This window comes from Schistocerca gregaria, chromosome X, assembly GCF_023897955.1.
Source record: "Schistocerca gregaria isolate iqSchGreg1 chromosome X, iqSchGreg1.2, whole genome shotgun sequence".
Lineage (NCBI taxonomy): Eukaryota > Metazoa > Arthropoda > Insecta > Orthoptera > Acrididae > Schistocerca > Schistocerca gregaria.
In genome coordinates this window covers 854,792,781-854,936,959 of record NC_064931.1, presented here as the reverse complement: position 1 = coordinate 854,936,959, position 144,179 = coordinate 854,792,781, and the positions used below count along the sequence as shown (strand labels likewise).

Below are 144,179 nucleotides of genomic sequence, written 5' to 3'. Positions count from 1 at the left end.
GAGCAGTTGAACGGAATGGACAGTGTCTTGAAAGGAGGATATAAGATGAACATCAACAAAAGCAAAACGAGGATAATGGAATGTAGTCAAATTAAATCAGGTGATGCTGAGAGAATTAGATTAGGAAATGAGACACTTAAAGTAGTAAAGGAGTTTTGCTATTTAGGAAGTAAAATAACTGATGATGGTCGAAGTAGAGAGGATATAAAATGTAGATTGGGAATGGCAAGGAAAGCGTTTCTGAAGAAGAGAAATTTGTTAACATCGAATATAGATTTATGTATCAGGAAGTCGTTTCTGAAAGTATTTGTTTGGAGTGTAGCCATGTATGGAAATGAAACATGGACGATAACTAGTTTGGACAAGAAGAGAATAGAAGCTTTCGAAATGTGGTGCTACAGAAGAATGCTGAAGATAAGGTGGATAGATCACATAACTAATGAGGAGGTATTGAATAGGATTGGGGAGAAGAGAAGTTTGTGGCACAACTTGACTAGAAGAAGGGATCGGTTGGTAGGACATGTTTTGAGGCATCAAGGGATCACAAATTTAGCATTGGAGGGCAGCGTGGAGGGTAAAAATCGTAAAGGGAGACCAAGAGATGAATACACTAAGCAGATTCTGAAGGATGTAGGTTGCAGTAGGTACTGGGAGATGAAAAAGCTTGCACAGGATAGAGCAGCATGGAGAGCTGCATCAAACCAGTCTTAGGACTGAAGACAACAACAACAACACTGCTGCATCAACTCCGACACAATAGCCAGCCACATCCACAGCGCCACCTCCGTCCGTTCCACCATTCTGAGCTTTCAATGAGTAATAAGAGGAATGGAATGAGTACTATGCTCAGTTTGATGTTCATTTTACTACACATCAAGTGCAAGGTACTGTGAAGCTTCCTTATTTCCTGTCAACGGCCGGCACAGGAGTTTACCGCCTCGCTCGGGAGTTATTCCCAACTAGTAGGCCAGTGCTGTTAGTTTCTGAAGATTTCGTTTCCGCCCTCACTAAGTATTACGAGGATCAGGTACAGGTTGCTGCAGCTCGTGACAATTTGTTTTAACTTCTCAGTTGTTCAAAGCCAGAAAAGACATACCGTCAGTGGGTCACTGAAATTCAGGGCTTAACACGACAGTGCCGTTTTCAGTATAGCTGTGGACGGTACTAGAGGGACGCATTTTCATGGTGTAATTACCCACAATGTGCCGAACAGTAGGATTCGTGAACAAATTCTCTAACATTCTGAGCTTACCTTAAAACAAGTGTTACAAATTGTTGAATATCAGGATCCATGTGGTAGCGCCGTGGAAAACTTTGAGGTAGCTCCGATTTGCAGCGTAATGCAAAGTGACTAACAGGTACAGCCTTGCTATTGATCATCACATGCAAACAGGCCACCGCTCCGTGAACAGAGTATGCAAATGCCAACACATGTGTCTGTTGTGAAATCATGTCCCTGCTGCTTTTCCACACATAAAAGACAAAACTGTCCTTCGTGGAAAGCGACTAGATTTGCTTGTGGAAAGCCAGGTCATGTACATTCTGTGCGGTTGCAACAGAAAAAGAACTCTACCTACGTTCCCTCTCGTAAACGCGGAGCACCTTCTCACATAGCTACTGTTTTTTACAGTTTTTCTAAATCGGCTACAGTAATAGTAATGACCAAATTCAGGATATACGTTCACCTCGCCCAAGCGCTGTGCAACGACAGTTAAAAAAACTGTTTGCGAACTTAGTTATTGCCGGACGCTTTGTGTAACTTCAGTTAGACATTGGCACTTCCGTTACATTGCTTAATCGTGCACTTATGAGCAGTTGGACTAGCCACAGTTGAGAAATCTTGCCTGCCACTTACTGCGTATAACTGCTAGGACATTACAGTGCCTAGTACGAGTAGTTTGCCTGCCGCATTCCAGTCTCACACCAGTCACCTTTACAGTTTTGCGTTCACAGAACTGTGAAAATATTTTTGGGTCAGATTAATTTGATTCGTGTAGTCTTCGTATACAGGACAATGTATTTTCTATTTCTGTTTTCAAACCCAAAAGACAGTGTTATTCAATTGAGTTAGGAGTCTCCTGATTTATTTTCTGAATGACTTGGCAGAGCAAATAATTTTGTGGAGCACGTTACTATTAACGACAATGCTTGACCTAAGTTTTTCGGGCGTGCTCCGGCCCTTACGCACATGTAGATAAAATTGCAAGTGAACTTCAAGAACGGCAAGACAATGGTGTTATTCCTTCGTCCAGGCTAGTCAATGGGTTTCTCCCTCAGTCATCCTACCAAAGACTTGTGGAAGACTTCGTCTTTATGTTAACTTTAAATTGACTGAATTGACTTACCCATTCCCTCGCCCCGAGGAATTAATGGACAGGCTTGCTAGCTGCTATTTCTCAAAAACTGACTTACGCAATGGGTGTTTCCATATTCCGCTAGATGAAGAGTCTCAGAAAGTTTTTGTGGTCAAGAAACATTTGCGGTTGTTCAAATTTTTGCGCTTACCCTTTGGCAGTGCTTCTACGCCTGCCATATTCCAAATCTACTTAGAACAGCTTACTGCAATGGTTCCATTCCGTTAAATTACTTGGACGATATTGTTGTGTCAGGACCTTGGAACGCTTTTTCAAATACTTTCAACTGCACCTGGACAATTGTGCCTTTTTTCAGACGGAAATTCAGTGCTTAGCCCATGTTCTTAATAGCCAGGGTGTTCATCAACTTCAACCACATTTGTTGGCCATCCGGTATCTCCCTGCTCCGCGGAACGTGACGGAAGTCCTCGGGAAGAGGTTTATACCCAACGCAGCCCAAATCGCGGCTCCGTTGCATCGTTTGCGCCGGAATAATGTGCCTTTTGTTTGGACCAAAGAGTGTCTGGATGCATTCTAGAAACTTAAAAATGCCTTATTGAGTGACAGACGCCTTGTTCATTACGATCCCGCTAAGCCTGTTGTTTTGGCAGTGGGCGCTTCTTCGTATGGAATCTACATCTACATGACTACTCTGCAATTCACATTTAAGTGCTTGGCAGAGGGTTCATCGAACCACAATCATACTTTCTCTCTACTATTCCACTCCCGAACAGCGAGCGGGAAAAACGAACACCTAAACCTTTCTGTTCGAGCTCTGATTTCTCTTATTTTATTCTGATGATCATTCCTACCTATGTAGGTTGGGCTCAACAAAATATTTTCGCATTCGGAAGAGAAAGTTGGTGACTGAAATTTCGTAAAAAGGTCTCGCCGCGACGAAAAACGTCTATGCTGTAATGACTCCCATCCCAACTCGCGTATCATGTCTGCCACACTCTCTCCCCTATAACGTCATAATACAAAAGCTGTTCTCTCGCACAGATTTGGTTCACAGGACAGGCCGATTGCTTTCACTTCCAAGTTATTGACCAATACTCAATGTAACTACTCCCAAATCTAGACGGAAGCGCTTGCTATTATGTATCCCTTGCAGGAGTACTGATCTAAATCTTACGTTTCTCTTCATAGAGGGAAGTAAACAGCAACAACAGCTAGATGAAGCACTAGAGGCCATGATAACAGACGATTTTCAACCGCTTTCAATTCTCGAGGACACTGGTATTCGACGTTTTGTTTCACTGTTGGACCCACAATACTAGATACCAAATCGAAAAAGTTGCGTCTCATGATTGGGGACGATTACCACAAACAGAAAGAGGCTGTAAACGTGGCTGTGGAAGACTCTACTTGTGTTTTTTTAACGACCGATATTTGGATCTCACTTAATAGTGAGGCATATATTGCTGTAACTGGTCATTTCATTATACTAATTGGTGCCTGAAAGCTTTAGCTCTCGAGACATTCCGTTTCCCGGAAAAGCATACAGCGCTAAATATTGGTGAGGCGTTAGATAACGCGATTTCAAAATGGAACATTGAAAACAAAGGTGTAAGCATCACAACTGACGACGCCAGTAACATGACAGCAGCCGTACAACTTATTCACAGTGGCAACATAGATATGCAACATGTGCCTTGTTTAGCACACACCATCAATTTAGTTGTGAAAAGTTCTTTGAACAGCAACAGCGAGCTCTGCATAATGCGAGAAAAGGCCAGAAAAATTGTTAGCTATTTTAAAACAAGTTGCAATGCTAATGAAAAACTCCACGAGATCCAGGATCTAATGAAAAGCCATGTTCATAAATTGATTCAGGAAACCGAAACCCGATGGAACAGTACGTTTTATACGCTACAATGTCTAGTGGAGCAAAATGAATGCATTGCAGCCTGTTTATCATCTTTGTATTTAGGTGTAGTGGACCTCACAGCTGACGAGTGGCGAATTTTGAGCGAATGTTTGTGTGTACTGGAGCCATTTGTAATGGTAACAAGTGAAATCTCAACTGAAAACTATATCTCTCTTTCGAAGGCTGTTCCAATAATCAGACAGCTAATTCTAACCGGATGCAATGGGAAGTGGGCTACCACGACAACGCAAGAGCTACAGCAACATTTGCACAACTCACTAATAGCCTGGCTAGGATTAATAGATACAAACAAAGTACGTGCCGTTGCCACAGTTCTCGACCTAAGATTCAAAACCTTACCGTTTCCGAATCCCATTCATTCAAAACATGCCGTTGCAAGTCTGATTGCAGAGTGCACAAACGTGGTAGAGACCGTACAATCTATTATTCAGCAGCTAACGACACTAGCCACAAGTACCATTTCGTACAAAACGCCAGTGGTTCCTTATGGGCTTCTTTCGATGAAGAGGTTTCCAATAAAAATCTAATGAAAATCGGTTGTGATAGCATAGACCTGGAGTTACAACGATATTTGGAAGACCCGTACCTACAACGGCACGGATAATCCTTTACACTAATGGAGAAAAAATGAAAACAGTTACCCAGGTCTAGCTGTCGTGGCAAAAAAATATCTTGCAATAACTGCAACTTCTGTTCCCAGTGAAAGAATATTTTCTAAAACAGGACTACATATAAACAAACAAAGAAACAGACTAAAAGGCCAATTGGTTAATAAAATCATATTTCTAAACAGAAATCGGCAGCAGTCCAGCAATGGGATGTAAAAACGCCTTCTGCTGAACAACTTTTCTTTTCTTTCTTTGCGGGCTGGAGTGGCCGAGCGGTTCTAGGCGCATCAGGCTGGAACCGCGCGACCTCCACGTTCGCAGGTTCGAATCCTGCCTCGGGCATGTATGTGTGTGATGTCCTTAGGTTAGTTAGGTTTATGTAGTTATAAGTTCTAGGGGAGTGATGACCTCCGATGTTAAGTCCCATAGTGCTCAGAACCATTTTTTCCTTTCTTTCTTCAGTAAGTAAACACATGTACGCAGTTTCTGTATATCAAAGGCTATAGCACTTCTCTTTCGCATTTAAGCATGCATGCATACATGCAGAATGTACAAAGTAATTTATTTTGTAAGAATAAAGCTTCTGTTTCATGCGAGTTCTGTGCTTTCTTTTAAACAACAATTCTATGATTTTTGTCTTATGAGACATATACTAATACTTCAGTGCACATTAATAACGGTAGTACAGTTGATATCAATCATAGAATTTCAAAGTTTTCCGTGTACGTACGTACGACGAGTACGACCGCTGCGAATTAGTGCTTCCTGTACTGAAGGTTTGCGCAGTTTCTCAGAGAGCGCAGCACTGTCAACTTCCCGAGCGTACCCGAGACATTTTCGAGAAATTGCCTTCGCGTCACGCGTTTCTCGAGCGCGATCATAGCCCATCCCTAGTACATGGTGGACAATATCTTTAAATTCCGACCAAAGATGCTCAATATCTTAGTGTCCCGCGGTGAATGCTTGCGGCTGACTATGCAGATATTCATTAACGACACTTTTATTTGCTTTCCCAAACAATGAAACTCTACACTGTTTCTTTGGTTTTTTGCAACTTCCAGTGACATAGAAGCCACAACGGCATTATGGTCGCTAATACCTTCTTCTAGATTAACTTCCTCAAAAACATCAGGTCTGTTTGTCGCCAAGATATCTAATATGTTCCCATCTCGAGTTGGTTTTCAAACCAATTGCTCAGGGTTGTATGTTGAGAGCGCTCCTAGAATAACTTCACACGAATCTTTGCTTCTGTCCCCTGTGATAAACGTGTAATTTTCCCAGTCAATAGATGCCAGATTAAAGTCTCCACCTATAACTAATAGATAATTTGGATTTTTATTTCCTGTGTACTCGAGACTTTCCCTGAAACGTCCTGCGACGTTTGTTGCAGATACTGGTGGTCTGTAAAAACATCCTAATACAATAGTCAGTCCTTGTCTGATTGACAGCTTTATCCAGACTATTTCACAGTCCGACCCAGTATCGATCTCAACTGGGTTTAAACAGCTTTTAACTGCAATGAACAAACCACCTCTCATAGCATCAGTCCTATCCTTCCTACACATTGTCCAATTCGAGTTCAAAATTTAACTGCTTTTTATGTCTGGTATCAACCAGCTTTCGGTACCTAATACAATATTGGCACTGCCACTGTTTACTTCGGAGAGTAACTCGGGGATCTTGCTACAGACTCTTCGGCAATTTACTAACATGGGATTAAGCATAATTAAATCTCTTGGAATGACCTGTTTACGCGAACAAACCATTTTTATAGTTGGCACACCCACACCAGTGTAATGTAATGGCAACAGCAGTTAACTTCGCGGGTGCACTTAACCTAATTGTGTACGAGGGCCGGCCATTAGACGAGTTGCTGCACATGGCCGATAGAGCACACTCCCTGCTCGACTCGCACGCCACAGTGGCCGCCGCCGCCGCCGCCGCCGCCAACACCCTCGGCTAACGAGTCCCGCCGAGCGCTGCCGGAACCAACTGACGCGTCGCCTCCAGCTTGTGACGCCACGACTGCACGACGATCGCCGGACACGACCGAAGATTTCCGATCTCCCCGCGCTGCCATCGACCAACTGACCGCCCAGCTACAGCGGTTACCATGCGACTTTGTGTCGGCTGACACAAAAACGCGCGTCCTCGCCACCTGACGCGAGCGCCGCGTCACGTAAACAACGGTACCAGTTATTGCTGGTTCCACGAGCGCTTCGGCGCTCAAGCTACGAAGTGTTAAGGCGCCATGCTCGCACCCAAACATGTCCCACGGCCGACTTTAGGCGCAGCCGATCGTAGCAACAAGCAACTGCGACTATACTCACAGATGCAGGGGAGGAGGACACCTCCGTTTCAGTACGAGCCTACGTTATGCAGATCGACTTCTCCCACAGCTGTCAGGTACGCATCTTTACAAAAAGTTTTTGTTCCTGATCGCTCTGCGGGATGGATGTTTTTGGTTGACACCGGCTCACGTGTCAGCACTCTGCTGTAAATTCCTTTCCTTCAAACAAGTGTGCTGAAGAGACCACTTTGAAAGCAGTCAACGATTCAGTCATCCACACTTATGGACAGAAAATACTGGCAGTGGACATTGGGCTACTGTCCATTCTGCCAATGGATGGATTATCCCGGGAATACAAGGACGTCTGACCTCTACAAAATGGCTCTGAGCGCTTTGGGACTTCACAGCTGAGGTCATCAATTCCCTAAAATTTTAACTACTTAAACATAACTAACCTAAGGACATCACACACATCCATGCCCATGGTAGGATCAGAACCTGCGACCGTAGCTGTCGCGCGGTTCCAGACTGAATCGCCTAGAACCGCTTGGCCACCATGGCCGGCTCTGACCTCTCATGCATGCCCAAGAGTAGACAACTTAAGCGCGCCCACCTGGTTTGGTTCAAATGGCTCTGAGCAGTATGGGACTTAACTTCTGAGGTCATCAGTCCCCTAGGACTTAGAACTACTTAAACCTAACTAACCTAGGGACATCACACACATCCATGCCAGGGGCAGGATTGGAACCTGCGACCGCAGCGGTCGCGCCGTTGCAGACTGTAGCGCCTAGAACCGCTCGGCCAGTCTGGCCGGTGCGCCCACCTGGGAGGAGACCATAGTGACGAAGGAGTCTGACCTGAAAATGGCCCAAATGACATCAAAACAGTTGATGGCACAACAACAGGCTCCCGCTGTTTCAACCCCAAAGGCAACACCCAAGCCATGACACGTAACAAGAAAGAACAGGGCGAAGCATGAGATGGTGCACCACATCCGTACAACTCCAGGCCCACCAGTTTCCTCACGTGTTCACAGGCTTGCACCTGATCGCTTGTGGGAAACCAAGACCATTTTAAAAGAGATGCTACAAGAAGGAACTATACAGACATCTGGCAGTCCATGGTCCTCTCCTCTGCACCTTGCCCATAAAAAGAATGGGTCATGGCGCCTGTGCTCTGATTATCGAGCTTTGAATGCCCAAACTATTCCGGACAGATAACCTGTGCCACATATGCAGGATTTCACCCTTCTCTGGCAGTGGCGGCCATATTTAGTGTTTTAGATTGCCGTAAGGCTTATAATCAGATCTCAATGGCAGAGCAGGACATACCAAAGACTGCAGTCACAACCCCATTCAGGCTGTTTGGATTTTTGGTGATGCCATTTGGGTTTCTGGACAGCATGGTAAGAGGGCTACCTATTGTTTGGCTTATCTAGACGATATTCTGGTGTTTTATGAGAACATTTCTGACCATCAGAAACAAGTAAACGAGGTGCAAAGCAGGCTTGGTGCTCACGGAATAAAACTTAACAGGGACAAGTGTGTATTTGGGGAACCCATGGTGATATTCCTGGGTTATAAAGTGTCAGCTCATGGCATTTTCCCACTGCCAGAGAAGCTTGAGTTGTTGCGTACCCTACCACGGCCTCAAAACTACCATGATCTCTGACGATTCCTACAAATGATAAATTTCTATCGTCGCCACCTCCCCAGAACAGCAGCTATCCAGACACCATTGAACAGTGCCTTGACCGGACACAACAAAATTGGCAAGCACCCACTCCCTAGGACACCCGAGATGGACTCTGCTTTTGTGGCTTTTCAAGTGGGGCTTGCACATCTCACACCAGGAGCTCAGCTAGCTCTGGTAGTGGATGCAAGCCAAGTTGCAATAGGTGCAGCAATTCACCAGAGATGGAAGTGTCATTGGCAGCCACTACGTTTTTTCTCACAAAAGCTACAGATGGGTCAAACTCGTTGGAGTGCATACGACAGGGAACTACTCGCAGTGTATGAAAGTCTCAGGCACTTCCACCCTTTCATTGAGGGCAGGCCGTTCAACATATACACTGACCATAAACCTCTCATGGCAGCTTTCTACTAAATCAGTGATTCATGTCCCCCCCCCCCCCCGCCAGGCCCACCATATCGAGTTTACATGCCAGTTTTCAACAGATGTGTGTCACATCCATGGGGCTGACAACATTGTGGCAGACTATTTCTCGCGCATTAAAAGGATAAGTCCAATGTTGGATTATTCTGCATTGGCAAGGGCTCAGGCTTCAGATGCGTAGCTGCTGTCCTTGTTGGTGGACTCATCCACTGGCCTATGTTTACAACTTGTGGATGCCCCCTGCAGTCCATTTGCAGTATGGTGCGACACCTCTATGGTTAGACCACGCCCATACACCACTCCTCAGTTCCGACGAAAGGTATTCGGCAGCATTAAAAACGTGGCTCACCCAGGAACCAATGTCTCAGTGAAGTTAGGAACGGACCGTTTTGTGTGGCCTTCAATCAAGAAAGATACATGGAAGTGTGCCTGCAGCTGCTATCAGTGTCAGTGTAGCAAAGTGGGACGGCATGTTCACACTACAGTAGGACAATTCCCAACTCCAACAGCATGTTTTGGGATCTCTCCCTCCTTCAGAAGGTTACAGGTACTTGTATGCAGTATTGGATCATTGGACACAGTGGGCAGAGGCTACACCAATCAGGGACATTTCTGCAGAGACTACTGTGTGGGCATTCTTGGAAACTTGGGTAGCTCGTTTTGGATGTCCATTTTTCTTTACCAACGACCAAGGACGCCAATTCGAGTCCACACTGTTCCAACAGCTGTTGAAGCTCTGCGGCTTCCAACAAAACCAGACACTTAACTACGACCCGGCCAGCAACGGTTTGGTTGAAAGGTGGCACCAGACTTTAAAGACTTCCCTGATGTGCCATGAGGACTTATGGACTCAAGCGTTGCCATTGCTTTTGTTGGGATTACAGAGTGCATTAAAAACAGACATCTGGTGTTCCTTGGCAGAGTTGGTATATGGATAACCACTACGTGTTTCAGCGGAATTCCTTGCACCAGTTCCTCTCCCAGATTAGACACAACTACCCCACCTCTTGCAACAAATTAGGAAACAGGCAGAGATGCTATGTGCAGCCCCCACATGTCAGCATGACAGACACCCAGTGTTCATACACAAGTTCCTCGATACTTGTTCTCACATCATGCTCCGCAGAGACCTGGTACGTCATTCTTTACAGCCGTTGTACTCTGGATCATACTAAGTGCTAGGTTGGGGCACACACACAATGGATATCCTCCTCCAGGGATAGCCGACCAAGGTTTCCATTGATCAGGTAAAACCCACTTGGACAATGACAGCACTGACTGCAATCTCACACACAACTTCAGGCACACCTCACAATGAACCCACACCCTTCACAGAGGCAGACAGCTGTGACCCACTAGAGCTCCACATCATGGGACCTAATGCATCAGCGGGCAGCACCCACACCTGCACTATCCGCACTCGGGCAGACCTAGAGGTGAAGTTTAAATAGCCCACCATACCTGGTGCTTCGCACTTCAGAGGGGAGGGGGCTGTGTGGGAGTGACAAGTCGATAGTCGACAGGACACGGAAACAATCTGTTTGTGAATGAGGTTCCTTGGGAAAAACGACTATGTTTCGTTTCCTGCATTAATGTATGTTTGTACTGTGTTTGTGTGGTAAAATAAAAGTGATTATTTTCAGTGTAAAATCCATGCAAGCGTTTTCTTTTATGTAGTGTAATTACCCCTACAGATGATTCACAGTCATTTGTAACTGGAATTATATGTACCGGAAAGGTGAACCACATCCAAGGTGCTTGCAGCAGAGAGGGATGGAGTGCCAACCTCTCTCGAACGTCACCCTGCCCTAGACCGCTTAACCCTGTAACCACATTCGAGTACGGCGCTACAGTATATTGTGCACATTATGTGATGTATCATTGCGTCTGAAACCACATCTGGCTACAGCGCTATAGTCTACTGCCCAGCAAGTCTGCTGTATCATCCTGTCCAAAACTATACTCAGGTACTGTCCGGACACACATTTGGGTACAGCACTGTATTGTACTGTCTGGTTAATATGCTGTACCATCCATCAAAACCCATGTTCAAGTGCAGCACTATGCTCTACCATCAGGCTAATGTCCTGTACTATCACACCTGAAGCCACATTCGAGTACAGCACCATATTACCTTCTGTCTATTGTGCCGCATTACCCATATGTAAGGGTGGTGCTAATGAGGGATTGTCTTTCCCTCCTTCCCTTCCAAAAAACACCTTGTGTCTGGTTCATCTGTGTGATACATGTAATTCCTGTTACACATTTTTGTGTATCATTATATCTGCTTTACAAGTGAGGAGAGTAATAAAGATGATTTGTGTGTCATAATTTGTTTCTGATGTGCAAAACACAAATTACACTTCGGACAGTGATATTTATTTACTGGATTATTCTAGTCTCAATAAGTGTGCTAAATCTGGTGAAAGTTAACAAAATGATCCCATAATGTCTGGCAGAGAAGAAGAGAATGATACCAAAGATATAGAAGCTGCAACAGTTACAGGTGACTTGTCACTTCCAACTGAAAATGATATGTATGTGGCGACCATTGACCGCCAGTAACTGCCACTTGCGAAGTGCAGTGTAAACAGTCTTTGGGACTCGTTGTTCTTTGGATGGGTCTTGTTGACTTCGGTTATGATGTTTGTGTTGTGATTTTCTGTATTGTTTTCCTTGTGTTTTATGTAATTATATGAACATAAATAAAAGAGCCTGATCTTAATAAGTTGGAGTTTTCTGTGTGCGGTCAGTCGCTATAGCCAGATATCCCACATTGGTGACACCGAGTCGCGAAAATACGTTGCATCGCTCGCTTTGCATCACCAGTTACGCGCCAATAAACAATGTCGCGACCTCCAGTTTTTCCGGCAGTGCAGTACGCTACGGCCACAGAATGGACCTTAGACTGTGAAGTGCAGTGCTTTACCCCATGTGCTACTAATACACCGGTAATGTGCGCGTCTCCAGTGTTTGCTTCGACTGGCCAGACGATCCTAACCTCTGCCAGCACACCACACCGGTCGCTGTACACATCGGTGCGGTCGCCTCCTATGGCATCCTATGCTTGACAGAATGCTCCTCCAGCACAAGATTCCAGAAACCCCTCCTCCGAGTTTCTACCACACAACATGGACCACACAGCTGTCCAGTTTCTGGGTCCACATGCATGGCCACCCCCTCCTCAGAGCGGTCCACCATTTAATGTGGCCCTCTCCGCACCAGTCAAGGAGGCACTCGCATCAACCACATCTCGCATCAACCAGGCCGGGGCATGTATATGCCTATCCATTGCGCTGCCCTTTGCACACCTCGGGCGACGCACCTGCCGTGATTCCACCCTGTCACTCGGCACTCAATCGCGATTTCGCTCCTCTGCTCAATGTTTCGTCTGCATCGGCCATTGATCCTTCCATGCCTGCTGCGCCATGCTCGTCGTGTGGCCATACAGATTTTCTGCCTACAAGAAATGGATATCACATCTTGCCCACAGTTACTGGACATTCAATGAACCACATCGCATGTCAATGAGACAGTTCACATCAGTGAACACTGTGCAAAATCCCCGTACGATTCGTGCCTTTCCTACACCCCCACAAGCACTGGTCACTGGTCGTTTTCTGAACCTGCTGCCGTTACAACCGGACAACCCAGTGACATGGTTTACCTTGATGGACAACATATTGGACATACACAGCATTGCTGACGACAGCACTCGTTTTGTGTATTTAGTGAACCACCTGCATGACCACTCTGACCTCACCAGTGACTTGTTGCTGAACCCACCCAGGAGCAACAAATATGCCTCTGCACGTGCACTACTCATCGAATGCCTTTCGCTTCTGCCAGCGGATACTATTCACAACATTATTTATGACGAGGCTTCAGGCGACAGAACCCCCCACAGCTGTGGCGATGCCTGCGTGTGCAGGCCAGTACCAAGATCTTGCCAAACTTAGCACTCTGGACATTGTAGTTGGTGAAGCTGCCGCAAGAACTACAATTACATTTGCTTCCACATACCGCAGCATCACTAGAGGATAAACTACAGCTGGCAGACCAGGAATACGCCATTATTAGGCACCGCCACCTCCCTCCGTGCAGCACAGTGCCTAATACTGTCGAGGTTGGTAATCCTGTGGTAAAACTGAAGTGATATCAGGTGTTCCCCAGGGAAGCGTCCTGGGACCTCTACTGTTCTTGATCTATATAAATGACCTGGGTGACAATCTGAGCAGTTCTCTTAGATTGTTCGCAGATGATGCTGTAATTTACCGTCTAGTAAGATCATCCGAAGACCAGTATCAGTTGCAAAGCGATTTAGAAAAGATTGCTGTATGGTGTGTCAGGTGGCAGTTGACGCTAAATAACGAAAAGTGTGAGATGATCCACATGAGTTCCAAAAGAAATCCGTTGGAATTCGATTACTCGATAAATAGTACAATTCTCAAGGCTGTCAATTCAACTAAGTACCTGGGTGTTAAAATTACGAACAACTTCAGTTGGAAGGACCACATAGATAATATTGTCGGGAAGGCGAGCCAAAGGTTGCGTTTCATTGGCAGGACACTTAGAAGATGCAACAAGTCCACTGAAGAGACAGCTTACACTACACTCGTTCGTCCTCTGTTAGAATATTGCTGCGCGGTGTGGGATCCTTACCAGGTGGGATTGACGGAGGACATCGAAAGGGTGCAAAAAAGGGCAGCTCGTTTTGTATTATCGCGTTATAGGGGAGAGAGTGTGGCAGATATGATACACGAGTTGGGATGGAAGTCATTGCAGCATAGACGTTTTTCGTCGCGGCGAGACCTTTTTACGAAATTTCAGTCACCAACTTTCTCTTCCGAATGCGAAAATATTTTGTTGAGTCCAACCTACATAGGTAGGAATGATCATCAAAATAAAATAAGAGAAATCAGAGCTCGAACAGAAAGGTTTAGGTGTTCGTTTTTCCCGCTCGCTGTTCGGGAGTGGAATTGTAGAGAGACAGTATGATTGTGGTTCGATGAACCCTCTGCCAAGCACTTAAATGTGAATTGCAGAGTAGTCATGTAGATGTAGATATAGATACTTCCACCGTCGGGCGTGTGCGTATCGCAGACAGGTTCCCCTTCACATCAGGTTAATCTCTCATATGTGCTACCGAGTCCCGTCCGCGATGCTCCCCGAGCAAGTTCGCCAGCCCAGCTGAATGCTCTCACGAATGGCAAGAGACATAGAATTGTCACAACAGGCGGGCCACCAGTGCATCATAAAGCGCGCCGACTGCCGCCACATAAACCATGCCATGCTAAGTCCGCAATGGAGGATCTTCTGCGGGCAGGTATTGTTCGTCCGTCGGACAGTAACCGGTCTTCGCCCATACATTTAGTTCCCTAAGAGGAGGGCACTTTGCGCCGCTGCAGCGAACATCGCCGCCGCAACGCGTGGACCGTATTAGACAATTATCCGATACGTCATACACAAGACATCGGGCAAGTACTTAGCGGAGCACATGTCTTCAGTTTTTTGGACTACCGCAAGGCATACCTACAGATACCCCTGGAACCGAGTGACATACCAAAGACAGCGTTGATCACACCTTTCGGTCTCTACGAATTTTGTGACGTGCCTTATAGTCTCAAAAACGAGGCCCAAACTTGTCAACGTTTTATAGACTCACTTCTGTTTCACTGCACATATTGTTACGAATACCTCTACAACATACTCATTTTTTCCTCCTCTGACAGAGAACACGATCTGCACCTGGCCACGATACAGGACTTATTGACACGTAACGGAGTCAAAATCAGTAACGAGAAGTCACAACTTCAATGCACCGCTGTCACTTTTCTGGGGTACACCATCTCCTCGGAGGGTATACGTCCCCCTCAGGAGCTAGTTGACTGCATTTGTGATCTACCTCTCTCAGTGTCATTTCGCGAATTACTTCGGTTTTTAGAAACTATCAGTTTGTACCGTCGTAACCTGCCGATGGCGGCAGCAATTCAAGCCCCACTCACTGACGCCTTGGCCCGGAAACAAACCTCGGGCAATCACCGGGGACTGACAACATGGTGAGAGCTATCGAAGACCTTAAAGCAGCATTAGTATGAATGGAATTTCATCCCCCATTACTTTCGATGAATTGGCCCACTTACAGGGTAGTGATACCGAATTGCACAAGCTCCTACAGGACCCAGATACTTCCCTCCACTTCGTTTCCTGCAACCTACCAGGCTCAGTCAAGCCACTGTGGTACGATACGTCTATGGGCGGTGCCTGGCCTATTGTTCTCCCTGTACTGTGTCTCCAAGTATTCACTACGTTACATTACCTTTCACATCATGGCGCTAAGGCTCTTACGTGCCTTGTTACAGAATGTTTGGTGGCCAGGTGTGAAGAGGGGTTGTCGTACTTGGGCTCGTGCTTGTTTACAGTACCAGTGCAGTAAAGTCGGCAGGCACACACAACCCGGTCTAGGTAAATTCGACACCCCAAAAGGCCGCTTCCAACGTGTGCATCTGGACCTCATAGGATGTTACCCATGTCTGATGGTTTCAGGTATATCCTGTCTGTCATTGTCTGCGTTACACATTGGGTAGAAGCGATACAGCTGTAGGACATTACAGGGGATTCCATAGCACGCATATTCTATTCTCCCAGATAGCTCTATTCGGCTGCCCTACATCCATCACCACCGACCAGGGAAGGCAGTTTGAATCCCTGCTGTTCAACAAACTCCTCGTACTGTGTGGGGGGAAAGATTCGGCACTGCTGCCATCACCCACGGAGTAACGGACTGGTAGAGCGGTGGAACAGGACTCTGAAAGTGGCCCTCATGTGCCACGATGGTGAGTGGTCCAGCGTCCTTCCCTGGGTTACATTAGGAATATGCAGGGCTTACAAGACAGACCTCCAGGCCTCACTTGTGGAGCTCCTGCATGTCGAGACCCAAGTTCTCCCCACAGGGTTCATCAACGATGAAGCAATCGTCGACCTATCTGACCTCCACACTCTAGTTGAGCATGTCTAAATTCACATAGCTGTGATCCGCACTCCCTCTCCATGACAACACGCCTGTCCTCGGGTCTTTCTGCATTCTGCACTGGACTCTTGTGAGTTCGTTATGTTACAGGATGGCACAGTCAAACCGCCATTACAGACACCTTACCCTGGCTCGCATCGAGTAGTGGCTTGCATAGACAATACTATTGAAATTCTCATCAATGGCCATCAGCAGACGGTTTCCTTTCCACGCGTGAAACCAGCCTGGACGATCGAGGAATCTGTACCACACCCTCTTGAATAGAGTGTTCCTCTGTCAGGTGACCACCCAGATTGCACACAGACCGCCCACTCCCCTGTGGCCCCACCATGATCATATGTGGACCGAGCCTACACCTGTGGGCAGCTCAGTTGTTTCATATGACAATACTCTATCCCCGTTACACTTAGGCACTGCGTGTGACAATCCACAACCTCAGGCCCAACCACATGTTGCATGTCACATTACCCCACCACAAGTGTTGGCACCCAATATCCCCACAAAGTGTTCTATTGTTGCTCTTGAACTATGTTATTTCCCCCTACCCCCTCCACCACCCCCACCCCAAGTGCCCCCTATATCCACTGTCAACGAAATTTGCATCTCAATCAAAGCCTCTGAGTGTCCACATGACGAGTTTTCCTTGCAGCTCCATGAGAGATCCTTCTTTGACCTCCACATAGTGGACACTTCACGTGAGTCCACACTCAAGTCACATATCACCATACTGCGCACAGTCCCTATCCCAAACAGGATGGATACAGCTGGCATACCTGCAACATTCAGCACCGATGGGATGATCAAGATTCACATCCCCTCCCACCGCTTGTACTGCAATGCCGACCTCTTCTATGCCAGTCCAGCAGTGTGCGTTTTGCAGGAGGGGATGGGGGGATCCCCCCCCCCCCTCTGCAGCAGACCATCCCCTCCTCTGGTTTTAGTTTATGCATCCCAACCTGGGAAGTTTATTTCCCATGCACTGGAGTAGAACTTTACAGACAATTTAAATTTGTGGAACCGAACACTGAAAGTTTTTAATACAGTCTTACTATTAATATGTTTGCTTATTAATTTTGAAAAAGTATTATGTAGTAGTTAAGCATTTCAAAGCATTGAGAAGTAAATCATCATTCTCATGCTGTCATTGTTGCTTTCGTCTAAGGTGCGTCATCCGTTTACTTGCGAGCTTGCGAGGGAAGTAGTGTGGCAGTCACACCGCAACAGTAATACCACAGAGATGGGTGAGCTGGGGGCTGAAATTCCCACCCCGAGCAGTGACGCAGGGTGGTGACCGACTCGGTACCTGTGCGAACATTTACTGTTAGGCCACCTTTTGGCAACGGTATGACGCGGACTAACGCGCCTGGGACGAATGCTCAAAGTAGTGCGAAGTGAGCAACGGTACCTACCAGACGGGATCGGACAGTATGACTTCGCTAGCCGCGAACCACGTAGGTGGAGCTTAACATAGGCTCTCCACCATCGCGTACTCCAAATTAATTGGTGCCGTTCGTTCGTTGCCTCACGTCCGCCAAACACACGGCGAACTTCACACGTTCCCGCTCCAGTAGCTTCATTAGGGAGTTGAGTGCGTCCGGGCCTGTAAGAACTACGCAATTTCAGGATGTCATTCGAACAAAGCAAAATTTCTGATTTCCTTAAGAGTCTGATACATGTACAAACTCTGACAGTCAGGATACTAACAGTGGTGCTAAAAGAGTTAAAATAAACAGTGAATGAAAAAAGAAAACGGTAATGATGGTGCTAATACAGGGGAAGAGACTGAATCTCCGGTGACTGACAACTGTGACACGTCTCAAGGTAGGAATGGGAGTAACAGTACCCTTGAGATTATAGTAGCAAATTGTGTTGCCTTATCACGTTTCCAAAACTCGCAAAAGGCTAAGCCGTGGCTGTTCATAAATGAAAAAAACTTAGTAATATGCACAGTATGTTCACAAGTTCGTGAACTTAAGGTGGAAAGCAGTGAACGTGTACGTATCGATAACGAGTTTTTAGCTGTTGTTTCTGCTAATAACGCCAAAAAACTAAATGATAAAATCGGGGATTATAAAAATTAAAATCACAAATTAAGTGCGTACAAGTCATGAGTATAAAAGAAAAGTTTAGAAAAATGCGTGAGTGAAAGTGAAAAGTTGTGGGAAAAGCAGCATCAAGAAAAAGTAATCGCAACTGCTTCGTTGTTCAGGTCTGCATATGTAATAGCTAAACAGAAATTATCATTCAAATCGTATCCTGCAGTAATCGAACTACAAAAGCTGAATGGTTTATCAGTCAGTAATATGCTTCATTCTGACCATGCATGCCGAAATATCATTATGTATGTTGGAGAAGAAATGAAAAAGAATCTTGCTCACTTCCTTGTAGAATAGGGTACAAACTTTAGTATCATGATGGACGAAAGTACAACGGTTTCCAATAAAACTTGTTTAACAATATATTTACATTTGTCCTTTGAGGGAGCTGCTTGCAATTATTTTTTTGGCGTTATTGAATTAGAAAGTGGGACAGGAGAACGCATTTTCACCACATTGTTAGCAGCTCTTGAAAAGTATCGTAACAGATGGTGCCTCAACAATGCTTGCACCTTATAAAGGTGTAGCCGCTCTACTGCGTAGTCATTTAAAACTGTCGTTCAATGTATGAACCACAAAATGGACTTAGCTGTCCACGATGTTATGAATGATGTAGCAGATGTATACCATGTACAGGTTTTTTCAGATTCCTTATATTCTGTGTTTTCTCGAAGTCCCAAAAATCAGAGACTACTACAAAGTGTTTCACAAGAATTATTCTCGCAGCTATTAAAACTAGGCAATATTTTTCGCGTACATTCGGTTGCTTTCTCATTTAATGCTGTTCGAGCTCTTCTTGAAAGTAACAGTTCTCTTGCCCATCTTTTTGAAAAACTGAGACATGATGGTTCCTGATCAGCTCAGGAGAGATCTAAATTTGAAGGTTTCATAAACATCTCACAAAGTGGTTGCTTGTAATGGAATTAGTTATGCTTTATGAGGCCCTAGAAGTTCTGCAAGTATTATCATTCTTTACGCAGAACAGAAATTCTTCAGTCCTTAAAGCAAATCTGGAAACTGATGTGGCTATAAGAACTCATGTAACACTGAAAACAAATGACTCCCCACGAATTAGGATGATAGTACAAGAGTTGGAGGAAAAGTGCACATTCAAAGGGGTATTAATTAAACAACCATCTTGTGATGAATATAACAGATTTCAGATATTTCGGAAATTTTTTCAGTCTTTGGTAGATAATATAAAAAACCGCTTTGAGGACCTGGATTTCTTTTCAGGTGTAGCCGTATCAAATTCAGATACATGGCCCTCAGATGTTTTATGGAGACATGTCAATTTCTCGCTTGTGTAATAAGGTGGATTTTAAATTACGTGAAAGCACGTGTACGTCACTAGTTAAAGATTTTCGAATCTATAAAGAAAATCCTCAACACATGCCCAATTCTGTGAAGGAACGTGTGAAAGCAGTCGAAGTTATACCTATATCTACGCCTGAATGTGAACGCGGATTTAGTGCCATGAATTTAACACTGACTGATCAGAGAAATCACTTACAAATTCCGACACTTTCAAATCTACTTTTCATTTCAATAAATGGACCTCCACTGCATTGCTTCGATGCAGAAATATTTACAGCAAGGTGGATCAAGTCTCAGCACTATAGCGCCCTTGACTCACCAACAGGCAAACCCTCGAGCCTTCAGGAGCAGTCTCATTCATCTCGTCTCTTCAACTAAACTCTGTAAGTTAAAATGACAATTATATACCGTAGTACTAGCTGAACCGGCCACACTTTGCTGTGGCTTTCTCATAATACGATGATTTAACAAATTAACATTCACTTATAATTTCAGAGTGTTAAAATTAAGCACAAAACAACACAAAAATTTTAATTTTACATTTTATTCATGTCATATTTTAGTATATTTGAGTATCGTATGTTACATGAATCATTTACAAAGTTGTTAATTAACAACATATGAATTTATTAATTTTATAAATGAGGTAAATAAACTCGGCATTGCTCGGATGTCTCTACCTTCCTCTTATGTCCACCTCCTTCTTTTCCCACTCCCCATCTTCTCCTGCCCTTCTGTCTGTCCATCTGCTTCTCTTCTCTATCACCTCCTACCCCCTACATCACTCTCCCCTACGCTAAGGTCAATTTCTCTCCCCCTCTAAGTCAATCTCCTCCTCTCCCCTCTTTCTGTCCCTGTGACATCCAACATTTACATACTGAAAGCAGTAATTTGCGTCTACAATTTCCATAAGGACAATGCTGAATGTTTTTTTGTAGTTGATGTATTCACTTCCAGTATTCGGAGGACATATAATTTGCACATGTTTGCCATATATGGCTCCTATGCAGTGAGGGAAATTCCACTTCACTTCGAAATTTCTTGCTACCTTCTGCCATTCTTCAGTATCGTTTGGAATCTGAAAAGTAAAACATACTCATTACTTCCCCTATTTTTTCAGACTGGTGACACAGAGGACACAGTACCAAAAGATGACTGCGCTGTAGCTCTTGAAGAACATGTACTTCCCACATATGTCAAGCACGTATTTTCAAATTTCTTTTTAAAGCGGCCTTGGGGGAGTTTGAACAGCAAACACCAAGCATCGAAATATTGGTTGCAAAACCTAGCTGTGAAATTGTGTATGTGGACAATAATATTTTGACGAATTTGTTCAAACAGAAACAGAAGAGCTTGAATTAATTCGATTTTAGAAATAAGTATTTTTAACAGTTCCTTAATATCCATTTTAATTTGCTTAAAAATGCCAATAAAACATTGCTTAAATGAAATCAGTATTGAATGTTGCGTGCTATCCTTTATGTAATTCTTCAACACCAATGAAAAAGCTTCTATACTTGTGGCACTATGAGGTAAATAGCAGAATATGATATTTTAAAGAAGTACATAAGTGACCTGTATGAATCGCCAGTGGCTAAAAATCGTAATGTGATGGCCCATCGAATTCTTAGTGAAATACTGTCTTGGCAGTTGTTATCTTTCTCTACAATAAGAAGTGTAGTTAACTGCAGTAAGTAATTAAAATACTTCAGTCGACATTCTCGTAAAATTACTAAATAACACGCCATCACTTGCTTCTAGTTCCTAGGATACTATTTTGTGCACCTTCTTTAAATGCACCAAACTTTCTCGTGTGATATACCTCCTGAGGAAGCTGAAGAGGGTAATAACTGACCCGTTTCTCACAATAGTCTACCGTGCACTCTTCCACAGCCACATTAGCTATGGACTGTTGTTGTGGGGACACTCCTCGGGCTGCAAAGATGTGTTGCTATTGCAAAAAAAAAAAAAAAAAAAAAAAAAAAAAGCCATCAGGATCATATCCTCTAGCAAAAGACTGGACCACTGTAAGCCTATTTTCACCAGGCTAGGCATAATGACTGTTTTTAGCCAGTATGTGTTTTCCTGCCTCATTTATATAAAAGAAAATCAAAGGAATTTTAGCATAAGACAAGAAATACATAATCATGACACTCAGTGTAAGATGAACATTGAAGTGCCAAGGTGTCGCCTATCAAGTACACAAGACAGCTTTCCATCAGTCACCCTAAAAATGTACAACCAACTGCCTCCAGAAGTGAAATCCCTGCCACCTGAATTATTTCGGAAAAAAATTCTCAGGACTTGAAACAACATCCACTATATTCCTTGGAAGAGTTTTCCAACAGTGGTTGAATGAATGGACAAAATAATAAATATTGTTGTGTTTTATATATAATTTTGCCTAAATCTAATCTTCTTTTTATGTTCTCAGTTAATTGCACATTTAATTTTGTGTTTTACTTAAAGTACATGTTTTACCAAAATGAAACTTTATGTGTGTGATCTACATGGTTTTGTAAACATTTTACTTTATGGTATTTTCATTTACTGTTATGAAGTTTTACTTTCCTGTTTAATTATATTTCATTTTCTCTATGTTCTACGTGTCTTTATGCACTGCATTAATATTTTCTTTTATTTGTAATATAAAGTTAGTTATGGTGTTGTATAAATGTTAGTTGATAAACATTGTATTTGTGACGCAGTCTGTCCAGCCATGGCTGGTAAACGACGAAGATATAGTAATATAGTAATACTCTTCTCTTCCACCAGCCTTTTCTTTTCCTTTGGGTTTCATTTGTGTTGTTAGCTGCATGTGCAAGTACCAAGTAGGCCGCCGCTGCAATCACTTTATCATCCATTATACTGCAAGACCGACACACGTGTTGCACAAATTCTGTTGCTTTGGTATAAATTAACCTGCCGCATGCAACATACGCCGTAAGATGTTGCCTGTTGTAGCATGCTACAAGACGACGCACGCCACATTTCCGTAGCATGCCACAATGTTGCAAGACGTCGCCCCAGCGTAAACGAGGCTTTAGAGCCAGGTCTGTATTGTATGGTGGATGTGATGTGTTGCGTACGAAACTAAAACCTGCAATCAGATCCAAACGTCGTGGAAGACTGTGAATAGGTCTCATCGTGCAGCAAGATAACGCTCGCCCACGTTCTGCCAAACGGACAGCCGGTCGCAATAAAAGAGTTGAGATTCGAGGTGCTGGAACATGCACCATACAGTCCAGACCTGGCTCCAAACAATTTTCACATGTTTGGACCCTTAACGGAAGCACTACAGGGAAAAAGATTTGAAAGTGATGAAGACGTCATTGCTGCGGTGCAAAATTGGTTAAGGATGCAACCGAAAAACGTATTTTCTGATGAAATAAAAAAAGAAACTCATAAAACGTCGGGAAAACTGCATTGAAGTCCAGGGAGGTTACGTAGAAAAATAACGCACGTTTCAGTTTTCTATCATCAGAATAAGTACAGCTTTTCACAAATGTGCCTTTACTTTTTGAATTCCCCTCTTATACCTGTATGTAGATGATTTTGTAAATAAGCTTTACCTATAATGTACTTTTAAAGATATAACAAGGGATGGCTTTTCTGATAGTGCATCCGCGTGAATAGTGAGTTTCGGCATTAACATCTATTTATAAATAACCATGGGTAACGCCAAGGTCCAACATATAACTATACTAACCACCTAAGACATCCCCCCCCCCCCCCACTGGTAAAAGCACAAATCGCACACTGCAGTCCAGTTAATGCATACAGGTCGACCATCCCCCCCCCCTCCTCCCACTGGATGGTGGACTATACCAGTGCTAGTCCACCCTGCACAGACAGCATGGACTGTTCGCACATGCCTCTATCATCCAGCAAGCATACTACAACACCACTACACAGCAAGACACCCACATCTATCGCCCAGTGCTCTGCACTCCCAGGTGGGGTGGGGGGGGAGGGGAGGGTCATCTGTGGGGGGACCATCGAGCGTTATAACTGCCATTAGCGAAGTGTAGTGTAAACAGTCTTTGGGACTCATTGTTCTTTGGATTGGTCTTGTTGATTTGGGTTGTGATATTCGTGTTGTGATTTTCTGTATTGTTTTCTTTGTGTTTTGTGTAATTATGTGACCCTAATAAAAGTGCCTGATTGTAATAATTTGGAGTTTTCTGTGCATGTTCAGTCGATAATGTTAGAAATCCCACATGTCTTATATTGTTAGAGCTACTGTGAATGCTATTTTGAAGCAGAAAATATGTGCATCCTGCATGCTTACTACTAATTGTGTCAAAGATCCAGAAATGCCTAAAATAAATGAAATTATCACATATCTCACAAAATACTCAGATTTAGGAGGACTTAAGGAGCCATCATCTGGTATTTACAGGTTATGTAAATAAGATGAAATTCTTTTGCAAGACTCTAAGGAATCCCTTTTAGAAGAAGAATTTTGTGTAAATGAACACTTTGTTGAAAAAGCTCTTCAAAGGTGCCCTAACATAATTTTGCCACAGTATTGCAGTGTAAAACAGTAAATTATAAGCTATTGTTTGAGTGTAAGATGTAGGGACAATGCAAAACATGTCTGTAGTAAAGGAATGAAGTGAGTCTTTTGGATCTGCCTCAGTATATAAGAAGCAGAAAATGGCATAAGTTGTATATTTCATAATTAATGTTCATGTGCAGAGTTTTATTATATGTTGCCTATACTGTATAACATGTTTAATTTTGAGAAGGAACGTTATTATGAAATCTGAAATAATGTAAACTTTTTTCATGAAAATAGATTTATAATTTATCTTATGCTACCATAGTTCAAGAAGTGTACTTTTTATAACTTTGAAGGTTATTAGTTTAATTAACTTAAGTCCTTAATATAATGAAATTAAGGTTGATGTTGAAATCAATCCTATTGTTGAAATTATTACTGTTATAGGAAGAATAATTCTTGATTTTTGAGACTTTATCTTTATAGATCATGAATTTTCTGTGTATGATATAATTAGAGCTGAGAATCTAATACATATGTCATAATAAAGTGTAATTGTAGTTAATACAACTATAATGGTTATAAGAGTTGTTATGTTGTTTTCTATTAATGATTGTATTACAATTCATTTTGGTAGGAATCCAAGAAATGGTGGTAAACCACCTAGAAATAGGAGAGATAGGTATATTATGAATTTAATTTCAGTTTTTATATTTCTGGGTGAATAAATTTGGTTTATGAAAAATAGATTTATTTGCTTAAATAATAAAACCATGATTAATCTTAGTAGTGAGTAAATAATAAAATATAGTTCTCAGATGTTTTCTCTGACTGTTAGGGATCTAATCATTCACCCTAAATGTCTAATTGAAGAATACGCTCAAAGTTGGCGTAGAGATGTTTGATCTAAACCTCCTATTGCTCCAATAATGATTCTTAAAATAATAATTGTTCAAATGAAAGTTCTCAGTTGAATACAATAGGATGATACCATTATTGGGGCAATTTTTTGTCATGTTATTAATGTTAGACAATTATTTCATCTTGAAGCTCCTATTACTTCTGGAAATCAGAAATGAAAAGGTGCAACCCCAATCTTTAATAATAATCTAGATCTGATTATTATGGATGGAATAAATTCTCTTTCTCATCCTATTGGATACTTTATTTGAATCAACAAAATTGAAAATAATAGTATTGTCGATGCTATTGCTTGGACAATAAATTATTTAATTGATTGCCTGTAACTATTATCAAATAAAATGTAAAGAATTGTAAAGCAAATATACCTGTCTTTTGAATACTTTTTAAATTAATGTTTGTTGTTAACTGCTGTAGTATTTTAAAGCTATTAATAACGTAATGCACAATGTTGATTGCAATAACCAAAACCAGTAGCTATTAGCCCAATAAATAAACAGATTTTGGTCCAACAAAATGAAGTTTAATGGAAAACAAGGATTGTTATGGTTTCAACATGACCTTAGCAGTTGACTGGGGTCTCAAGTAGGAAAAAAGAAAATAAGGTGGAATGCCAGCATGATGACAGCAGCCAAAGGCATAGCATGAGAGGCTAAAGTTTATAAAGGGCTCTCGGTGCTCTAAGATGTTGGTACAGCTGTATTGTGAATCAATGTTTCATTTGATTTGTGTTTTTTCATTTAATAATGGGGCTGGGGAGATGGATGGGTGAAGATAAGTGATCTTTTTTGGACTAAGATAGGTGCCCACTTTTTCAACATTGAGCATAATTAAGCTTAATGAGAAGCTGAGGCAGGCAGGTACTAGAGTGTCAAAAATCACAAGATTCTCATAAAAGTACAGTGAAAAATAGTCTCACTATTTTGTATCACAATATCAGGGGATAGAGAAACAAAGTAGACGAGCTTCTTGCTTGTATAGTAGATTTAGAAACTAGGGTGGAATAGATGCACTATGCATGTCTGGAAATAATATAGTGACAGACATGCAAGACGTAGATGTAGGTGGATATAAACTCTCAGTACTTGTCAGTGGAGACACTATGGAGGGAGGAGGAGTTGCCAAATATGCTACAATTTGTCATAGTGTGATAAAATGTAGAAACTGAAACATTTTGTGTAGAGCAACATATAGCAGCAGGTACCTGTGAGTTTAAACTAAATAATGGTGCTTTCATTATTGTAGCTGTATGAAGGTTCCCACTGGGAAATTTTCAGCTATTTCTCAAAAAATTAGATTCTTTGTTGTGCTATCTGTTAGGCATGTGGAAGAAAATTGTTTGTGGGGATTTCAGTGCAGATTTTCTGAAGGAGTCTGATAGAAAGAACCACATTGAAGTATTACCAGGTTGTTTCAATTTGACATCAGTTATTGATTTTCCTACTCAGGTAGTACAGGAAAGCATCACACTGATGGGTAATTTTTTATAGACCAAGATAAATGTAATTAAATAGAAACTTTTCCTGTTAAGAATGGTCTTTCTGAGCATGATGCACAGCTAGTTACAGTATATTACATAGGTCCATACAGTAACGCAAAATAGTCATCCAAAAAGTGCATTCACTTAATAATTTAACAGTCGCTACTTTTGGGGAAAGCATGCAACACTTATAGACTGGGATGAGGTGCACAGGGAACATAATGCTAATTTAATGTTGCCTCTTTCATGATACCTTTGTAAGTATATATGAAAACAGTTTCCCTAAGAAAACAGGGAAACATAATTATAAGGAACCATTTAAAACCCCTTGGCTTACTAAATAAACAATAATATCTTGTAAACGCAAAAGGGAAATGTATCTTTTAGCTAGGAACAGTGATGATCCAGAAACAGTCAAGCATTGTAAAAGCTACTACCCTGTATTAAGAAAAGTTTTTTTTTAATCCAGAAGTATATGCATTATGTCTGAGATTAGGAGCTCTGATAATGAAATTAAAACAATCTGGAGTATTGTTAAACGGGAAACACTACAACTGAGAGCACAGGAAGACTGTATTTCTGTCAAACTCTATTAAAAGTTTGTTAACAAAAAGTCAGAGGTAGAATATATTTGTAATAATCATTTTTTAACTGTAGTAGAGAAAATAGGATCCAGCTGTTCATTACAAAATTCAAGGCTGTATTTGGAGGAGCCAGTACCTAAGCCATTTGATAAAACTGAAATTCAACCAAACTCTCCTACTGAAATTACGAAAACAATAAATTCACTCAAAAATAAAAGCTCACATGGAATTGATGGCATTTACAACAGAGTACCAAGATCTTGTTCTCAAAAGAGGAGTAGGATTCTCAGCTGCAGATGCAGTAGCTAACTGAAACATGGAAATTTTCCAGACAGACTGGAATACACTATTGTTCAATTATTACATAAATAAAGGAATATGTCTCAAAACTGAAATCGACAGGAAGTGCAAAATGGCTAAGCAGGGATGGCTAGAGGACAAATGTAAGGATGTAGAGGCTTATCTCACGAGGGGTAAGATAGATACTGCTTACAGGAAAATTAAAGAGACCTTTGGAGAAAAGAGAACCACTTGCATGAATATCAAGAGCTCAGATGGAAACCCAGTTCTAAGCAAAGAAGGGAAAGCAGAAAGGTGAAAGGAGTATACAGAGGGTCTATACAGGAGCGATGTTCTTGAGGACAATATTATGGAGATGGAAGAGGAGGTAGATGAAGATGAAATGGGAGATATGATACTACACGAAGAGTTTGACAGAGCACTGAAAGACCTAAGTCAAAACAAGGCCCTGGGAGTAGACAACATTCCATTAGAACTACTGACAGCCTTGGTAGAGCCAGTCCTGACAAGACTTTACCATCTGGTGAGCAAGATGTATAAGACAGGCGAAATTCCCTCAGACTTCAAGAAGAATATAATAATTCCAATCCCAAAGAAAGCAGGTGTTGACAGATGTGAAAATTACGGAACTATCTGTTTAATAAGTCACGGCTGCAAAATACTAACACGAATTCTTTACAGACGAATGGAAACACTGGTAGAAGTCGACATCGGGGAAGATCAGTTTGGATTCCATAGAAATATTGGAACACGTGAGGCAATACTGACCCTATGACATATGTTAGAAGAAAGATTAAGGAAAGCCAAACCTATATTTCTAGAATTTGTAGACTTAGAGAAAGCTTTTGACAATGTTGACTGGAATACTCTCTTTCAAATTCTGAAGGTGGTAGGGGTAAAATACAGGGAGCAAAAGGCTATTTACAATTTGTACAGAAACCAGATGGCAGTTATAAGAGTCGAGGGACATGAAAGGGGAGCAGTGGTTGGGAAGGGAGTTAGACAGGGATGCAGCCTATCCCCGAAGCTATTCAATTTGTATATTGAGCAAGCAGTAAGTAAACAAAAGAAAAGTTCAGAGTACATTTTAAAATCCATGGAGAAGAAATAAAAACTTTGAGGTTCGCCGATGACATTGTAATTCTGTCAGAGACGGCAAAGGACTTGGAAGAGCAGTTGAACAGAGTGGACAGTGTCTTGAAAGGAGGATATAAGATGAACATCAACAAAAGCAAAACAGGGATAATGGACTGTAGTCGAACTAAGCCAGGTGATGCTGAGAGATTTAGATTAGGAAATGAGACACTAAAAGTAGTAAAATAGTTTTGTTGTTTGGGGAGCAAAATAACTGATGATGGTCAAAGTAGAGAGGATATAAAATGTAGACTGGCGATGGCAAGTAAAGCGTTTCTGAAGAAGAGAAATTTGTTAACATTGAGTATAGAGTTAAGTGTCAGGGAGTCGTTTCTGAAAGTATTTGTATGGAGTGTAGCCATGTAGGGAAGTGAAACATGGACGATAAATAGTTTGGACAAGAAGAGAAAAGAAGCTTTCGAAATGTGGTGCTACAGAAGATGCTGAAGATCAGATGGGTGGATCACATAACTAATGAGGAGGTACTGAATAGAATTGGGGAGAAGAGAAGTTTTTGGCACAACTTTTACCAGAAGAAAGGTTTGGTTGGTAGTACATGTTCTGAGGCATCAAGGGACTACCAATTTAGTACTGAAGGGCAGCGTGGAGGGTAAAAATCGTAGAAGGAGACCAAGAGATGAATTCAGAAGGATGTAGGCTGCAGTAGGTACTGGGAGATGAAGAAGCTTGCACAGGATAGGGTAGCATGGAGAGCTGCATCAAACCAGTCTCAGGACTGAAGACCACAACAACAACAACATGTCTGATGCTAACAACTACCGCCCAATATCACTTCTGACAACTTTATCCAAACTTCTTGAAAAAGTAATGTATTCATGTATTTGTAAAAATGGAGTACTAACAAAATGTCAGTTTGGTTTTCAAAAAGGCGTCTTAACATAAAATGCATTCACTGATCATAACTGAACATCACCTGCAGGGATTTTTTATGATCTCTCAAAGGCTTTTAACTGTGTGAATCATGAAAATCTTCTAGATAATCTTAAGTATTGTGGTATGAGTGGGACATTTCAGAAAAATGGTTACTTCATATTTAACTGGAAGAATGCAGAAGGTTGAAATTAACAGTGTGGATAGTAGGCGTTTGTCAACTTTAGCCATTTTTCCTATTTACACATAAGTTGTGCTTTAGCTTAGAGAAGGAATTGTGTAGTGTGTAAGTGTTAAGTGTGTTCTTGTGTGTCCTGGAAATTTAGCGAAGCAAGCCTTTATTTAATTAGAAGTGCTGTGTCTGATGAGTTTCGTATTTACACTTGGTTATTGCGCAGATATGCACTTTAGATGCAGCTGCGCAAACTCGTACTTGTAGGTGCCTGGTCCATGATTTAATAAACGTCATTATCGAATATTTAATTTGAATTCCGTGAAGAAAAAACATAGTAGGCGATTCCATCACAGAAATATACAAGTTTCTTGCACCTTTATTCTTCATTCGGACAGCATAGAAAAGCAGGAATAAGCAAATAAAAAAGCGAGATTTTTGTGTCTAATCCACATATCGATGTAAAAAATGAGCGGAATGAAAGCTCAAAATAGCAGGATCTACTGCTCTATGCAGAACACTTCTAAAACATTTCAGAAAACTTGAACAAAACAACTCAGTTTGCATAAGCTACATAATGTGTTTAGCAATTGTTGGGAAACAAAGTGGCAGATGTGCCAGCTTGTGTTTTTAGGAGCTCTAGTCAGGGTTCAAAAGTACTCCAAGTCTTGGGTTGTGACACTATACTAAGACTGCAACAGAATTCCATGTCAGCCACACATTATCCAGGTCGTCCATCTTGTGCCAGCCATACTTTATCTAAGTCTGCCATCTTCCACCAACATCTTGTGTTCTGATGTCATAGCAAGGCTTTACCAGTATTTGAACTCCTTGGTTGTGACATCATATTGAGACTGCAACAGAATTCGAGGGTGACCATCTTGTGTCGACCATATTTTCTCCAGGTCAGCTTTCTTGTATTCTGATATCATATCACGATGCACCAGTATTCCAAGTCTCAGATTCCCTGCCACAGTGTTCCAGGTCAACTAGTATGACAATGCACCAATTTGTTTTTCTCACGAATTTATACTTAGGACGATAATCGTACTTCCACACTAACACAACAGAGCTATTTTTTTAGTTTTCCGTCAATTTCTTGAATTTATCACCAAAATTTGAATTCACACGATTTTATACTAGGGCAATTGGCCTTTCTCAAACAGCAGTGGGAAAAACTGATTACATCATCGATGATGCTAACATGCCAGAACTCTCCTGGTATACTATTAACCGTTTCTCATTACAATAAGAGGGTAAAGTGGGTGTGGCCATTAGCAGTCAGAGGTAGTACTATACACTGTGGTGTCGTAGCCTATGAAGTCCTCCACAACTAGAATGAAGACTGGTGTTGATGAGTGGTGGAGGCTGAGGTAAGAGCTGTGGTGGGCTGAATCAGTGGATGGTCTCGATCTGATGGTGGACGTTGGGGCTAACAGTGTCTTTTAGTAGCTGTGTCTGTGTGAAACCTGTTTGCAGAAAATGTGGAAGTGATGGAATCCAGATTGACCTCCGCTGAGAACTGATATTGTTAGAAGAACGTTTCTGGTGGTGTACTGTCATGGATGTAATGCTCATCTTGTTGCCCTTCCGTGATGATAAATTCTTTGGTTAGTTTGACTGATACTTCAGGTGGGACCTGATTTAAGTCCACTGCCACCATCCATGTAATTACCAGGTGCTGCTAGTCTTTAACTTCTCTTAGGCGGAGTCACCCCAAAATATATATTAAAATAAGTGTCTCAGTAACGCATTACAGCATTTCATTTATCAGAACTCATTTCGCATATTTCTCACACCAATTTTAACAATGTTGGTTAACGTTTTTGGATCTTTTGATATATGATATCAAGCGATGTTTTTCGAAAAGGTCGTAGGTAGTCTTCAGCTGAGCCTAATATGTCGCTTAGCTCAAAGTGGTGCAGGTTTGGAGGCATCGTTTCCTTGGAGTACAATCCTTATGGGCATCCCAATAACACTGGCCTTTCAGGGTGTTCTACCAACCTGCACAAATTCCTAATGTTCCACTGCTTACATCAAAAGGAAATATAAAGAGTTGCAGAAACATCACTGTCGAATCCCTGTCTCTGCATATTTCTGTCATGCTTTGATGCATCATTAATCAACATTTAACATTTGATGGTGTTTTAGCCGGTTTTTTTGTTTCTGCCATTGATTGGTTTGTACACCATTGGAATAAGTTTGCAAATGTCTCGCCAGAGGGCACTAAAGTGCAGTAACATTAGTATCACCACCTAGGGAGAGTTTCACAAATGTTTAGAGGAAAAAGAACACGATGCATATCCTGTGAGCGAAATATGTCCTGTTACTGTGGTTTCGTTGCTTGCTAACAGTGGGTAATATGTGTTATTAGTAAGTTTCTTTGTCATTCAATTTAATTTCTACTATAAATTTCCCAACTAGGGTGTACAAATGTTCTAAGACTGCCATTGATAATACCTTTATAGACAATTCTAGGCAACTAAGCCACATTACAAAACCAGTAGTAAATAGGCTACCCGACCATGACATGCAACACCTAACATTGAATTTTGATAATTGTCAGGGCAAAACATCTATCAGAGTACGGAAGGCCAATAAAACATTCAAAAACTGAGAAATTTTGGAGATTGCTCAAAGAAATTAATTGGCTGGATATTTACAGCATCCAAGACACAAATGGAAGACACAAAACATTCATAAATAAAATTAGCACCTTATTTGAAAATTGTTTTCCCCTGAATGTAACTCAATTAAGCAGAAGTCTAATAAGAAACCATGGATCGCACAAGGGATAAAGATATCATGTGAGACAAAAAGGAAACTCTATCTGATATGTAGGGACACCTCTGATACTAGAATTATAGTCATTAGAAAAATTACTGCAAAATATTGAAGAAGATTAGCCAGAAATCTAAACACCTGCATTATGAGAAGAAATAAATACATCCAGCAATAAAATTAGAATAATATTGGTTATAGTTAAGTCAGAGACAAGTAGGACCAGAAATGAGGTGGAACAAATAGCTCTAAAAATAAATGAAACCCTGGTAACAAATGCATGTTGTGTCGCAAACCATTTAAGTAAGTATTTTGTATCTATTGCTGATAGCACACGGTTGTCAGTTTCAGTAAATAATGCAATGGAATATCTGAGACCAGAGCACACACTCAATTTCAGTAAAATGACACTTAATTCACCCAGAGAAACAGAATCCATCATAAAGTCCTTCAAATCAAAGCATTGTATTGGTTATGATAACATATCAACAAAGTAAATAAAGGAGTGTTCATGTGAGCTTAGTCATATCTTAATTTATTTGTGTAATCAATCATTTATCACAGGAACATTCCCGGACTGGCTTAAATATACTGACATTACACCTCTCTACAAGAAAGAGGACAAAGAAATGCCAACAAATTACCAACCGATCTCACTTTTACCACTTTTCACAAAAATCTTTGAAAAAGTTATGTTCAAGTGTCTACTTCAGCACCTTAGTGAAAATATCATACTGTCAGAGTCACAGTCTGTGTTTCTTAAGGGTTCTGATATTGAGAAGGCTCTTTACACTTACAGTGAAAATGTCCTTAATTCATTAGACAACAAATTAGAGGCAACAAGCATATTCTGTGACCTGTCAAAGGCGTTTGACTGTGTGAATCACAGCATTCTTTTAAGAAAATTAAAATATTATCACATCATTGGTGGTGCTGCAAAGTGCTTTCAGTCATATCATAATAATAGAAAACAAAGGGTGTCATTACGTAACACTTCAGCAGTAGACAATCAGACATCATCTGACTGGGAAGAAATTACATGTGGTGTTCCCCAAGGTTCCATACTAGCTCCACTACTGTTTCTTGTGTATATTAATGACCTGTCATCTGTTACATTAGCAGATGCCAAGTTTGTCTTATTTGCAGATGATACAAACATTGCAATAAATAGTAAATCAAATATAAATTTAGAAAGGGCAGCTAATCAAATTTTTACTGACATTAATAAGTGTTTTATAGGCAATTCAGTGTCGTTAAACTTTGAAAAGACCCTCTATATGCAGTTCACAATTTCCAAGAGACTTCCTTCTAGTGTGTGTCTGAAATATGATGACATGGAAACAGGAGAAGTTGAGAGCGTAAAATTCTTGGGATTACAACTTGATAATAAATTCAGTTGGGAGCAACATACTAACAAACTCCTAAAGTGCCTAAACAAGTCTGTGTTTGCAATACAAATGATGTTGACATAGGAGATATAAATATAAAAAATCTGGCATATTTTGTTTGCTTTCACTCCATTATGTCATATTGTATCATATTTTGGGGTTAGAGTACAGAAGCATATAATAAGAGTAATGTGTAGTGTAAATCCAGGAACATCGTGTTGAAACCTATTCAAAGAATTGGGCACACTAACCACAGCTTCTCACTATATTTATTCCTTAATGAAGTTTGTTGTAAAGAGTACATCTCTTTTTCCAATAACTGCTTAGTTCAGAGTGAAAGACGTGCACTTCATTCACCATTCAGTGCTCGCATTTCATTTTTCTAATCCACGCATTCCGGTATTCGGTAAAATAATAATTCAGGTAATATTATATATTTTCTATGGATTGCCTGACTTATTTGACGATTTTTACAGCTTGTCTCACACTGCACACTGGTCTGTGAGAGGAGCTTGGCTCCAGGAATTTTCTTTACTTATGGGCGAGGGCAGCAATCTTCCTAGCAGCCATGATGGCTCTCCATTTCCTATCCTTCTTCCGATCGCCAGGGTAGCAGGTGGTGACGTTTGAAAGTTCAGTAGTGGCCAAAGTTTCTGCTGCTCTCAGTTCCCCAATCTGCCTTACCAACCTTGTAACTGATATTTCTACTCAACTTTAACATCTCGAGGTCGCCTACCTGTGAAATTCCGGCCCTATGATTGGCCAGTTGAGGTGCGCGCCCGTTTTTCGCGGGCGGGCGCCAACCGCCCTCCGCGGATGGATAGTGGACAAAGGAGCAGTAGTCAGTTCCTGTGTGACCGTGCCTGAGGCCGGCGGTGCTGCTTTCAGGAGATGAAGTTCCAAGATGGCCGCCGAGTGAGATCACAGGTATTTTCTTCGTCCGCTAAAATAACTTATTTAAGAGGAAATAGTGCCAAGTTTAAATATTCTTTGTTTTTATTACTTGCTGTAGTGTCCGTTCTTGTCACACAACTGAATATTAGCGTCCAAGCAGAGCTTGTTCTTGAAAAAACTTGTTCTTTAGCTGAGGTCCCGATAATCACGACATAACCCGTAATTTTGCGTGACATAAACACAACAAATTCTATTCAAGTTTTCTTGATAGTGCAAAAATCGTTTAAAAAAGACAGCTACTAGTTTCATCAGTGTCTATTGTCGCAATAAAAGTGTAATTAAACATTTCTAAATCGTATTTAACTAACACATTTCGTATTGTTTACTTTTTAGATAGACGCGATCTAGGTCTAAATTTTCCGAGTTATAAACGTTTAAAAACCTGACCAAACACGCCTGATAACTTAAATTCTCCAAAAGCAAAGTAATTACAAATTCATTCTTCTGTTTTTGCATCTCTAAATCAGTAGAAAAACAACAACCACCGCACATAAGATCTTTGTGTCGTTTTTTTTTTTGCTTGCAGACATACAATCTCGCGACCTTGACAAATTTAAAACATTCTTTAAACTTAACTATTCTTTCGAAACTGACCATGAGTGAGAAATGTGGGAGCTGTTACAGGGTAGTGAGTAGAGGGATTTGTTGCCAATCTTGTAGGAAATATTTTCACTGGGGGGGATGCAGTGGGGAGAATGTTGGGAGAACAGAAGAGGCTCTCTCCTGGAACTGCAGAGTATGCAGTAGGAACATTTTGATTGGGGAGCAGGAAAAGAAAATCTGTGCCCTTCAGGCACAGTTGGAGGAAGCAAGGAAGGAACTGATAAGGATCAAGGGAAATAGGGGGGAGGAGGGTGGTTGGGAACTGGCAGCTGGTAGGAGGATAGGAAGAAAGAGAACGCGATCTGATAGTTTTATCATCAATACCAAAAACAGGTATCTGCCACTGCCAGAGTTAAGTGGAGAAGAGCCTCAGGTAGAACGAGGAGCAGGAAATGTGCAGCACACTTCAACCGAGGCCAAGAAGCCTAGGAATGTACAAAGTGTTATGAAGAAGAAAGTGCTGCTGGTAGGTAGTAGCCATGGGCGAGGTGTAGGCCCTCAGTTACAGGAAAGTTTAGGGGCAGCGTACCAGGCCACCAGTATCTTCAAACCAAATGCAGGGCTAAGTCATGTGATAGAGGACCTAGGGTCTTTATGTAAGGATTTTACAAAAGAGGACCATGTAGTGATAGTGGGTGGGGTGGGAAACAGTTTGGACAGGGATGGGGCATATGAAATAGGTGGTGACCTGGACAAGATAGCTTCCCTGACTCATGGCACCAATGTACACTTTGTTGAGCTGTTCCGGCGTCATGATCAGCCACGCCTTGATGGAGCTGTGAGGCGAATCAATGTGGGGCTGGGGATGGCTCTGAGGACGGCCAACTTTGCTCATGTTTCTCTGGTGCCCGTCGGGACTATCAACAGATGGGGTTTCACTAGGCATGGCCTACACCTAAACAGGACTGGGAAGGGAAGATTTGTACAGCTGATTCATGAAAGTATAGGGGGTGGATCTCGGGCCACACATGGTCAAATACCTGTTGTCATAGGTAGGAAAAGTAGGTCTTTTTTAGGATAAATCCAGACAACAGGTTCCCCTGCCTAAAGAGTATCTCTAGCAGTTAAAAAAATACTGAAACAATCACTCACAAGACAGATTATAACACTTCAAAAATCACACATACCAGATGTCACAAAGAAAAACAAACCATCGGAAAGAGTAACATGGGGCATTTCACAGACTTAACAATCCTCCATCAAAACATGCAATCAATAAAAAATAAAATACAAGCATTAGAAGTTGAGCTCCAATCTTTGAACTGCACAGTAGTTTGTATTACTGAGCACTGGTGTAGAGACACAGAAATCCAACATGTAGTATTATCATTGTATGAAAGGGCAAACTCTTACTGCAGAACTACTTCAAGGGGTGGAGGATCATGCATTTATATCAGAAAAGGAACACAGTTCAAATCTAGACATGACCTCAGTACAGTAAGTGAAGACAAACACATTGAAATATCAGCTATTGAATTATCAGGGCTCGATATCACCAAGAAATTAATCATTTTGTGTGTTTATAGATCTCCCAGTGGTAGTGTGGACACTTTTTTCAATAAATTAACAGAAGTTCTAGATAAAGTCTCAAGTACAAAGGTCAACATAATTCTGTGTGGGGACATAAACATCAACACTAATATCATAAATGAATCCAGCAGCACCTTCATAAATATCCTTCAAAGTTTTGGCATGTCCCTATTGGTCAATAGTGCAACAAGGGTTACTACAATGACTGCATCAGTAATTGACCATGTGGCCACAAATATAGACAGGGAAAAATGTGATGTAGCTGTAAAAGATCTCGGACTATCAGACCATCTCTGTCAAATAACAACAGTAAAATCAGGCATCGAATCATTCCCTAAACTACAAACCTATAAACGACATCTATCAGAAATCAAAATAAAAGATTTTTCAAAAGAACTAGAAAAACAAAGCTGGGATGAAGTGTATAAGGAAACCAATGTGAATATGAAATTCTCCAAATTCTCCACATTGTTTAAATTGAACTTTGAAACAGCATTTCCAAAAGAATGCATGACTGTCTCAACATCTCACAAAAACAGATGGATAACAGCAGGTATTAAGAAGTCCTTCCAAACACTTAAACACCTCAGTTCCATGAAAAAGATTCACAATGATCCAGAATTCTTAAATTTCTATCATAGATACAAAAAGATTTATAGGAAGGTGCTGATTGCTGCAAAAAAGTCATTTAATGACAAAATAATATATAATGCAGAGAATAAAAGCAAAGCAGTCTGGGATGTTATAAAAAAGGAAACGGGGAGAGGCAAACAAACGCAGAATAACATACTGCTAAGGGAGGGGGATAAGGTAGTAAATGATCCACAACACTTAGCAAACTATGTAAACGAGCATTTTTCAAGTATTGCAGAGAAGTTACAGCAAAAATTCCCCAAAACAAATATAACACCTGCAAAAATTGTTGCACTAGATACAATGATGTTACTTCCAACCACAGAGAATGAAGTCAATAAAACTGTTCAAAAGCTAAAAAATAAAAAGTCAGAAGGCTTAGATGATGTACCAATGTGTGTACTGAAACAATGCATAGGGATTATACAAGGCCCATTAACAAATATAATAAATGAATCCTTCACATCAGGGACATTTCCAGAGCAGCTGAAACAGGCAAGAGTTGTACCTTTGCTTAAGAAAGGTAATGCAGAAGACATAGAAAATTACCGGCCCATTTCCCTGCTGTCAGCATTCTCAAAAATAATAGAAGCAATTATGAAAGACAGATTAATGAATTATCTGAATAAATACAATCTTTTAAGCAAATCACAGTTTGGTTTTCGAAGTGGCAAAAATACGGAGTCAGCCATAGTAGAATTCACAAAAGTTGTACTTAATGCTCTTGATAAAGATGAGTGTGTCACAGGCATATTTTTGGATCTTTCTAAGGCTTTTGATACAGTCGACCACAAGATTCTATTAAATAAATTAGAAGCATTAGGAATAAGAGGGGTAGCTAATGACTGGTTTCGATCATACCTAACAGATAGGGTACAAAGAGTAGAGATAACACATACTTCAAATAGATCTAAACATTTAGTAAAATACTTATCAGAACCAAAACATATTAATATAGGGGTTCCACAAGGTAGCATATTAGGACCAATACTATTCCTGATATACATCAATGACTTTCCCAGTAGTGTTACTCATGGTGAGAAAATTCTCTTCGCTGATGACAGCAATATTATAGTCACTGAGAGAACAAGAGAACTCCTTACCGAGAAAGCAAATGAAACTCTCAAGGAAGTTTACGATTGGTCAATAAGCAACAAATTGACATTAAACATAAAGAAAACTAATGCCATGAACTTCAGTTTGAAGAGGAAAAATGACAATGTTAAATTAAATGTAGATGGCACCTCTATAGACTGTGTAACAAATGCAAAATTTCTAGGAATGAATATTGACTCTCAGCTGAAGTGGTGCGAACACACAAAGGTACTTGCAAACAGAATGTCATCAGCATGTTATGCCCTTAGAATTCTATCATCTGTGTGTAACATGCAGTGTCTTTTAGTTACATATTATTCATATGTACACTCAATTCTTAGCTATGGCATTCTTTTTTGGGGAACAAATCCACAAAATATGAACACAATTTTCAAACTCCAGAAAAGAGCCATAAGAATAATAACCAGAAATAGTAGTCGAGCTCATTGTAAAGATCTGTTCAAAACACTGGGAATTTTAACTGCTCCATGTGAACACATTTCCCAGTCAGTTGTACACATCAAAAGTAACATTGGCAATTACTGCACAAACAGCTCTGTCCATGACCATGCAACAAGATATAGACTCAACTTACATTTACCAAGAAAAAATAAACATAAAACTCAAAACAGCATTTTCTACCAAGGAATAAAACTGTACAATAAATTACCAAAAGAGATTAAAGAAATTTCAAAAATACACTTATTTAAGAAGGCAGCTAAAAAGTACCTGTTATGCAATACATTTTATACATTGAAGGATTACTTAGATAAAGCAGAGTAGGGGTTTGATAAAAAAATGTTATACAAACAAATAATAATAATAATGATGATTATAAAACATCCAATATTCCACATAACACCTTCACTTTATTATTTTTCTTCTTTTTTCCTTTCTAGAGACACTCTCCCCTCAAGCTATGCATAGCACAATACTAACACCTCTTCCTCTTTCTGAGCTCAACATCTCACTCATTATGAAGGGATGCTGACTCAGTTTTTCAGGATAGCAAATGGGAACTTGCAGTACAGAAAATGGCCCAAGGATCACCTGTGTGTGTGTGTGTGTGTGTGTGTGTGTGTGTGTGTGTGTGTGTGTGTGTGTGTGTATGTAGTGAGTGAAGTGTTATGAAACAATGTGTGTATAGTGTGTGCAGTGACTGATAGTGAAATATGAGTGAATAGTGTGGCATTACATTATTTAATGAGTTATTTGTAAATAAATTATTGTATACCAGGAGTAAAATCTAATGATTGTCTCTAACTAGAAGTCTGTAAATATATGTGTATACGAATTAGCTTATTGTAAATTGATCTAAGCTTGTAAATACTTTGACATGTCCTATATCCTTGTAAAAAGAGATCTACGGATGAATAAAACTACTACTACTACTACTACTACTACTACTAAGCATGAGCGCCGATGTGCACTGTAGATTCGCGCCCTGCGGCCCAGAGGGAACCTTATAGGTCATTGTACTGATGTGCCCTCCTTGAATTACGGTTTATGCAATGTTTTCCATGTTATAAGACTGCAGGGTTTTCCTTATACAGTCGGGCATAATGTGCGAGATGTGTTAGTTAGTCACAGAAGCTTGCAGTACGGCACTAAAGTGCATACATTCATGCTCACTTTTCCACTTCGTCCGACAGTAGCTCTTTCAGTTGTCCTGTGTAACATTCGACTCAGAATTTATGTCTTCCTAGCTTGAAAACTTGTGCCCTTTGTCCTACGCCACGTGCTGACCGTCTGGCGCTCCTTCATGTTTCGTTAACGTAGTTGGACCGCGAGCCAAAGTTATATGAATAGTTTCGCGTCTTGCTCGTTGAACCTAGCTATTCACCCACAGTAGCAACTTTCTTAGTCTTTGGCTGATTCATGGTGGTGGTCGTTGCATGCATGCAACCCCTTCCTTTAGTAAATTGTACCCCATTTGATAATACAGCGGACGTCCCTAAAATTCCTTGTCTGCTGCTATCGTGGCTTATTATGAACGAGCGTTGGGGCAAGCTGCTGAACTCAATTCTTTCTTCCCCCACCCCCATTTGATTGTATAATTGTTCAGTATTCAACTGTTAAATAAATGAGTCCTTTAATCTGTGTGTGAAACCATCCTTAGTGTCACAGTAGAATAATGAAGAACTATAACAGTTGCTACAAGGTCGTGTATGTCTCGCGCCATTAAAGATAGGATCAAGATTCAATATCGCGCGCCTGGCACGACCATTGCACGCATGGCACCGATAATAGTAATAATAATTTTCAATTATCCCCCATTGATAAACTGGGAAGCGTTCACAACTCAGTGTGAGTACGTGAGCACTAAATCCACTAGATTTGGTGGAAGTAGTGGCCTCTGTTTTACCTTGCTAGTTTAAAAAAGAATACCAAAAATTACAGCCCCTACACAGAGGGATAGTAACCTGTTAAATAAAACGAGCCACCGCTTTTAACAGTATCAATACTAGGAATAAGAACAATATACAAAAAGATTTAAAACCACTTACTCTTGCCCAGAAAGAAGTCCAGTATTCAGCAACGCATATTTTCAATAAGTTACCAGCAACCATTAAGGGGTTAGTTTCAGACAATGCACAATGTAAACATAATTTAAAAGAATTTTTGGTGGCCAACACCTTCTATTCCATCCATGAATTTCTAAAGTGCAGTAGACCATTTTAATGAAAATTTATTATACTTTAATTTTTGACAACAATTGGTTGTAACAGCCAAGTAGCTACCTACTGTGTGAATGCTGGATGCATAGAGAGCAGCTGTAAGTCTTAACTCTGTAAATAGTGGAAGTTTAATTTTAAATATTGTACATATTTTGACTGTTCTTAACTGACGATCATTGAAATGAATAATTTACTTTAATTTTTGACGATACTTGGTTGTAATAGCCAAGTAACTAGCTACTGTGTGAATGATGGATTTAATGAAAGCAGATGTAAGTATTAAACCTGTGAATATTAAAATTTTAATTTTAATTCATGTACATAATTTTACTGTTTATTGACAGAGGATCATTAAAATGAATGAATCTCAAGTTTTTCTAAATACATTTTTGTAATGAGTTTATCTGACATCTTCCACACCCAGGAGGATCCCCTCCTTTGTGGGTGTATGGAATGAATAATTAATCTAATCTAATGTAATCTGTGGGTGTTCTATGCGCCAGTTTAATGAGTTTTACTTTCTTGCAAATAACAGTAGCATATCAAGCATTGAAAAACACACTATGAATTCAGTGTGCCACTTATCAGGTAAAATTTTAGAACATGTAGGTAGGATGAAAGTGATGAATTTGTTGCGCCCAGATCTGTGCAAACATAACTCAACAAAAACAGTGTAAATCCAGGCAAGGGTATACACGAAATTTTAACACAGTAATGTACAATGCAACTTACTTGTTGTGTGTGCTACATCACTTCAGATGCATACCTTTCTAACACACATGTATTAGTACGGTAAATACAGGGTGTAAATGACAATGGCAGTTGCCTGAGTTGCTCGTGTCAGCCAATCACACCACAAGAACCGTGACGTAATGGAAATGTTACTGTTTCATCACTTGAACACATAAACTTCGCTGTTTGAAAGCACAATACGTTTAACATATGTAGTTTAGAAATGAAAATACCAAAAACATTAACTAGGAGCGAAGCTAACATCATTAAAGACCTCTCCAAAACATGTCTTTCAGTTCGATTCGTTGTCGTAAACTGTCGGGAAATGTGATATGGGGGATAAGCTACCTATAGATTTGTTTTGAAATTAACTTTTGCCGTTATTCAGTGGTTGATTATGAAGTGGAAAGAAGATACAATACGTAAACGTTTGGATAGAGTGTGGTATTGCCCTCCCCCCTCCCCCCCCCACGCTTTTAAACCACGAACCGTGCATGGTAATTACTGATACTACTTTGCATGTCAGTGGCGTGATGCAGCTCCCAAACCAGTTAAATTTTGTTGACTGTAACAGTGGTTAGTTTACTGCACAGTAAAATGTCCAAGGTGTTGTTGCCCCATATAATTATTCTGTGAGATTCTGAGTAGGGTTCATGTAATGGCGGTTGGACAGCATAGTTGCAAACATTACGTGGCCACAGTCTCACAAAGCTATAGAGATGAAAATTTTCTATGGTCTACATGCTTGTGGGGGTATCTTTAGTGTGCATTATGTTGCTTGAATTTGCAGACAAGCTGCAGCAGTCTGTAAACAGCGCGACAGTTTCACGAGTCCCGCTGCAATGTGAGGGTTTCTCCGTAAATGAGCTCCACAGTAGATGCACAGAGAGCTTTTTCATAAGCTTTACATACACTGAGAAGAATCCATGGAAGGGTATCAGTCAATTTCCATTCTCCGAACACAATAGCGGTTTTTAGGGTGTGGACCAGCCTTCTAGGAGCCCATTACTTTTTTCATGGTAAGCTGTTGTTCGAAAGCACAGGACACTTTATACAAGATAGAGTTCAATAAAAGTGCTGACTCGAATTCCTTTCCTTGGTTCGTTATTATTGTGGGAGGGCAACTGAAACGAAAACTCTGTTGGCTGATAAATGTTTTTGGAGTTGTTTCAGCACCAATGTCAGGAATTGGTGTAGCCTTAACGCTCAACGCATTGTGTCAATTGCTGAAAGACTATATCTATACCCTTCCGAATGTGGAAGGGACCCTACGAGATCAAAATGGTTGTGCTGAAAACGACTCCTAGGAATACAGTAATGACTGAGTCATGGTTATGGACACTCTCCTATTTAGGAACAATGGCAGGTAGTACCTGCTTGCATCCAAGTTTTACATACTTTCTTCACATATGGGCAGACGAAGTGGTCAGTGACAGACTTCGTTACTGGGTGAATCTCAGGGTGTGAAAAAGCATGTAGTTTATCTAAAATGGCTTGTCTCATGGCGTGTGGTACCAGTGGATGAAGGTGGTTTTGGGAGACATGAGATAATACTTGTTTTGAAGACTGAGTCACGTTTCAGTCCCCTCTGTGTTTTTGTGCAACAACACAAATAGAGGGCCCACAGTTATCTGTAGGTCCTCTATTTGTGCTGTTACAAGTTTATCAAAATCAGTATGTACTGATAGAGCATTTATCCATGAAAGGAAATCAGCTACAACATTGTGTCAGACATCTGTTTTGAATTGTGGGATGAAGTCCAAATGGCGAAAGCACTGAGGACAACAGACTTTTGTGGAAATTTGGATGGAATATGCTAGGGGGGATGGTCTCTACTAACTGTCAAAAGTCTGCAATCAGTGCCATCATTAAAGGGCACTATTGCTTTGTACACCACCAATAGTTCTCTGCCATAGCCTGAGCACTTAAATTGTGAGTATGTCAGCTTCTTGGAAAAGAAACATAGTGGTTGTTGCGTGTCTGCTATTGACTATTGGAGGACAGTGCCAACAGCAAACTCACTCGCATCTGTGGTGATAGTGATCTGAGCCAGAGTTATAGCCTGGGAAATGCAGTAGCATCCACATCTACTTCTACATGGTTACTCTGCGGTTTACAGTTAAATGCCTGGTAGAGGGTTCACTGGACCGTCTTCAAGTGGACAGTCCGCAAGATGGCGCCGAATGAAATTTTGTGCTGTAACGATGTCTCAGTTTCCTTAAAATGTGGTAGTGATGTGTGTAAAATCTGTGTAAACAAGGTAAAGAGAGGTATCCTATGATCGAGTGCGGGTCGTGGTATCATGATAAATGTGTTAAAGTGAATCTAAAATATATAAAAGTCGAACATGACTGGACATGTCGTCAGTGTGTTGCGAGTGTCATGCAAAACGAGGTAATAAACACTATAAAATCAAAAGAAAAAATAATAACTGTGCTTACAGATGATTTAATGACTATAAATGCGAAATATGAAGAACTTTGGCAGAAATATCAAGAACTGGAAAAGAAATACAAAGAGATAGAGTGAGATCATCGTCTAGCACAAGACAGTGTTGTTGACCGTCGTTCTGCGCCAAAAAAAAAAGTGGCGTGTGCTGAAAACAACAAATAAACAGACAGTGAGTACAGTTCGAGCGATACCGCTGTCAAATAAATTCACATCACTAGACGAAGATTGTGATAAGACAATAAACAATGACAAACTAAAATCAGTGACAAAATTTCCAATCGTGTGCACAGTCAAGGAAACGTCTAATACGAGAAGTTAACCAGTGAACATCAATCGATTAGTTGTTGTACTTGGTGATAGCCATCCCAAGAAAATTGTTGAAAAAATAAATGAATACAGTACATTATTCACGGCAACAGGTATGACGAATCCCAGTGCACCTTTGACTGAGATAATGAAGAACAGCAACTCACTTAATAAGCTATCTAAGAATGATTCCGTCATAATCATGGGTGGAAGTAATGATATATACAGAAATGAGGGTAAACATGCGACCCAGTGTTTAAAAACTACATTACTTGATCTGAAAGTTCCGAACATCATAGGTACTAGCTTGCCTCACAGATACAACCTACAAGACAATTCCAACGTAAATCTGGAGCTTGCAAAAGCAAACAGACAGTTTTACAAAATATGCAAGTCCCATCAAAATGTTACATTTTTTGATCTCCCTGTATAACAGATTTGTTTACGATACATGGACTACATTATAATAACGCTGGAAAGTCATACGTTGGCAAAATGCTAGCGAAATTAATATAAAAATATGACGACGTTGCAAGAAAACCAATTGCTATGCAACCAGTTTTGACCAAGGAAATGGATAAACAGCAAAACAATTTCAAAATTGCAGCCACAGCGCCAGCTCAGACAGGAACATCACGTCCAGAAGATGAGACAGTACCAGAACCAGCCTCAGAAGATACAGCAGAGATTGAAATTATCGTCAAGAAAACTGTACCTGCTCATCATCCAGACGCTCACACACAGGGAAACCGATGAAAGGGGCCAATTCTTTCCGAATTTGGCCCAATACAACGAATCCAGAACAATCAGTCAACACTCAGGTGGATGCTCCATTACTTTACAGTCAAATTAGTTTTAAAGACCCTCTACCTAATAATATATGCACCAGTAATGCACTTAAACATCAGAGGTCTGTCTGAAAGAATAATCAGGAAGCTTTGTGATATAGAGATTTTGCTGGAAAGTGTGAAACAATCTGTGAAAGTAATATGTATTAATAAACATTGACTAAAATCTTAAAATATCAGTCTCCTGAATAAACTTACAGGCTACCAGGTTTTGTAGGGCCAATGGGTATGAAGGCTCTTGCATACTAGTTCATTCCTCGGTAGACTATGATATCAGACAGAATTTTAGCCATCTGAATGAAGCAGGTACATTTGAAAGTTGTTGTATAGAACTTAAAGAGCATACCATATTAATTATCAGCATATAAGGCACCCCTGAGTACCATATAAGCTCTGTATTTTTAGATAAGTGTGATACATTGCTACACAAATTAAAAAGTGAGAAACTGTACTAGAAAGTGGTTATATGTGCTGACTTCAACATAGATGTAAAGACTGATGACAAATTTTCTTCACACTTAAAGAACCTGGTAGCCACAAATGGGCTAAATCTCAATTTTGATCAGTATACAAGAATTACAATCTCTGCAACATGTATTGACAATATTGTAAGTAGTTACAATTATTATGTAAAAGAAAAGTTTCTTCTAGATTTAGGAGTATCAGACCATAAAGTGCTATTTGTATCACTACTGAAGCAAAATTCAGTCTGCACAATAAATAGATGTAGGAATATCAGTCAAGAAAATGTGGAAGTAGTTTCTAAAAAGCTAAGCCAAATCAAGTGGACAGTCAGCAAACACTTCCACAAGTGACAATTACAATAACTTTTAAACTGAATTCTTGGGTATATTCAATGAATGCTTCCGTTTTGTAGCAGAGAGGCCCAGGTCCCATAAAAGTAGATCATGGGTAACAAAAGGAATTAGAGTGACTAGTGCTACTGAGAGGAAACTGCATGTGGAGGCAAAAGTAAATCGAAGACCTGAATTTCTTAAGTATGTATGCACATACAAAAAAACAGTCGAAGAACTAGTTAAACCACAAAAAACAAATGAAAAGCTGTTTGGTCTGTTATAAGAAACGAAGTTGGCAGTTAGCCAGAGAGAAAATGCCCTTCTAAAATAGTGATAAATGGTAGAGCTGTTACAGAAACAGTCAATGACTTTTTTAATAAACTGTAACAAATTTGATGACTGTTCACCACTAAAAACAAAACCCAATATGACAGACAGTAATTGCCCATATTTTAAGTTTTCTCATGTTTCCATCTCAGATGTCATCAAAATCATAATGTCCCTAAAAAATCCAAAGTCTATGGGATGGGATGAGGTCCCCACTGAAATAATAAAAATAGTCCGTAACAGTATTGCATATCCACTCTCTTTCATAATCAACCAATCTTTCGATGAGAGATGTTTCCCAGATCGATTAAAATATACTGAAGTTAAGCCAGTACATAAAAAAGGCAAACAAGATGAATTGGGCAACAATAGACCAATCTCACTATTACCAATTTTCTCAAAAATATTTGAAAGAGCTGCATGTGATCAGATCGAAAATCACAATTCATCTAACAGCATTATCTTATGCAATCCGTATGGTTTCAGAAGAGGCCGCAGCACAGTCCATACAATAAATGAATTAGTCACAAAAGTCAGCAGATGTCTCAATGATAGAATGTGTGTGTCAGGCATCTTTTGTGACCTGTCCAAAGCCTTCGACACTGTAATTCATGACCTGATTCTCCAAAAATTGGCAAGCTATGGTTTTCAAGACGTATCTCTTAGCTGGATGTCATCATACTTGGCAAACAGAAAACAAAGAGTACTTAGTAACATCGATGGCAAGAAATTTCTCTCTGGCTGGAAACACACTAAATAAGGTATTCCACAAGGTTCAATATTAGGGCCACTACTTTTTCTGTAGTATATTAATGATATGCCATGCCAGGTCCAGTCTGATACTATCCTCTACGCAGATGACTCAACAGCTGTAGTCTGTTGTAAAAATGAGGTAGACCTAATTTGTCATATTGAACAAACACTTGGGGAAGTGGAGGCATGGGTCAAAAACAATAACGTGACATTAAATTTCACAAAAACAGAAATTATTCATTTCACCACAAAACAATCTGCACAGTCTATATGTTAAATAAGGTATATGGACAAAAAATTAGAGACTTCAGACTATGTCAAATTTCTTGGCGTATCAGTCAATGAAAACCTGTTCTGGAGTCACCATGTGGACAACATACTGGCTCGACTGAATACCCTTGTATATATTATGAATATCTTGTATAGTATTACTCATTTAGCTGTAAGAAAAACTGTATATAACGCATATTTTGTTTCAATAATTAGGTATAGTATAATCTTCTGGGGGTCTGAAAAAACAAATTAACTTAGAGCTTTTAGACAACAAAAAAGAATCATCCGAGCAACATTATAAACCATTATTTGTAAAACTAGATCTAATGGGCATTCCAAGCATATACATCTATGAAATTCTCACTTCCACAAAAAAACCACAACTTTTTGAGGGCAATTGCTTCTTGCATCAGTATGACACTAGATATAGAACGAGGTACATGTTGCCTACCCACTGATTAAAATCATATGAAAAAAAACCATACTATATGGGCATGAAATTTGTAAATAAAATATGGAAAAGTATGGATTACCGAAATGTAAAAGGTACCAAAAGAGACCTGGAAAAATATCTGAAAGATAAATGTTACTTTCTTGAATGGCAACAATGCATTATAATTGTAATTAAAATACCTCTTTGAAGATGTTACACCATATGTACTGTTAGTTTATTGTCTATTTTTAGTATTATTATATATAATGTAAAACTGACAAGTCGCCTATGTCACAATCATTGATTGTATAAGGCATGTTATGTGAAAGTAAAAATTGAAATGGAAATGGAAAAAGCTACTTCTCTACCGTTCCACTTTCGAACAGCACACAGGAAAAACGGACACTTAAATCTTCCTGTGCAATATCTGATTTCTCTTATTTTATTATGATGATCATTTCTCCGTATGTAGGCTGTCACCAACAAAATATTTTCACACTCTGAGGAGAAAGTTGGTGGTTGAAATTTCATGAGAAGGTCCTGTGAAAAGCGCCTTTGTTTCAGTGACTGCCACCCCAATTTGTGTATCATATTCGTAGTATTCTCTCACCTCTTTCACGGTAATACAAAGCGAGCTTCCCCTCTTTGAACTTTATCGACGATGTCAGTCAGACCTGTCTGAAGCACATCACACACAACACAGCAATACAGCAGAAGAGGACAGACAAGTGTAGTGTAAGCAATCTGTGGAGTCAAGTTAATAGTCTTTTTAACTGAGGTGTGTTTGCCTGTTAGTGTATCTGTAAGCACTGTCTCTGGCAGATGCATTAGACAGGTATCTATGATAAAAATTTATCATGGTGAGGAATTGGAATACGTAATGTAAAGTCAGTGGTTGTGGCAGATGATGAATCAATTCAACATGTTGAAGTGAAGGCTGTCTGCCATCATGGGAAACCAGATGACCAAGGAAGGTAATCTGAGACTGTCTCAACTGACATCTATCATTATTGATTATAGCGCCATGTTTGTTTAAAGTACTGAAAACTACTCTGAGGTGCTCTTCGTGCTCCTCTCAGAAAGTAGAGAAAAGTAAAATGGCATTCAAGCAAGTGTAGCAGAAGAGGAATTTAAAAAGAGCACTGTCTTCAGACCTTGGCCAGGTTTGTGCTGCTTTTTTAGATCCATATGGCGTATAAAGAAATTCATACAGTCCAAAATAGGTGATAATAGTGGTCTTTGGGACATCATCAGCTTCTTTAGGAATCTGTAAATATGGTTTCTTACACTCTTATACAATGACAACTAAGGCACCTGTTAAAGATTGCGGAAAGTCCAGAATATATGTGGACAGGGTGACTGTTCACTATTGTGTAGGGACTGAGCAACCAATAGTCACTACATCTTTTATCTTCACAAGTCTGTCTTGATCACATAGATTTCTTTACACTTTATGATCGGTTTCGGCTTATCACCATCTTCAGATTGTTAAAATATTCTGATGTAAATCATCATAAAGTTAAAAATGTTTAACTTGACAATAAGCCGAAACTGGTCTTAGCGTGCAAAAAAATCTATGTGATAAAGACGGACTTGTGAAAATAAAAGTGCTAAAATAAAATCATCGCACACTCATATACAGACCTCATGTCTTCAATTGATAAGTAACCACATAGTCTAAAAGTACATTCCTTCTTGGGTGTGAACCAAATGGGTGAGACACAAGTGCTATTGGACAGTCTAACAATCCCAGCATGCAACAATTCCTCTATAACCAACTTAGCTGTGCAGAGTCTATAAGGAGCCAGTCTATGTGCTTTTTGTCCGACTGGCAGGCCAAGCATAGTGTTTATTTTATGAACTGTACCATTACTGATACTGCACTGTTGGAAATGCACACGGGAATTAAGTGGGTGGAGAAAACACATACATCAGGTGCACGGGCACTAGTGGAGTAATACACTTGAATGACCTCTACAGATGCTGATGAAGCTGTTGCAAGCTGTTTTGGTGGTCTGTGAGTATCTGCTGGAGTCTGCCCCATGTCCTTTGATCCATTCACAAAGAGAGAAGTGGGATTATGAAGCTGCTCCTGAGTGAGCTGTTCCAGGTGTGTACATGAAGTAGTGCGCTTGTCTGCTGATGAGTGAATTTTGTCATGTATTGAGAGGTTTTCTTCACATAGGTGAAGCGTGTCCTGTTTTATGTCAAGGTATTGCTGGGTACTATGTTGTACTTCCAACACTGATGATGTGCACTCTAGACATATCTGTCAGTAGTGTTTACATATGTCAACTGACTTGACGGTTTGCAAGCTGAGGTCAGTAGCCATTGGCTGCATAATGGACTGGGTTGTGCTGATAAATCCAGTGACAAAACATCCACTGTCGTGATGCAAAAGAGTTGCAACAGATATATTGGGAGAGAAGTTAAAATGTCTCAGAAAGTCAGCCCTCCATACTGGTTTGCTGACACAACAGTAAAAAAGTTTCAAGATAACCTCGCTTCTAAACCAAAGTCTAAGATTAAAGTTGTGGTTCAATACAATGTGATGCATGAATCGTTCACCACAGGGCATTGGAAAGCAGATAAGGTTTCTCTTGCTGATGGTAGATCATCTGCAACAACACTCATCTCAGATTCCTTGTCGATGAGAAAATACTTATTGGTAGAGTAGACCAAGACATGTCTGTGGTAGAAAGGCAACGTCTGACGAAATTAACTCACATGTCAGGATGGTATGTGACTTGACTTGGTGTGACGATCTGGTGCGCCTTTTCGAATCATCCTTCCGGTTTGGGTATTGCAAGATTCTGTGCAATTGCGAGCTTTATTACTGAAGCATATGTGAAACCAGCAGAGGTCTCTTCCTTTTTCTTGTCAGCAGGTGGAAGGTTGTCGTTGGCCAGCTGTCTGTTTGTTTTGGCTGGGATAAGGTCGTTGCTCAGTGTGGGTGGGAGTGACATCATATTCAGAGCTGTTCATGAGTGCTTGATGCCTTTCAGCTGCAAACTGCCACAAGTCACAGCCTGTACTCTGGCAAAGGCATGGCTTATTATTGTTGTCCATTGCATTAATGCATTGTCGATGTTGCAATGCTGCAAAGACTCTTATCTGCCAAAATTAATCTCCTCTCAAACGATTCACGCTCGAGTCAGATCATTTCATTGCTAATTGTAACTGAGGAGGCAATTTTACAATCCATAGAGCCCATAAAATGTGGTTTGGCACGAGTGTCACATCAGCTAAGTGTCGAAGATGTCTCCTGAGTAGAGAAAGTGGTTTTGTGCCTAAATGTTTAGCGTAGATAACTCGAAGTAGTTGCTGTTCTGGTGATTAGCCGAGACGTTTAGTGAGAGCAGTCTTTGCCACATTGTATTTTTTGATAGCCTGGGGGACACTACAACAACACTAAAAGGTCTAAATGCTCACAAAGGTGACGAAGTGACGAACTTGAAACTGTAATCAGTAATGCCATGAGTGCATAAAATGCACTCATTGCTGGTGAAACCCAAGTTTGGTTGATCAGGATGGAATGATGGCAGTTTGGCTGATGAATTAAGATGTGCAACACTGCTCTGTAGTTTCTGAGGCCCATGTATCACTGTATTTGGTTGGAGAACGACAATGGACGAGCTCTCACGAGGAAGCCGTGGCAGAGATGTAAAATCCAGGAGTATGTGCATGGCCCGACCAGATGGGCTCATGTCACTATACAAGCATGTTTGGCAACATCTTACACCATGCGGGAGGTGTGGTATGGCTGAACAGCATCAGTCCATCTCTGTCCATGGTAGTTTGTTGGGAAGTGCCTTGTCTGGTTGTGGAAGAGCAGGAAATCATTAATTACACAGAAGATCTGCCACTGGTACATATTATCTGGGTACAAGAAGGTCATTGTTGTTACAACTAACACAACATGAGAGAATCTCAGATTCATGATCAACCCAAGGTAAGAGTTGTTGCTGTCGCTGTAAAGCAGTGAACGCAACACCAAATAAGTCACTGTTTCGTAACTGTTGTTTCCCAGCTGTAAAGTTGCGTGATGAGTCCATTGTTGTTGCAAACAAGACGAGCTTAAGCATGTAAAATAGCTCAGAGCTGGTAGTATTGTTTTATGTGGGATCACCGGTGTAGTGTAGATGCAGGTAGAGATGCTCTATATGGAATGAAAGATAACCTAAATACCATATATCTACAGTTTATTTACTGACAAACACTTACACAAAACACATGCATCCACAACCGAAGTCTACAGACGACTGAGTCAGAGATTGCTGCTACAGCAGAACTGCAGCACCACCCAAAGAATTTTTTCATTGGAGAACTCAATTGCTGCTAGGTCGCCACAAGGCTAGAAAATGGTGTGGCTGTAACATCTAATTTGTGAAATTATAATTTGACTGATTAGTGAATAGCAATGAAATGCAAACTTTATTTTCAATCTTGTAAATATTGTATCAGTAATATACTGCCATGTGCAAGGCCACCCAGTAGCAGATACAGAAAAACATCAAGGAGGGGGCGTTAAAGATATCTTGAGCTACCTTTACTTTTACCATGATAAAAAAAAATCAAGTCACATGCAAAATTTAAGAAACTTTTATTTAAACTGATTATACATATATACAAGACAATGCCATTGTATGATATAAAAAAGTTTCAGTTGTAGTTCTCTTCCTTAAATAATGAGTTCTATGCACCTATCTTCCTGGTAAATTGGCTAATTACACCGTCAATAGGATAATAAATGTCAGGGTGAGTGCTCAACAGAGCTAAGGCATTAAATCGATCCTCCTTCATTGTCGACCTCAGCCACGTCTTCGTATGCCACAATCTTGAAAAACTTGTTTCTGCTGCAGCAATAAATTCAGGTAGACAAGCAAATACAGGGTGTTTCAAAAATGACCGGTATATTTGAAATGGCAATACAAACTAAACGAGCAGCGATAGAAATACACCATTTGTTGCAATATGCTTGGGACAACAGTACATTTTCAGGCAGACAAACTTTCGAAATTACAGTAGTTACAATTGTCAACAACAGATGGCGCTGCGGTCTGGGAAACTCTATAGTACGATATTTTCCACATATCCACCATGCGTAGCAATAATATGGCGTAGTCTCCGAATGAAATTACCCGAAACCTTTGACAACGTGTCTGGCGGAATGGCTTCACATGCAGATGAGATGTACTGCTTCAGCTGTTCAATTGTTTCTGGATTCTGGCGGTACACCTGGTCTTTCAAGTGTCCCCACAGAAAGAAGTTACAGGGGTTCATGTCTGGCGAATAGGGAGGCCAATCCACACCGCCTCCTGTATGTTTCGGATACCCAAAGCAATCACACGATCATCGAAATATTCATTCAGGAAATTAAAGACGTCGGCCGTGCGATGTGGCCAGGCACCATCTTGCATAAATCACGAGGTGTTCGCAGTGTCTTCTAAGGCAGTTTGTACCGCCACAAATTCACGAAGAATGTCCAGATAGCGTGATGCAGTAATCGTTTCGGATCTGAAAAATAGGCCAATGATTTCTTTGGAAGAAATGGCGGCCCAGATGAGTACTTTTTAAGGATGCAGGGACGATGGGACTGCAACATGGGGATTTTCGGTTCCCCATATGCGCCAGTTCTGTTTATTGACGAAGCCGTCCAGGTAAAAATAAGCTTCGTCAGTAAACCAAATGCTGCCCACATGCATATCGCCGTCATCAATCCTGTGCACTATATCGTTAGCGAATGTCTCTCGTGCAGCAATGGTAGCGGCGCTGAGGGGTTGCCGCATTTGAATTTTGTATGGATAGAGGTGTTAACTCTGGCGCATGAGGCGATACGTGGACGTTGGCGTCATTTGGACTGCAGCTGCAACACGGCGAACGGAAACCCGAGGCCGCTGTTGGATCACCTGCTGCACTAGCTGCGCGTTGCCCTCTGTGTTTGCTGTACGCGGTCGCCCTACCTTTCCAGCACATTCATCCGTCACGTTCACAGCCCGTTGAAATTTTTCAAACAGATCCTTTGTTGTATCGCTTTTCGGTCCTTTGGTTACATTAAACCTCCGTTGAAAACTTCGTCTTGTTGCAACAACACTGTGTTCTAGGCGGTGGAATTCCAACACCAGAAAAATCCTCTGTTCTAAGGAATAAACCATGTTGTCCACAGCACACTTGCACGTTGTGAACAGCACACGCTTACAGCAGAAAGACGACGTACAGAATGGCGCACCCACAGACTGCATTGTCTTCTATATCTTTCACATCACTTGCAGCGCCATCTGTTGTTGAAAATTATAACTACTGTAATTTCGAAAGTTTGTCCACCTGAAAATGTACTGTTGTCCCAAGCATATTGCAAGAAACGGTGTATTTCTATCGCTGATCGTTTAGTTTTTATTGCCGTTTCAAATATACCGGTCATTTTTGAAACACCCTGTATTTTGTACAGCGTGTTAGCTATACTATGTGCTCAAAAGTATCCGGACACTCCCCAAAATATACGTTTTTCATATTAGGTGCATTGTGGTGCCACCTACTGCCAGGTACTCCATATTGGCTACCTCAGTAGTCATTAGAAATTGTGAGAGAGCAGATTGGGGCACTCCGCAGAACTCACGGACTTCGAACATGATCAAGTGATTGGGTGTCACTTGTGTTATACATCTGTAGGCGAGATTTCCACACTCCTAAACATCCCTCGGTCCGCTGTTTCCGATGTGGTAGTTTAGTGCAAACATGAACGGACACGAACAGCACAAAAATGTACTGGCCAACCTCGTCCGTTGACTGACAGGAGCTGCTGACAGTTGAAGAGGATCGTAATGTATAATAGGCAGACATCTATCCAAACCATCACACAGGAATTCCAAACTGCATCAGGATCCACTGAAAGAACTATGACAGTTATGCGGGAGGCGAGAAAACTTGGATTTCATGGTCGAGTGGCTGTTCATAAGCTACACATCACGCCGATAAATGCAAAACGGGAGCATGAACATTGGAATATTGAACAGTGAAAAAACGTTGTGCGGACTGACGAATCACAGTACACAGTGTGGCAACCTGATGGCAGAATGTGCGTATGGCGAATGCCCAGTGAACATCATGTGTCAGTGTATGTAGTGACAGCAGTATAATTCGGAGGCTGTGGTATTGTTCATGGAGGGGGCTTACACCTCTTGTTGTTTTGCCTGGCACTATCACAGCACAGGACTACATTGATGTTTTAAGCAACTTCCTGCTTCCCTCTGTTGAAGAGCAATTTGGGGATGGCTAGTGCATCTTTCAACAGAATCGACCACCTGTTCATAATGCACGGCCTGTGGCAGAATGGTTACACTACAATAACATCCCTGTAATGGACTGGTTGCACAGAGTCCTGACCTTTTATTTATTTATTTATTTATTTATTTATTTATTTACATTTTCTTAGCGTGGAGCCATCGTAATGATGGCGTTTGCAAACGTCAGACTTAATACTATGGTTATATTTATACTTATAAAATTTACTATATTCTGAATCTGTTACTTCTTATGTCTATTTTTTACATTTATCATGTTACAACTGATATGCTAATGCCTCATGTTACAATCACTATCTTAAAAATTCATTGAAAGAATATAAACATTTTTCTATTAGAAAAAATTTTAATTTTGTTTTTAAAACATTTCCCGTGTACGTTCTTAGAAAGTTTGGTACCTTGTTTTACCAAATCAAACCACTGATATATGAACTTCTATAAGTCATTTTTAATGTTATTCTGTTATGGAAATAGTTACACTTTTTTCTAGTGTTGTGATAGTGTACATCACTGCCTTTGATAGCTTCTGTTGGTTGACTTATAAAAAATACAACTATTTTGAAGATGCATAGAGAATATATTGTCAGATATTTATGCTGCACAAACACTTCACGACATGAATCTCTATGTCCCATCCCATGTATAAGTCTTATTGCTCTTTTCTGTAGTAGTAGTATTCTTTTTAAATGTACATCAGCTGCACAGCCCCATAGTTCAGTTCTGTAATTGAGAAAGGGGTAAAGTGTTCCATAATATGCTAATTTCAGTGCTTGGCTAGGAACTATCTTTGCGAGCTGGCTGAGGAGATATATGACACTACTGACTTTTCCACATACCAAATTAATGTGGTATGTCAACCGCAAATTTTCATCAACATATACACCCAGGAATTTAGTTACCATTTTCTGTTGCAGAGATATTACGCACACTATTTATATTGTTGTGATGAGAACTGCTTGTTTTAAATTTCAGTAGTTGAGATTTGGTGACATTCACCTTGAGTCCCTGATCATTGAAGTATTTTGTTACTTCTGTTACACCACTAGTAGCAAGATATTCTAGCTCTTTAGATTCACTCCCATAGAATAAGACTGATGTGTCATCTGCATAGCTTACAATATGGGAGTTAATGGGTTGTTCAATGTCGTTAAAATATATAACGAAGAGAAAGGGTCCATGGATTGAGCCCTGTGGTACACCTTGTAATACAGGTTCACTGGTGGACTGGAAGTTCATGATTTTATTATCTAGTTTGTATGACAGTTTAGTGCTTTGCTTACAATTCAACAGGTATGTTGTTAAAAGATCCATGGCTTGATCCCCAATACTATAATATTTTAGCTTTTTAAGAAGTACCCTATGGTTTACCGTATCAAATGCTCTTTTCAGGTCCAAAAATATACCTGCAGTCTGCATCTTCTGGTCCAACAGACAGTAAACTTCATGGATGAACTGTGTAACTGCTGTGGTTGTACTTAGCTCTTTTCTGAAGCCATGCTGCGAATCTACAAGAAGTTTATGTTAATTGAAAAAGGCACTTAGCTGAGAAAAGATAATACTTTCGAATATCGTGCTAAAAGTGGGAATTAATGATATTGGTCTATAGTTGGAGACTTCTTCCTTACTTCCCTTTTTATACACTGGTTTCACTACACTCCTTTTTAGAAACGTTGGATACATGTTTTCTACAATGCTGCAATTAATCAGGTGAGTTAGAGGTTTAGAAATGTCTTTTAAGCATGCTTTCGTAATAGCATTGGATATTCCATCCCATCCAGTTGAAATTTTTTTCTTTAACATATATATTGCCTTGCGAACCTTCTGATCATTCACTTCCACAAATTGAAATTCGGTACACTGTGGGAGATGGCACCAGATCCCTATCTGTGAATCTGTAATATGAGTTGATTGTTCACCAGAAATGTAGTAGTTATTAAAAATATTACATATAGTATCTGGGTTTTTTATAATGTTACCATCATGTCTTATGCTGAGTGGTTCCATGTTTATCTTGTTGGGACCTTTTCAGTATTTGTCAATCTTCTTCCAAGATGCTTTACTTATGTTGTCAGACTGTTCTATTGTTTTTCTGTTAATCTGCCTCCTTAGATTGACAATTTCAGTTTTAAAAGTTTGCTTGGCCCTATTATAATTTTCCTTGAAAACCTGCATAGTAGTAGCTTTATAAAGCTGGTTTAGATCATGTACTTGCTGCCTGAGCCTAATCAGATTTGTTGGGAGTTTTAGCCTAGGATTACTTCCATTTTGACAGTGTTTAACTACCTTCTGGATTTCTCTGACTGGACAACTATATTCATAATGATGCAATAGGGTTGAGTAGAATTCATTCCATTTCTCATCCGATCCTTTTACCTGGTACACAGAATCCCATTTCTCATTCGCTAGTGTGTCTTTAAGAGCATTAATATTTGAGGTATTCAGTATTCGTTTCTGTAGTGCAAATCATCTGACAGAAGTGATCAGAATAAAGAAAATGTAAGTTACTGTAATTTACCTTATCTATAACATCTTTGTTGATTATAGCATAATCTATTCTAGTGGAACATGTGTCTGTCACTCTGGTGTCAGAGTTCACCATATTTACAAGGTTGTATGAGGTCAGTACATCACTGAGTTTCAAGTTTACTATGCTATTTGAGTTTGTATCTACACTCCTGGAAATGGAAAAAAGAACACATTGACACCAGTGTGTCAGACCCACCATACTTGCTCCGGACACTGCGAGAGGGCTGTACAAGCAATGATCACACGCACGGCACAGTGGACACACCAGGAACCGCGGTGTTGGCCGTCGAATGGCGCTAGCTGTGCAGCATTTGTGCACCGCCGCCGTCAGTGTCAGCCAGTTTGCCGTGGCATACGGAGCTCCATCGCAGTCTTTAACACTGGTAGCATGCCGCGACAGAGTGGACGTGAACCATATGTGCAGTTGACAGACTTTGAGCGAGGGCGTATAGTGGGCATGCGGGAGGCCTGGTGGACGTACCGCCGAATTGCTCAACACGTGGGGCTTGAGGTCTCCACAGTACATCGATGTTGTCGCCAGTGGTCGGCGGAAGGTACACGTGCCCGTCGACCTGAGACCGGACCGCAGCGACGCACGGATGCACGCCAAGACCGTAGGATCCTACGCAGTGCCGTAGGGGACCGCACCGCCACTTCCCAGCAAATTAGGGACACTGTTGCTCCTGGGGTATCGGCGAGGACCATTCACAACCGTCTCCATGAAGCTGGGCTACGGTCCCCCACACCGTTAGGCCGTCTTCCGCTCACGCCCCAACATCGTGCAGCCCGCCTCCAGTGGTGTCGCGACAGGCGTGAATGGAGGGACGAATGGAGACGTGTCGTCTTCAGCGATGAGAGTCGCTTCTGCCTTGGTGCCAATGATGGTCGTATGCGTGTTTGGCGCCGTGCAGGTGAGCGCGACAATCAGGACTGCATACGACCGAGGCACACAGGGCCAACACCCGGCATCATGGTGTGGGGAGCGATCTCCTACACTGGCCGTACACATCTGGTGATCGTCGAGGGGACAGTGAATAGTGCACGGTACATCCAAACCGTCATCGAACCCATCGTTCTACCATTCCTAGACCGGCAAGGGAACTTGCTGTTCCAACAGGACAATGCACGTCCGCATGTATCCCGTGCCACCCAACGTGTAAGTCAACTACCCTGGCCAGCAAGATCTCCGGATCTGACCCCCATTGAGCATGTTTGGGACTGGATGAAGCGTCGTCTCACGCGGTCTGCACGTCCAGCACGAACGCTGGTCCAACTGAGGAGCCAGGTGGAAATGGCATGGCAAGCCGTTCCACAGGACTACATCCAGCATCTCTACGATCGTCTCCATGGGAGAATAGCAGCCTGCATTGCTGCGAAAGGTGGATATACACTGTACTAGTGCCGACATTGTGCATGCTCTGTTGCCTGTTTCTATGAGCCTGTGGTTCTGTCAGTGTGATCATGTGATGTATCTGACCCCAGTAATGTGTCAACAAAGTTTCCCCTTCCTGGGACAATGAATTCACAGTGTTCTTATTTCAATTTCCAGGAGTGTATATTAAAGTCACCTAATATAGTAAGATCATTAGAACCAGCCTGACCAGCAACACTACTAAGTTTATCCATAAACAGCATTACATGAGCATTTGGTGGCCTATATACTCCAATCACTTTGTGTTTTGGTAATGTAAGATCATTACTGTGGAGTACAATGCCTGTCATTTCAATTGATCCTTCTTTGGTGTCGTGTTCAAGAAAGGAAATTTTTAGCTTCTACATCCTTATTAACATAAATTGCCACACCACCACCTTTATGGTTTTGTCTACAATAACTACTTGCTACTAAGTAACCTTCTAATCTATAGTACATTATTTCACTGCATTTTAGCCCATGTTCCGTTATTACTAGTACATGTGGCAAGTGTTCCTCTATGTATAGTTGTAGAATGTCTAGTTTGTTTCTGAGATATTGCACATTTAAGTGCATTAACTTTAAGTGTTATCCCTCCTTCTTTATTTACCATTTTACAGGAATCAAAACTGTTTGAGTTACACTTTTTACGACATTTTGCATACACTGGTTTTTTGGAACTGACCTGCAATGACTGAGAACTAACTTCACAGCCTGGCTTTTCTTTGTGCACAAGGGACTCAGTCATATCCGAAATACATCCCTGAAAACTATTATTATGGTCCTTTGTTCTAAAAAAAAGTCTCACTGTTGTAGCCCAGAGCAATTGGAGCTTTCTCCATACTGTCTTTCTCGCACTGTTTTCTTTTGTGGGAAACTAGCTTGGCCTTCTCTTTCCTGTTTAAGTAAAATCCGTGTTTTGTATGTTCATCACGACTCATCTTACTTAAGTCTACCAAATGTACATGGCGAAATTTATCACACAGTTTCTTTAGCTCGGAATTGTAGTGTCGAATCTCTTTGTTTACACACGACCACAGTGGTAAATCATATCGCATTGGCACATTTGTGATGACAATGTTCGTTTGAAATAGTTTTGGTAATCTGTTATGGAAGCCTCGCAGGGCTGTAAGCTTTCGTTTTTGTATACGTCGTTGCCTGCGCCAATAATCACAACGTGAGCGTCTTTGTCCAGTTGACTTGTTTCTGATGCAATATTCTCCACCACTGCATTTAACATTGCACCAGGCTTGATTTTCGCGAAAACTGAATGCTTTGAAGGCATGCTTTCGCGAAAACGTTTGGATAGATCTTTCCCATGACTGTCGGCATACAGAAGAAGCCCTTTGGTGCATCTTAAGGTTGGCAAGTTCTTTTTTGGTTCTTTAGCTGGGGGTTTTGTGATTACTTTCTGGTTTTTTTATGTCTATTGTGTTACCACAATCCGCTACAAGTGCTGAGAATTTGTTTGATAATGGTATCACTGGGGCTGTACTTATATGTAATTCTCGCTTGTTTGTTTTTTTCAGCACACGCCACATTTTCTGCGCGGAATGACTATTAATAACCGCGTTGTCTTGAGTTAGGCGATAATTCCGATCCACTGCTTTGTATTTAGTTTCCAGCTCTTGATATTTCCTCAGAAGTTCTTGATATTTTGTATTGATTGATACAAAATCATCTGTTGACACGCTTATTATTTTTTCTTTTGTCTTTAGCGTGTCCGTTATTTCGTTTTCCACGACACTGTCTGCATGTCCAGTCATGTTCGTCTTTCATATATTTCAAATTGACTTTGACACATTTATCGTGGGTCCAGTACTTGCAGTCGGCATACAGGAGACCTCTTTTGACCTTCTTCAAGCAAATTTTACTAACCTCACTATCTCTTTTTAAAGAAACTGGGACATCACTACACGAAAAATGTTCACTCGACGCCACCTGAACCCTATAGAACACCTTTGCGATGTTTTGAAACGCTGACTTCGTGCCAGGCATCACCGACCTACACCAATACCTCTCCTCAGTGCAGCACTCCTTGAAGAACGGGCTTCCATTCCCCAAAAAAACATCCAGTACCTGATTGAACGTATGCCTACGATAGTGGAAGCTGTCATTAAGTATTATCGATGGAGGGCCCCAAGAAATTGTAAGAAATTTTCAGCCAGGTGTCTGGCTACTTTTGATCACATAGTGTATCTATGTGCCAGACAGAGACGTATAAAATACGATGACCCAGATGCGCGCGCTACATAGAAAAGTACAACTACTCGATAACTCGATTCAGTCGAGTCGACTGACAAAAGAAACAAACGAATAGCGTGCAGGATGACTGGTGGGGGGCGGAGCGGGTGGCAGTACAGATGGGTCGAACTCTTTCATTCCTGTGAACTACTTCATTCATTTCACTCTTTGCCGTGAAGCGTTCAAATGAAGTAGTTCATTCATGAAGTATGGAAGCCTGGCGAAGTTGCCCAGTTGGCCGCTCAGCCGCGGCTATGCTCGCTTCGCCTCGCTCGTACAATAAAACTTCGTAATACTTCATACTTTTACCAACAGATAGCCGAACTATGCAGTAACGTGCACGCAACGTTTTACGCTCTTACAGCGTCTGAGCTAACTTAAATGGAGCATGTTCGAAGGGGACAAACGAAAGATAAACAGAGAAGCCTGTCACATATAAAGAAGGTATTACATTTAACCTTGCTCGACATTTTCTCATGAAGCGCCCAAAAAAGTCTTTATCTGGCAAGTGAAACATTATTTGTTGTATTCATGGACTGAAAACTAGGGCTATCAACGAAATACAGTCCAATTTTATGTTCTTTTAAAATTTAATGCAAAATAGAATAAGTATGTTTACCACTGTCACAAAGTCTATATATCAACGTTAAGTAATTATTCAGAAGTTTTCCTGTAGATTTTATTTTTGTTGAGAATAATAACCCTCCAGATTAAAAACGTAAACTTTCACCTGTAGTCATTGGTACGACCTCAGGTAAAATCCCTCTTTCAGTGTTATTAACAAACCTTTTATTTTCATGTTAGCTGTGCATCCTCACACAGCCAGCCTCTTCGTTTGAATATGTAATATTCATTTGTCCGCAAGCGCTGCCAACGGTAGGCTACCGGTAGACGCGATGTATAACTGAACTGCACAAATAGTCACGGGTAACGATGTCAGCACTGCTGGAAGCAGCTGATGCTGCCTTCCCCTCGCCTCCACAACCCATCGCAAAACCTATCGTTTCCCACGAACGCCGCGCGATTCGTCGACAGGCAGTAGAGGGGGGACTGAAGTATAGGGAGAATGAGGGACGTAGCGCCGATGTAATGGGATGAGGGAGAGGGGAAGAGAGTGAGTGAACTAGAAAAAAGTGTGGAGTGTGTTATCTGCGAAGAGTTTGAAGTACCAGTTCTCTGAAATTGAGTGGTTAGTCCACACTTCACTGGAGTGACGCGTTCATTTAAACGACTCATTCACGAGCTCCCCGTCACTAGGTGGCAATGCGGGCTGCCCCGCAAGGGGGGTTGCTCTCCACCATATGAGTCCGCTACTGATGCCACCCCATTTAATAATGTGTGTGTATGCTTTTTGAAGCTTTAAATCCCTCAGATGAACTCTGAGACATCAACAACAATAAGAAAGTCAATTCCGTATCTCAAAATCTCACTCTCACTATTCGATACTGGGCTAAGCCTTCAGCACCTTGAAAGCTTTGACTAAACGAAGTGTCGTTGTGTTGAGATTTCATCTAATGTGAACACACCACCATTTGATGGTGACGACGCCTGGTGTTAATCTACCTTGTCCCGAAAGTAAAGGAAACAATAAAATAAAGATTAAGAAGAGACCAAAGCAACACTCCACTACTGCAAAATACGTGAGTGCGCCAGTAGTACACGATACCATCGTTATAGTCGACCACTGTTACCCTCAAACCTTTCTTCCCCAGAAATGTTGTACCTAATTCTGTTCCGTTAACGGTCTGAAATAATGTTGTCACTTGAAATGCGTTGTGGAATGTTTTAACATTTCATCATGTCCGTGAGCAAATTCCTTTTAATTTCTGTTTCTTTTGGGTTTACGTAAGGTCACTACTTGGTTTGTGGATGTTTATTCACATGTATAGAGTCTGAAAATAGTAAAGCAGTCATATTCTCAATCAAAGACAAAAAAATCTTAAGATTTTCTCATATGCATTAATTGAGTGTTTCGTCGGTTCCTCGTAGAAAATTTTATACATTGTGAATGAAAACGCACGCAACACTGGTGTAACATTCCACAGTATTGTAGAATGTTACACCAGTGTTGTGCGTGCTTTCATTCATAGTTTTCTTCATGTGTTCTCCTCCACAAAGGATTACCATGCAGAAGCTCGTGAATTAAGAATAAAGCATTTTTAGTATACTTTCCCAAACTAATTGCGTTGAGCTACTGGCTTTATACTCGTTTAATTTTCATTCATTTACGATGCAAAGTATGTGTTGGTCTTTTCCAGAGCCAATACCACATTACAGCAAAAAATTTAAAGAACTGAAAACTGAGTTTTTCTTAAGCACGTGGCTTTCTTACATGTATGTGTTATCAAGCCTCTTTTTCTGTCCTATTGTTAAATGCGAGGGTTCATTTTGCGTCGATGACCGGATGTCATCCTGAATGCAACTTAAGTGAAGTTTGTCACTGATTGTGAGGCAAAGAGATTGTTCATTCGAGAACAAGTGAACGATGCGGGTTGGGGGCAGGTGTGGTAGTTGTCTGTTTTTGTTGTAAAATCAGTATGCTGTTAAATTATAGTTTTACACGCAGAAAAGATCGTGTACGGGTGTACAAAGTGTACATTGTTGATGTTTGTCAACGGAGGTGTACAAACGGAACGAGTCAACTGGATTCGAGGAGTGTTTAGTGCCTTTTTTAAAAACTGTAATTGGACGACAAGAAGGCGTCATTCAAAGTACGCACTTGTGTAATTTGTTGTGACGAATTAAATGTCAGAATTGTCAGGTTATGCTTGTGCTTCACTGTTCAGAACTTGTGATATTGAATTAATTTGACTTAAGAAAAGAAGTGTGTTAATACATTTGTGTCGGAATGGATTTTGACATTTATATCTCATCTTGATGTAATAAAATATGTTTTTGCAGCGTCCTTCCTATTTACTAATAGTTTTCCCTTTCGAAATCTGTAGTAATGAATGTACCCGTGCGACCAGCACCTGCACCACCTGGCAAAGACAGACGAAAGATTCAGGGATCATTTTTCGACTGGGACGATGGGTAAGTGAAATATCATTACTATTAGGAACTGTAAATAAAGTTTTTAATGGCGTCTCTGCATAATTTTTGTTCTGTTTATTCTGTGCAAGTTTTTACCTGTGTGATCCCTCAATCTTGAACGTTAGGTCTCGTACATAGTTTTAATTTGGTAATTATCTATCTGAATAACAGAAACATTATGTAACATTATCAAGTCTGATGGCAGCATCCATTGTACTGTTAAAGTATGTAATGGATCAGAATGGATCAATAAATGATGATCATGACATTTATTCAATATTGTCTACTCATTTCCATGCAGTCGCATTCCTACCAACGTTTGCTCTTTTGCTGAATAAAAGCAGTTGCTTATGAAAAGATGTTGAATGTTCCTAAATTATATGTTTCCTCATTTGTTGAATGTTTGTGGCAGTTTGCTGTATAGTCTTATAGCCTGCTAGTAGCTAGATACTTTTCAAACTTGTGATCTGATTTGGTTTTTCTTCCCCTGGTAATATGCATGTTTCCTCTAATTGTTAAAGTGTGGCTGAGGGTTAACTGAAGCCTTCGACACTGCTGCTCCAACTCGTAATAAAACTGTTACCTTTCAATGTGTTCAAGGCCTCAGGCTATGCTACAGATCAGTATGTCACCACAACTAAGCTTTTGTATTCATCTTAGTTGGCTCCAAAAATATAATATAGATGGAAAAAAACCCTGTGTTTTGTTCTCTTCCTGTTTGCACATGTAAGACATCACAGGCAACAGTTGTCGTCATTGTCATTTCACAGAAGGGGGTTGACATGTGATATCTACAGACTATGTTGACCTATGCAATTTTTATCACAAATTCTCTCTTGCTCTTTGATGTATATTATGCTTTGAGAGGGGCAAGTTTAAGGAACTATGAGCATTGAAGCATCTTAAGCAGATAAGTAGAATGAGTTTCTATTTACATTTGTTATGATTATTACTGCTTGATCACACAGCTTTAAAAAAAAAAAAAAAAAATGACCCTGCAGCCTTCCTGTCACTCAACTTGCTGAAACATCAATCATAAAGTTACTTTAATTGAAGTATACATGTGTGGGTCAATCCAAGTGAAGTGATCCAATAAAAATTAAGTTGGTTGCTGGATCATTTTGAAATATTTTTTAAAATTTATGATTACTGTATAACTGAGAAGTTCAAAACAGTTAAAAAAAATTACCTTGTAGCCTTACTGAATTTTGGCCATTTTTATTCGTAAGCATACAATGATTTTTCAGTTTGGAGACATTAGTGTTAATATGAATATCTCTGCACTGGTTTATGTTACAACATCGCAATTGACATGAAAAAGTCTCCCCAACAACATTGTTTATTACCTAAAATACTCTGTATTAAAAAATAATTGCTCAGAATGATCCCCAAAGTTTGGTACTGAAAATTTAGTAAATCCACTTTTAGACTCAAAAATAACAACCAACAGGTGATTTATCAAAGTGTATCTTTTTCTCTGTTAAGATATCATAAACCACTAGCCTTATATAGAGTAAGAACACTGACAAATGTTTCCTTATTTTTTTAATTTTTTTTAATTTGAAAAATCTTAATTTTTTGTGAATTTTGGGGCTAGTTATTTTAGTTATCTCTGGTGGGACTAAATGTAAAAATTTGATTTTTGCACACCTATATGATAGCAATGTACTGTAAAAATTTCGACTTTGATATGACCTTTTTGAGATTGGGCAAATAATTCACATTAAACTACAGTTGATCTTATGGCTATTGTCTAATTCATGTGTGATATTGGCTGGATGTAATCAATTATTATCGAAGTTAAGGTACTGAATTTTACGCAGAAAAGACGAATAATTACTGAAATAAACACTTATATTATCTTGACAAATTTAAAATAAATAATTTCACTTAATGTACTTTTGAGATGTGGTGCTTCCTAATCCTAGAGGCGGTTGTAAAGAACACTTATTTCTTCAGACAGCTTTTGTGATATAGAATAAAATCTCCCAGTTGCTGTGGTATGTTCAAGCCCTAAAATTTTCCTTAATACATTTTTCATTGGTATCCAAACTGTCACTATTAGACTTCATGAATGACGTTCTTGGGCCAGCTGGGTGATAAAAGTACATAGAAACATTATTATTTTCCAAAGTTATTCTTTCAACATGTGCAAGCCACCAGTGTCCAACATACACACATGCCGCTATCTCATTCAGTGTTAAAAGACTGAGAACTAATTTTACTGATGTAAATTTCGATTTCTCATGTTATGTTGCGTCAAACTTAAGTTTTATGCAATGCTAAGGAGTGTGTGGAATTAGCTTGTTTATTGCTATACAGCTGTCAAATCTGGTTTGAAGTTTTTTTTTATATGAAGAACTACCTCTTCTGTGTTGATGACAAAATAGGTGACGCCTGTAATATTATTCTTGCTAAAGGCATTCATGTCCTCTACTGTAAGAATTTGGTCTGTGGTCATTCTTTGTAGACTGGCTTTACTCACTCCATATTTAGTTGTACCTCCTACTCCATCACGTGCATTTTTACCATGGTATAAGGCAAAAAAGTACCATGTGGCCTCCAACCTGAAATCTACTTTGTGGTTGCAAAGACTTGAATTTTTTTTTTTGTTCTTGTATTGACTACAACTTCCACCTGAACAGTATGAGCTTCTCAAACTTGGACAACTTTTCTTTTATGTAATTTGTAACATACTTTGAAACACATGGACAAGAGAAGTATTGTGCGTCAAGTAGTTGTGTAGAATGCAAATTGAAGAACTGCAAACTTCATTTTATTTTTGAAGTACAGAATAAATGGATGCACTTTTGCCGCGTCATTGACCCAGTGGTACCCATGTATTTCATCCTGAACCACTAATAGAGTTTTCTGCAAAATCAGCTAGAACTATGTGTTGAGTTTCATAAAAGTTGTCTTTTTTGCCCTTCAAGAACTTGCTTTGGATTTTAGAAACATAGTGGTGACTTTTGACATTTTCTAAATTATCAATTAAAGATTCAAAGTACTCTTCCTGAGATTTAACCACTATTGTCATTCCAGCTGTTTGAAGGTAACATTTCGGGCATTTCCTTTTCAGATTCGTTAAACAATTCAAGAGTGGTTTTTTTACCAGGGCATTTATCACACACACTCATCATGCAGTTGTCATTGTTAGCATAAAAGGCCATTAAATCTAGTAACTCTTTGTGGTTAAAATCAGTGAGTTTTGCACTCTGTCATCAATTTGACATCTTGATGATACAAACGCATACAGAGTTTGTTCCTGAGGAGCCCGAGTAAAGACACCACTTAGGGCAAAGATCACAAAATTTTGACCTTCCAATTTTGCATTCACATTGAGCATTTTTTAAAGCTGCATAGAGTTAATTTAATGTGACAGCACTAGTCGTTTATGCATTGTTGCTTTAACTCCGTGTATGACAACTCTTTAGCTATCTTTTCTCCCCGGACATGTTCTACTGTTTTCGCAATCTTCAAAAAACTGCTTGATTTTTTCCAGTGTTTCTTCAGTTATGGCCACTCATTACTTCTTTCCTAAAACTGCCGTGCTACTTCAGTAATGTTCAGGTTAGTCTAACCAAACTATCAGAAAAGTTGAACTCGTGAATTATTTTTTTTCTCTTGACCATGTGTCAGGGAGCAAACGTAAAATTTTAACTTTTTCTGCTTTATGTGTCACTAAACACTTACTTTTTAATTAAGCTCAAATATTCAGTGTCAGATGATACTGGATGTAAATTTTCTTCTTTCTTAGAAATACTGTTGGTATCTGCAGTATTAAAGAATGATCCTAAGTCTTTTGTAATGTTGTCTGAAATTCATTGTACCTTGCTTTCAGTAGCTACTATTCTTTTTCCAGCTAGTCAATTTTCTTATTTTCCAAAGTAGAAGATACTTCTAAATTAGAACAAGCAAGATCCAATTTGCTAGTAGCTTCCTCATTAGTAATATAAGTGTCATTAAGAAGGTTACATGATTCTGATTCTGAATTCACAATAAATATTTTCAAGTAATAATTTGGGCACATGGAATTTCCAGGAATCACATTAAGTTTCAACCTGGAAGCTGCTTTATTCGCACTTAACAAGTACAAATGTTCAAATTTTATTTCCCTCAAACCTTTAATAACTGGCTTCTTATGAACTTTTAGTCAATCACAGCATTTTGTTCCAAAAATATGGCTTTACTTCAAAATATATTTTTTCTCATGATACAAACTGACGATCTAGAACAACTGTCTTGTAATGTAAACAAAGTTCGTCTACATTCATCAAAATCATTAACATTCTTTAAGTTTTTGTGAAACTGAACCATAAACTTTTTTGTAACACACTTCACAAACTGTCTGTCCAGTAGAGTACTGTTCATTCATTTTATTGCATTCCAATCAGTCTTCCAAATTTATGTATTATTAAATTTTAAAATCATTTTAGTTAATTAAAAATCATATAACGAAAGCACATACAACATTGTACACTCTTGGTGAAGTATGTATATCAACTCTAACAGAAGTTTGTGAACAGATTACTAAAATGCCACACCCAGCAAATGTAGTGGAAGTAAAAGTGCATGTACAGACTTGACACTGACTGCTGGGCTCCTGTGCAGACTTTTTGGTTTATCCACTGAGTTTTTGTACGCACTTGTCTTGAGGACTACACTTATGCGCAAAACTGTACCCTACTCAACAATAGAGAAATTTCACATGTTTATCATTTTAGTTTTGTTGTTATGATCTTGGTAATGTGCTACTTAATTGAGAATAAACCAAGATGTAAATATGCAATTTTTAAACGTAGAACTAAAACAAAAGCTCCTAGTGATAAATATTTTATTATTGAAATAAATAATACTAACTAAATATATGTTGATAGTGGCAACTAAATACAGGTTACAACCAAATTTTGTTACAATGGAACAGTAAACCATTGAAATAGGCAACAACCGTAGAATCATTTGTAGTGTAATATGAATTACTTCCTCATTTTCAAAAATTCATATCTTTGTTCAGTCAAATATCAATGGTCAAATTTTTACAGTACTTTGCTATCATATAGATGTGCAAACTTCCAAAAATTAATTTTTTATATTCAGTCACACCAGAGGTAACTAGCTCCAAACTTTACAAAAAGTTAAAATTTGTCACATTTCAAAAATTTATAAAAAATTAAGGAACATTTGTCACTGTTCTTGCTCTATCTAATGCTATTAGTTTATGATATGTAACTAGAGAAAAAAAATGTACTCTGGTAAATCACTCCTTTGTTGTTATTTTTGGGTCTAAAAAGTGGATTTTCTAAATTTTCAGCACCAAATTTTGGAGGTCATTTTGACTAGGTACTTCTGAATTTAGAGTATTCTGGGTAATAAACAGCGTTGTAGAGGAGACTTCTCTAAAAACTTCATGTTTATTGCAATGTTGTAACTTAACAAAGTCCAGAGATATTCTGATTAATGCTGATGTCTCCAAAATGAAAAACTGTCATGCACTTACAAACAAATATGGCCACAATTCAGTAATGGCTCAAGGTAAATTCTTTGAAACACTGTTTTGAACTTCTCAGTTGTAATCACATACAGAAAATTGAAATATTTGAAAATGGTAAGCAACCTTCATTGGATCACTTCATACACATTGACCTGTGTGTTTTATGGAGCTATGTTGGCAATACATGCATGAGATATGATGGAAATGCAAAATTGTGTCAACAGCTAGTTGTAAGTACTCTGTGAGAGCAGCTGACAGATAATGGATTTTTCCTCTCGCTGAGCTGAAGTTGTGTCAAATACTGACATGAAATTAACCAGAGAATGTGCAATGTACTTAGATAAAATGGTCATTGTAAAACAAGAGTTCCAAAGATTTTTCCCATAACAATAAAAATGGTTTTTTGTAGCATGATACAGAGTCAAAAAATAAAATGTGAAGTACTGTGATACAGATGTGAATCATTACATTAACTATTCACTGACTGCCTGACCTTTCCTACAGGATCACATTTCTTGCCTATTCTATCTCACAATCAATCACCATCCAACCTAAACTAGACATATAACTATGCTGTAGTGTAGTCTGTCCTACAAACTTCATTCCAAGAAAGAATGAAAGATATCAAAGCAGTGACTGTGAAAATTTAAGGCACACTTTCATAGTTGAATATAACTGAATAATCTGTGTAGAATTATGAAATAGTGTAGGTGTAATTTTCCTCATTTTCTCTGTTATTAATTCCTGGTAAATGTCTAGATAAGGCCAGTGGTATTCTTAGCTTACATGTTTCGTGCAGCAATGTTGTCAGCGTTTGCCATGTGGTATGATCAGAAGGAAAGGACTGTGTGTGTCAGTTGCTGGATCTATGCAGATAATGAAATAGAAGCAGAGCAGACGTAGGACACGTTTTGAAGGAATTGTTGCATTCTCTTGTCAGTATATCATTACATCCAAATCGTAACACATTTAGAAGCAATGGGAAGATCAGTAACACTGGCCAACAATGAAAATGTTCCGTGCTAAAAAATAGTGAATTGTTACATATTTTCATCAGCTGAATTTAAAAATCACCAAAAAATGACAGATTAGCTTTTCCTTTGAAGAGAGTGACATTTCATTTTTATAGTTAACATTTTCAGTTTGGGGGAAATTTTGTTTTAGGAGTTGAGACACCTGTCCAATAACAAAACACAAATGCTCTTAAGCTGTTTGTAAATCATAAACATAGAGTAGTTTCTGCTGTAATTAAAGCAGAATTTCTGGTTTGAGAGTGTTTTTGTTGTGTAAGGAGCAATTTGCCTGATGTCCAAAAGGGGATGATCATTGGCCTTCAACATAAGGGTGTAAGCATTTCTGAAATAGCTAAGTTTGTAAACTGTTAGTGTGTCACAGTAGTTAAACTATACCGTGCATGGCAAAATGGCACTATCCAAAACCAGCACTGAGGCAACTGGGTGCACCATACGCAGTAGATGACAGGAGTGAGTGATGGCTGCGGCAGTGTGTATGCGTGAATAGATGTGCTATTGTTGGGCAACTGGCCACCCAGATGGACCAAGGTGCTAACAATTTCTTCCCATGACCGTTCAGCAAATGTTGCTGCATACGGGCTTCCACAAAAGTGGTCTGGTTCATGCACCAATGCTGACTGCTGTTCATCAGTGACATAGGCTGAAATTTGTATTGCCAGTACGGTAACTGGATGTGCATTGAGTGGTGACAGGTGGCTTTTTGAGATGATTTATGTTTTATGCTCCATCAGACAGATGACCATTGGTGTTTACAGTGTAAAATGTCTGAAAGCAAACACCCTGCAACCAGGAGGGAGCGATATGGTCTGGGGAATGTTTTCCTGGCATTCCCTGGGTAATTTCAACATTTTGTAATGCACAGTGGATCAACTCAGGTATCCAACTGACATTGGGGACCATGTCCACCCCTACACGCAGTTCGTTTTTCCTTGGCACAGTGATGTATAGCAGCTGGGCAATGCAATGTGTGACATGGCTCACAGAGTGGGTGCATGGTTTAAAGAACAACGGGATAAGTTTACCATACTCCCCAGATTGAAACCTTATCAAGAATCTGTGAGAGCACCTCAGTCAGTCTGTTTGCACTATAGATCCTCAACCAAGAAACCTAGCACAGCTGACCACAGCACTGTAGTCGGCAGGTCCCCACATCACTGTTGGTAACTTCCAGACCCTCACTGATTTTCTTCCTGCACGTTTTGCAGCAGTCCATGCTACAAAAGATGGGTATTCGGGCTTTTGACAGGTGGTCACATTAGTGTGACTGGATAGTGTGTGTATGAAAAAGAAAATTCACTTGTGAAAACTGTAAGATAATGAGACAGAATTGCTGGCAAGAACTTACCTTCAGGAGGCAAAATCTTAACCACTTCAGGGTGCTGAGAAAGCCTTTTGTCCTCCTACGAGGGTTGCCAAGAAAGTAATGCACCACATTTTTTTCTTCAACAATTCTTTATTGAACATAATGAGAATTACACACACGAAAGAATGGTGGTGTATCTCCACACCCCATTTTTCCGCATAATCTCCATTCTGTTCTATGGCCTTCCTCCAGTGCAAAACAAGGACATGTATGGCCCGTCGGTACCAATCCTTGTCCTGGTGGAGGAGCCAGTGCTTCACTATGTGAATCACCACCTTCCACGAATGGCATCCTTTAATGGCCCAAACAAGTGGAAGTACAAGGGGGCTAGGTCAGGGTTGTATGGCGGATGGTGTAACACTGTCCAACCTTGTTTTGCGATGTGTTCAGCAGTCTTCAGACTTGTGTGGGGCCAAGCGTTATCGTGTTGCAGTAAAACATCTCGTGGGTTACTGTGGTTCCGAAGTCACCGGAAGTGCATCTTGAGTTTTGTTAATGTGTTGACATATGCTTCCGAATTAATGGTACTGACTCTTGGCATCACATGAATGAGAATTACAGCTTCACAGTCCCAGAATACCGTGTTTGTGGCCTTGCCAGTGGAAGTAGTTGCTTTGTATTTTTTATCCTGTGGGGAATGGGAATGGCGCCATTCCATCAACTGTCGTTTTGTTCTGGGCTCAAAATGGTGAACCCATGTTTCATCACCTGTCACAATCTGGGACAAGACGACCTCCCCCTCAGCTTCAAAACATTGCAACAACTCATGACAAATATATTTTCTGTGCAATTTTTTATCCACTGTTACACACCACAGACCCATCTTGCCCACACTTTTGAATATCCAAGAGTGCTGATAATTGCATCCACACTTCCTTTGCTGATTGACAGGTGCAGCACCAACTGCCGAGTGTTAATGCATTTGTCCTTGTGAATGACATCATCAGCTCACTGCAACATGTCAGGTTTGACAGACATGGATGGTCTCTCCAACTTCTGCAAATCGTGGAGCTCCTCCGAACCGGCTTCCGATGACCTCCGACTAACTGTACTTCTGTTGACTGCAGATGCTCCATAGACTTCGCACAAGCATTTGTGAATGTTGCTCACAGTTTCTTTCTCTGCAGTGGAAAATTCAATGATGGAACATTGCTTGTAAAGTACATCACCTACAGATGCCATTTTGAAACTGTCCTGCAGGTACGCTACCTGTCGGAAGTGACGGAAAATTGACGTTCTCACTCAGGAGACTTCAGAATTTACTACTGAAATTTCTTTGTCATAAATTTGGACATTCTGACTGCTCTTATCTCAAACACCATTATACTAACCATACACACTAATTGTTGCTTTCATCAGTTTATTATGATGAGTATTCAAATATGGAAGCTGCAGTTAAAAGGAAGAGATGCAGTCTCTTACCTGTAAACAATAAATGAGTGACACATGTAAAAGGTAAGAAAATCACACTAGCTTGTGAATACATTGCCATTGAATGTACATTAGGGTGCCTGGTGAGATGTGCATTACTGATGAAATGTTTTAATTTGAAGTAAAGAGGTTTTGGTGTATAAAGCAATTGACATGTTCTACACTCTAAGAAGGTATTCTAATATTCATATGTGGGAGAAACGAATTACTATAACTGACAATTTTGACGTGCCCAAAGGACGACAAAAAAACAGGTGACACCAAAAAATTGCGAGTTATTTTGATGTTATGATTTATGCGCGAGGAAAATCTGATGGCATATAACAGTGTAAAACTTGGTAAGGCAGTATTTTCCTCAGAGCAAAATAAGGGTAACTAGATACTGCATGAAATAGTTCTGTTGAATGCTGTCCTCCAGAAGTGTCACTGTAAAGAAAAACTATGAGAACAGTGGCTTCATATTGGGTTTGAGCAATGAGAAATATACTCTGGACTTGGGAAGTTCATTGCATTGCTTTTTCTGTCATACAGGTACTGAAATAAATTTTCATCATATGGGGGAAACAAGTGTATATTTGGTCCCCACAAAATGATGGCATTGCTGTGAAAGGAGGAGAGGAAAAAGCAGAATAAAAGTCGTAGAATAAACAGAGACTAACCTGATGATGATTTGTATAGGAAACTGGATTTGCCAGCACTGAATTGGCTGTATGTTGAGGCCAAAAGTGATTGTTATGTTACAAATAATTTCTAATGTTGTGTAGTAAATAAGGCAGAAACTTCAAAATTTTTAGGTGTCCATATTGATGAGCATTTAAATTGGGAAAGGTGTGTTTTAGAACTCCTAAAGCAACTTAGTTCAACCACATTTGCACTTCAAATCATTGCAGCTCTTTGGGAGAGGCAAATCAATAAGTTTACTTTTTTGTATATGATAACTCATCTTTAAGAAAGAAAGTCAGTCTTCATTGCTCAAAAACATGCTGTAAGAATATATGGTGCTCTTCAACAATCACGATGTAGACATCTGCTTGAGGAGTTGGGCATTCTGACCACTGTTTCACAGCATACTTATTCCCTCATGAAGTTTGTTGTAAAGCATGCACTGCAGTTAAAAAGGAACAGTGATATATATAATTGCAATACCTGAGGGAATCCACATTAAGGCTGTATTTAGCACAAAAGGGGTGCACAATGCTGCAATTAAATTTTTTATATCTTACCCGGTGTCTGACAGACAGAAAAGTAAAATTTGAAAACAAACTGAAAAAGTTTGTTATTGACAACTCTTTTTATTCCGTAGGAGAATTTTTGTTGTTATAATGTTTAAGAGGTGGTGGGTATGAATTACTAACTCATATCTGTGTATTAAATAATAATAATAATAATAATAATAATAATAATAATAATAATAATAATAATAATAATAATTCAGCAAAAAAAAAGAACTTATAAATATTCAGCATGTAGCTATTTTTACAACTTAATTTGTGATGTGCGTTTAAAATGACTTGTTCTGCATTATTTCGATTTATTGTGCAAATGAGCCATACAACATGAAATGAAGTAAATAACCAACTACAATATTAATGCATGAGGATAAGGAAATACAGTCATAGAATGGTTTCCTGTAATTTATTTCTACTTGCTTGTCAACTGACAGTCTAAATCAGTTTCCAGCTGACATTTAAAAGAATACTAGTAGTCTACATCTACATCCATACTCCGCAAGCCACCTGACGGTGTGTGGTGGTTCTCCCTTCTATTCCAGTCTCGTATTGTACGTGGAAAGAAGGATTGTCGGTATGCTTCTGTGTGGGCTCTAATCTCTCTGATTTTATCCTCATGGTCTCTTCGCGAGATATACGTAGGAGGGAGCAATATACTGCTTGACTCTTCGGTGAAGGTATGTTCTCGAAACTTTAACAAAAGCCCGTACCGAGCTACTGAGCGTCTCTCCTGCAGAGTCTTCCACTGGAGTTTATCTATCATCTCCGTAACGCTTTCGCAATTACTAAATGATCCTGTAACGAAGCACGCTGCTCTCCGTTGGATCCTCTCTATCTCTTCTATCAACCCTACCTGGTGCGGATCTCACACTGCTGAGCAGTATTCAAGCATTGGGCGAACAAGCGTACTGTAACCTACTTCCTTTGTTGTCGGATTGCATTTCCTTAGGATTCTTCCAATGAATCTCAGTCTGGCATCTGCTTTACCGACGATCATCTTTATATGATCATTCCATTTTAAATCACTCCTAATGAGTACTCCCAGATAACTTATGGAATTAACTGCTTCCAGTTGCTGACCTGCTATTTTGTAGCTAAATGATAAGGGACCTATCTTTCTATGTATTCGCATCACATTACACTTGTCTATATTGAGATTCAATTGCCATTCCGTGCACCATGCGTCAATTCGCTGCAGATCCTCTTGCATTTCAGTGCAATTTTCCATTGTTGCAACCTCTCGATACACCACAGCATCATCTGCAAAAAGCCTCAGTGAACTTCCGATGTCATCCACCAGGTCATTTATGTATATTGTGAATAGCAACGGTCCTATGACACTTCCCTGCGGCACACCTGAAATCACTCTTACTTCGGAAGACTTCTCTCCATTGAGAATAACATGCTGCGTTCTGTTGTCTAGTAACTCCCCAATCCAATCACACAATTGATCTGATAGTCCGTATGCTCTTACTTTGTTCATTAAACGACTGTGGGGAACTGTGTCAAACGCCTTGCGGAAGTCAAGAAACACGGCATCTACCTGTGAACTCGTGTCTAAGGCCCTCTGAGTCTCATGGACAAATAGCGCGAGCTGGGTTTCACACGACCGTCTTTTTCGAAACCCATGCTGATTCCTACAGAGTAGATTTCTAGTCTCCAGAAAAGACTATATACTCGAACATAATACGTGTTCCAAAATTCTACAACTGATCGACGTTAGAGATATAGGTGTATAGTTCTGCACATCTGTTCGATGGCCCTTCTTGAAAACGGGGATGACCTGTGCCCTTTTCCAATCCTTTGGTACGCTTCGCTCTTCTAGAGACCTACGGTACACCGCTGCAAGAAGGGGGGCAAGTTCCTTCGCGTACTCTGTGTAAAATCGAACTGGTATTCCATCAGGACCAGCGGCCTTTCCTCTTTTGAGCGATTTTAATTGTTTCTCTATCCCTCTGTCGTCTACTTCGATATCTACCATTTTGTCAACTGTGCGACAATCTAGAGAAGGAAGCACAGTGCAGTATAATTGCTTAAGACTCTGTTAACACAATAGTGTTTGTTACTTAAAATGTATTATATACAAAAGATTTTAGTTAATGAGATGAAAATGACTTGATGAGCACTAGGGAAGTTAGTGTGTAACCATCCAACTGAATGACAAGTGTACATTGACATTTACAATGAAAATCCCAATGATATTTGTTAAATTTATAAGAATCTAAGTTAATTGCATCTAACCTATTTGGAAATGGAATCACGACTAAAGAAATAAAACGTGTGAATGAAAAATGGTTAAATGTGAATTAAAAATTTGTTGTTAATGAGTTCTGTTTACACTAGTTGGAAACCAGTTATAGTTTTTAATTGTTATGCTTCTTTTTATACTCAGGGGAACATTATCACTGTACTGATGTTACAGTGAAACCATTGCAATCAGTGAGGTGCACCAAATGACAGTGGGTAGTAAAAATTTTGTTGGAACATTTGGAAAGCAAAACTAATTACACTCCAGAAGAGTTACTCCTTAAGAATGGTTTTCTGACTAAAAAGCTGATTTGTTACAAATAAATGGTCAAATAACATCATATTAAAATGATTATGTTAGAGAGTGACAGGACACATTAAAAATCTGGATCACTGTCTGTTTTTATTAATGTTGCCTAGTTTCGATCTGACTAACAGATCATCTTTAAGTTGGGAAAAGGAAAAATTAGGTGTAACAATATAAAAAATGACATAAGTGTAACACTATCAATAATACCAATCATTGTAAATGAAAGACAAAATACAAAAGCAGGAAACAACTTCACAGTAAATGGTACATTAGACATTTTGGTGTTTGTTTCTACATTTTGTAATACAGGAAGCACAAAATTAACAGGCATATCTAACTTGCATTATTTGAGTCCTCTCTCTGTTAAAACACCACTTTAGGGACTTGTCTTCCTTTGGAGAGGTCAGTGGTTCAAATCCATGTTCAGCTATCCAGATTTAGGTTTTCTGTGTGCTTCCTAAATTGCTGTGGTTCAAATCCATGTTCACCTATCCAGATTTAGGTTTTCTGTGACTTCTGTAAATTGCTCCAGGCAAATGCCTAATAGTTCCTCAAAAGGGCATGGCTGATTTCCTCTCTCATCCTTGAAACAACTAGAGTGTGTGCTTCATTCTAATGATCTCAGTGTCAACTGACATTAAATCCTAATCTTCCTTCCTTCCTTCCTTCCTTCCTTCCTTCCTTGTCTTCATTAATCAAATAAAAGCATTCAGGACTCTCAGATTTAAGATAAAAATGAAAAAGAAATTAGGTTCCAAAAACAACTGTATAAACTTTTAGCAAACAGTATTACTACATATTAACTAAGAAGTTGCATGATAATAGAGGCCGAGTGCAATAATGTGAAAAAAGAAATAGTTCAGTTTTTTAACGAAAGCCACTTAAATGTAAGCACTAGTAAAACATGTTTGATGGAGTTTAACAAAAGTAGTTTGAATAATGAAATTAAATTATACATGGACAATGAATTGGTAAAGAAAGAGTCTAGTGTAAAATTCCTTGGCATAACAATCCAAAGCAACCTGAAATGGGACACACATATTGACACCCTAGCAACTAAGTTGTCAAAAAATATATTTGCAATCAGTACTACTAGCAAGTGCTGTAGAGACACCGTACTCCTAAAGACTACATACCATGCTCTTTTCTCCTCTCACTTGAACTACGGTATTGAAATTTGGGTGGTAACAACCAAAGCTAATCTAGATAAGCTACTCATTCTTCAAAAAAGGGGTGTGAGAATAATCTGTGTAGCAAAATATAGGGAATCTTGTCGCAACTTGTTTGCAGAAACGGAGGTGTTAACTGTTATAAACACATACATTCTAAAAGCCATATTGCTTGTGAAAAGACTGCACCCAAACATCTATTCAGATTTCCACCAGTACAATACTACAAATAAAGAAAGATTTTCCATTGGCAGCCACAGAACAGCACTTCACGAAAAGGGGCCTCAGTACGCAGGTATAAAATTAGCTAATGCTCTGCCTAGTGCAGTCATGGCTCTTCGTACCATTAAACTGAAACATCAGCTTTCTACACATTAGAAGAGTACCATACTTACATGAAGAACAACAAATGCTTTGTGAAATTATGTGAATAGAAATCAGTAAACATCTTATTGTAATTTTGTTGTAAATTAATGATGTATTCAGACTAATGTGTCTTGTGTATTATACAAATAACTTTAATCATTACTGTTTCTTTGTACATGTACAGTGTACCATTCGATGTTCAATAAAGCTATTGTACATTTACTGGAGAATGTCGTCATAAATATTAAAATAAACATTGCACAAACATTCATTCCGTTCATGAAGATTCTTGTCAGGTTCTTTTCTTTTGGCAGTACAAATTTCCAGTTCTTCAAGCACATGAAGATACCGTCCCTTTTTTACTGTTTGCAAAATTTCCATTTTACTCATTGGTCTCATCCTGTGATAAAAGCAGTCATAAATCCTACACAACATTTAATGAAAATAGGCTTCCTTGTACCTATAGACTTTTGTTACTAGTGTAACTCTTATGTAGTAGTTTCCTCTTGAGAAATTTACTTAAAACTCTAAATAATTAATCAAAATACTGTTTCAGAAATGATCCCTTTTTTGGCAGTCAACCATCTACTTTTGTATCAAATCAGCTGACAACGGCCAAGAAGAAGCCACCACCTCGCCCACCACCACCGAAATTTGAAAATAAGAAGCAACAAAAACAGGTATTACTGGCTGTTTATTGCTACTACCTATTTTTTTTCTTCTCATATTGGTACACAGAGGGTTTTGTCTCTTGTTGTTTCTCTGGTTGTTCCCCTTTTGCTGTAACTTTTGACTACTAAGGATTATTAATGACTTTTCCTTGCTTTAGAGAAAGCCACTTCATTTTCCATTGAGACTGACTGATTTTATTTTGACCATACCTTGTGAGTCATATAACATCTTAAAAATCTTTGTTTTTGATGGGGGTGGGGGGAGTACAATAAATTAAAATGTGCAAGAGACAGAATTGTTTCAGCAACAATCGGCAAATACACATAATGGTGAACATTACAATTAACTTCCATTTTCAGATTGATAAAAATCTGGATTCTAGTGTAAGATTGGATGCTTCATATGTAGCATTCAGTGATACAAAACTACTCCCTGGATTGTTTCAGTTGTTAAGCATCTCAAGGAATGGGGGCAATCTGGGCTACACATATGGATTTGATGAACCCACAGTTTCCGACCTGAGGATGGTAAATGCCTATTACGATAAACTCTGTGCACACTTGAGAGAACACCATTCATCATTACGGTGTAAAGTTGTGTGAGACTGGTAACAGGGTTCTTTGCACAACTACCTGAGGCGAACACGTAATTAACAGACAAATTATCGTACACTTTCTGCTCCTCAGTTCTGTTAATCTAGTTCAGGTATGAGAGGCCCTTCCAGAGTATGCATATCCTTGGCTACTTGTCAGATCAAAATGGCATCTATCAGTTCCCAGGAAAACCCTCCCAGTGGTTCAGATAGGCCATTGGGCAGTACACCAAACCCAGCAAGTTTACTTGAGTGGAAAGTTGATGGAATCCTGTTCTGAATCAATCAAGTTAAAAGTTAATCTTTTATAAACAAATTTAAGTAATATGTCATGGTAATTCATTTCATTGATTTCATCCTGGTTAATTCTACTAATTTCATTTCAATTAATTTTATTCAGTTGGGGAATATCTGTTTGATAGGGTAAACCACACTAACCCACTGTATTGGTTCCACTGGTGGTGCTCTTCCTGAAGGGAAATGTGTGAAGATTAATCTTTGTCTCAGTCTTGGATGTCCAGCTTTGTTAAGATGACTACCCAGGTAAAGCAGAAGATTTCTGTTTGAATCTCAGCATAACAGAATTTTTTATTTTTTGTTATTCCAGGTGCAGCAGTTTGAAACAGGTTTCAGTGGTATCATTTATTGTCATTACAGTTTAATGGTATTGTCACCATGCATTCTATTCCAGTCATTTCAGTGCACTTAATTACTGGCAACTTTTGGGCTATGGTATGGATATTTTCTCTTAACTATTGAGAAATGTTGTAAGTTGTTTTGTGCTCTGCTATTACAGATCTTTACAAAAGCTGTATTTGCAGATAAGGTATGGGTTTAGTAAAAGGTGTGAAGTCTACTGTGAAAGGTGTCACAGAAAACATATACCTGCTACAAGTCACACTGAATACAATTTATGAAACAGAGCTCTTGTAAAAGTGTCATTTTATTATTTAGTGATTGTCATTGTAAAAAAAATTAGGCTTTCAGAGAACAACAAATTGCCAGAGAGCTAATAAAGAATTGGAGATTGGTACTGGTTAAAATAAGTGCAGAACTGTTAAAGAATGTGTTGGAATATGAGAGCGCCTGAAGACTATAAAATGACTGTAATCTGTCCTATACTAAAAAAAGAACGACCCCCTGCTCTGTGGTAATAGTAGAGGCATTGCATTCCTTAATGTAAGCCACAAAATTTTTTGTACTGACAGGAATTATCCCATTTACAGAAGGACTTACAGGGGACCGTCAATGTGGTTTCAGAAGGAACAGACAACTAGAGATCAGTTTTTTACACTCAGATAGGTAACCGAGAAAGGTTGGGAACACGATGTTGCTATTCACATGGTTTTTGTTGACTTCAAAAAAGCTTATGACAGCATACATAAGGGCACAATCACCAACATCTGGAAAGAGTTTGTTTCCACAAAAGTTGAAACGTGTAGTACGTACGTGTTCGAAGGTAATTTATTGTAGAGTAAACATCAGTACAGGAGTGTTGGAGCATCTTGAAGTCAGAATTGGTCTTGGACAAGGAGATGCATTATCTCTAATAGTTTTTAATTTATTTTTGGAAATAGTAGACACAGAACGTCAAAAATTAAACCCAGCTGGATTAAGACTGGGTAATAACAATAAATGAGCTTGCATAAGTGGGTGGTGGTGTTCTAATAAGTGACAGCAAAGACGACTGGTGGGTCATAACAAATTCTTACAGAAATATAGCAAGGAAAGCAGGATTATAGATTATTGAGGAGAAATCTAAGTACATTGTCATGAGAACACACCCAATGAAGATACCTCGTTGGTAGTAGATTAAGTCATTTTTAAAAGAAGACATATTTTAATATTTGGGAAGTGTTTTTAGCAAGCAGAATAGAAAAGAGTAGCAACGGAGATTAAATCAAGGATCACAATGGTGAAAGAGCATATTTTGACATGAGGGGCGTGCTGCACAGTAGAGCAATTTCGAGAAGTTTTAAAATCGGACTGTACCACAGTGGAATTCTCCTGGGAACTCTGTATGGGTCTGAAACCCTTACATCAAGGAAGACATGAACAAAAACTGCTAGTCTAAGAAAGAAAGAAATTACATCTACATCTACGTGACTACTCTGCAATTCACATTTAAGTGCTTGGTAGAGGGTTCATCAAACCACAATCATACTATCTCTCTACCATTCCACTCCCTAACAGCGCACGGGAAAAACGAACACCTAAACCTTTCTGTTCGAGCTCTGATTTCTCGTATTTTATTTTGATGATCATTCTTACCTATGTAGGTTGGGCTCAACAAAATATTTTCACATTTGGAAGAGAAAGTTGGTGACTGAAATTTCGTAAAAAGATCTCGCCGCGACGAAAAACGTCTTTGCTGTAATGACTCCCATCCCAACTCGCGTATCATGTCTGCCACACTCTCTCCCCTATTACATGATAATACAAAATGAGCTGCCATTTTTTGCACCCTTTTGATGTCCTCCGTCAATCCCACCTGGTAAGGATCCCACACCGCGCAGCAATATTCTAACAGAGGACGAATGAGTGTAGTGTAAGCTGTCTCTTTAGTGGACTTTTTGCATCTTCTAAGTGTCCTGCCAATGAAATGCAACCTTTGGCTCGCCTTCCCCACAATATTATCTATTTCTTTCCAACTGAAGTTGTTTGTAATTTTAACACCCAGGTACTTAGTTGAATTGACAGCCTTGAGAATTGTACTATTTATCGAGTAATCGAATTCCAACGGATTTCTTTTGGAACTCATGTGGATCACCTCACACTTTTTGTTATTAGCGTCAACTGCCACCTGCCACACCATACAGCAATCTTTTCTAAATCGCTTTGCAACTGATACTGGTCTTCGGATCACCTTACTAGACGGTAAATTACAGCATCATCTGTGAACAACCTAAGACAACTGCTCAGATTGTCACCCAGGTCATTTATATAGATCAGGAACAGTAGAGGTCCCAGGACGCTTCCCTGGGGAACACCTGATATCACTTCAGTTTTACTCGATGATTTGACGTCTATTACTACGAACTGCGACCTTCCCGACAGGAAATCACGAATCCAGTTGCACAACTGAGACGATACCCCATAGGCCTGCAGCTTGATTAGAAGTCGCTTGTGAGGAACGGTGTCAAAAGCTTTCCGGAAATCTAGAAATACGGAATCAATTTGAGATCCCCTGTCGATAGCGGCCATTACTTCATGTGAATAAAGAGCTAGCTGCGTTGCACAAGAGCGATGTTTTCTGAAACCATGCTGATTACCATCAATAGATCGTTTCCTTCGAGGTGATTCATAATGTTTGAATACAGTATATGCTCCAAAACCCTACTGCAAACCGATGTCAATGATATAGGTCTGTAGTTAAATGGATTACTCCTACTACCCTTCTTGAACACTGGTGCGACCTGAGCAATTTTCCAATCTGTAGGTACAGATCTATCGGTGAGCGAGCGGTTGTATATGAGTGCTAAGTAGGGAGCTATTGTACAGCGTAATCTGAAAGGAACCTAATCGGTATACAATCTGGACCTGAAGAGTGCCTGTATCAAGCGATTTGAGTTGCTTCGCAACCCCTAAGGTATCTATTTCTGAGAAACTCATGCTAGCAGCTGTTCGTGTTTCAAATTCTGGAATATTCCATTCGTCTTCCTTGGTGAAGGAATTTCGGAAAACTGTGTTCAATAACTCTGCTTTAGCGGCACAGTCGTCGCTAACAGTACCATCGGCACTGCGCAGAGAAGGTATTGACTGCGTCTTGCCGCTTGTGTACTTTACATACGACCAAAATTTCTTCGGATTTTCTACCAAATTTCGAGACAATTTTTCGTTGTGGAACCTATTAAAGGCATCTCGCATTGAAGTCTGTGTGTCTGTAAATTTTAGCCAATCTTCCGGATTTTGCGTTCTTCTGAACGCCCCAAGGAGGACACCCAGTCACAGGAATGGAGGATATTAAAAAAAGAAACAAGGACTCGCAGACTGATATCCACAAGCTGATATTGGTTGAAGGCTGAAGAAAAGAAGATTGATGTGGGCAGGACACCTAATTAGCCCTTTCCTTTATACACATATGCTCTGCGCATTTCCTGCTTAGTGTGTCTTTGTTGTGGCTATACTACTTGCCAAATGCTGATACCCATGTTGAGAGATGGAGTACCGGTTGCTATGAAATGTTTATCATCCGATTTTAAGAAAACTATTTGCTGAAAACATTAGGTTTTTGCATATCTTACAGTCTGATATATTAACTTGCTGAAAGACTGAATGTCTTTTTGTTGTATGTCATAGTTACAGTGCTGCATCAGGTTGAGTAAAACATTGCAGGAAATTTTAAAGAGTTTTCAGAGGTGAAAACACATTGCGTTAACTTTATGTATGGTTGATTTTAGCTCATACATTTTGGTACACAAAATGTAGATAAGATACCAAAATTTTATCTAAAATTGAGAGCAGAACTATATCTCATTACATTCTCAAGTTCTTGATTTTTATATCTGATGGATGGTTGCACGCGAAGTGCTCATTTCAATCCATATGACTTGGTGATTATATGGTCATAACAGTCTCATATTTCATAAATGGTTCAAGATATCGAAACGAGATTTTTTGCAAATGATGACAAGCACATATGTTGTATGGTAAATAGTAAAAAGATTTTTTATTCACTGAGATATTGAAGTAACTTGTCTGCAGCTATGAGAGGTCAGCGCCTCAGGACGCATCCAGACATCAGTAGGAATGAAGGAAAATCCAGGCAGTGTGCATATTACACATGCACAGCACCTGGGGAATGGCGGAGCATGAAATATATAGCAGCAAAAGAGTGAGGATGGAAGAGGAAAGATTACCACAAGTAGCATTCTCAGGACCCATGGAGGGCAGATTTGGTAGAGAATGTCTATGGACAAGATGGAAGGATGATATTAGCAGGGGTACAGAGATGATGGGCATGATAAAAGGAGAATGGACCACGAAAGCCAGAAACAAAATGACTGGCAGACGAATGTAGAGAATGCACATGGTCTCCCAGGCCAAAGTGAAAATGAAGAAGTGATTATCAAATAATTATAAGCAGAGTATTTGAAATTTGTAGTACACATATCCCGTGTGTGTGTGTGTGTGTGTGTGTGTGTGTGTGTGTGTGTGTGTGTGTGTGTGTGTGTGTGTACCCCCTAAGGTAAGTCTTTCCACTCCCGGGATTGGAATGACTCCTTACCCTCTCCCTTAAAACCCACATCCTTTCATCTTTCCCTTTCCTTCCCTCTTTTCTGACGAAGCAACCGTGGGTTGCGAAAGCTTGAATTTTGTGTGTATGTTTGTGTTTGTGTGTCTATCGACCTGCCAGCACTTTTGTTTGGTAAGTCACATCAATCTTTGTTTTTAGATAAACAATAAATTGAAGTTGAGAAGTAAAAGGTTCTTGGAGCTTTGCCAATAAGCCTATAAGATCAATGATAGAATTTCTTGGCTTTACAGTGCAAAACCTTTCTAGGTAAATAATGCTCTTATTTTTCAATACAGTCAACTTTTAGAGACCCCTTCACTTTTAACGGCCACATAGAAAGTTCTCTGCCTGGCACAGATGGGACAGTTTAACACCAATAGAAATTCATCCACTACTCATAAAGGTTTACAAGCAGTCTGCTGCTTCATTTCAACAATTCAGAAATGGGCACTTGAATTCAAATGTGGTCATACTTATGTAAAATATGATTCAAATGAAAGGTGCCCCAAAACTGCAACTGCTGGAGAGAATGTTGATAAGTGTGCTGTGTGCTACTGAACAACCAAAATTGTTAAGGTACAAAGTAGCTGACACTATAGGCATGTCAGAAGAAAGAATAGTTTAGGATTTAGTGGTGAGTGTTCTGTTGGTGGGCACAGCGGAGACATTGTTGGCAGTTAAGAATGACATTTATTGGCTTCCATGCATGACGTAGTGAGGCAACCTCATGTCTCACTGTTGTCTCTTTCCGGTGCAGACTTATGGGTGGCAGCATCTGTCCTGGCTGCTGAGCTGACAAAGAGGTCTTTGGTAGGCCAGCAACCTTTACAAGTCATGGCTGTTGACACCAGCAGAACACTTTTTTCCTCGACGTGGAGCCCAGGTGGCCCTGCGCTGCACTTATGTCACTGCGATGGCATGCAAAGATGGATGTGCTTGGGGTATGACTGGCAGCCCTCTGGGAGAAGTCAGACAATGGCTGGTGCTGTGGTGCAAAATTCCACTAGGAACTCTGCATCACCAGCAGCAGGAATGGACGGCAGGTCAGTGGGTCTGTGGCACAAAGTCCTGTGAAGGACGTAGTACTGGCTGCAGGTGCAGCCTGGTCTGGAACCCATGGCTGCTGCTGGTGATGCCCAGTCGTTTATTGGTTGGCATAGAGCCCTGGCATTGTGGTGGTCTCGTTGGTTGTAGGCGACAAGAAGTGATCCCGTCTCAAAATTCAGACTTATTTTCGTGCCTCTGGTGTGCATTTGGTTACATGGTTACCACTGTGTGATACAGTTTACTGCTGCACTTGGCTATCCCAGTTTTTTAATCCCTTTGCATGTATTTTATTGTGACCCTCATGTCATCACGCTGACAGCTACTGACTGCTACTAAATAGTCCACAGCAGCTACCACACTACTTATCATTAGTTTTGATAAAGACTTACCATTTTTGCTCAAAGACTGTGTAGTGGCACTACCCAGCCTCTTCCACAGAGAAGACCCGGTCCCTCCAGTCCTCCTCCTCTACTGTGATTACCATTAATTTGTAAAACAAGCCCTTAACTACTTAACTCTTAAACATTACGCAGTTGTTACATTAATCCTTAAAGTATATGAACTTGTTTCTCGCTTGTACTGTGTGATCTCTTCACATTTGTATTGTCCCTTGCCCTGCACATTATCTCAAATAATATGAAACATATTTGATTACTAGGCCTCTCGCCATTCTTAAACAAAAACAACTTCTAAATCTCCATTCTACACATATAAAATAAAAATGACACTCCCTTTTTTGTTAATAAATTACCCTTAACATGTCAACTTCAACAAACATGGCCCAGCTTCTTAGCTTATTCCTCCCACTGCAGCACTCCTTACATTCAAAACAGCTTTCTGGTGCCTGGTGGCTCTGTACGATGTGAATTACTCCTTAATGTATTTGTACATGATTTAACTGGTTTATCTTATACACTAGATATACTTCTTGGCAACTCTACACTGGCAATAGCTTTCTGTCACCAAAGGTTAACTTCGGCATGATGTTCAGTCAGAATGTTTACTTTCAGGCTTGCGTTGACCCCTTCACCCACCTCATACTTATCATATACACCAGACTGTGGCTGTGTTGTAAACAGCTTGCTGCACACACCAACTGCTTGCCCTGCAATGCTGTGACCCAGCACTTGTGCCATTTTCTTAACTTCTGGCATATACTCTTCAACAAATACAGCCCTGTTGACTTGATAATACACTCTGCGAACTAGTCTCCTCTTTCTTTTTCTCTGCTTGCCCTACTTCTAACTGTGTCTGTATTGTTTCTACCTCATCATCAGCAATATAACTATCAATAACTTTTTGTACATTCCCTGTAGTAATTGAAACAACAAAACCATCTGCATTTCCACTCTGCATGGGGCAAAAACCACTCCAAACCAGAGGAGCCCGGTCCACCCTGGGTACAGTGCTGCAGATTGTCAGCTTGGTTTCCACTCCTCGAGAGATGGAGGCCACCTTCACCAATTTAGCCAGCCGTCGAAAGAATCCTGACGACAGGCATAGTTGATACCGACATGTGCAACAATCTGCAGCTGGTTGCACCCCGCACGCTTCATAGCCACTGGAAGAGCCTCTTCAACATCCCGGACGAGGCCCTCCCCACCCGGCAAGCACACGGAGTGAATGTTGAATCTTCCCCGCCCTAGCCGCTATGCTCCTGAAGGGCTCCATGACCCGCCTAACATTGGAGCTCCCAATAACTAACAAATCCCTACCCCCATGTGCCTGTCTGGACCTTGCTGAAGGAGCGGCCACCATCCTGGCTGACTGGCTGAAGGTGCGTTCTGGTCCGGCTCAGCCCCCCCCCCCCCCCCAGCATCAGATAGCGCACTGAATCTATTAGCAAAGTGCATGGGATTTGGCAGGAGCCTGCGTCCCCCATGCAGCCTTCGCCTTGAGGCTCGAGACCTCAACATAGTCCGCCACCCACACTGAGGTGAGAGTGGGCCGGCCGGCTCAATCGCACCAATCGCACCTGAGGTCGGCTCAGTGACAGAGAGCTGTGATATCCCCCCCCTCCCCCCCCCCTCCCCTGCACATCTAGTACAGCAGAGGCTGCCTCAGGCACCCCATCCCCACCACACTTCAAGGTGGCACTCTGGAGCTTGTTGACTGTGGCCAACAAAGCTTCCAGCTGGATTTGGACTGTGACCAACTCCTCCTGCATCTAGAAGCAAGATCTGGTGCTTATTTTCCTGCTAGGGGCTATTTAGTGAATACTAAAGAATAAGACAGTGACCTACAGTAAACCGCTAGGGGGTATCTAGTGAATATTATAAACAAATTAAACAGTGACCTACGGTAAACTGAACCTACTGATTATCCCTCGTATTTGTAATTTAAAGAAGCATTTACGTACATGTGAAAGTGACCTAATAAAACTATAAAAACTGCTACCTTAAATTTACCGAGTCTAAATTGCACTAATAAACGTAAACACTGGGTATCTGGGTATTGTACACTGACAGATACAGGTACCAAAAAAAAAAAAAAAAAAAAAAAAAAAAAAAAAAAAAAAAAACTTTGGCTAACAATTAGAGTTCAGAATGTAAAGCACAAATACAAATTCTACTTTATTAGAACTGATAGGTTTACAGTACACGATCACTAAAGCCCAAAACAAGCTAAGGAATTTAAGCAGACAACGAGGTGAGTTTTAGCTTCCTGCTAACTAAACCATATGTAAGAAGGGCTCAGAAGTTGTATTGTAACACTGATTTACTCAGATATTGTAGTGTAATACTAATTTACCACATATTTTACGTTTGCTCAAGTGTGAACGGTCACAGGTTGCACTAGTCAAAAGTATACAAGTGAGGTTATAAATCACTGTCAGTATCACTATTCCTAATAAATAGTATAAAAACTGCTACCTTCAAAGTATCGAGCCTACGTGACACCAATAATCGCAAATACTGAGTATTGTACACTGAATTAATTGATAATCCCGCATATTTAAATTCAGTTAAGAATGTAAACAAACATTTGCGTACACCCGGAACTGTCCTAAATAGAAACTTTGCTTATCTTATTCAGATGAAAATAAAAACTGAAACCTTTAATTTATCATGTGTATCTGACACTAATGCATGTAAATACCATAGAATAGACAAAAAAAATGCTTAATTACTAGCTAAGTCACTTATTTTGTAACAAAGCAAGCAAAAAGCGCTCGTAGTCGGCTTCAGGGCTGCCAATATCACAGAGTTGCCAGACATAATATGCGATGGTGCCCAGTATACTAGCCACAGGAATAATATGTTTGCATGGCTGATGGCTACCCCTGAGCAGGCTTAAATGTGAGAAGTAGGGCTCATATATCAAAGATGCACCACAGAGTTGGTCCAGGGCTAAAACATCAAAAGTATAAGCCAATGAGTTTTACTCTCATTTCTATAACTAGGCTTAGGGTTTAGAGCATAGATACTAATGACACTGAGATACACAAATTGCAAGCTCAAAATCATAAATCAATAGGTGTCACAGTAATTGTTTTCCTTTCTTAAGCATACCACAAACTGAAAATCACATTCACCAGATGTGATTCACTTTCTTGCAGCATCTACAGTTGTTGTAGTGTGAGCATTATGTGCACTGAAACATTGCTTGAGGTATATAGACTTACAAAGGGTATTTCTGGAGAATCCTATATTTGACACTACCCTCAAAACAGAGGAACATATCGTTGAAGTGAACTGTGCAAGTAAACCATGCCCCATCACCAAAAAAGTGGTGCAGGTGCATAAAGGAAAGAAAACAGGGATTGTAGAATCAACCCAATACACTCACAGTACAGTTTTTAATATGTCGTTCTAAAGTAAAACTGTTATTCGGTCCACACTGAGGTGACAAAAGTCAACCGATAGCAATATGCACATATACAGATGGCAATAGTATCATGTACACAACGTATAAGATATCTGTGCTGTGGTGGACCTGTCATTTGTACTCAGATGATTGATTTGAAAAGGATTATGATTCGATTATGGCCACATGACGGGAATTAACAGATTTTGAATATAGAATGGTAATTGGAGCTATTGCATAAGTCGTTCCATTTTGGAAATTGGTAGGAAATTCAATATTCTGAGATCCACACTGACAAATGTGTGCCGAGACCACAAAATTTTAAACATTACATCTTTCAATGAACACTGCATTGGCCAACAGCCTTCACTTAAAAACTGAGAGTAGTGGTGTTTGTGGAGATATATCATTGCTAACAGACAAGCAGCACTGTGTGAATTAACCACAGAAATCAGTGTGGCATATATGACGAACATATCCATTAGGACAGTGCGGTAAAACTCGGTGTTAATGGACTATGGCAACAGACTTCCAACATTAGTACCTTTGCTTACAGCACGAAATTGCCTGCAGCACCTCTCCTGGGCTCGTGACCATATTGGTTGGATCCTAGACAACTGCAAAACTGTGGTTCAGTCAGATAAGTCCCGATTTCAGTTGGTAAGAGCTGATGGTTGGGTTCGAGTGTGGCTCAGAGCCCCCAAAGCCACAAGCCCACAAACCCAAGTTGTCAACAAGGAACTGTGCAAGCTGGTGTTGACTCCATAATGGTGTTGGCCGTGTTCACACAGAATGGAATGGATCCTCTGGTCCAACTGAACTGATCATTGACTAGAAATAGTTATGTTTGGGTACTTGGGAGACCATTTGCTGCCATTCATGGACTTCATGTTCCCAAATAATGATGGAATGTTTACGTCTGCCAGTGCGCCATGTTACCAGGCCCTCATTGTTCGTGGTTGATTTGAAGAACATTCTGGACCCAGTCACCCAATAGGAATGCCATTGAACATTTATAGGACATAAACAAGATGTTTGTTCATGCACAAAACATTGCACTGGCAACACTTTCACAATTATTGATGGCTGTTGAGGCAGCATGGCTCAATATTTCTGCAGGGGACTTCCAACAACGTGTTGAGTCCATGTCACAAGTTGCTGCACTATGCTGGGCAAAAGGAGGTCTGACACGATATTTGGAGGTATCCCATGGTTTTTATCACCTCAGTGTAAAATAATCAGAACAATGAAAAGTAGCTTCACCCCTGTTATGATTTCAAAACAGTCATTACTGATGTTTGTTGATAAAAGCGAAAATCTTGAGATGAATAAGCTCTTTAATTTTCACTACACTTATAACACACACACACACACACACACACACACACACACACACACACATATACAGAGATAGAGAGAGAGAGAGAGAGAGAGAGAGAGAGAGAGAGGGGGGGGGGGGGGGGGACGACCAATAAGAGGTTCACCTAGCAGATCGTGGGACACAGTTGCAAAGCAGTGCCTCGCAGTTAGTGCAATTCATCCATAATGTATTGCCCAATAGTTTCATATTAACGACTTCTCTAGGTCGGCACTATATTTATATGAGACTTGTGGAGAACTAATTGCTAAAATAGGCTACTGTGTTATGTGGAAATTTTAGTTAAATGAGGTGACGCTCATTGTTTGATCTGGACCACTGAAACATTCAGCATATCCCAAAACAGCCATAAAGTCTGTACACTAATGTCAAGATAACTCTTCAGCACATTTACTGTCTACAGATATTGATATTTACCAGTCCTCTTTTAACTGAAAAAATTGGGTAGGCAACTAGTGCAAAACCAGAATGACCAATAGACATTAAAGCTAGCATCCTTCCAGGTAATATAATTATGAACAAACATGAAAAAGTCATTGGGAAATCTAAAACATGAAACAGAGACATTATTCACATGACCCCCATGTAGCATCCTGCAATGTCATCGAAATTTCAGGAAAACACAGAAGCCAGTTAAACAAAGTGATATATTAGAAATAACAGCCAACCGGTAGCAAAATAAAGGTCTATTAAACCTTGACCATGGTTTTGACTTTTTTTAAAACATCTTCTTCAGATGATGTAGGACTTGCTTTTACAATTTTCAGCTTAATGTCCATATATTTAAATGCAGCTTTGGATACTTTGGAAGGTGCAAATTTCAAGATTTTGAAGATTTAATATCTTCAAGGTTTAATAAACCTGTATTTTGCAACTGGTTGGCTGTTGTTTCTAATCCATTGAAGCTCTTGCATGCACAGTTGCTATAGCTCAGCCATGTTAAAAATCTCAAAATAATATGTTATTTTCCAAGTTTAACGACCCTCATGACAAAAATCAACTCCCGTCACTTGTTATTTGCTGTACTGGTCTCAACTTAACTCCGAACTACAGGGTCATCAAAACTCTGAGGGGGGGGGGGGGGGGGGGAGAAAGATCCAACAGTCACAGGAAATCAAACACGTCAGCTCTCATGGAAACAATATAGTTCGTTCCTTTTTTTAAGGAGTTGCCGACCGCTAATGATTTTCATGATGTGCTGCCTTCAATTAACAATGCCAGCTCCTTCTACATCTCCACATTCCATGTTACTACTTGAGACTACAAAACTGCTGACTAGCCATCACTTCTAGGAGCTACTGCTGTAATGTCTTGCATCTCTGCAGTTACTCAAAACAAGCCATAAGAAGTCGGAAACTGCTGATGAACCTGTACGGTAGGGCGCAGAAACATAAGTCTTCTTTCAGTCATTCCGTACCCGACATGTAGCTTGTCCAATCACCATAGATCCCAAATAGCCGTCTGGAGAAAACTATATGCTACTGAAAGTGGTCACTGTGTTCTGCAACTCTATGGATGTTAAGACCTCCTCTCTCTCTCTCTCTCTCTCTCTCTCTCTCTCTCTCTCTCTCTCTCTCTCTCTCTCTCTCTCTCTGTGTGTGTGTGTGTGTGTGTGTGTGTGTGTGTGTGTGCGCATGAGGGAGCATATTGGGGGGAGGAGTGGTGGTAGGGGATATTGAATGTGAATAAATATTAGTAAACATTAGAAGAAATGTTTTACATATTTTTCGGAGGATGAGGAATCAAGCAGGTACCAATACAGGCTAATAAAACTAAACTAAACTCCACCCGAACAGGCCATGAAGGCCCAATGGTACTGACCGGCCGCCATATCGTCCTCAGTCTACAGGGGTCACTGGATGCGAATATGGAGGGACATGGGGTCAGCACACTGCTCTCCTGGCCAAATTTCACTTTACGAGACCAGAACCACAACTTCTCAATCAAATAGCTCCTCAGTTTGTCTCACAAGGGCACCCCACTTGCCAACAGCGCTTGGTGGACGAGATGGTCACCCATCCAAGTGCTAGCCCAACCTGACAGTATTTAACTTCGGTGATCTGATAGGAACTGGTGTTACCACTGCAGCAAGGCCATTGGCAATACAGGCCAATAGAGAGATGAATTTGAAATAACAAAAAATAGCCTTAAAAAAGGCCCTCTTGATGTATTCCTTTCGACATACGTAGGCTGAGAGCAAGTACTGATAATTTAGTATTCAAAACATAAAATTAAAAGAAATTTATTTTAATTAAAGGGTGGTGACATAGAGGAAAACTAACTCTTTTTTTTTTTTTTATCTTGTGTTTAATGTTTTTCTGTTGCCAAATGATGTTCCACTGCCTCTTGCTGACAGAAAATTGACAGAAGAACAAGTAAAGAAAATAAAATGCTTTCAGTTTTCTAATATTTTGTCAAAAAACCCCCATTATTTCTGACATCAATCATGTGTTTTGGCATGGAATTAATGAGGTGTTGGATGTAATGGATAGAACAGGCAGCTTCCTCCCAGGCCTCAAGAGCACATAGTCCCGAAGAGCATCAGCTGTAACTGGTTGGTTTTGTGGCCAGTTCTCTGACATTGTTCCTGCTAACTGTACCCAAATATTTTCCATGGGGTTTATATCAGCAGCCTTTGGCAGCCAGTTCATGTTATTAATATCCAAGTTGGACAGTTACTGCTGAACGAATGCAGACTTACGCACACGTGAATGATCTTCCTGTTGATTCCACCTTCACTATGTAGTGTTCACACTGAAGGCAACATCATATTCTTCAATATGTGGCCACACTGCCTGCTATCAAGTGTTCCCCAAAATTCTATGAAGCTTTCCTGCTACTCTTACAGAAATCCAACCCCAGCAGAGAACTGATATCTGGCCACTTCTTCTTATTGTAAATATATGTATTCCTTGTGATGTCTTGTCCCTCGTGGTCTGTTAACTATGCCCCAGGCCATTGTGGCTCATCGAAAACATCTTGTCATCTGTAAAAATTACATTTTCCCACACCATATTCAGATGGCACTCTTACAACGCCAGTCAGTACAACACGTTTTCATGTGTGCAGCCCACCTTCCATGTGTGCAGTCCAGCTTCTGCAGCCTTGGGCAAATTGTGTCACTGAAACCGGGAAGTTGGTCTCTTACAGTAACAACTTCACATTTAGGAACGGAAGCTGTCACCTCTTATGCACAAGTTCTGTGTCGTGCTGCTGTGTACCTAGTCAGTCTCTTATTGCCCGAGTCTGCAGGTAGTGCATCTTTCAACACAATTCTTCCACCGTCTCTTTGTGGTAGTGTGTGACATGCCACACCCCTTCCAGCATCTTTAATTGAATCACTCAGAGCACTGACTCTGTCTCCAATGCAACGCTTGTGCAGAGCCGTTGTGTCTGACTGCCCGCGATGTTATTTCTGCTTGTTGCTCTTTTTCAGATGCCTGGGGTGGAAGTAAATGTGCTGCCATCAAAAAGAGCAACAGTGGTGACAGACTTGCTGCTTTAAGTCAGCCTGTAAACATGTATGGCTCCAGCCTATGAACGCTGCGTAGGCCAAGACAGAGGCACTTTATCAGATGTCGAGTGTTTAAGTCCCATCAATGACATGGACTATTTGTCTTGAGTTTATGTTCATTTAGGCATACCCGTGTTTGTCCCTGAATAAAAATTTGTTAACTAGTTCTTAAGAAACATCCTTGAGTTTTAACAAACACTTGATAACTGTGCTGTAAAGGTGCTAAATACCAGTAGTTAGTGGCTATAGCAGACATGTGTTGGAATCTGACAGCGGAAAAGTCTATGTGGCCAAACACATGTTGCAGATGGATCTAAGGCAGAGGTTGCTAGTTCAAATTTGGTTGAAGACTGAACCATTGTAACACACATGTCCAACATTGAATTCTTAAGCAAAAGGACAAAGAATCAGATGTACTGGAAATAGTTACAGCAAACATATATGAAATATATGTCAGGCTGTTGTTTGTTTGTCCTGGAAGCCATGCATTTATTGGGTCCAGAGATCAAGTCCAGGGATAGACTGTTGACATTCTGAGGTTCCATCCATCACATGGGTTGATATTTAATTCACAGTTCCCAATACACAGACAACTTCCATTCCCACAATCGTCCTTGAGGTGAACTTGTATGGCTTTAACAATACATGTTACAGCCATTTAATAGTTGTGATGTGAATACAGGATATCTAAGAACTCCTGAATGTTCTAGATATGTGACAGGCGTGGCTGGTAAGTCAGTTCATCTGCGCACTGCAGATGTTTGCTGAATCCCTTGCACGTACTACTATGCTTACATCAGAGGACAGTCTGTGAGGTCAAAGAAAATTTCTTTAAACACCTTTGACATTGTCATCATGACGAGAGAGAAATCAACATCGGATTAAGATGCTTTGTCTGACATACATCATAAGCACATTTGACAACACCTCATTTACAGTCATCCATTAACAATTAGCACGACAGGCATATTACAGTTAAGCAGAGGTCAACAGTTCGATTTGAATCCTGAGTGTGAGTGTTTACATCCAGTGGTGCATTCATTTGTTTATCTGTGTTTATTTGTTATGTTTGTTACTAACAGTTACAGTTCTGCTATTGTTCAAGTGCCTCACACGACTTCTTCTACAGCTCTGTGTCCTGTGCTGTCACTGCCATAATGGTCCATCACAAGATTGCCGCTCACCTCACCATCGTCTTCCTCATCTTCCCATTCTCACTGTTTCTTTTTGGGGCAGTTAGTACGTTGTTAATTTGTATGTAAATAATTGCAGCATCTCTGACATGATATGTGGTGTCCCAGACTTTGTGCTCAAGACATAAACAATATATGGTGAAAACCTGAATAATATTTGAAACCCCATGAAGAAATTGGAGACATTTTTGCCAAAGAAAAGTGGGAAAAATATATCTAAAAACAAAGATGATGTGACTTACCAAACGAAAGCGCTGGCATATTGATAGACACACAAACATACACACAAAATTCGAGCTTTCACAACCCACGGTTGCTTCGTCAGGAAAGAGGGAAGGAGAGGGAAAGATGAAAGGATGTGGGTTTTAAGGGAAAGGGTAAGGAGTTATTCCAATCCCGGGAGCGGAAAGACTTACCTTAAGGGGGGGAAAAGGACAGGTATACACTCGCACACATGCACATACACACATATCCATCCACACATATACAGACACAAGCAGACATATTTAAAGGCAAAGAGTTTGGGCAGAGATGTCAGTCGAGGCGGAAGTGCAGAGGCAAATATGATGTTGAATGACGGGTGAGGTATGAGTGGCGGCAACTTGATAGCGGAGATTGAGGCCTGGTGGATAACGGGAAGAGAGGATATATTGAAGGGCAAGTTCCCATCTCTGGAGTTCGTATAGGTTGGTGTTAGTGGGAAGTATCCAGATAACCCGGACGGTGTAACACTGTGCCAAGATGTGCTGGCCGTGCACCAAGGCATGTTTAGCCACAGGGTGATCCTCATTACCAACAAACACTGTCTGCCTGTGTCCATTCATCCTAATGGACAGTTTGTTGCTGGTCATTCCCACATAGAAAGCGTCACAGTCTAGGCAGGTCAGTTGGTAAATCACGTGGGTGCTTTCACACGTGGCTCTGCCTTTGATCGTGTACACCTTCTGGGTTACAGGACTGGAGTAGGTGGTGGTGGGAGGGTGCATGGGACAGGTTTTACACCGGGGGCAGTTACAAGGATAGGAGCCAGAGGGTAGGGAAGTTGGTTTGGGGATTTCATAGGGATGAACCAAGAGGTTACGAAGGTTAGGTGGATGGCGGAAAGACACTCTTGGTGGAGTGGGGAGGATTTCATGGAGGATGGATCTCATTTCGGGGCAGGATTTGAAGAAATCGTATCCCTGCTGGAGAGCCACATTCAGAGTCTGATCCAGTCCTGGGAAATATCCTGTCACAAGTGGGGCACTTTTGGGGTTCTTCTGTGAGAGGTTCTGGGTTTGAGGGGATGAGGAAGTGGCTCTGGTTATTTGCTTCTGTACCAGGTCGTGAGGGTAGTTGCAGGATGCGAAAGCTGTTTTCAGGTTGTTGGTGTAATGGTTCAGGGATTCAGGACTGAAGCAGACTCGTTTGCCACAAAGGCCTAGGCTGTAGGGAAGGGACCGTTTGATACGGAATGGGTGGCAGCTGTCATAATGGAGTTACTGTTGCTTGTTGGTGGATTTGATGTGGACGGATGTGTGAAGCTGGCCATTGGACAGATGGAGGTCAATGTCAAGGAAAGTGGCATGGGATTTGGAGTAGGACCAGGTGAATCTGATGGAACCAAAAGAGTTGAGGTTGGAGAGGAAATTCTGGAGTTCTTCTTCACTGTGAGTCCAGATCATGTGTGTGAATTTCTAAGGGACCTAACTGCTGAGGTCATCGGTCCCTAGACTTACACACTACTTAAACTAACTTACGCTAAGAACAACACACACATCCATGCCTGAGGGAGGACTTGAATCTCTGTTCTGGAAACCAGGCAAGGACAGTAGCACTCCTAACACTTACTGGAGTTTGACCCTTACGAGTTGTATAAGACTCTTGAACACAAGGGCAACTGCTGCCTCATCTGGCTGCCTAAATCCTGAGACCACCTGAGCTGTTTCCAGTGCGGTTTCAGGCACTTCTGTTCCACCCTTGACAACTTAATACTGCTGGAGATACCGATACAGTAGTCCTTACCCTGAAACCATTTGTCTAGTGTGTTTTTTGACCTCAAAAAAGCATACAACACTACTTGGAGATAAAACATTCACTGCCAACTACATGAATGGGGCTACATGGATGTTTGCCACTTCTTATCCAATTCTTTTTTGAGGACAAGCGTTTTCGATATTACATTGGCGATGCCATTCAAGAGAATGGGATACCCCAAGGCAGATCCTTAATGTCACATTGTTGGCCATTGCTATCAATGGCATTTCCTCCACAGTCAGGAGCCCTGTCAAATGCTCTGTTTGTGGATGGCTTTGCAATCTTCTACTGACAGGGTTTTTAAAGTGCATCTTCCGGAACACTTTGAAAATTATGATGCGGAATTATGTAGCATTCTGATGGCACTGGAGAGGATTAACAGACATCACCATACAAGGTTTCTTGTCTGTTCCGACTTGCTTTGTGCACTAAAAGATCTTTACCAAATGTATCCAGTATACCAGCTGATTCAACTCATCCATGATTCCTTACAGCAGCTCCAGCACCATGGCAAGGAGATGATCTTTTGCTGGGTACCCGGTCACATACAGATACGGGGAAACAACATGGCTGACAAAGCCACCAAGGAACCATGTCGGGATGGTGCTGTCTGTCAATGTCCCATCCCTTTGCAAGCCATCATCTCATTTTCTGATACACGCATCATGAATCAGTGGGAGACTGAATGGTTGCAGTTGACAAAAAACGAACTGCAGTCTATCAAATCGACTTCACAGGCATGGTAAACTGCTGGAAGGAGGTTCTGTTTATCAGACTGCGCATTGGATATATCCCTTTAATACATGGCTTCCTCCCCCGGTGGGAGGATCCACCCGCCTGTGCGGTTCGTGGTGAGAGACTATCAGTATAGCATATTTTGGAAACATGCATCTTATATACTGATATTAGGGCAACCCTGTCTCAGTGGAGATCTGCCCACCATCCTGACTGATATTGAGTCCAGTGTTACAAGAGTGGTGAAATTTTGTGAACAGTCAGGCTTCATCCTAAATTGGTGGGGAAGGGAGGCAGACTTTAGTATGTCATAAATTGCTCCGCATGTGGGGAAAGCCTTTGTCCCCTTCCGCGAGATTGGCATGGCGACTTTTCGTCGGGGGCTAATGACCATGATGTTGAGTGCCCCTCACCTCAAATCATTGTCGTAGTCATCAACCACCTGGCCCAATGCCACAGCCCATCCCACCTTCCTCACTGCAGTTCCAGCTTGTGTGTTCAGCCAGCACAATGTAGGTACACAGGTGTGTGTGTGTGTGTGTGTGTGTGTGTGTGTGTGTGTGTGTGTGTGTGTGTGTGTGTGCGCGCGCGCGCGCCAGAACTTTCCTATAAATGTATCATATTTTTAATTTTAAAGTATTAAAAAAATTACTGTAATTGTTGGTGATCCTGTTCATTAGCTCCAAAAAATTTTGTTTTCAGGTGTCGTCACAGGGACGTTTTGTCGGGTTGTTCACAAGATACCAACGTACGAATACCTCCAACAGGAGCAAGCCTAACAATCAAAAGAATCATGCAACATCATTATCGGGAAGCTGCCGACCATATTCTCCCTCGCCTACCAGCCGCTCAAGCAGTGATGGTGTTAGTGTTAATAGTTTCGGAAGCGATGGCTCATTTTCTAATAACACAGCAATTGGTGGTAATGCTTCAATATTTGAAAGTGGTTTTGAAGAGGACTTTGATTTCTGGCTTTCAACATCTGCAAAGCCACAAGCAAATGAACAAAATGATCCTTGGAAAGTAACACAGCAAGACCCATTCTCACCACCTCCGCAGGCTCCGCAACAGATGGTACATAGTGTGAGTTTCCCTGTACAGAAGTTGAACACTACCTCCTGGTTTGATGAGCTTAGTAAGCCAGTTCCACCAGCTCCTTCTACACTAAAAAGTGCACCCTTGTATGGGTCAGTGCCGACTATTATCCGTCCTAAACCAAATCGGTCTACACAGCCTCCAAAACTTGTACAAAATGGAGCACCAGAGAAAAAATTTCAAAGTCACTCACTGCAGCATGCATTTTCGGCACTCACATTGTCTGACACTTCTGTGAAGCTGAACACTCAAGAAACTGAAGAGACCAGTGATTACGAGGACCAAGATGACTGGGAACCACCGATGCCTTCCATTCCACCACCCCCACCGCCACCTGAAGTTGTAGAAGAGCTGGCGAAAATTGCACCACCAATTCCACCTAAACCACTGTCACAGGTATGTTCTTGCAAATTGATATTTTTTCAAAACTGGTATTAACAAGTAGCCATTGTCTCCCATGATCTTGGAACTAAAATTCTCTTTGCTTTGGATCAGGAGGATTGTGTGACTGAAAGGCATGTTGTTGGGAGGTTCCTATTTGCTCTACTCAGAGAAACTGGTGTTGGTGAATGAATTGAATGGATACAGAGGATAAGGGGTTGTGAAGTAGCCATTCATCTTATAGAAAAAAAAAAAAAAACAACCATGGTCTGCCATATTGTACATATTGTGGTCGAACTCATCTTTCGTGACAAGTTCTCAGTGCCCATTGATATGGATGGGCGGTAGGAACTATGTAACAAGTTTTGTAGAGATTCATTGATGTTTATATATGATGTGTCTGCTTTCGCTATTGGCCATATGTCTGACAGTACACAATAGACTGGTGACAATGCAAGCATCACAATCAGCTATGGCACGATGTTCTGTTCCCTTCGGTTCGTTCCACTGACAGCTGCCGATTGGAGTGCCATTGCTTCGGATATGTGTTGCCAGATCCAGTTTGCAGAAAATTGGAATTAGAGACAAGTGATTTAAAAAATTAGTTGGGCCTAAAAATTGTGAGAGAAAATGAAGCATTAGAATAGTGTTCCACATATGATGAATAAAGTTGGTACACTGGTACTAAGAACTACTGTTTTGTTCATCAAAAGTACAAACATTATCCAGTTAACAATTATTTCTGTCACTCGCCAGGCTAAATTTACAAGTTACTTAAACATTAATAATCAACTTTTAACATGCAGAATAACTGTTAGGCTTTTCAAGCACACGAGGTCTTCTCTTCACTCCACCTAAACCATCTTGCAGTTATTTTGATTGAACACATGCACAATAAAAATACAGCCATCAGTAAGAAATAGCTATGCATGCACAAGCAGGAAGAAAACTGGGTTTTGGCAGACTGTAGTTGTGAAGTCAGTCAGGTATCTGGCACTGTTATATTCAGGGTGGACCAGGAAAACTAGTACTTGCCAGCCCCTTGTGGCCTAGTGGCTTAATGCTGTAACAGAGGTCACAGGTTTGAAATCTGTCTTGGGCGTGAATGTTCATGTTTGTTTTTGTATCTAGTGTAACATATCTTGCAAGTACTATGGGTGACTATTGTTCCTGGAACTAATTTGCAGAAAATAATGACGGGTGGTTAAAAATGTCAGTACAAAGCCTTAAACAGCAGGACACCATGAAAACATAAATTTTCAATCATTTGTTTCTCGGAGTGTTGAATTCACCGACAACTTCTGAAATGGCATGTCCCACATGTCTACCTCGAACTACCATTGCTCATTCAGAGTCTGTTAATTCCTGTCATGTGCCCATAATCGTGCCAGCAACCTTTTCATGTGAATCGTCCGAGTAAAAATGACAGCTCTGCCAGTGCACCATCCATTCATATCTTGTGTATGTGGTACGAGGGTGCTTTGAAAAGTTCTCAGAATCACCACAAGAAGTCAGCACTTGTGCGACAAGTTCTCTGTGTGATATTCATTGGACTGTTGCCTGTAAACACGTGCCACGTCAGTGCTCTTGGAAGAGAGCTGTGGTGGTGATGTGGCTCTGTTGTTGTTCCCACGTAGTGATTAGAAATGATGGAAAAATCGAGATTCGAGCAGTGATTAAGTACTTCGTAAAGAAAGGTATGAAAGCTAAGGACATTCTTGTTGATTTCCAGAATACACTGGAGGACTCTGCTCCTTCATATTCAATTCTTGCCAAGTCAACAAATGAATTTAAATTTGGTCAGGAGAGCTTAGGTAATTATCCGCACAGTGGTCAGCCGAGATGTGTCACTACTCCAGAAATCACTGCTAAAGTGCACAAAATGGTCGTGGGCGATCGCTGATTGAAAGTGCGTGAAATTGCTCATGCTTGCCAGATGTCATCTGAAAGTAATATCACATTTTAACTGAAGAATTAGAAATGAAAAAAATTATCTGCAAGATGAGTGCCGTGACTCTTGGTGTGTGTCTGCACACGTGTGCTGTCGCCATGGCAAAATTACAAGAACTAAGGTATGCGTTATTGCCACATCTGCTTTATTGACCCGATATGGCTGCATCAGACTTCCATCTCTTCCCAAAACTGAAAATTTTCCTCGGTGGATGAAGATTCACTTCAAACGAAGAATTGATAGCCGGAGTTGACAACTATTTTGCAGGCCTGGAGGAAACTCATTTTTGAGGTGAGATCGAGGCATTGGAACATTGTTGGACCGAGTGCATTAATCTACAAGGAGGCTACATTGAAAAATAAAAAATAAAAAGCTTCAGTGATGTAAGTACTTTTTTCCTATTCCATTTTGAGAACTTTTCAAACCACCCTCGTACTACCCCTATCTATGTAAGTGCATTTCACTGTCCCATCACTTTCGTCACCTTGGTGTACATACACATTCCATTTCATATTGCTGCGTTGTGTTACTCCTATATCAATTGAGATGACTGTGTCAAGCAGCACACTACTAATACTGTATTTGAGCATAGTAGGTTTGTTTTTTTGTACTCATCTGCATTAACTTACATTTCTCTAAATGTAGAGCTAGCTGCCATTCATCACTCTAGTTAGCATTTTTTCAAGTTCTCTTGTAGCCTTCTACAGTCACTAAATGATGACATCTTCCCATACATCACAGCATCATCAGCAAATAGCTGGAGACTGCTGCTTACCCTGTCTGCCAGATCATTTATGTATATAGAAAATAACAGTGGCCCTGTCACACATTCCTGGGACACACTTGACGATACCTTTGTTTGTGATGAACACGTGCCGCCGAGGACAACATACTGCTGTTACTTGCAAAGCTTTTGAATCACTCCCATACCTAGGAACTTATTCCGTATGCTTGTACCTCCATTAACTGTCGGTTGTGTATCACTGTGTGAAATGCTTTATGGGAATCTAGGAATGTGGAATCTGCCTGTTACCATTCATCCATAGTTCTCAGGATCTCATATGAGAAAAGGGCGAGGTAAGTCTCGTATAAGTCACGCGTTCTAAAACTGTTCTGATTTGTAGTCAGAAGCTTTTCCAACTCAAGGAAATTAATAATATTTGAAATGAAAATATGTTGAAGGATTCTGCAACAAACTGATGTTAAAAAGATCCATTTATAATTTTGTGGATCCATTCTTTTACCCTTTTGTATAGGAGTCACCTGCACTGTTTTTCAGTCTCTAGGGACTTTGCGCTGGGTGAGATATTCACAATAAATGCAAGCTAAGTAAGGAACCAATTATGTAGATTATTCTTTGTAGAACCAAATTAGGATTGCATCAAGACCTGGAAGCTTATTTTCTTTCACTTCGTTCAGTTGTTTCTCTACACCAGCAATGCTTAATACTGTATCTTCCATACGGGTGTCTGTGCGGTGGTCAAACAATGGCATATTTGTGTGATTTTCCTGCATGAATGATTCCTTAAAGCTTCATCTTTACTTTTACTGTCTTCTACTGCCACACTAGACTGACAACAATTGACTGGATAGAAGCCTTAGACCCAGTTAGCAATTTTACTTAGCACCAGGATTTTCTCTGGTTCTGGCAAGATCTGTTACTAAGGTATGATAGTGGTAGTTGTAAGTATCGCACATCGATCTTCTTACAGAGACTTGAGTTTCTGGTAGCTTTTGACCGTTGCTATTCACAATATACATAAATGACCTTGTGGATGACATCGGAAGTTCACTGAGGCTTTTTGCGGATGATGCTGTGGTATATCGAGAGGTTGTAACAATGGAAAATTGTACTGAAATGCAGGGGGATCTGCAGCGAATTGATGCATGGAATGGCAAGTGAATCTCAATGTAAGTGCAATGTGCTGCGAATACATAGAAAGAAAGATCCCTTATCATTTAGCTACAATATAGCAGGTCAGCAACTGGAAGCAGTTAATTCCATAAATTATCTGGGAGTATGCATTAGGAGTGATTTAAAATGGAATGATCATATAAAGTTGATTGTCAGTAAAGCAGATGCCAGACTGAGATTCATTGGAAGAATCCTAAGGAAATGCAATATGAAAACAAAGGAAGTAGGTTACAGTACACTTGTTCGCCCACTGCTTGATACTGCTCAGCAGTGTGGTATCTGTACCAGATATGGTTGATAGAAGAGATAGAGAAGATCCAACAGAGAGCAGCACGCTTCATTACAGGATCATTTAGTAATCACAAAAGCGTTATGGAGATGATAGATAAACTCCGGTGGAGGACTCTGCAGGAGAGACGCTCAGTAGTGCGGTACGTGCTTTTGTTGAAGTTTCTAGAACATACCTTCACCGAGGAGTCTAACAGTATATTGCTCCCTCCTATGTATATCTCACGAAGAGACCATGAGGATAAAATCGGAGAGATTAGAGCCCACACAGAGGCATACCGACAATCCTTCTTTCCACGAACAATACGAGACTGGAATAGAAGGGAGAACCGATAGAGGTACTCAAGGTACTCTCCGCCACACACTGTCAGGTGGCTTGCAGAGTATGGATGTAGATGTAGATGTAGAAGTAGAAGTAGAAGTAGAAGTAGAAGTCGTGATGGTAAAGGTTATCTGTGGGTGGCCAGTGAGACTTTCGGAGGTGGTTGTTGACTGAAGAGATAAGGTGTGGGAGATTTGTTTTTGTACAAGGTTGGGAGGATAATTACAGTCTATGAAGGTCTCAGTGAGACCCTTGGTGTATTTTGAGAGGGACTGCTTGTCACTACAGATGCAGCAGCCATGGGTGACTAGGCTGTATGGAAGGGACTTCCTGGTGTGGAATGGATGGCAGCTGCCAAAGTAGAGGTATTGCTGGTGATTAGTAGGTTTGATATGGGGGAAGGTGCTGGTGCAGCCATCTTTGAGGTGGAGGTCAATGTTGAGAAAAGGTGGCTTGGTTGGTTGGTTGGTTGGTTTGGGAGAGGGGATAAAACAGCGAGGTCATCAGTCCCATCAAATTAGGGAAGGATGGGGAAGGAAGTTGGCCATCCCCTTTCAAAGGAACCATTTTGGCATTTGCGTGAAGCAATTTAGTGAAATCACAAAAAACCTAAATCAGGATGCCCAGACACATGTTTACATCGTTGTCGTCCTGGATGTGAGTCAAGTGTGCTAATCACTGCACCACCTCACTTAGTAAGGTGGTGTGTTGGATTGAGTAGGACCAGGTGAAGTGAATGGGGGAGAAACTGTTGAGGTTCTGGAGGAATGTTCATAAGGTCTCCTCATCCTCGATCCAGGTCGCGAAGATGTCAGCAGTGAATCTGAACCAGGTGAGGGGTTTGGGATTCTGGGTGGTTAGAAAGGATTCCCCTAGATGGCCCATGAATTCGTTGGCATCAAATGGTTCCATGTGGGTGTCCATAGCTGTACCCCGGATTTGTTTGTAGTTGATGCTTTCACAGGACTGCTATTGGGAAAGGTAGTGTTCAGTAGTGGCAAGGCCATGTGCATTAGAAATGTTATATAAAGGGATGGGGCATAAATAGTGACAAACAGGACACCACATGGTAAAGGAACAGAAACTATGGAGACTCAGTGGAGGAAATAGTTGGTATCTTTTATAGATGTGGGTAGGTTGCGGGTAATAGGCTGGTCTATGGGAGCAGAGATTCTCTCAGTGGGGACACAGTAAGCAGCCACAGTGGGGCGTCTTTTTTGGGCTTGTGAACTTTAGGAAGCATGTAGGAGGTAGGTGTGTGGGGAGAGGTAGGAGTGAGGAGAGAGATGGACTCTGGGAAGAGGTTCTGGGATGGGCCTAAGGATTTAATGAGAGGCTGGAAATCTTGGTGGATTTCCAGAATGGAGTTACTGTGGCAGGGTTTGTAAGTGGATGAATCTGACAGCTGGCAGAGTCTGCCTGCCAGGCAGTCCTTGCGGTTCAAAACAACAGTGATGCAGGCTTTGTCAGTAGGTGGGATTATAAGATTGGGATCTGTTTTTAGATGGTGGATTGCGGTTATTTCTGCAGATGTGAGATTAGCTCACATATTGAGGGATTTGGAGAATGATAGTGACACAAGGTTCGAGGTTAAGAAATTCAGGAAAGTCAATGGGGTGATTTGGGGGCAGTGGTGGTGGATCATGGTTGGGTGGAACAATGAACTGAGTCAGGCAGGATCCAGCATTGGTCTTTGATTGAGTCTGATTGGGAAGGTTGGCGGCGAAGAGGTATTTCCACTGTAGGGAGCGGGAGGAGAGAAGGTCTTAACAAGTCCTGCATGATTGAATTTGGGAGTGGAGAGGACTGATACTTCTGTGAGGCTAAGGCTTTTGTAGGAAAGGTTCATGATTGTGTTTAAGAGTCTGTTTAGATTCCGGATACTGTATGATGTTGGGAGGGAATTTTTGAGCGTAGGGTAAATGTTGTAGATCTGCAAGGTAGGAATTGTCAGCTATCAGGGTATGTGGGGAGGTTGGGAGGTTGTAGTATAGGTGGTGGATAGTTGTAATCCAAATCGGGAATAGGGAGTTAACAGAGTGGAGAGATGTTTGAGATGGTGTTGTGCATGCTGTTCTCATTCCTGGAGGGCAAGAATTTCGGTGTGCGATATGGGATCCAGGAATGTCGGATCCCAAATGGTTGGAGACACAACATCGTTGTTACAGTCTACAGAAACCAGATCGTAGATGTTGGCCACTTATAGAATCATGTATATGATTGGAGTTAACCCCCTAAGCAGCAGTTACGGCCAGAAGATGGTGTGCTGAATCACTGAAACTGGCAGCCATACAAAAATAACATCAAAAGGACAGCTGATGGTGTTCCATTTTATTACATATGTGAATGGATGAGACCAAATACCTTCAATCAGGAGGATGGACATACAAAAATTTTAATTGAAAGTAACTTGCCCAATGTCGGTGAATGAATATGCTGTTGCAGTGCATGTGTTGTTCAGAACACAGGCACTGCAGTATCGTATTGTGAAGTATAAGCGGTTATGAATGAAATAATGAATTTTAGTAAAGGTAGATTAATATTAACTTTTACACTTACAAGTGAAAATATTGTTACCCATTGGTATCGAAAGGTTTAAAGTGTGTATCAGACTTGATTACATGACACTGTGCAAGATCAAGGTTTCACAGCCTCATTTGTATCAGCTCTTACTGCCCAAATCAAAATGTTGCTACTCTGACAGAGGTACAAGTAAATAATGCTGACATAAACACTTGTCTTTGCTAATCCTCATGCCTGCAGATCCTGTCAGACAACCTATAAAACATACAGGCGATACACAAACTACAGTCATATTCCAACAGACAGACAGAAGTTAAGAAACATGAAAGTATCTTCAGCAGTGAATTCATCAGCACCACAAATGTAGGAAAGACAAGTTAGTAGAAAGCAAAGACCAGAGAAGTTGGTCAAAGCCATCTGAAGATATAACTGTGGTGTATTCACGTGATTGTGATAGGTCTATGGAAGCTCTGCAGTGGTACACTTGCCTGAAGGAACCAGTTAGATCCTCACATTGCATATTGGATCTAGCAGGTTCTTCTTGTTGGGAAGAGAAAGGGAAAAGGAAAGTAATGGTAACTGCATTAACTTCCTGGACTTAATTATAATCAGAAAACAAGATAAACATGTATCCAGAGGGTTCAGAAAACCAACTTGAACTGGCGTTATAATAAATATGAATTCATGTTGTCCTCAAAGTAATAAAAGAGGTTTTTTAACCCTGTAGTTTACTGTCTATTATACCCACCATTGCAACAAAGTGAAATGCATAAAGAACTCAATATACTGAAGCAGATTACTGTACCAAACAGTTATGATACCATCATTGTTACCAACCTAATAGAAAAATCAAGAAATGATGTGAATCACTTCTTGGTAGACCAGTCATGAACAAGGCCCAGAAAAAACCTGCGTATATTGCTATGACATATAATGGTAAAATATCACAAAAAGCAATGTTTTGAAAATCAAACATTAAAATAGGTTTTCAGTTTGAGGTTACGTCTGTAGCATAAAAATAGACCTAAACATGGCAAGTTTGTGACTTCTGCTGTGTACAAAATGAACTGAAATGACTGTCATCAGTATTACATAGGTAAGACAGTATTATTGAAAACATGTTTTAGAGATATACATATTCTCAAAATAAAACAGCTTCTGGTAAAATTATTGTTGAAAATAAAAACTGTAGAACTAACATAGAATGGAACATGAAAGTGATACATACGGTAACTAAAGCAAGATTACTTGATGTGTTGGAGGAAATTGAAACCTTGAGCAGCAAAAAAATTCTCTACAGAACAAATTTTGAATGGACCATGCCAGTTTAATCAGAATGCATATTTTATCATTTTTCAAGGAGCAGTGCTATTGAGCTGATATTTGGACAGTGTATATCACAAAAAATGATACAGTGATATGCAGAAATAAGTGATTTTCATGGTTACTGCTTCGTATGGAGGTGGAAGATGGCAAGATTGTTTCTGCATAGGCCCTTCTGCAATAATACACAGTTCATCAACAACTGGGGCCAGCAACAAGATACGTCGTGCCAGAATGGAGCAAACCCTGCTGGCTGCAATGAACTAATTGGTGGCACAATGTTCTCTCTCTACCCTCCTGTATTTTACATTTTATTTGTTAAATTATTTCATGATTTACTGATGGGCAATGAACTTTTTGTCAGTGCAACCAAGCCAGGTAGCACAGTAGTTAGGACATTGGATTCACATTTAGGACAACAGTGGTTCCAATCTGCATCTGATCATCCAGATTTAGGTTTTCTATGATCTCCCTAAATTGCACCAGGCCAATGTCAGGATGGTTTCTTCGAAAAGGCACAGCTGATTTTCCTCCCCATTCCTGAAACAATGCAAGCTTGTGCTCCATCTTTAATATTCTCGATGACAATGGGATGTTAAAGCCTAATCTTCCTACCTTCCTCTTTGACAGTATAACATTCCTTTCTTGTACCTTGCATTTTATTTGATATATTACTTTGGAAGTTGCCAAGGTGCACCTTCCATTATCAATTAGCAGCATGCTCATTAGAATTATTGTTTTATCTCCTATAATCGTACACACAGCAGTGCCCTCCAGCAGATATAAGATTGTTTTTATTTTAAATAGCAGTGTCACGAAACACACAGGTTTAATGAATTGATACTTGATTGTAAAAGTGTGACTTGTTACACCAGGTAACACTATTTTATGGTATGTTCTTTGTCGTCTTTTCTTTTTATATTCTGCATGTTGTAAGTAGGTAGAATTTTTGATATTGTAAATAGGTAGAATTTTTCATGAACAACATTTTTCTGTCTATTTTATGTCTGAAGATGATTGCTAGCACAATTGAAACCGGTAATATCATTTTATAAACTCACAAATAGTGGTTAAATTGAAAATTAAGATTGATTTTCCACATTCTTGACTGCATGAAGCCTTATAATAATAAAAATAATTAAAGGAAAACCTTCGTCAGTCATACTTAATTCGTCACACACATTTTCACTACTGTGGTACAAGACGTGATTTATAAAAATGAACCTAATAAAAACCCCAAAACCAGAAATACACCATCTATTCAGTTGACAACATAATATACGTACATAATAGATTACACAGAGCCCCACTCCAAAGTATATCATCCCCAGACATCTTACTCCGAAATCTAACCCCCTTCCTGTTCAACCCTGGGTCAAACTCGGCGACTTTCTTCCGTACAATTTGTAGTTACGTATTTCTTGGTCAGGAAGTCCATCTCAAGTGCTGCATTTACAGTTCAACCTGGTATCATTAGGAAATTCTCCTCAGTAGGTTCCCTGTCTGCCACAAACTTGAGCACAAGTGCTCTTTTCATTGACTTACTGTACTAGCATGTAACATTTTTTGTTTTTATATTTCGCAGGAAACCGTACCATTCTCTTACCATACAGTTCCTTAGTATATTCATAAAATTTTAAGCTACAAATATTACACCCACTGTCCACTAAAGCTTCCGCACACTTATCATATCCATTCACACTCATAACTGGGTGCACTTTCTCTAAACTATTTCTGACTAATTGCATTTCATACAGTAAACCATTCTCCACATTGATCACACATTCACTCTGCATAGCATTAACATTTGTAAAACATACATTTTTGTCATTCTCAAAAACTTTCATATAGGCAGCATTAATTATATTATCCAGGGTTATTAATCCTTAGCATGTCCCTGGCAGACTCAAATTTTGCATCTTCCTCATATGCTTAACATTATTGTATTTATAAAATTTATGTTTACCCACCCAATCCTTCATAATATCCTGAAATTCATCCCTTTCCTTCCAGTCATTACAAAAGTCACTGTACAGTATAATGTAGCTTCCGTCTTCTGTAGACAGATGTGTCTGTACTTTGTTCTCCTCATATATACAATTAGCAACAACGATTAATAAAACACCACATGAATTGGGCTCCACAGAGTCCACAATACCACTTTGCGCTTTCTCTGGTACCTCTAAATCATAAACATTACTGGTTGCTGCGACACTTTGAACACCTTATCAACAGTTATCACCAGCCTTCACACCAAATCCATCATAATTATTACTCACAAAAACAGACTTGCTTGTTTCCACAACTACATCACCAACCTCTTTGTTTCTGCTGATCCTATCATCATAATCAGAGCACACATATTCATTTATAGGAGTTTCATTCATCACATCTGCACATATTTATGGTATTGAACACAGTAATGCTACTACCACTTGAGTTGCGATTCTTTTAGATTCAGTCTGTTCAAACAGTCTTCCAAAGTAAAAATTGTCATTCATTGCATTATTTTTAATTCTATTACCTTTGTCCATATTTTTCTTGCTGTTATGTTTACTTACACCATCCTGCAGCTCTGTGTTGCTGCGAATGCTGACCGTGGAGCATATATTATTCCCCCCCTCCTCCCCCCCCCCCCCCCCCCCCTCTACCATCAGATCCATTAGTTTTATTTTTGGTCCATTCTCCAATATTCATGTCCCGCCTCAGGCCATAGTTGGGACCCATCCTAGTTGTTTTTTTTAATTTTTTAATTTTTTTATTTTTATTTTATTTTATTTATTTATTTATTTTTTTTTAATTGCTAGCCATTTCCCCTTTCTGTGGACCAGTGAACATTGCATATAGCTTCATTCTGCCTTTCCATCTCATAAGAATTTGGTTGTTTTACCAATCAAACCATTGCCAGTTTTCTTGAAAATGGCCTTGGTTCCTCTTATCAGGAAATCACTGCTGCTTTCGATTAATATACACTGAAGTGTGAAAGAAGCTGGTATAGGCATATGTATTCAAATACAGAGGTTTGTAAACAGGCAGAATATGGCACTGTGATTGGCAATGCCTATATAAGACCACAAGTGTCTGGCACAGTTGTTAGATCAGTTACTGCTGCTACAATGGCCAGTTATCAAGATTTAAGTGAGTTTGAACACGGTGTCATAGTCTGTGCATGAGCGATCGGACACAGCATCTCTGGGGTAGAGATGAAGTGGGGATTTTCCCATGTACCATGAATACCAGGAATCCGTAAAACATCAAATCTCCGACACTGCTGGAGCCAGAGAAAGATCCTGCAAGAACAGGACCAACAACTGAAGGAAATCATTAAACATAACAGAAGTGAAACCCTTCTGCAAATTGCTGCATATTTCTGTGCTGGGTCATCAACAAGTGTCAATGTGCGAACCATTCAACAAAACATCATCAATATGGGCTTTTAGAGCTGAAGGTCCTCTCGTGTACCCTTGATGTCTGCAAGACACAAAGCTTTACACCTCACCTGGGTCCGTCAACACTGACATTGGTCTATTGATGACTGGAAACATGTTGCCTGGTTGGACAAGTCTTGTTTCAAATTGTATCAAGCAGATGGATGTGTACGGGTATGGAGACAACCTTATGAATCCAGAGAGGCTGCATGTCAGCAGGGAACTGTTCAAGCTGGTGGAGGCTATGTAATGGTGTGGGTTGTGTGCAGTCAGTTAAAGTGATATGGAACCCCTGATACATCTAGGTATGACTCTGACAGGTGACATGTAGGTAAGCGTCCAGTATCACCCGATTCCATTCATGTCCATTATGCATTCTGACAAACTTGGGCAATTCCAGCAGGACAATGTGACACCCCAAACGTCCAGAATTGCTACAGAGTGGCACCAGGAACACTTTCGAGTTTAAGGACTTCCTCTGGCCATAAAACTCCTCAGACATGTATATTATTGAGCATATCTGGAATGCCTTGCAATGTGCTGTTCAGAAGAGATCTCCACCTCCTTCGTACTCGTACAGATTTATGGACAGCCCTGCGAGATTCATGGTGTCAGTTCCCTCCAGCACTGCTTCAGATATCGGTGGAGTCCATGCCACATCATGTTGCAGCACTTCTGCATGCTCACGGGGGCCGTACATGATATTAGGCAGGTGTACCAGTTTCTTTGGCTCTTCAGTGTATTTGCCTTGGTGTCCACGCTAGTTACAGTTGTTTCCACTTCATCTTCTGTTTTCTTCCATTACCTGTAAATTATAGCTCTCACCATTTGCACTGCCATGTTTGTTCATTGCTGGTTCATAAGGTGTTGTCAAACTTTACCACATAATCCAAGGATGATTCAGTTGAATCAGTACGACTGTAAACTAAATTTCACTGAAGTGACTCAGGTAAACATCTTATTGTCTCCTTGCTATTTCTGTATGCCGGTGCATTCAAAAATTAGTTTTGTGATCTTATCTGCTTGATCTTGTTCTAACATTTATTGAGGAGATACTTCTTTAGCACACTATAACTAAATCACATTAGAGTTTTGGTTTGCCGAAGTTTGCGCAGAATCCTCTGAACTTAATTTTTGTGTTGTCCCACATCGATGATACCTGTTGTCACTGAAAATGTTGCTGCAAGACAGGCTGAATGTAAGGCATGCAAGGCTTATTTATTACATTCAACAATTTCAAGGTGGCTTGCCACTTGAATCAAAACTTAAAATGAGGGAAAGGCAACCGTAGTGTGTGTGTGTGTGTGTGTGTGTGTGTGTGTGTGTGTGTGTTTTATTGCTGGAAAAAGAGCTGGTGCTCAAAAGCTAGTGTGAATGCTGTTTTCTGTTAAGTGTTATTGTGCTCTATGCTTTGGTCCACTATATATGAGTGGTTGCCTCTTATTTTACTCTATCCAGGAATTTTCATTATTGTTATTAATTATCTTAAGTTTCCATAGAACGGTATAATTCAGAATTCATATGCCTAATATTGCCACTAAATTTGTCATGAGAAGATTTAACTTCTTTCTCCTTGTCGTCGCACTGCAACTTATTCTTTCTCCTGTCCTCCCTTAAATTCTCCTTCAGCACTTCCAACTTGGGAGCAAACATCTTTTCAACATTTACAAACTTAACTTCCAGCCCCTTCAATTTGTCAGTCATGCTGCTTTCAATTATGATGAATTTATCATTTAACACCCCAACTTATTTTTAAATTTTGAGTTCACAGCCTTGAATTTATTCTGAGTATAGGAATTCAGATTTGGTGAGTGCGACTTTACAGCTCCATATTGTGAATTTAACTATCCTAATTTGTTTTAAAATTGTTATAGAGAAGATCCAACGGAGAGCAGCGCGCTTCATTACAGGATCATTTAGTAATCGCAAAAGTGTTACGGAGATGATAGATAACTCCAGTGGAAGACTCTGCAAGAGAGACACTCAGTAGCTCGGTACGGGCTTTTGTTGAAGTTTCGAGAACATACCTCCACCGAGGAGTCAAGCAGTATATTGCTCCCTCCTATGTATATCTCACGAAGAGACCATGAGGATAAAATCGGAGAGATTAGAGCCCACACAGAGGCATACCGACAATCCTTCTTTCCACGAACAATACGAGACTGGAATAGAAGGGAGAACCGATAGAGGTACTCAAGGTACTCTCCGCCACACACCGTCAGGTGGCTTGCAGAGTATGGATGTAGATGTAGATGTAAATATGTCAATGGAAGTTACCGAAGATGACCGATAATGCCTCGCATGGTAACATTTGCAGATTGGCAGGTATGGCCATGCAGCTGAGCCCATTAACACATAACAGAGCACTGTCTTCACTCACCATTACACTTCACACTGCATTGTCATATTTCTCACTGCCATGTTTCCTTAGCCACATGGTATGGCCAAGCACCACTTGGCTTGCACTCGACTAGTGTTTGTCCACATGATAGTGGTGGTGGTGGTGGTGGTGGTGGTGGTGGTGGGGGGGGGGGGGGGGGGGGGAGTTCTGTCCAAGTGGAGTGGAGCTATATGGAAAAGCGAGATATGAGGAATGAGTGCCATGTACATGGTTTCACCACATGGAAGCACTGCTCTAGTATTTTAGTGAGACACAAGAATGATTGACAGATAATGGTAACAGCTTATGTTACTTCTCCTAAATGACTGGCATCACCAACCAATACAGCGACTTCACACTGTACCCTCTCCTGATTATGGTAGTTTTTGCCATTACCATTCTTCTAATTCCTTTTCAGTGACAACTACAGGCTGCCTTGAGCCCAGATAATAACTATATGGCATTGCTCTGTGGGGATTAGCATTTAAAGGAGTTTTGCATCCTTGTAGTGACCAGGGAATGTGGTTTCTTGGAGGAAACTAGAGTGTTGAACATGCAGTGCTGCTGGGTAATTTGGTTGAGTCCAGTAGTCAGCTTTAAAGTGTCTTACCTGATTGATGTGGGATGGTGTGTGTCTACCTCCACAACTTGCCATTATACTTTTAGCTTTTCTACATGTTTCAGATGGTTGTGAACTCACTCTGTCTATTGCATCTGTCAGTGTGGTAGCCCACAGCTGGCTAACATATATACTGGTGTCAGGCTGTTTTTTATACTATGATGTTATTTTTCTTGGATTCTGTAAGCTGAAACTTTTGTTAACTCATTCTTTATTCTGTAATTTTGGGCTCACACATTTTGCACTGGTAATGAACTTGCTACTTGAAAGTAACTAAACCATTTCACTAATGCTATTAAATTGTAACCTAGTGTGACTCACAAAACTACGTGGAGTTTCTGACACTATTGTCAGTTGAAAGTGGTCTAACAAGCCAAAAACTATTTTAACGAAACAAATACTTATTGAACAGTAGATACAGCAAAGCCCACATTATCAGATTGCTTATGACTTTTGTTTTTAGTGTGTGTCATGATATTTCCTCTCTTTGATATATCTTGTTATTCATTTGCAGCATTGCTATTATATTTGGATTTATAGAAATTTTGGCTGCAGAAAAGTCATTACGTCTATTTGTGTATTTCAGATTGACAATCAAAACAAACCACATGGAGTAGCTTTGTTTGACTATGACTCTCCCCATCCAGATGATTTATCATTCAAGGTAAGACTTCCATTTTTTGTATATTTTTTACCCTAAACTATGAAAAGTAATGTATTAATGTTTATATACAGAGAGATTTTCGTAGTATTGTCAGTACTACGTGCTGTAGGTTTTGTGCTTCGCAAATGATGGCCAAAAGCAGTCTTTCTTGTTTGGTCTTATATGTTCCTTGTATCTAGTTATAAAATTCTGACTAGAAGTGTGAATTGTGATTTATTAGTCTCATAACATACACTTACAAATCATGTGATTATGGTACAGGAGACACATCAAAAATTACAATCTAGAATCTAATATTAATTTTTAAAACTATATTTAGTCTATGTAGCAGTATCTATGTTATCTTATTTTCCAGCATAGGCAAATATCTTTCTTGATAATGGACTTTTTTTCCCACAATATAATGCTAATTTCCGGTTGGATTCTGCTCAAATTATCAGTTCATCTTCCATGAACTCTTCTAATGAGTAATAACATTTGTGGATAAGAATACCATGTAACTTTTTTAGTATCCCTAGTTCCATGTTTAGAATGTTGTTGCCTTTAAGTTTGTTGTAGACCTTCATGCCCATATATTCAATCTATGGGCAGGAAGCATAAAATCATTTTTATTCCTTGTACTGTATGGATAATCAAATTGGTTTTTAATGAACAGTTCTGCTTTGTTGAGTAAAAATATCATTAGCTCGTATATGTATAGGGAGGGTACAGACAAAATTTTTAGTTTCTGTAAAAATTGATGGCATGATTCTCTTTGCTGTGCAGTGCACATATTTCTGATCATTTTCTTCTGGATCTTCAGTACACGGGATATATTATTGGAGCTCCCCCAGAAAATAATGCTGAAGACCATGTTGCACCATTCCATTTTCCAAGTGATTATCTGAGGGCATCATTCGAGCCGTGCATGTTGATGCTGTGGCGTGAGTTGAAGACGGACTGGAAGTGTGCATGCCCATAGCTGCACTGCTAATAACAGGTTCACAGCAGTTCATGTTGATACATCTGGGCTCACATGCTCTGTTATCTGTGCTGTGGTTGCTGTACGATCTGCCACAGCTGCCCTTAATTACAATATGCCAGTCCTGGTTAGCATCTGTGCTGCATAGGTGTCCAGAACCTTGTCTGTAGTTGTGACAATGTTCATGTGACCACTGATACCAGTGCAACTGACTCGGCACATCCATCTTGTGTGGCAATTCTCCAAAAGGACCATCCCACCACTTGGAAGGCCACAGTTTGACCCTTCTCATATGCGTTCAGTTGGCTGTAGGAAGCACGTGTGAGTCTCTGGCACATGGTTGCCTACTTACTTCATACATTTGCAATACGCTGAGCCTTCAGGCTGTGAGCCTTCTCTTTTAAAGGGTAGACACATATGGAGCTCTGGTTGCAATGCCACTACGCTATCTGTTGACAGATGATGTTGAAACCATTGTCACTACGTCTACTATCCCCCAGGTGCCATGTGCCATCATCAGATCAATATCGACATCGTGCTTCCAGGTCTACTAATTTTTCTTGCCAGCAATGTATGTGATTAAGACATCTCATAGACTATGCACTTGTTAGGCATATGTAAATAGGTTGTGTGAATATCACATGAGCTGTGTATGGTGGCCGATGTTGGACAGATCTTTGTAGTTAAGTTGAACATCTGAATGTGCTGAGAGAGTTGATTACCTCCAAAGAAACCAGTCATTCTTGAATTACAAAAATATACCAGTCAGGATCATGGGGTGGGAGAGGTAGGGGATACAGGAAGAGTTGTTAAAAACCATTGGTGAAATAGATTGGAATGGGTAGAGTAATGTTGAAGAAAACTGCCCTAATTTCACATATGGATCTTTTCAGCTGTGAAAGATATTTACGGAATTTACAAATGTGTGCACAAAGACTAATTTGACCATGATAGTGATGTACTCGTAGCTGCTGCGGACTATCAGTGTCAGCAGCTCGAGCCCTGGTAGTTAAATTGTAATCAGCAAGAACTGAAGCACAAGTTAGCACCAAACAATGTGAAACTCTGAATGCCGACCAAAAACAAGAAAAACAAATGGGGGAAAAGTGAGGTAAATAGGATTAAGATTCTTGCAAACCAAGTCGGTGTTGGCCCATTCTTGGAAGCAGTTGGGAGATTACAAGGTCCAAGTGATCCAGTGCAGTACCTCTCAAACCACAAGATGAAGCAGTGTGATTGACAGAGCCAAATGAAATCCTCAGTAGATGGACAGTACACTTTACTAAGCTTCATAATACATAAAATAATGCTAATATAGACTACATAATGACTGCCTGATTTTGAAGTGGTTGAAAGTACAAATTAGTTACCAACACTGCACATAGTTGCGAAAAAGACCTTGGTGAAAATGGATATCCTGGAGAAACTTTGAAATGTAATGGGGATGAACACTGTACCATCATATGGCAGGCATCTTGGTATGTGGATGAGAAAGCTAATTCCTGATTATTTTATATTTTGGTTGGTCTATTTCTACGAGAAAAATGATTCTTTGGATGGTAGCCTAACTGTGGAAAATCTTGGCTTGTGTCACGAACCCGCTCTACTGTTCAGGAAAAGTTATCTCCATAAGGACACCGTTACGGTGTGGCTAATGGCTGCATAATACTTTAGTAGAGCTGGCCATGATGTCTCCTTTGTTGATGCTGCTGAGTCTGCGTTGTCCATGTGGCTTCTCGTTGTCTAGGCGATGATTCCTTTGATGCTCTGGGTCCAAGAAGAGGTGCGGGTTTTTTAATTATTACTGGACTATCGAAAAATGACGCAGTACTCCATGGTTTCTTTGTATCAAAAACACATTTATTGCCAAAACTATATACACAACTACACTCAACCGTGGCCAACACTCAAGTGGCCGTAAACCCGTTGTAGACCAAATATCACGGTCGTAAGCTTCAAAGAACATACAATTCCAATATCGATTATTGATCTCAACACCTAACTTAGTATTATCTTAAGCAAAAACTTTTTTAACATGACTTTAGTGTATAATAAAATAAAATGATGTATATTTGTCAGTTCCATTACACTTGGCATAAGCAGAAAAGTCTTTTCAAGAGTGCAACTTAAACAGTGTATTTATTTAACATGTGGTTAGTATCACATCACATAAGAAAACTTTTTCCATTAACTGAATTTTCTGTTGGTGCTTGGCAGAACATGATGATAATATTAAAAAAAGAAAACGCTGCCTAATGTTGTGTAAAATTCTATTTAATTGGTCGCAAACCAGATTTTGGCTTCTCAGACAATCTTTAGGTAACAAGTGAATGTCGCAAACACAGGATAAACGTAATGTGTGACTGACTTGTATATTATTTGTACAGAAGATACAAAAATGACAAAAGTGTTGACACAGGAAAACATTACAGTAATTACACTAACTAAAAAAATGGATAAAGAAAGTTTTTATGTGGAGATACATTTAACAAATGACAAGAGATAAGATGAATTTACAGTTTGAACCTAGTATTTGTAATAAAAACTTAATTTAACAAAGGGGAAAATGGAAATTGTGTCTGATAATTTAATACTAGGCTGGCACTCTGTCATGTTTTTTCTTGGCAGAATGTAAAACTTTGCAGCTGATCAGCAAACATTGAATCTATCTTCCTTAATTGCAAGCTTCTCTCATGTTCACATAGCCTAATTGCCACTGCTGTGCCTGACTGACCAATACACAATTTTTCACACTGCTTGGTAGTGATTTTATATACACCACTCTGTGCCAAGGGTTGCAGTTTGTCTCTGCTATTGAATAGAAATTTTGATGTGTTATTGGTACTATAAAATGCGGGTCTATGGTCACAAGACTTTAAATTTTTTGCAAGATTGTCAGAAATGTTGCAGTATATAGAATTTTGCGCCAGTCTTTGAAATTACTCAGTGATCACTGCTGGCTAGTGTACAGAAGCCGTGTAATTTAAATCATTTTCTTTTTTTCCCAGAATATTGTCGATCAGGGCAGAGCTATAACCATTGTTGGAAGTTATTTGTTTATGATTTGTAGTTCTGTTTGAAAGACTGATTTGGATAATGAAACCAGTGAGACAGAAGGATTCGTGATTGCAATACAGGATCAAACAATAAACACCAGATATTACAGCAAGCATATTATTAAAGATTCCAATACCACAACAGATAAATGCAGACTTTGCAAACAACAAATAGAAACAGTAGATCACATCACAAGCAGATGTACAATACTAGCAAATACAGAATACCCCAGAAGACATGACAATGTAGCAAAAATAATACATCAACAACTTGCCATACAACATAAACTAGTGAAACAACACGTTCCCACGTACAAGTATGCACCACAAAATGTACTGGAGAATGATGAATACAAATTATACTGGAACAGAACCATTATAACAGATAAAACAACACCACATAACAAACCTGACATCATACTCACCAATGAAAAGAAGAAATTAATACTACTAATCGAAATATCCGTACCCAATACAACAAATATACAGAAGATAACAGGAGAAAAAAATTAAAAATACATCCAGCTGGCTGAGGAAGTCAAGGACATGAGGCATCAGGATAAAGTTGACATTATACCAATTATACTATCAACTACATGAGTCATACCACACAATATCCACCAGTACATCAACACTATACAGCTACATCCAAACGTATATATACAACTACAGAAATCTGTAATTATTGATACATGTTCAATTACCTGAAAGTTCCTAAATGCAATGTAACATATATCATACATTTAAAAGGAAGTCACACTTGATCAAGGTCCGCGTCACTTTCCATTTTTAACCAGACATAACGTCTGAGAAAGGAAAGAAATAATAATGATAATGTGTAATGCTATTGATACAATATATAGAACATTTTTGAGAGTTTTAAAAAAATTTACAGTGAGTTTTCAATTTTTTTTTAAATTTTACATTTGACTGTTTTTAGCTCAGTTAGAGGAACTGCCATCATAGTAAGAAGTCCATGTATGAATGCTTTCCTGCATGTTTATTTGCAGATGTGCACAGCATTAACATATTGAGCAACTTCTATGTACACCCCTCCCTCTTCCCATAGCTTGCCAAGGTGCATTTGTATGTAATAACTTCGCTAGAACAACAAATAAGCATACATTTGCATGTTACATCATGTGTAGATTTGTCATATGTCCTGTAAACTATAATATTCATCAGCTATGTAATATGTAACAACACAATATCGGAGTGACTGTATGTAATCAGTTGAAACTGTGTGCCAAACCAGGCCTACAGCCCAGATCCCTACCATTTGCAGGCAGTGTGCTCCAATTATGCCCTCCAAGCATTCCTCACTGACAGACTCAAAGCTTCTACTCATCACTGGCTCCTCCTCTTTTGGTAGTGAATTACTCATAAAAGGTGGAGACCCTGATTTGTATCCTGGTCTAGTACACAATTTTAACATATCAGCTACGATCGTCACAACATATAATCTGCTTAGAAAATACTCAATAATACTGGGACCTTTATTAGACACAGAAAACAAATAATTATTGTGTTAGTTAATTTGCATCTTTTTATGTACTTAAGCACATGCACAGCTTGGATGTTGATAACAGCCTCCTCCTTTGCCAAAAGGGTCCCGTGCTCAATTTGTAATAAAAGTTTAAGTAGAATATAAAATTATAGCAGAAATGTAAAACAAGGGAATAAGAAAGAACTTCAAAAGTATTCACAAATTGTAAAAGTTGCATTCAGTCAGAAAATCTCGGAAGTTAGCTGCAGTTTATTTTTTATTAGTTTTATTTTTATGAGAATTTTATTGATAGATAGGTTGAAAAAGATTGTGTTTATAAATTCTCATTTCTGGTCCAGTTGACACTTCTGGAATTGAGATACCATTAAGAAAGTGATAGTTACACAGAAAAATGTTACTTCATCCTTCAAGCTGGTAGTTTCTGTCCTCATGGCTAACATACTGATGGCAGTTTATTCGGCTGACTGGTACAGGATCCAACATTTCATTCAAATTGCTATCAATTACACATCAAAAACAAGTCCTGCACAGTAGTCTCTTCCCACAAGTTTTCAACAGTGCTGTTATTAGACAAAGCCTGAAATTTATATTTGCATCTACCTTAGCCTTTTCAGTGACTTCATAAACAATGAAAACATCATGCAGTGTAACATTTTAATAACTTTCTAAATATATCCACGCAGAACTTTATGCATTTTTGTTTCTTTCCTCAGAAACAGCAGGTAATTCCTGAATTACTTTGACTCATTCACTTCCCAACAAAGATCTTGATGGTGTGTCAGCACAGATATAGCTACACGTAGCTGACAAAATAGTTTTGATCATCATCATCATCATCATCATCATCATCATCATCATCATCAGATGGTAAAGCGATACAGTTTTGCTGTTACCAGTACAGACAATAATGGCACATTTTTAAGTACTCGGGCTCTTATCTTGCAGCATGAACATGCATTACAGCATTATAAAATATAATATTAAAAAATGGCATATGCTGTCCAAGTGAAACAATGAGGTATATAGTATTTATGATGGTAATACATCCAATTTAATTTTTATCCCTCTGTTCTAGGAAAATGATGTTATCATATTAAAGAGACGTATAAATGCTGACTGGTTGTATGGACAACTTGGACAAAAGGAAGGCATGTTTCCATCAAATTTCATCAATGTAATTGTTCCGCTGGATAATGAGAGTGACTTTCTAGTGAAAGCATTGTACCAATTCGTAGGGGAGACAACATCTGACTTGGAGTTTCCGGTAAGAGAAGATTAAAATATGTGTCTTTAGTGTGGAATGTATGTTTTTTTTAGTATTAAAGAAGAACCAATGCAAAATATAGTTGCATTTGGGAGCAGCCTATTATTAGTTTAGGTAAAATAAATGCTGAAGATTAGTACCTGTTTTTCTCATTTGTTAAAAGTACATTGACATCATAAACTGAGGAACAGATGAGAGCAGGGAGGTAATGTCAGCCTTAAACAATGATGACATTGGTATTGATGGAATTTTATTTTTATTGCATGTGTGGTGGTATGTTTCACAATAATGTAATCATGTGCCAACTTCATCTGCAGGGTAGTTTTGTTTGTGTGGCATCTTAAAACAATCGTGTTCTGTATTTTTATTCAAATGTACAAAACGGTATACCATATTAAAAAAAATTATTTGTTTTGGGCAGATTATCATCGACATAAGTTAATCCAAAGTAGACGAATGTTTCTAAGGAGTCTGCTTCTTCATTTGCAACAGCTAGGAATATAAATGTGGCTGTACTTTTCTTGAAGGTGATCCACATCAAGGGCGTGTCAAAACTGCAACCACAGGTGAAAATGTATAGAAATGTGGTACACATCGTGTTTATAAAACACAGTGCCCAAGAACACTTTACAGAAAGTAAAATAAAATGTACAGAGAAAGTCCAGCCATCGTTATCAGTGAGACACCACATTTGAGCTAATTCTGCCTAGACATGGAGAAAGGGGTGCTACCTCAGATGCTGTGGGTCGAAGTTCACCGATCTAGGTAAAGTAGGAAGCTGCCGAGCTACAGTTCCGTGTCCCAGCTTGGTGATGACATCACCAGGAACAGTGGTGTGGGAGTGGGGTGGACTTCTTAATCGATGATATGAGCCAGTGTGTCGTCTGAGGCTGCTACTGCTTCCTGTGGGGAAGGTGTGATGAGCCAGTCTGCTGTGATACTGACAGAGTACTGTCGGCTGTAATGTTCTCGCTGGTATTGCTGGTGAGGAGAAGATGGTGTTCATAGGGGACGAGTCATTTGTGTTCTGACTCAAAGATTATATGGACCTGTAGGTCCTGATGACTGCATCCTGTGCCACTGCTGATTTTTGGTAATGCTGTCATTGGCAGCTATGCACTTCCGTGTAGTATAGGCAGTGTCCCTGATTTCTGGTCACATTTGCGCTAGTGCACTCTGTGTTGACAATATGTTTGCATCCACACCCTGGAAACCATGTGGCAGTAATGGCATGATGGTCCTTGTGATATTGCATTGCCTGTGTGTTAATAATAATGATGCAACTGTCTTTTGGACATGGATGCATGTGTACTTTAACCATGACAGCACACAAACAGTTTACAAACTTAGCTGTTTTAGAAATGCTTCCACTGTCAGTACGAAAGCCAATGATTCATTCCCTCTTGGACATCAGATAAACCACTCCATCTCCACATTATGACAATGTCTGTACTGTTTCCTCATCATACAGACACACTTTATGTACCGTCCATTGCTAGTGCTGCCACCTGCCATCTGCAAGTGGCTATTGCATGCCGACGTTGAACGTAGGCAATGGTCACATCAATGACTGAGCCGTGTATGTGTCATACAATGGTATATTTTCGTATGTACATTCAGTGATGTGTGGATACTGTCTGCAGAATGTGTTCTGAATAGAATTAGTAGCAAAGAAGTAATAAATTAGAACTTCATGCTTCAAGAGGCATGGCTGGTCATATTAGATGTGAACGTACCTTCGTTTATACTCGGTAAAGCTCCATTATTGAATTGACTATGTTAAAAGTATTGTAATGCCATTAATTTGTTAAAATATTGGCTTTGTCCGTAAGTTTGTGGCATTTTTCTGTAAGTTTCATAAACACAACAGATACACATAACAGAGACTTCAGTCATCATTAATAATACTCCTTCAATATTTACAACAGTCTGCTAATGCTTGGGTAACTTTTCAATTCTGTGACTGTAGAAATAACATGCTTTTGAGGCAAAGAACTTGTTGAGCCATGTTTGGAGCACATTTTCATCCAGAGAGGAAGTTTCTTGAAGATTGTTTGATAGAGAGTAGAAAAAGAGAAAATATGAGCGCCCAAGATCAGGTGAATAAGATGGGTGCAGTATGACTTTTTTGTCAGTCTAGCAGACTGCAGGCAGGCGTTGAGGTGTAGCATCACTTCGCAGTCTTTCTGATCGTTGCTCTCGGAGTGTGTCGGCAAGACGTCTCAGTTGTTCAAAATAAATATCAGCAGTGATTGTTACATCTCAAGGAAGCAACTCATAGTACACTACACCGTTGTTCCACCGGAGCACAACATTATCTTTTGTGGAAGTGTGCAGGTCTTTGTATGTGACCAGTAATAGTACAAAATAGTAATTATTGGTGTTGTTCATGAGCCAATTCATGATGAGCAAGGGGAAATGCACATATGGTCACCAGCTGATTTTTGTGATTTTGGCTTAGAGTATGAGTCACCTATACACCCAATTTTTGAACCTCCCCATTGCATGCAAAAGCTGCACGATAGTGGAATGATCACAGTTCATCACATTTGCTAGTTTTAAGTACATTCACCCAGATCATTATGGATTAATGTGTTTAAACACTCGTTGTCAGACCCTAAAGATCTTCCTGAGTGTAGAGAGTCACTAATATCAAGCGACCCTCCTTACAGTGAGAAAACAATTTTCTTGCTATGCTTTGTCCAATGACATTATCCCTACATACGATGCAAATGTTTCTGGCTGCCTCTGTTGCTGTCATGCCTCTACTGAACTCAAACAGAAGAATATGTCAGAAATGTTCTGATTTCTGTACTTGGCATGCCATTTTCTAGCATCCAGAGCTCCACTGACTATCTCAAAACAACAATATGTAAAATCAAATAGCAGCAGTGAACTACAAATAAAAAATGACAATTGGTAAATAAACACATATTAACCAGAATAGCAACATGTGAAACAAAAACCTTAAGAATTTACACACCAACTTAATAAAATACTACAGGGTCTTTGAAATGTGTTACTGTAAGGTGCAGTGTTATTACTTATTACTAATGAAGTCTAGAGGGCATGTTTTACATTTTACTAATATATGGAGAGCATGAATGAACTTCTATTCTATAAAGCTCAGTAGATCAGGAAGTGTGAAGTAATACAATGGTGAAAGCAGCAGCTTAGTCAGATAAAACCACACTGCTGGACACACCTAAACATTTTCACTTACCTAACTCCTACACGCTTGTCATCGTATGGCTGTAACTCCACAGTGGAGCGTTTCTAACCTACGATTATCTGGGAAGTTATGGTCGAACTGGGTCCCCTTTTTACCAGGTTGTGGTTCTCCACTTCTGTAACGCTCCACTGAAATTGTCCTCACACCAATCTTAAATTGCGGTTTAGAAAATTTCTGTCAGGCTAAAAAATCGCATTTGTAAGTTGACAGCTCTTCGACTTGTCATGCCTCTGTTAGCTCATTTGATTTGTATTTGGGGCACCATGATTTATGAGGAGAAACTAACTCCATAATCTCCAACATTTTAAGATTCTCAGAACTAAACTAAACTCTGTCCTAAGAGGCTTTGGAAATGCCAATGGCCTTTGTCACAGTGGTAGCCCTGGTTGCTGTCATATAACTGAAGCTAAGGAGTGTCGGGCTCAGTTAGCACTCGGATGGGTGGCCGTCTGGATCTGTCAAGTGCTGTTGACAAGCAGGATGCACTCAGCCCTTGTGAGAACAAGTGAGGAGCTACTCGGTTGAGAAGTGGTGGCTCTGGTCACGAAGGCTTACAACAGCCAGGAGAGCTCTGTGCTGCTCCATATCTGCATTCAGTGATACATACAGGCTGAGGATGACATAGTGGTTGGTCGGTCCCATTGAAGATTCTTAGCTTCATTATGCAACAAAATATGAACATTGTCAGTTACTTCCATTCTTGGCATGGACAAATATGAATCATTTTGCGGATGTATCATGATTTATTTCTACATGATAATCTCCTGTCATCTGTTATTTTAGAAAGCAGGAAACCATTTGGGAAAGAATCCTGTGACGCACCAGCATTGAGAAGTACGTGTCTGCCTCCCTTGCTGTTGTTCCTTTGGTTGTGGTCTACCCAGTCTTGCTTGTGAAAGTGGCTAAGACTCATCAATTTGTTGATATTCACTTTAGGGATTCGCTGTAAAAATAAATATCACCATGTATCTCTTTCTTTTGTCTCCAACAACAGTTTATAGCCATAGAAGTTTCCATAGTGAAAGCCCAGAATATAAATAACTATAAGTGATGCTATGTGACTCCTTTGAAAAAGACCTGCTTGACTTAGTGGTTGTTAAATTTGCTGAGTCTCTAATGTTCCTTTCTGTAATGATAATCATGAACATGGCTATGTATTTATCGCATCCTCAACAAATACATTCTTATTTCCTAACTTCCTGTTCTTTTCATTGCCAGTCTCTACCATTATGTTTTTAATTACATTTAAACTGTAGCAGTTCTTTTTATCACTCCGCTAATGAACAACATTTCCTTTCTCAAAGAAGGAACTTATTGCACAACTGTTTCAACACACCCTTCTAATATGGCAATCCAATGGCAAGGAGAGGGTTTTTTTTCAGTATTTGAAAAAAACATAAGAATTAGGTTCCCATTCCTAAGAAATGAAAATAGATTAAAGGGTGCAATGTGAAAATGGGGTCTAGATGAAGGGAAAAAAATCAAAGGAAGTTTTCAAGTTGCAGAAAAAATCACACACGCAATCAGGAAATGGCAATTACAGTTTTATGGTTATTTGCATGGAATGAATAACAACAGGCTCAGAAAGAAAATTCTGAATTTACCTTCATCATTGAAGAACGGGAAAAATTGGCTCACATAAATTCATGAAGACATACAGAAAATGGACATAGATGGGAATTTTTTTTTTTTTAAAGAACAAATTCTAAATTGTAATTAATAATCGCTAATTTCCTGTCAAGCCTCCTCAACAAGCCCCAGGACGGACAGAAGAACGGAAGTAGGATTGCAGCGAATGAATGGAAAGATACTGGAAGGAAAAGAATTATTACATCAATTCAAATGTGCTCCTCAGTTGAGCACAATGGTAAAAAGGAGGGGTACAATGCCTGAAACTTAAATATGATGCAAGGGGAAACAATCATAATAGTGGACATGAACATTTGGCAGTGGCAGGTGGTTTCTGTGATGTGCCCATGACAGATTCATCTTACTATTTTCTTCATAGTTGTCAGTCCTTAATGTAATTTTCAGTGCAAGCGTAGTGTGCATTTCCAACTTCTGTTAAAGATGTAAGTACTTGCGTGATACGTACATGTTAATTTTGATACAATTTTCCTCTTTTTTGGTGCTGTACAGGTATGTGTTTTGTCATCAGTCACTAAATTCAACAGTTGTTGGTTTTTATTTAAAATTGTGTGTGCAACGTTATAGAATTTTTTTAAAGAAAAATCCTGTCGTACTTTTAAAAATTTAATGGGGTGTTTACTTAATAGTGAGTGGACTAGAAATAAATAGAAGTGATGCAGCTGGGTAAACCTCTTTTGAAGCAGTACCTTACTTTGAATTTGTTACCTAGTGTGTTGTTTGAATTTAACTTCAGAAATGATAAATTGTTCTCATCTTATTGCCTTACTTTCACTGTCTGTCAGTTTGGAAGTATTGGTTTCATATTGTATTGGTTCGTATCAAGCCAGATGACATCATTCAGCAGTTCTTTATGCAAGGGAACATTAATTTGTGAATGCAGGGATTATCATTCAAAACTAAATAGGATGTTCATGCTGGTATAATAGCGGTTTGTATGTACATCAGAGAACAGCAGTTTTTGAGAAAGCGAAGCAACATTTTGTGTGCGTGATAGCCATTATTACTTAGAGTTACCTAGTTGTATGTTTCTGTTATTATCAATGTGTTCTGCAGTGCTTTTGTTGATGGCACATACATTCTCCACATCTAGTAAAGCTGTCTTCATGAGTATAGCATAGACTCAGTTTGGAATTGTGTTAGTTATGCAAGAGACTACAGTGGTTGTATTTTATATAAAAAATAAAATGATATCTTGTTACAAGCAGTATAGTCATTCTGCTGTTGTGCTCCCGCTCCCATCCTGCCATGGTTAAATGGGATGCCATGAACAATGGGTTTCCTCAGTAAAAAATATTCTGTTTTGACACAGAGTGCATAAAACATAGTGTTGATGTGTGATGTACTCCACTCAGATATACATTTTGACTTATGTTGTGGAAAAGGCGTCTTTCAATCCACTATAGTCCATATGCCAAGAAAAAAGCCTGGACAATTAAAGTGGGCTTTGTGCATCAGTCACAACCAATTACACGCAATTCTATTAAGTCTCTGTGCCAATGCCTTGGTGTTACTGCAGCTGTATGGATGACTATTGTTTTCAGTTACATAGTTGCAGTACAATCAGCATCCTTTCATGCTTCACAGTTGAAAGGTGGCAGAGGCACTGTACGAAGTATAGCATTAAGATTTTTGGGGAAAGAACAATAACCTAAAGTATGAAACCGGAAAAATGATGAAGAAATTGTCAGAAGAACCCTTCCTTGCTTGACTAGACTGGGCTGAATTCAGCCATTTGTGTTTGCTTCAAGTGCTGTTTCAAAGTTTTGACCTGCTACTATGTCTCCTTTTCCCAACCTAAATCCTGCTGAGGCAATGCTGTGAGTTATTGGACTAACAGATGTTACTGGGATGAATTCTGAATAGTCCTGGAGCTTGAAAGGCGAATAGCCCTGGTGTATTTCTTTGCACTGCCATGAATGTTCGTGCAGAATCCTGCTAAAAGTAACTAAAGGCTGCATCATTAAAATTTTTTTTGGGCTTGTGATAACCTGTTCTGGTGTTTTGTATTTCTGATTATGTAAATTTTCTTTTTTTTCTGGGGGGGGGGGGGGGGTGATAAGTGGGAGGTAAATCTTGAATGTTCTAGAAATTTTCCCTTGTTAGTATCAAACTCATTGTATTTTTGCAGTAACTTTGTTTTTTTTTTTCTCTTTTCCATATAACCCCATGTGTGGTCTCTGATTGCAGGAAGGTGCTTTCATTAAAGTCCTAAGCCGGATATCAGCGGACTGGTTGTATGGTGAATACGAGGGAAGGAGAGGTCAATTTCCAGCAACATATGTTGATCACATTCCATCTGGCCTGCCAGACTATTCTAACTAATGATATTTTTGCTATTTTATGTAATATACACCACTGAATTTCAACTTCCATTTAGAATGATCTCATGTAAGCACTTTGATAATCTTCTATCAAAATTTATAGCTTAATTTTTTGATGCAGTATTTGTGATGTATGTCACAGGATCAAAGCTTTATAGTATATGAAGATATTCAATAGTACTGAAATCTTAAGACAACGAAGTGATTTATGTTAGGACTTTTTAGTAGTGTTGCTAAAAATATTTAGCTAATGATGAGTCTTTAACGTTTTTACAAGGCTCATAGAGTAATTTGCAGGAGATCTTAATGGTAAACAGTAACCAATGGTGCTAAAGAACATTATCATATCATGTATAGTTTCTTTGTTTTGTTACTATTAATATATTCTACTAAATTTATTCTTAAATTATCCTTATTACTGTATTGCTGTCCTACCAGTTTTCAATATTACTTACTATATGCATTTGGAATATACCTGGAAAGCAAGAGCTTGCAGTTTTATCCATTGTACATCTTTCACCAAAACTACACTTGTCGAACAATTTGTGAGCTTTACATCATGTGTATGATATATCAGTATTTCAGTCTTGGTCATTCATGCAGTTAATTTTGTTACTGAAACTAAGAGACTGTCTGGCCATAACAGGGATAAATATTTTATTTTTGTACACAAATCCCTTAAAATTATTATATTTAAATATTTATCAACTTTTTTTAAACAATATAAAACTTGTAACAGTGCATTATCAAATTGTGATAACTTCATTTGGTAAAATTATCTGTAGATGAATTAAAACTCCAGAAAAAGAAATATATTTATGAATTGTAATATATTTTTGAAAATTATTGATATTTTTTAGTGTTATCATGGCACTTTTGCTACATAAAGTTTTTGATTAATTGTGTGTTTGCCTGATGATTGCTGTCAATTGAGTGACTGTACAAAAAGTGTAAAAAAAGTGCTATATTGATCCTTACATGTGGATGAATGTACATTTCAGACATGTGGAACCTATACGTGTATATTTCAGCAATATTGGTGATATTGTAAGATGAATTAAAGGAAATGTGTTTTGCAAATTATTTGGTGAAGGTTATTAACCAACGAGGCTGTGCAGTTGATCTGGGGCTGCTAAACTACTCAACTTTTGCTGTCAAACAAGTCACATCAGTCATGTAGTAGCAATCTATTCCAGTGACAGTTTTTTTGCTGTTTCTGTTGTGTATAGTAGCAGTTTTAGCTTTGTTGTAAAGTATTACTAATCATTAAATTATTCTATTGTATATAACATGGTTAGTTGCTCAGTGGCATATGTTTGTTGTTATGATAATCATTAATGTAATTCACCTATCAAACAGTGGAAAGTCCAGTATGGAATAACAGTGTTATGAAAAGGATAGATTGCTACTCAGCACATAGAGGAAGTGTTGAGTTGCAGGCAGGGACAATGAAAATACTGCTGAAAATTTAAACTTTTGGGCCAAAAAGCCCTTCTTCAGAAGTGAGATACATACAAGTTCTATAAGCAGAACTCATACGCACAAGGCCACTGTCTCTGACTGGCAGTCATGCCACAGTGGCTGGAGACAGTGGCCGTGTGTGCGTGTTTTCTGTTTCCAAAGGACTTTCTTGTCCAAAAGCTTAAATGTTTAAAGTCTTTGCATTGTGCCTGTCTGCAACTCATTGCCTTCTCTATGTGGTGAGTAGCAATCTGTTCCTTTCATAATTCATCTGTCATTTAGTGAGAATTCTGATTTTGTTAAAAAACTTAGTTCCTTATTTGTGATTTACAGAAATTTTACTCACAATGCAATAGTTTTTGAAAATATTATTGGCTCTTGCAACATCATCAGCTATATCTGATTCTTTAATGGTAATTGACATATAAAATTAAGCAATGTTCCATTTTATGGGTATTTTAAATGTTATTTAATTTGCTACTGTGTGTTATAATTTTATGTTTTCATGAGAGGAGAAAGGAATCTTAAATCCTTCTTAAATTTGAACTTTATTCATACCTTTGACTATTTAGCAACAGGGCATCAATTATTTGTTTTATTGTTCTGAAAGCATGAGCCATTGCTTGTGGTCCCTTGCAGGGATATCACATTACATGCTATGTTCCTTACAGCAACCATTAATGTTTATATGTACATTTATTTAGATTGATTGTACAGGTGTATATTTATTCTGTATTTCATATAGAGCAATAATATTACTTGTTGGTGCATTATTATAGATAATTGAAGCTGTTTCTTACTGTACCTTTTGTAAAAAGATCTGGTAGCAGAAATTGTTTGTTCACTTGTGTAAGTGTGACCATAACAAATGTTTTACCAGTGTTTTCGTAATGAACTTTCCTTCAGTGCAATGTTACCATTATCAAAGAGCTGTCTGTGAAGTCCACGTAGTAAAATGTCTGGCCCTTTATGCTAATTGCACTGCTGTGGTAGTGTGTCGAATACAAAGTAAATTTTGTGTTGTAGTGGGCTGTGTCAGCTTCAGCTTTCACTATGTGCTGTTTATGCATACATGAAAAGTTAAATATTTCTGCCAAATATATGGAGTGAACTGGTACACATACCAAATGATAAATTTTATGATAATTTATGTTATTCAGATCCTGCTCCTTCAGTTCTAATGTAGGAATACCACACTTTCTTACAAAATGCTGACGTTACCGTCCGGAGGTTATACTTTAAGAAGAATGAGTGACTATGTTATTAGAAACTCTTGGGTCGAATATAAATAATGCAGTCCGAAAAGACAACTATTAACTGTATAGACCAGGCTTTTTCATTCTCCCTCTGTGAGTCACAGTCACTCACAACACCACCTGCTGATCAGGTGTAGGTGATACGCTGCCCACCAGGTTGGCCCTATTGCAGCAGTTTCGCACCTGTACATCTACATTTGCATCTAAATGACTACTCTGCAATTCATGCTTAAATGTTTGGCATGTGGTTCATAGAATGTAGGTTGGAGACAACAAAATGTTTTCATATTCAAAAAAGGAAGTTGGTGATTGAAATTTTGTAAAAATTTCTCACCATGGCAAAAAATGCTCTTGTATTATGTCTGTGACACTGTCTCACCTGTTTTGCAATAATGCAAAATGAGCTGCCCTCAAAAATTTTTTGAAATCCTCTTTCAGTATTATCTGGTAACACTACACAATACTCCAGAAGAGGAAGGACAAGCATAGTGTAGGCAGTCTCGTCAGTAGAGTTGTTGCATCTTCTGAGGGCCAATTGTATAAAGCATTTAATCGTACACTATCCCTAAAGAACAACTTTAACCAAGCTGAACTGTGAAATCTACATTAATAAATGTAGATTATTTGCAGTGGACAAGGATCAACTTTGACTAGAAAAATGTCACAGACAAAATTGTTCTGTTGCTATCATTAATTAATTACCAAAGAAATGGTTTCATTTTGAGCAAATATAAATTGAAAATAAGTAAATAGTAAAGAAGTTTTAACACTCCAACACTACTAAATTTTGAAATAACTTTTTCAATGTGTAAGGTTAGTTTCAGTGTAATATCAGTGATATAAATGAGTGCAGGCAATAATTACTCCCACAAGAATTCTTGGAGTCGATTTGCAATTAATGTATAAAGGTATTTCATGGACACTTAGCAGCAGACTAAGAAAGGGAAATTCATATGCTTCAGCAGAAGTAACTGCACAATTAGTGCTTTAACAGGTATAACTTATGTTCATTAATGAACAGTAATCAAATACAAGTCAGTCAGCAAACTCATATTATCCAACAATAGTAAATGTCAGTTGTTTCAGTGGTTCAGTGGTAACATGCTGGACAGATCATCTCAAAGGTCTCAATTCGGTCCCAGCTCAGTTCTTAAATTTTATTGTATTTTTGATTTCATTTTTTCACCATCACTTGTTTTGTCTGTGGCAATGTTATGGAGTCCATATTAAACGGTTCATCCCCATATATGTGGATAAGTAAGAGTGTTCAAAGTTCTTAGATAGGCAAGAGCGTACCATTTTCAAAACAGTAGCGGCCAGTAATTGACTGTGATGGTCAAACTGACTTTCAGGTTGATGGTAAATCTACCTAAGCAGATAAAGCGAATGTGTACTTTTATTGCCCTATGTGTTGATAGTTTCTTTAGCATTGAATGATGATGGCTTTAAAATATGCAAACTATTGAAACATAGTCAACACAGAAGGCCAATTAAATCCATGACCAACAGTCTGTTAAGTAATATATATTAATCAGGCTCAGCAAATTTCTGAAAACTAGATGTGACACCACTGTTGTCAATGGTTTGGTTGGAGTCAAATCTCTGCATTTGGTGGCCATTAAGTATCAGCTGCTGAACAATGTATTCTTTACGATATTCGTTATAAGGGTAATTATGAAACCACTGAATTTTGAAACCATACTGCGCCTGAACTCACCATTTTCCTACTGTTCTCGGCCTATATGGTGGGCAGCATTCTATATTTAAGACAATAAAGCACAGAGAATTTCATTGTTTCTTTTCATTTATATTTCAGAAATTTGGGTGTTTCATTGTTTGTGGACTGTGGAGACGTTACTTAAAGAAGTTAAAGAACTTTCTTTCACTAATTTACCCCATGATTACTACACGAAAGCTTCTATAAGAAATAATCTGTACCTATGATATACAGTTAATACCTGCAGCTGAAAAGTGATAACTGGTAGTTGATTTAGCTTTTTTGCTATTCACATCTCCTCCTAATTCATACTATCACTGAACATCATTCAGTTGATTAAAGTTAAGTGCTATACAACAGCGAACTCGTGAACAGTGTTCATTTTCTGAATTAAGATTTAAAATTGATGCCCTGTCTTGAATGATGTCTCAATAGTCTTTACTCATGGAGCATGAACAATGGCTTTCACGTTTCCACTGACAAAACAGTTTGTATGAATTTCTGGCGGTGCACTGTGTTTCTGCCACTATCTTTACATCTTGGGCCTGTTGCTCTTGCATTCGCCGAAACTACAAAATTTCTGGGGCTCGTGCTTGATAGGAAACTTTCTTGGTCCTCCCATGTGTTTTGCCTTGTTGCATGCTTTACCTGGTCCCTCAATGCCCTACGTATCCTCAGCAGTTCTTCCTGGGAAGCGAATGGAACCACTGTCCTTCGTTTGTACTGATCCATTGTTCGTTTGAAACTAGACTATGCTTATTTCATTTATTTCCCTGCATGTCCATCCATCTTACACCATCTTAACACAATCCACCATCTTGGAATACGTTTGGTCACTGGTGCCTTCTGCACTAGCCCAGTTGAGAGTATCTATGCGGAAGCTGTTGAACTACCACTGTCACACCAGAGTGATGTCCTCCTCAGTGCATACACATGCTATTTGTCTGCCATGCCCAGCCACACATCGTATGCAGTCTTTCCTTGACCACCAGTATGGGGTTCACTTTTGGCTATTTCTCTGGCAGCTTAACCTCATGCTACCATCAAAATTCCCAATGGGTGTGAACACTTCACTGCCTTGGCTTTGTGCAGCAGCCCATATTCATAGTGGACTTCAATCGCTTTTCAAGGACACTACTCTGGATTCAATCCGTCAGTGTAAGCTTCTTGACTTTTGCATGCAACTTATCGATAGCACCATCATGTACACTGATTGTTCTAAGACTGACCATGGTGTTGGGTGTGCCTTCATCATTGGCACTGACCATTTTTGATATTGGTTTCCACAACATTGCTCGATTTTTAGAGCAAAGCTGTTCTCCCCATATCAGGCCACCCAGTACAACTGGCAACATAGCCTTTTTAATTGTGTCATAAACTCTGATTCTCTCTGTGTCCTTCAGAGCCTCTGTGTATTGTGCGTAGTCCATACCTTAGTGCACTGGCTCCATGAAAGCTTCCACTTGCTTGCTGGTGAGGGAGTCATTGTGATGTTCATGCAGATTCCGAGTCACATCGATCTGATGGGAAATGAGGCTGTTGACACTGCATCTAAAGCTGCAGTCTTCCTACGTCAGCCTGCTAGCTCTTCCATTCCTTGAGATGATCTCTGTGTTGCCACCTGTCAGCAGAAGGTGTCACTTTGGCATCACCACTGGTCTTCTCTTCATGGGAACAAGGAGTTAAACCCCTCCAAATGGCTTGGTCAAGCTCTTCTCAGCCCCCTAGCTAGGCTGTGTTCTGGGAACTGTCATTTTAGCCATTGCCATTTGCTACATGGTAACCCCCACCATTTGTACTGGGTATGTCAGATTGTTATGTAACACACACGACTTGAAAATGGGATACATCACAAAAACCGTTCAGCTCAGGGTCTCTGCTATGGGGTTTTGTTATTATTTCCCCAATATTAACACAGCACACAGTGAATGGTATTAAATACAACTTTTTTTTAAAGCATACATACTTGCATATGAATAATCATCATCTGTTACAAGCACTGAATATCACAACAAAGACAAAGATCAAACCAGCTTGTGCCACTTTTTGAATACTTGCTGTGATGGAAAGGGAGCATGGAAGTAACAAGGTTTTATGAATGTGCAAAACAGCGACTCTCATGTTCACATGTTACACTTATTTGTAGCATTGAAATCAAGGCAACACCTCTAGCCCAAACGGTAAGCAGTCCACTGCATAGTGGCTACTGCAGCGCCCCATGGAACTAGATCGTATTAATTGGGAGCAGTGGCTGACGTTACGAAAACTTGTGAATTCTATTGACGAGTACTGAGCTGCACTATGGGTTTTCTACCTGAAGAAAGGTTGAATGTTAAAGGTTAAATTGTTAAATGCCATTGTTTATTAATTTCTCTGCCTTGGCAGCCGATTGATTAATGTGCTTCAGATGCAAAGGTATTAAATTTGATTAATGAAAAACCTCCAGCTTCGAAAAGCTATTGTAAAACAGAGCCAGTAAAATCAAAGTAATTGTCTTTTTTTTAAAAATTTGTCTATGAGATCTGTATAAGTGTTATTGAACTTGCCCACCCTAGTTCCATTCAGAAGATGTCTGTAAAAGCCGACAGACATTGTGATACTTCTTGCTGCTACCAATCTTTGAATTCTAAGAGTAACTGTAAGTGTCCAGCATGCTAAATTTAATTTCATATTCGTTGCTCCCCCCCCCCCCCCCCCCCCCCCCCCCCCAATGAACCATGGACCTTGCCGTTGGTGGGGAGGCTTGTGTGCCTCAGCGATACAGATGGCCGTACCGTAGGTGCAACCACAACGGAGGGGTATCTGTTGAGAGGCCAGACAAACGTGTGGTTCCTGACGAGGGGCAGCAGCCTTTTCAGTAGTTGCAGGGGCAACAGTCTGGATGATTGACTGATCTGGCCTTGCAACATTAACCAAAACGGCCTTGCTGTGCTGGTACTGCGAACGGCTGAAAGCAAGGGGAAACTACAGCCGTAATTTTTCCCGAGGACATGCAGCTTTACTGTATGATTAAATGATGATGGCATCCTCTTGGGTAAAATATTCCGGAGGTAAAATAGTCCCCCATTCAGATCTCCGGGCGGGGACTACTCAGGAGGATGTCGTTATCAGGAGAAAGAAAACTGGCGTTCTACGGATCGGAGCGTGGAATGTCAGATTCCTTAATCGGGCTGGTAGGTTAGAAAATTTAAAAAGGGAAATGGATAGGTTAAAGTTAGATATAGTGGGAATTAGTGAAGTTCGGTGGCAGGAGGAATAAGACTTCTGGTCAGGTGACTACAGGGTTATAAACACAAAATCAAATAGAGGTAATGCAGGAGTATGTTTAATAATGAATAGGAATGCGGGTAAGCTACTACAAACAACATAGTGAACGCATTATTGTGGCCAAGATAGATACGAAGCCCACACCTACTACAGTAGTACAAGTTTATATGGCAACTAGCTCTGCAGATGACGAAGAAATTGAAGAAATGTACGATGAAATAAAAGAAATTATTCAGATAGTGAAGGGAGACGAAAATTTAATAGTAATGGGTGACTGGAATTCGAGTGTAGGAAAAGGGAGAGAAGGAAACATAGTAGGTGAATATGGATTGGGGCTAAGAAATGAAAGAGGAAGCCGCCTAGTAGAATTTGGTACAGAGCACAACTTAATCATAGGTAACACTTGGTTTAAGAATCATGAAAGAAGGTTGTATACGTGGAAGAACCCTGGAGATACTAAAAGGTATCAGATAGATTATATAATGGTAAGACAGAGATTTAGGAACCAGGTTTTAAGTTGTAAGACATTTCCAGGGGCAGATGTGGACTCTGACCACAATCTATTGGTTATGACCTGTAGATTAAAACTGAAGAAACTGCAAAAATGTGGGAAATTAAGGAGATGGGACCTGGATAAACTGAAAGAACCAGAGGTTGTACAGAGTTTCAGGGAGAGCATAAGGGAACAATTGACAGGAACAGGGGAAAGAAATACAGTAGAAGAAGAATGGGTAGCTCTGAGGGATGAAGTAGTGAAGGCAGCAGAGGATAAAGTAGGTAAAAAGACGAGGGCTGCTAGAAATCATTGGGTAACAGAAGAAATATTGAATTTAATTGATGAAAGGAGAAAATATAAAAATGCAGTAAATGAAGCAGGCAAAAAGGAATACAAACGTCTCAAAAATGAGATCGACAGGAAGTGCAAAATGGCTAAACAGGGATGGCTAGAGGACAAATGTAAGGATGTAGAAGCTTATCTCACTAGGGGTAAGATAGATACTGCCTACAGGAAAATTAAAGAGACCTTTGGAGAAAAGAGAACCACGTGTATGAATATCAAGAGCTCAGATGGCAACCCAGTTCTAAGCAAAGAAGGGAAGGCAGAAAGGTGGAAGGAGTATATAGAAGGTTTATACAAGGGTGATGTACTTGAGGACAATATTATGGAAATGGAAGAGGATGTAGATGAAGACGAAATGGGAGATACGATACTGCGTGAAGAGTTTGACAGAGCACTGAAAGACCTGAGTCGAAACAAGGCCCCCGGAGTAGACAACATTCCATTAGAACTACTGACGGCCTTGGGAGAGCCAGTCATGACAAAACTCTACCAGCTGGTGAGCAAGATGTATGAGACAGGCGAAATACCCTCAGACTTCAAGAAGAATATAATAATTCCAATCCCAAAGAAAGCAGGGGCTGACAGATGTGAAAATTACCGAACTATCAGTTTAATAAGTCACAGCTGCAAAATACTAACGCGAATTCTTTACAGACGAATGGAAAAACTGGTAGATGCGGACCTCGGGGAGGATCAGTTTGGATTCCGTCGAAATGTTGGAACACATGAGGCAATACTGACCTTACGACTTATCTTAGAAGAAAGATTAAGAAAAGGCAAACCTACGTTTCTAGCATTTGTAGACTTACAGAAAGCTTTTGACAATGTTGACTGGAATACTCTTTTTTCAAATTCTAAAGGTAGCAGGGGTAAAATACAGGGAGCGAAAGGCTATTTACAATTTGTACAGAAACCAGATGGCAGTCATAAGAGTCGAGGGGCAGGAAAGGGAAGCAGTGGTTGGGAAAGGAGTGAGACAGGGTTGTAGCCTCTCCCCGATGTTATTCAATCTGTATATTGAGCAAGCAGTAAAGGAAACAAAAGAAAAATTTGGAGTAGTTATTAAAATTCATGGAGACGAAGTAAAAACTTTGAGGTTCGCCGATGACATTGTAATTCTGTCAGAGACGGCAAAGGACTTGGAAGAGCAGTTGAACGGAATGGACAGTGTCTTGAAAGGAGGATATAAGATGAACATCAACAAAAGCAAAACGAGGATAATGGAATGTAGTCAAATTAAATCGGGTGATGCTGAGGGAATTAGATTAGGAAATGAGACACTTAAAGTAGTAAAGGAGTTTTGCTATTTAGGAAGTAAAATAACTGGTGATGGTCGAAGTAGAGAGGATATAAAATGTAGACTGGCAATGGCAAGGAAAGCGTTTCTCAAGAAGAGAAATTTGTTAACATCGAATATAGATTTATGTATCAGGAAGTCGTTTATGAAAGTATTTGTTTGGAGTGTAGCCATGTATGGAAGTGAAACATGGACGATAACTAGTTTGGACAAGAAGAGAATAGAAGCTTTCGAAATGTGGTGCTACAGAAGAATACTGAAGATAAGGTGGATAGATCACCTAACTAATGAGGAGGTATTGAATAGGATTGGGGAGAAGAGAAGTTTGTGGCACAACTTGACTAGAAGAAGGGATCGGTTAGTAGGACATGTTTTGAGGCATCAAGGGATCACAAATTTAGCATTGGAGGGCAGTGTGGAGGGTAAAAATAGTAGAGGAAGACCGAGAGATGAGTACACTAAGCAGATTCACAAGGATGTAGGTTGTAGTAGGTACTGGGAGATGAAGCAGCTTGCACAGGATAGAGTAGCATGGAGAGCTGCATCAAACCAGTCTCAGGACTGAAGACAACAACAACAACAACATTCGTTGCTCCATATAAGAACCTACCACAGTTTAGCACGAGTGTCTTTGTAATGTGCTTTCACGAAACCTCATTACTTATGTGTGACTTTTCTGCTATAGCAGATGATTGGCACAAAGCACATGTTGTTAAAACTGTATAAAATGGCCGAAACTGTTTTCCGCAACACCAGCCCTCTCTCTAAGAGCTTAACTCATTAAAAATTTTACAGACTATAATAGCTTGCTCCAGTTTTTCTTTTTTTTAAATTTTATTTCTGTGCAACTCCTGGTTGGAACCATAAGTGTTGTGTGTGTGTGGCTGGGGTAGGTAGGTGAATGACCGCTACTCCCCTCCTCGCTGTCAGCAGTGCAGGGACCAGATCTGAAAAAGCCCAGGTCTCCAAACTGACACTCCAACTTTGATCTACTCAGTTTGTTTGAATATAACCCTGACTTGATGAGCTATTTAGACGTAGACAGTAACTGAATGTGTGAGAAGGTCGACTGGAACGAAATAAGTGTTTGTCTAACTGGGCTTGGGCCAGAATGAAGTACTTGGTTGAGTCTCATCGTTGGAAAATGTGATATAGTTTTCAGCTCCACTCGGTTAAACTTGGCTACTGTCGACGAGGAACGGATTGGGGTATGTTCAGCGATGCTTTTACATTACTCCCATGTGATGGAATTTTCTCAGGTGCAAGAATAAAATGCGAATTCGTTGTCACTAGGTAAAGTGACTCAGAGAAATGGCGAGATGATTACTGCAACGATTCTCGACGGCAGTAAAATATGGATGCAATGGCTCGCTACAATATATGTCGCCAAGACTTTGTCGCTGTCCAGAATGTGCCGTGGTCTAGTATTTCACAGAGCTATTCCTCATGAAGCAATGTGGTGTTTTAGGACCCTGGAAAACTCAAGTAGTGGTTGACGTCAGGGCTTCCATGACCAAAGTACGTAGAACAGAATCGTTTGGTTTTTCCATGGGTAACACTGTCATTGTGACAGTGACGTCACAAGGTGGGCAACGGTGAAGTTTGAGGAGGAGGAGGAGGAGGAGGTTAGTGTTTAACGTCCCATCGACAATGTGATCATTAGAGACTGAGCACAAGATCGGCTTAGGGAAGGATGGGGAACGAAATCGGCTGTGGCCTGCCAGAGGAACCGTCCTGGCATTTGCCTGAAGCGATTTAGGGAAATCACAGAAAAACTAAATCAGGATGGCTGGACACGTGTTTGAACTGTCGTCCTCCTGAATGCAAGTCCAGTGTAACAGCCACCGTACCACCTCAATCGGTAGGTGAAATTTAATTTTGTCATTTTGCACATACACGTCTCATGTAATTTCTGCACATATGTTATATTCGACGTGCAGAACAGTAATTATGACTCTCGAAAGTTTTTCATCATATATTCACTGAGGAGAACACAGCCACAATGACTCCTTTTCAGCTTTATTTTCTCTTGCACTTTCCCATTTCTCGGCTCGTTGTTTATCATACGACGTAGGCATTGTTAGTACACTAGTTGGCCCATTGCCTTTCCTAACACCACGGTCCTCCTTTCTCCTCTTGCTAGGGAAAAATGCTGTGCACTACATCTGCCTGTGATCAGTGTAATTTCTTGTTATTGCTTGATAGCATTTTAATTTAAGTGAGGGGAAACTGGTGAACCAGCCCAATAGTTACCTAAATGGATATGGAAAACAGTATACAAACCACATTCAAACGGACCTGCTCCCCAGCCTTCTTTGTTATGCTGCAAGGTGGGTTCTAACTTAAGCTGCATCTCTTCTTGGTCGAGAAAGGAAGTGCTCTGTGCACTTCGATATTCCAGCAGGAACCTCAGTTGCTACTGATTTTTCTAATAACTAAAGACTTTCTGGCTTTGAATGTTATTCATTATCAGATTTAGATGTTAACAAACTTAACAGCAATCAGTATATTTTTTTAAAATGGAGGATGATTAAATAATCACAGAGGAAATGATTGCCCTGTCCAAATAGGATACAGGACACAGGACATAACACAGAAAAAGATCGGAATGGAAGAAACACCCACTGATAAATTTAACATATCAAGAATATAAGAATTCACATGAAACACTTTCCAGTCAGTATACCTAGGGCAGGCATGCAGAAGCTTCAAAACCAGACATTCAGAACATCTCAGACCTTTAAAAAGCAACAGCTCCTATAGCACATTTGCTGTCTCCTAATAGCCCACAATCATCACCCAACTATAACAGAAACAGACTTAAGAATACTAAAACCCAGACACAGTCTATACAGCAAACTGACCATTGAGGAAAACTTCTACATACAGAAGGCAAACACACAAAGATAAAATATAAATAAATTCAAATTTGCCACCAATCTTACTGGTGAACAAATGAACACTGACTGGGTTGGGACACACAACAACTGCGATTACAGTGTGTTTTGGTGAAGTGTAAAGTACTTATACGACCATATTTCTAAAAAAAAAAAGTGTTGTATTTACGTGTACTTCACAACATCTCATTGGAATGCTGAGAAGAAAGGGCGTGGCATACAGAAACGTAAGTAAAAACAAATGTATGAGCGAAATATTGCGACGAACTAAATTACGTTTAAAGCATATAATGATAGATTAACACCCAACAAAATTTCTCATCAACATCGTTTGGCTGCAAATGACAAACCACCTGTAATAAATAATATGCAAGTGGTCCTGCAAAACCATCAAGCCGAATGTAAAGGTATTAACTAAAAGAAACAAATTGTCGTTTGAGCTACATATTTCTGTAATTTTGTTACCATTAGTACAAATGTTCATATTACATATTAAATAAAACAGAAAGCTGCTGATAATTACAATCAGTCAAGCCATATCTGACGAAAATACACATTCAAGTACATTAATATTAAGGAAATACAATTTTTAGGAGTGAAAGAAAAATCAAAAGGGATGTAGAATATGAACTTGTAATATCACAATCTAGCCAAAAATCTAAAAGACAAAATTTGGTTAGAAAGTGGGATACAGATAAGATTTTAGATAATTTACATCTACATATTCTACATTCCTTTTGTTTTTTTCTTTCACTCCTACAAACGTTATTTCTTTAATATTAATTTACATTATTGTGTATTTTCGTCAACAATGGCTTGACTGTAATTTCATGGACTGCTAGGTAACTTTTATTGTACATGCTCACATTTTGAGTGGATTTTAAATATTGTATAGTCTTACATTCATCAATCTTGTTATTCTTTTACTTTATGTTTATTTTATTAATAT

The 144,179-nt window shown here is 39.8% G+C and overlaps 1 protein-coding gene across 1 annotated transcript; it reads left to right on the top strand.

Annotated features, from left to right (window-relative positions):
• Positions 1 to 64,162: 64,162 nt before the first annotated feature.
• LOC126298796 (uncharacterized protein B0303.7) lies at positions 64,163 to 133,091 on the top strand. The gene is made up of 7 exons (XM_049990260.1): positions 64,163 to 64,462; positions 64,697 to 64,784; positions 79,981 to 80,104; positions 100,317 to 101,105; positions 116,426 to 116,503; positions 123,103 to 123,291; positions 130,361 to 133,091. Exons 2-7 carry the CDS (start codon positions 64,699 to 64,701, stop codon positions 130,493 to 130,495), a joined length of 1,401 nt encoding a protein of 466 aa, XP_049846217.1. The 5' UTR covers positions 64,163 to 64,462; positions 64,697 to 64,698; the 3' UTR covers positions 130,496 to 133,091.
• The last annotated feature ends 11,088 nt before the right edge of the window (positions 133,092 to 144,179 follow it).

Bases quoted from the DNA above. Each gene is read 5' to 3' on its own strand.
- LOC126298796 (XM_049990260.1), top strand. From the start codon at position 64,699: ATGAATGTACCCGTGCGACCAGCACCTGCACCACCTGGCAAAGACAGA. The intron at 80,105-100,316 runs GTATTACTGGCT...TTTTGTTTTCAG, and splicing joins ATAAGAAGCAACAAAAACAG to GTGTCGTCACAGGGACGTTT. The intron at 116,504-123,102 runs GTAAGACTTCCA...CCTCTGTTCTAG, and splicing joins CAGATGATTTATCATTCAAG to GAAAATGATGTTATCATATT.